Source organism: Chiloscyllium punctatum, chromosome 34 (assembly GCF_047496795.1).
Source record: "Chiloscyllium punctatum isolate Juve2018m chromosome 34, sChiPun1.3, whole genome shotgun sequence".
NCBI lineage: Eukaryota > Metazoa > Chordata > Chondrichthyes > Orectolobiformes > Hemiscylliidae > Chiloscyllium > Chiloscyllium punctatum.
In genome coordinates, this window is record NC_092772.1 from 59,146,789 (window position 1) to 59,270,358 (window position 123,570).

Genomic DNA, 123,570 nt, shown 5'->3' on the forward strand with positions numbered 1-123,570 from the left:
GGGAGGGGAGATGAGGAAATTGGTGAAATCGATGTTAATGCCATGTGGTTAGAAGATTCCAAGGTGGAAGATGAAGCATTCTTCCTCCAGGCATCAGTTGGCTAGGATTTGGCAGTGGAAGAGTCCCAGGACTTCCATGTCCTTGGCGGAGTGGGGGGGGGGCGGGTGTTGAAGTGGTTGGCTACAGGACAGTGGGGTTGTTTGGTACGTGTGTCCCTGGGATGTTCTCTGAAACATTCTGTATGTTGGCGCCCTGTCTCCCCAGTGTAGAGGAGACCATACCGAGAGTAATGGGCACAGTAGATGAGGTGTTTGGATGTGCAGGAGAATCTGCACCCCCTCCTCCCCATTATCTCCCTCCAATGCCCCAAAATAGGATCCTTCCACATCCGGCAGAGATTTTCCTGCGCATTAGTGTTTCTAAACAGAACGACTAAGGAGTTCAGGTACATGTTTTTTGAAAGTAGACAGGATAGTTAAGACATTAAGCATGCTTGCTTTCAATGCCCCGTTCATTGGGTATAGGAATTGGAGGTCATGCTGAAATTCTGTGGGATGTATTTTGAGGTCACTTTTGCCGTACAGTGTACAGTTCTGGTGGCCTTGCTGTCGGAAGGATATTTATTACTAAATTGGAAAGGTTTCAGAAAATACTTACGAGGGTATTGCTGGAACTAGAGGGTTTGAGTTATAAGGAGAGGTTGGACAGGCTGGGACTTGTTTCACTGGAGCACAGGAGGTTGAGGAGTGACCTTATGAGGGTTTATAAAACCATGAGAGGGCCAGAAAAGGTGAACAGCCAAGGTCCTTTCCCTTGAGTGCGGGAGTTCAAAATTCGGGGGCATATTTTTAAGGTGAGAGGAGAAAGATTTATGAAGGCCCTGAGGGGCAATGTTTTCACACACAGGATGGTTCGTTTGGGGAACGAACTGCCAGAGGAAGTGGTAGAAGAAGCTATAATTACAACATTTAAAAGAGATTTGGACAGATACATGGAAAGGAAAGGTTTAGAGGCTTATGGGCCAAATGCAAGCAAGTGGAACAATTTAATTTGAGCATGGATGATTTGAACTGAAGGGTCCGTTTCTGTGCCATATGACTTCATGACGCGACTTAAAGGTGATTCTTCTGTACTCTCAAATCAAGAGTGGGCATTCAGGAAACAAAAGGGTTAACGAAGGAGACATTGAATGTAAAAACAGAAGTGAGAGAGGAAATTGAGACGTGGATCGAGGGAGCTCTGATTAAAGCCAGAGAAGAAGATGAGCAATTCGAACTCTGGCGATGGATGACCAACTGAAGACCGGACTGTTCTTTTAAATATTGTCATGACGTTGTTCATTTTCCTCATCCAATATGACAATTCCTGAATAAAGAACATTTCTAAGATCAAGATTAATGCGTAGACAATTTCCTTAACATTTCGTCACTGCAGTGTGGGCTTGGCAGCGTCGGATCCAGGACAGTTGATCAGCTTCAGTAGTGTTATTTTCTCCAGCTTTATTGAAATGTACGCAGAATCCATTCAGCTCCAAGTCCTGAATTATTGCAAGGTTCCCTTAAAAGGTGGCAGGGCTCGCTCCCCTTGAAGGAACTGGTTGGGTCTTCGGGTTAAAAATGCATTGACCTGACCATCCTATCCAGTGGTTACAAGTTGCTAACTCGAGTTGACCACATTCCTGGTGTTGACATCCTCTGACCTTTGCACCCATTGACCCCTGCCAACTCCAAGCTCTCCTGCCTTCCCCATTAGTTGCTGGGTGTGACTGACCTCAGGACCCTCGATCACACCCACCACAACTGGGAATTTCTTGCCCACCGGTCAATGCCAATACCTCCAACCTTCAACATGATGATAAATGATGAGGGAGAGTAGATGAAGGGACATTTTGGTATATTGTGATAGGTTTGTTGGGATTGGGTTGGTCACCATTCACAGTTTGGTGGGGAAATCCCTGCACCATTGGCACCAAGGGCCATTTTGAGATGTTTGGCAACCTGGATGGACAGGAAACTTTGAAGCTGCCAAGAGTCCGGCTGCTGCATGCATATTCCATGGAGGTTAATCATCATATCTCCCTCTGGCCTCATATCACTGGCCTCGTCCTCTTGTTTTCATGGGTGATTTTAACTTCCTTAATATTAATTAGAACCTCCTTGATTCAAAAGTTTTTGTCAGGGTTATTCAGGATGGATTCCTGACTCAGTATGTAGATAGGCCGAATACAGGGAAGGCCTTACTAGATTTGGTGCTTGACAACGAACCAGGTCAGGTGTCAGGTCTTGTGGCAGGAGAACATTTCAGTGATAGTGATCACAACTCCCTGATCTTTACTGTAGTCATGGAGAGAGCAGACAGTATGGGAAAGTATTTAATTGGGGGAGAAGGAATTAAAATGCTATTAGGCAGGAACTGTGGTGCCTAAATTGGGAGTAGATGTTCTCGGGGAAATGCACAGCAGAAATGTGAAGATTGTTTAGGGAGCATTTGGTGATAGTGCTGGACAGGTTTGTCTCACATAGGCAATGAAGGGATGGTAGGGTGAAGGAACCTTGGGTGACAAGAGATGTAGGACATCTAGTCATGAGGAAGAAGGAAGCTGATTTAAGGTTGAGGAGACAAGGATCAGACATGGCTCTAGAGGGTTGCAAGGTAGCCAGGAAGGAACTGAAGAATGGATTTAGCAGAGCTGGCAGGGGGCATGAGAAAGCTTTAGCAAGTAGGATTAAGGAAAACCCCAAGGCATTCTGCACTTATGTGAGGAACAAGAGGATGGCCAGAGTGAGGGTAGGGCTGATTAGGGATAGTGGAGGGAACTTGTGCCGGGAGTCGGAGGAAGTAGAAAATGTCCTTCATGAGTACTTTGATTCAGTATTCTCTAGTGAGAGGGACCTGTCATTTGTGAGGACTGCATGAAATAGGCCAGTATATTCGAACAGTCTGATGTTAATAAGGAGGATGTACTGAAACTTTTGAGAAAGCATTATGATAGATAAATCCCCTGGGCTAGACGGGACTTTTTTTATTCATTCACAAGATGAGGGCATCACTGGCTAGGCCAGCATTTATTGCCCAGACGACAGTTAAGAGTCAACCACATGGCTGTGGGTCTGGAGTCACATGTAGGCCAGACCAGGTAAGATGGCAGTTTCCTTCCCTGAAGGACATTAGTGATCCAGATGAGTTTTTCCAACAATCGACAATAGATTCTTGGTTATTATCAGAGTCTTAGTTCCAGAATTTTGTTGAATTCAAATTCCACCATGGCAGGATTTAAATGCAGGTCCTTAGAACATGACCTAGGACTCTGGATTAACAGTCCAGTGTAATACCACTAGTCATCGCCTCCCTCAAGGATACACCCAAGATTACTGCAGGAAGTGAAGGAAGAGATTGTTGCACCGTTGGTGATGATCTTTGTGTCCTCACTGTCCACTGGAGTAGTGCCAGATGATTGGAGGGTGACAAATGTTATTCCCTTGTTCAAGTAATGGAATCAGGATAATTCTGGAAGTTATAGATCAGTCAGTCTTATGGCAATGATTGGCAAATTATTGGAGAGGATTCTGAGAGGCAGGGTTTATGATTACTTGGAAAACCATAGTTTGACCAGAGATAACCATCATGGTTTAGTGAGGAGCAGGTCATGCCTCACAAAACTTATTGAATTCTTTGAGGATGTGACAAAACACATTGATGAAAGTAGAGCAGTGGATGTGGTGTACATGGATTTTAGCAAGGCATTTGATAAGATTCTCCATGGTAGGCTCATTCAGAAAGTAGCTGAAAATGTTTTGCTGGAAAAGCGCAGCAGGTCAGGCAGCATACAAGGAACAGGAGAATCGACGTTTCGGGCACCAGCCCTTCTTCAGGCTAATGCCCGAAACGTCGATTCTCCTGTTCCTTGGATGCTGCCTGACCTCCTGCGCTTTTCCAGCAACACATTTTCAGCTCTGATCTCCAACATCTGCAGTCCTCACTTTCTCCTCATTCAGAAAGTAAGGAGGCATAGGATACAGGGAAATCTGGCTGTCTGGATATCGAATTGGCTGACCCATAGAAGACAGAATGTGATAATAGATGTAAAGTATTCAGCCTACTGTTCGATGACCAGTGTCGTTCCACAGGGCTCTGTTCTGAGACCTCTGCTCTTTGTGATTTTTATAAGTGACTTAGACAAGAAGTGGAAAGGTGAGTTAGTAAGTTTGCCGATGACACAAAGGTTGTTGGAGTTATGGGTAGTGTGGAGGGCTGTTGTAGGTTGCAATGGGACATTGATAGAATGTAGAGCTGGGCTAAGTGACAGATGGAGTTCAACCTGGAAAAGTGTGAAATGATTCATTTTGGAAGGATGAATTTAATGCAGAAGACATAGTTAAAGGCAGGATTACTGGCAGTGTGGAGGAACAGGGGGAAAATAGGATCCATGTCCATAGATCCCTCAAAGTTGCCACCCAAGTTGATAGGGTTGTTAAGAAGGCACATGGTGTGTTGGCTTTCATTAGCAGAGGGATTGAGTTCAAGAGTGGTGAGGTTATGCTGTAGCTCTATAGAGCCCTAGTTGGAATATTGTGTTCAGTTCTGGTAACCTTGTTATACAAAGGATATGGAAGCTTTGGAGAGGGTGCAGAGGAGATTTACTAAGATGCTGCCTGGACTGGAGAGCATGTCTTATGAAGAAAGTTTGAGGAAGCTGGGGCTTTTCTCATTGGAGCAAAGAAGGGTGGGAGGTTACTTGATGGAGGTGTACAAGATGATGAGATGTATAGATAGAGTGAATAGTCAGAGACTTTTTTTTCCCAGAGTAGATATGGCTATCACCTGGGGGCATAATGTTAAGGTGATTGGAGGAAGGTTTACGGGAGATGTCAGAGATCGGTTTTTTTCACAGAGGGTAATTAGTGCATGGAATACGTGGTAGTAGAGTCAGATACGTCAGGGACAATTAAGCAACTCTTGGATAGACACATGGATGTTAGTAAAATGTAGGTTAGTTTGATCTTAGAGTAGGATCAAAGGTCTGCACAACATTAAGGACTGAAGGACCTGTGATGTGCTGTACTCTTCGATGGTCTATTAGAGTGCACTTGCCAACCAACCAGCCCAGTTTCTCATACAGTATAAATTGATTTTCCCTTTAAAGCTTTGTTTTCCTGCATCTGTCCTGATGAGTGCAATATGAGAATTCAACTTTGTGTCACTTTTTTCAGGAAGACTCTCATTCTATTCAGCCAGGGAATATTGGAAGGGCTTTCGCTGGATGAGAGACTGTGCTAATGAGCGAGTGCAGTATGGGACGTGCAGGTAAGTCCGCTCTGGGTCAAGTCCACTCAGCCTGGACTTGTGGAGCTTTCCTTCTCCACCCTCTCCCCTCCCCTCCCCCTCAGTCATGGCATTCGCACTGTGCTCACCAACAATCTGTAGAAACCCACCCAGAATTTGGGCAGGTTCTGTGCTCCAAACCACATCATTCCTAAACTGCTGGTCTGATGAAACATTTATAATTTACATGTTTAATATATCACTTTTGGAGTTTAGATTTCAAAATAGTGACAGATGTAATTTGGTGACTTTTGTGAGGGGACTTCTTGAGGAAAAGACTTTTAGAGAGTCCTTCCGAAACTGCGACCTAATCAAATTGTAGATGACTGCAAACTTCTTGAGTATGAATGAAATAAGATGTTTATTCTATGCTTCACCACAGGTAGGATAAACACGTCAGGCTATTCAGTTTGTGTTCAGTTCAGTTGAATCTCGATCGGCAACTTTTAACAATTTATTCAGAAAAAAAGTTATTTATGTCAAGAAATTCAATTCAGCAGATGTCAGTATTCAGTTCAGAGGCCCATAGTTTCTGCACTCAGATGTACATAAAAGTTCATGTGGCACATTTGGAAAGCCTCATTGAATGGTCTCCAAAGTCGACAGCAAATGAAACTGTCAGGAGTCAGTTACATCAAAGCCATGTGCTGTATGGTACGTGATTTATACATTTTTTAATGGCACTTATTTTAAAACTGGACTTTTGAAATTCGAACTAATCTCGTATCGCTTTTACATTGGAAAGGGTTTAATGACAGATTTGAGCATCTCTGTAGCCATGGTGATAAAGTAAGTTTGGAGAGAGAACGAATGGGTTTTTGTTTCATTGGAAAGATTTATGAGCAAGGAAAGTATAGCAACTATTTGACAGGGTTGGAGAGTGGGACCAACTGGGTAGGCCTTTTGGGTACCAAACATCATGATGGGTTGAAATGCCTTTATCTTCGATATTTTAGATTAGATTACTTACAGTGTGGAAACAGGCCCTTCGGCCCAACGAGTCCACACCGACCCGCTGAAGCACAACCCACCCCCCCCCTACATTTACCCATTCACCTAACACTACGGGCAATTTAGCATGGCCAATCCACCTAACCTGCACATTTTTGGACTGTGGGAGGAAACCGGAGCACCCGGAGGAAACCCACGCAGACACAGGGAGAATGTGCAAACTCCACACAGCCAGTTGCCTGAGGTGGGAATTGAACCCTGGTCTCTCGCGCTGTGAGGCAGCAGTGCTAACCACTGTGCCACTGTGCCACCGTGCCACCCCAAAATTTTAAAATTCTATGATTGGCTTTCAGGTGAAAGATTCTAGATGTGTTTGTAAAGGAGTGTTTTTAGGTTCTGTAAAGTACTGTTGAGAGGATTAATGGGATTATGCTTTAACCATATTTATTGTGTTTCAGAATTTTTAAGCACATGTTATCTGCAACCAGTTTGTTCATTCTAGGCATCATTACTTCATCTGTGTAATAAGCATTATGTGCTTGTGCTTTAGTGAAGGACCACCTCGTTAAAAACAAAAGAAATGCAAAATATTATTTGTTAAGCAAAGTTTCAGACTGAGATCTCATGTCTAGTCAGCTGGGATCATAAGCTTGAAACATTGAGATAGAGGTGTTAAAGCTCAGCAAATCCCATAGAGAAGGGACCATTCAACTCCCATTGAAAGGCTTTTGCAATCCTTCTCTCCGTCCACAACTCCAGTTTTTTTTTTGCTCTGTCTGTATGTGTGTCTTTATGTCTATGTGTACTGGTATTTTTATCAGGGGTTTAGGATTTCAGCAGTAGAGTATACGTGGACAGTTCATAATTTTTTGTCTGTAGTTATCAAGTCAAGAAATGTGGTCTGTGCTCACTGTTAAACTAAACAACAGGTACATTGGTGGAAATTGCTTACTCAAATAAAACCTTCAACCTTTTTGTGACAACTCTAGGAACAGTGAAGCTTGAATTCGAGGGTTTAAATCCAAAGAGGCATAACGCTTGGTTTTTGTTTATTTCTTCTCTTGGGTAATGAACTCCTAATCTGTTTTTGAGGACGATCTGCAACCTTGTGTGATTAAGTACTATGTTAAGAAGGCATATGGCGTACTGGCTTTTATTGGTAGAGGAATTGAGTTCCGGAGTCCTGAGGTCATGTTGTAGTTGTATAAGACTCTGGTGCGGCCGCATCTGGAGTATTGTGTGCAGTTTTGGTCGCCATACTATAGGAAGGATGTGGAGGCACTGGAATGGGTACAGAGGAGGTTTACCAGGATTTTGCCTGGTATGGTAGGAAGATCGTATAAGGAAAGGCTGAGGCACTTGTGGCTGTTTTCATTGGAGAAAAGAAGGTTTAGGGGTGACTTGATAGAGGTGTACAAGATGATTAGGGGTTTAGATAGGGTTGACCGTGAGAACCTTTTTCCACGTATGGAGTCAGCTATTACGAGGGGGCATAGCTTTAAATTAAGGGGTGGTAGGTATAGGACAGATGTTAGGGGTAGATTCTTTACTCAGCGAGTCGTGAGTTCATGGAATGCCCTGCCAGTTGCAGTGGTGGACTCTCCCTCTTTATGGGCATTTAAGCGGGCATTGGATAGGTATATGGAGGATAGTGGGCTAGTGTAGGTTAGGTGGGCTTGGATCGGCGCAACATTGAGGGCCGAAGGGCCTGTACTGTGCTGTATTCTTCTTTGTTCTATGTTCTATTAACGTATGACCTATCAATCCAGGTTTCACTCTGCGATCTGATTCCTTTCGCAGTCCAAGCAGCATGGATCAGAACAATTGAGAGTTCTTTAACTAGATCTGAATTCATTGAATTTAAGAAGGATTTGTGCATGTCTTAGGAATGGGGTATACAGAGATTTTTATTGTAACGGGGATGTTGTGGTGAAGTTTATTGTGTGAATTGGACTGTTAAACTGAATGTTCTGAGGTTTTTTCTGAGAATATGAAATGTCTGTGGTCAAATCCAACCCCACTATCTGCAGAGGATCAACACTTGCTTCTATATTAATGTATGCCTTCACACTGGGCTGGAGTGTGACCCCTTCACTCCCATTCCACATACACATTCTCCATTTATTCATCCCCACAACCCCCAAAAGGTATGTTGTCCTTCATTGCTGCAAGTTGCTTTTTATGTTCTTTCATGGGAAGTCAGCATCACTGGCAAGGCCAGCATATGTTACTCATCCCTAATTGCCTCTTCAGAGGTTGAGTAGCTTGCTTAACTATAACAGAAGAGAGGATCGATGATAATCCAGTCTGGAGTCACATGTAGACTATGTAAGGGCAGCAGCTTTCCTTCTCCAAGTAGACAGGCAGGAAGCTGGAATAACACAGCAGGGCAGGCAGCATCAGGAGGGACAGGCAGGAGGCTGGGAGAACACAGCAAGGCAGGCAGCATCAGGAGGGACAGGCAGGAGGCTGGGAGAACACAGCAAGGCAGGCAGCATCAGGAGGGACAGGCAGGAGGTTGGAAGAACACGGCAAGGCAGGCAGCATCAGGAGGGACAGGTAGGAGGCTGGGAGAACGCAGCAAGTCAGGCAGCATCAGGAGGGACAGGCAGGAGGCTGGGAGAACGCATCAAGGCAGGCAGCATCAGGAGGGACAGGCAGGAGGCTGGGAGAACACAGCAAGGCAGGCAGCATCAGGAGGTGGAGAAGTCGACATTTTGCGTGCATCCCTTCTTCAGGACTCACCCGAAACATCAACTTCTCCTGCCTGCCTTGCTGCATTCCCCCAGCCTCCTGCCTGTCCCTCCTGATGCTGCCTGCCTTGCTGTGTTCTCCCAGCCTCCTGCCCGTCCCTCCTGATGCTGCCTGCCTTGCTGCGTTCCCCCAGCCTCCTGCCTGTCCCTCCTGATGCTGCCTGCCTTGCTGTGTTCTCCCAGCCTCCTGCCCGTCCCTCCTGATGCTGCCTGCCTTGCTGTGTTCTCCCAGCCTCCTGCCTGTCCCTCCTGATGTTGCCTGCCTTGCTGCGTTCCCCCAGGCTCCTGCCTGTCCCTCCTGATGTTGCCTGCCTTGCTGTGTTCTCCCAGCCTCCTGCCTGCCTACTTTGGATTCCAGCATCTATATTATTTTTGTCACATTCCTTCCCTGAAGGACACTGGTGAAGCTAATGGATTTTTGCACCAATCAATGATTATTTGACAGTCATCATCACTGAGATAGGCTTTCAATCCCAGAATGATTGATGAATTTAAATTCCCTCACCTACCATGGTTGGGATTTGACCCCATGCCATCAGAAAAATAGTTTGGGAGTCTGGAATACTTGTCCCATGACAGTACCATTCAGCCAACATTGCTTGCCCCAGTTATACAGTTCAGAGTCACTCATATTATGATCTGGTTGGAAACAGGTGAGACCCCTGATCCTTGGAGCAATTCACTTGCCACAGGTTGTCAATCCTGAAAACTTTCCCTTTGTTCATTCTCTCAATTTTCTGTCCTTTACCCAGTCTCCAATCCATCAAGCCAGATAGCATCAGCAGATGGAGAAGTCAACGTTTTGGGTATAACCCTTCTTCAGTCCTTCTTCGAAATGTCGACTTCTTCACCTCCTGATGCTGCCTGGCTGGCTGTGTTCTTTCAGCCTCCTGCCTGTCCCTCCTGATGCTGCCTGCCTTGCTATGTTCTCCCAGTCTCCTGCCTGTCCCTCCTGATGCTGCCTGCCTTGCTATGTTCTCCCAGTCTCCTGCCTGTCCCTCCTGATGCTGCCTGGCTGGCTGTGTTCTCCCAGCCTCCTGCCTGTCCCTCCTGATGCTGCCTGGCTGGCTGTGTTCTCTCAGCCTCCTGCCTGTCCCTCCTGATGCTGCCTGCCTTGCTGTGTTCTCCCAGTCTCCTGCCTGTCCCTCCTGATGCTGCCTGGCTGGCTGTGTTCTCCCAGCCTCCTGCCTGTCCCTCCTGATGCTGCCTGCCTTGCTGTGTTCTTTCAGCCTCCTGCCTGTCCCTCCTGATGCTGCCTGCCTTGCTGTGTTCTCCCAGCCTCCTGCTTGTCCCTCCTGATGCTGCCTGCCTTGCTATGTTCTGCCAGCCTCCTGCTTGTCCCTCCTGATGCTGCCTGCCTTGCTGTGTTCTCCCAGCCTCCTGCCTGTCCCTCCTGATGCTGCCTGCCTTGCTGTGTTCTCCCAGCCTCCTGCCTGTCCCTCCTGATGCTGCCTGCCTTGCTGTGTTCTCCCAGTCTCCTGCCTGTCCCTCCTGATGCTGCCTGGCTGGCTGTGTTCTTTCAGCCTCCTGCCTGTCCCTCCTGATGCTGCCTGCCTTGCTATGTTCTGCCAGCCTCCTGCTTGTCCCTCCTGATGCTGCCTGCCTTGCTGTGTTCTTCCAGCCTCCTGCCTGTCTACATTGGATTCCAGAAACTGCAGTCTTATTTTGTCTCTAACCAAGTCTCCGATCCATAGCAGCATGGCAGCACTGGCTCATTGGTTAGCATTGTTGCATCACAGCGCCACGGATCCAGGTTTGATTGCACCCTCAGGTGACAGTCAGTATGAAGTTTGTACATTCTCCCAGTGTCCACATGGGTTTCCTCTGGTGCTCCCACACTCCCAAGATGCGCAGGTGAGGTGAATTGAGCATGTGAAATGCAGGCTTACAGGGATAAGTTATGATTTGGAGGGATAAGTTACGAGGGGTTGGATCTGATTGGGGGACTCTTGGGCTCAATGGGCTGAATAGCCTGCTTCCACACTGTCAGGATTCTTTGTTAACATATTCCTCGAGTCCCCAGAGTCTTATGAAACCTTTGTGTGACACCTGTTTGAAAAATATGTCAAAAGCCAAATATTTCAAATCTTCTGTTTCAGCCAACATTGTCACTGCAAATTACAGACTCAGATATCTCAAACGGATTTGTCAACTACAGTTTCCTGTCAGAAATCAAGGTAATTCTGCATAATCATGTTCTACTTCACAGGCACAGTGTCAGCATGTGTAACATATATAACAGAAATTGCTGGAAAAACTCAGCAGGCCTCACATTATCTGTGGAGCGAAAACAGAGTTAATGTTTTCAGTCCAGTGATCCTTCTTCAGAACTATTTGTAGCTAGGAAAGGGTTTGCATGTATATGGAAGATGATGCAGGGAAAGGGGAAGCGGGAAGGGTGGCATGGTGACTCAGTGGTTAGCACTGCTACCTCACAGTGCTGGGGACCAGGGTTCGATTCCAGCCTCAGGTGACTGTGTGGAGTTTGCACCTTCTCCCTGAGTCTGTGTGGGTTTCCTCTCACAGTTCAAAGATATGCAGGTTAGGTGAGATGGCCATGCTAAACTGCCCATAGTATTCAGGGATGTGTAGGTTAAGTGGGTTAGTCAGGCATAAATACAAGATAATAGAGTAGGAGAATGGGTCTGGGTGGGTTACTCTTCAGAGGGTCGGTGTGGACTTGTTGGGCTGAAGGGCCTGTTTCCACACTGTCCCGATTTGATGAAATGATTGCAGAGGATGTAGAAGGCAGCTCACCAGCACCCTCTCATAGTCAGTTACAAATTGGTAATAAACCCTTTCAGTGACACCTACATCCCCTAAGTGAATTAAAAATTCCAATTCCTCGCTGCATCCAGTGGGGGAAGAATGAATTGATGGATTCAGGTTTCCCCTGCTGTGCATCTAATCTGTGCCTCCTTCTCTCTCTCTCTCTCTCTCTCTCTCTCTCTCTATTTCATTCGTGATGTCTTGGGCTGTTTTTGTCTTGGGCTGTTCCTGTCTTCTCTCCCTCTCTCCCTCTCTCTCTCTCTCTCTCACACTCACACACACACACACACACACACACTCTCTCTTTCATACACACACCAGCTCCCCCACCCCCACAACACCTCCACCCCCACAACACCTCCACCCCCAACCCCAACTCTCTCTCTGTTGGTCTTTGGCTCACTTTGGCTCATCTCAACTTGATGTCCTGTGTGTTTTATGACTGTCTGCAGTTAGTGGGTCTGCAAACTGAACATAGAAATCAGTTAGTTGGTAGTAATGTCTGCAACATAATCCATCTTGTGTGCTGCTGTTTTAAGTAAATTAACACATTGGGTTCATAAATCTTTGATGAACAATTGATTGTTAGAAGATTCTTGTCAACATACCAGTGGTACATTGAGACATTAATCCGAGCCCAGTCTAGCCTCATGGGTCAATGTAAATGAATCAACAGTCATTATTCCATGAAAGATCATGAGGGAGCTCTCTGTGATACACAAGTTAACCCAGAAGCAACATTCCTCAAAATAAAATGCCTGCATTCATACTCACATTACTACTAGTGAGATCTTTCTATGTGTAATCTTTGTATGTGTAACTTGACCATCAGATTTCCCATAATGCACCAGTGACAGCGTTTCACAATTCTGCTTTAAAAACAAATTGTTTTGTACATCCTGAGGCTGTGAAAGTTCCTGTTGACATGCAGTTTGACGTGGAAGCTGCAAAAAAAATGTTTTACTTAACAATTTTCCACATTGCTGCTTTTAACAATGGAGCTTCAATGGAGTAAAGATGTCACGGGAGGCTGCTGCAATGGTGAAAGTGGTGTGGTCTATTCCTTGTGGCCACTGAAGTTGTGTCATGGTGGAACCTGTGGTGTGGTGGTCTGCTTCAGTGGCTTTGTTGTCTTTGGCAGCATGATGGGTCTAACCTGGGACTCCAACCTCCCAGATCGGCAGCGATGAGGTGGGTTTGGCCGAGGATGCCTGAGGTGGCTTCCGTGAGGTTTTCTGGCTGTGGATTCCAATGGCCCGACATGGTGGTCTGCTCTTTCAACAGCAGCTTCAGCAACAAGATAGGTCTTTGAGGTGGTTTCTCCAGCATATTCGGCAGCATGGTGGTCTGGCTCCAGATTCATCAGCTTCAATGTCGCCTTTCTGCCGTAGTGGAGAATGTAGTCTTTTCTTCGACCCTTGGGGACCCATGTGCGGTGAATTGAACAGAGATAGACTTTGTTCTTAAAGTGTTTTTATATGTGATTTCTGTTATTAGAAAGGTCCTAGACAGACCATGGACTGCAGGTCCCTAGTTCCTTAAAAATAGTCACAGATGGGTGGGATAGTGAAGAAGGCATTTGGTATACTTTCCTTTGTTGGTCAGAGCATTGAGCATAGTAGTTGAGAGGTCATATTGCGGATGTTCGGGACATTGGAAATTTGGTGCAATTCTGGTCTCCTTTATATCAGAAGGATGTTGTGAAACTTGAAAGGGTTCAGAAATGATGTTGCCAGTGTTGGAGGGTTTGAGCTATAGGGAGAGGCTGAATATGAATATGAAGGGCCACGTGCTGGCAAATGGGACGAGATTAGATTTGGATATCTGGTCAGCTTGGACAAGTTGGACTGAAGGGTCTGTTTCTGTGCTGTACATCTCTATGACTCCACGACTATGTCAACTTAAACACTTTTCACTGTTTTTCTTGGTGAAATATAAGTAATAGTAAATTACTATTCTTTTCTGTAGATGCCAGTGTTATTGTTGTACTGGAACAGATTGGCTCAGGGTGCTGCAAGATTGCAGAATATTGTCAGGGCCTAGAGACTTTGCACTGTCCAGTAGCATCTGCCATTTCGATATCAAGTGGAGTAAATCGAAGTGGTAGAGATGCTGGAGACCTCAAGTGGAGATTGACACAGATCCTCCAGCTGGCACTGTTGACTAAAAGTTGTTGCAGATACGATAGTCTTCCATTTTGTATTGCTGTGCGGGGCTTCCCCAGAGTTCAAGATGGAATATTTATGGAGCTTTCTCCTTCAGAGAGTTGTTTAACTGTCCACCACCATTCAGAACTTGAGTTGGCAGGACTGCAATACTTAGATCTGATCTGTCAGTTGTGGAATCGCTTAGCATTGTCTAATATTTGTTGCTTATGTTCTTTGACACACAAATAGTCCTGTGTTGCTTCACCAGGTGAACACCCCATTTTTTGGTATGCCTAGTGTTGCTCCTGGCATGCCTCCTCCTACACTCTCCATTGAGCCAGGTTGAGCTCCTGGTAATGCTAAAATGGGTCATATGTTGCGCCATGCGGTTGAAGATTGTATTGGAGTACACTTTTGCTGTTGATGACTCACAGCGCCTCACAGATATTCCGTCTTGATTTGCTGGTTTAGTTCAAAATTTACCTCCCTTAACAAGGACACACAACAGGATATTCTTCATGTGAAGACAGGACTTAGTCTCCACAAGTAGTTGCATTGTTCACTGGTCCAGTTACTGTCATAGACAATTGCATTAGTGGCAGGCAAATTGGCAGACCCAGTCTAGCAGTTATATCGCTTATGACTTAACCAGCTTAATTAGCAGTGGCATTGCTGCCATCCCACTGTTGCTGATGGACACTGACGTTCCCCTGCCAGAGTGCGTTCTGTGCCTTTGCCACCATCTTGCTTTCTCCAAGTGGTGTTTAACATGGAAGAGCATGGATCCACCAATGAGGGAGAGTAGTGCATGGTAACCAACAGGAGGTTTCCTTGCCCATTTAATGTGACTTCCACTCAATGGTATACCTCTGTGTTACCACCTCGAGGACCTCAGATCATATCTGGAACGATGTTTAGAAGGGGAATTCCTTGAGGTAGTCTATTGTCTGTCGAGTCTTTGAGAACATCTCTCCTAATCCACTTCAGTATGGTAAGGAGGACTATGTCATTCTTGTTTCCAAAGCTGAGATTGGTGTCTTGTGGAGGTCCTGGTGTTGTTTCTTTTCTGAGATTTTTTTTTGCAATTTGATACAACTGAATAGTTTGCTAGGCCATTTCAGAGGACAGGAGAAGGGCTTATGCCCGAAACGTCGATTCTCTTGTTCCTTGGATGCTGCCTGACCTGCTGCGCTTTTCCAGCAATACATTTTCATTTCAGAGGACAGTTAAGAACCAAATTGCTGTGGGTTTGAACCTGCGTGTTTTGCAGTACATTTCCTTCCCTAAAGACCATTATTGAGCCAGATGGGTTTTTATGATAATAACAAAGATTAAACCATAACGCAGAGGATCAGAAATTAACCATTTAGCCACTGTTACACGGTCATCATTGGCCACTTAATTCCATATTTTATTTGGAATTTATATCTCATTATCTCCTAATTACATCAGGTCATTTTCTGTCAGTGCTACTGCCTTGGAGGCTGCAATTAACAGCACTTCTGTTCTCGATTACTTCTGACCGAATAAATTTGCCTCATTTCTCCACTGTAGAACCAAAGTTCCCAAATAATGACAGCACATTATGAAGCTTCATCACAACTGCTTTTACTAACATATGTAAAATTATTCATAAGCTTTGTGCAACCTCTGACAGCATGAAAAAGATGCAACAATTGGAAAGCATGTTCAGAATTACCAACAAAGTTGGGCAATATCATTTTATCTTCATTATTATCCAACCATACAGGCTGCACAAACCCCTCTCCCTGTTTCTCTGTCAGTTTGGTTGGAATCTGATCTTTGCATATTCCGTGTCCTCGCCTCTGTGCACTGTCCCGTCACCTTTGGGCAGCTTTGAGAAGTTGATGTTGGCGTAGAGAAGATCTTCAGTTCTGTTGGGGTTCTCATGTCCAGCATCTCCTCCCACTGGACTGTCAAAGACATCCTGAGGAGATGGTGTCTCCCCCTCTCTAATTGTGTCCTGAGGGTCTGTAACTTTCATGTCCGGTGAACCCTGGAGAGAAATGGAAACAGAAGATGTTCTCACATCATTTAGCAGCAGGGGTAGTTTTAAATTATTGCACAACCTTTTGAGAGCCAACTGTAGTTCTGTGGGTTTATTCGGAGTTTATCCTGCTCTTTCTTACTTTGAAGACTAAAGTTCCTTGTTCACAGAGACTGAACGTCCCAAGTTCTCCTCAGCCACTGAAGGATTTTATTTATTGAACTGTAGACATTGATGTAATCTAGGGAACACAGCAACCAATTTGCACAAGGCAATCCTGAGAAGAGTATAAAGGCAGTAGGAGTATACTTAAGAGGGAAATCAGGAGGGCAAAAAGGGGACATGAGATAACTTTGGCAAATAGAATCAAGGAGAATCCAAAGGGTTTTTAAAAAATACATTAAGGACAAAAGGGAACTAGGGAGAGAATAAGGCCCCTCAAAGATCAGCAAGGTCGCCTTTGTGTGGAGCCACAGAAAATGGAGGAAATAATAAACAAGCATTTTGCATCAGTGTTTACTGTGGAAAAGGACATGGAAGATAAAAAAAATGTAGGGAAATACATGGTGACATCTTGAAAAATGTTAATTTTACAGAGGATGAAGTGCTGGATGTCTTGAAATGCATGAACGTAGATAAAAATCCCCAGGACCGATCAGGTGTTCCCTGGAACTCTGTGGGAGGCTCGGGAAGTGATTGGTGGGCCCCTTGCTGAGATGTTTGAGCGTGAGGTGCCAGAAGACTGGAGGTTGGTTAACGTGGTACTGTTTAAAAATGGTGGTAAGGACAAGCCAGGGAACTATAGACCAGTGAGCCTGATGTCCGTGGTGGGCAAGTCGTTGGAGGGAATCCTGAGGGACAGGCGATACATGTTTTGGAAAGGCAAGGTCTGATTAGGGATAGTCAACATGGCTTTGTGCGTGGGAAATCATGTCTCACAAACTTGATTGAGTTTTTTGAAAAAGTAACAAATGAGGGCAGAGTGGTAGATGTGATCTATATGGTCTTTAGTAAGGCATTCAACAAGGTTCCCTGTGGAAGACTGGGTAACAAGGTTAGATCTCATGGAATACAGTGAGAACTAAACATTTGGATACAGAACTGGCTCAAAGGTAGAAGACAGAGGGTGGTGGTGGAGGGTTATTCTTCAGACTAGAGGCCTGTGACCAGTGGAGTGCCACAAGGATCGGTGCTGGGTCCTCTACTTTTCATCATTTATATAAATGATTTGGATGTGAGCATAAGAGGTATAGTTAGTAAGTTTGCAGATAACACCAAAATTGGAGGTGTAGTGGACAGCAAAGAGGGTTACCTCAGATTACAACAGGATCTTGACTAGATGGGCCAATGGGCTGAGAAGTGGCAGATGGAGTTTAATTCAGATAAATGCGAAGTGCTGCATTTTGGGAAAGCAAATCTTAGCAGGACTTATACACTTAATGGTGAGGTCCTAGGGATTGTTGCTGAACAAAGAGACCTTGGAGTGCAGGTTCATAGCTTCTTGAAAATGGAGTCACAGGTAGATAGGATAGTGAAGAAGGTGTTTGGTATGCTTTCCTTTATTGGTCAGAGTATTGAGTACAGGAGTTGGGAGGTCATGTTGCGGCTGTACAGGACATTGGTTAGACCACTGTTGGAATATTGCGTGCAATTCTAGTCTCCTTCCTATTGGAAAGATGTTGTGAAACTTGAAAGGGTTCAGAAAAGATTTACAAGGATGTTGCTAGGGTTGGAGGATTTGAACTACAGGGAGAGGCTGAACAGGCTGGGCCTGTTTTCCCTGGGGCGTCAGAGGCTGAGGGGTGACCTTATCGAGGTTTATAAAATTATGAGGGATGTGGATAGGATAAACAGACGAAGTATTTTCCCTGGATGGGGGAGTCCAGAACTAGAGGGCATAGGTTTAGGGTGAGAGGGGAAAGACATAAAAGAGACCTAAGGGGCAACTTTTTCACACAGTGGGTGGTACGTGTATGGAATGAGGTGCCAGAGGATGTGGTGGAGGCTGGTACAATTAAAAGGCATTTAGATGGGTATATGAATAGGAAGGGTTTGGAGGGATATGGGCCAGGTGCTGGCAGGTGGGACTAGATTGGGTTGGGATATCTGGGTCAGCATGGACGGGTTGGACTGAAGGGTCTGTTTCCATGCTGTACATCTCTATGACTCTATGACTTTAAATTTCTCAACAGCTGTGTTGGAATAACTCACATCTTCACTTTTTTTTTAATGCTGTTCTGTTTGAGAGAGATAATGATAGGTTCCAAGACACTGAGAACAGCTCACTGTTTCTCTTCCAAATAATGGCTGTGGGATCTTTTAATATCCCCCTGAGGACAGACAGAGCAGTTTAATATGTCATTTGAAAGATGGCACCTCTGACAGTATGTAGTTCCATCACAGAATTGGAAACACGAGATGTTCTGAAATTTTCTGGGACATTTGTGTTAAATGATTCCACAACCTTGTATATGGTATTCATAGTTCAGTGGATGTAATGTCATCCATTTCTATGCCTCTGTCTCTCTCTTTCTCTCTCACTTTCTCTCTCTCTCTCTCTCTCTTTTTCTCTCTCTCTCTTTCTATTCTCCATCTCCTAGTCTTGACCCTTTCTCACCGCTGAGATAGAATGGCATAGTTTGACTCTCAAATTTGGATTTGAACTCTCTTCTTCCCTCACATGTTCCAAAATACCTCACAGCCACTTTTTGAAGTGTATTTGCTGTTGTAATGTAGGATGTGCAGCACCAGTTTGTGCACAGAAAGGTCCCACAAGCAGCAATAAAATAAACAGGTGGCATGAGCCAATTTTTGCACAAAAGAAGAACTGCAGATGCCGGAAATTTGAAAATAACAACAAAATAAACTGTTGGACAAACTCAGCAGATCTGGTAGCATGAGTAAAGAGAAAGCAGTGCACATTGAGAGTAGAATGACTGTATGACAGAACAGGGTCAGTGGCACTCCCTTGGGACTGACCCTCCAATAGTGTGCTACCCCCTTGGTACTAACACCCCAGAGTGACCGTGCTGTCAGATTATGTTTAAATTTGTGTAGTCGGTTATTAAACCCAAGACCTTCTGACTCAGAGAAAAGGAAGGTGAGAGTGCTGCCCGCTGAGTTACTCCTAATGAAAGCATCTAACTTGAAACATCAACTCCCATCCTCCTCTGATACTGCTTGACCTGCTCTGCTTTTTTCCAGCTGCCCTCTCTGTTCACTCTGATTCTCCAGCATGCGCAGTTCTCACTATCTCGAAATCCACGGGTAATCATTGGCATGTTGCCAATTCAACCATGTTGACTGCACACAACCTTCACACCCCATCTCTCTGTTTCTAACTCAGTTTTGCAGGAATTTAACCTTATCTCTCTTCCGTGCAAAGTCCCATCACTCCTGGGCAGTTTCAAAAAGGTGACGCTGGTGCAGAGAAGATCCTTGGGTTTGTTTTGGAGATGCCGGTGTTGGACTGGGGTGTACAAAGTTAAAAATCACACAACACCAAGTTATAGTCCAACAGGTTTAATTGGAAGCACACTAGCTTTCGGAGCGACGCACCTTCATCAGGTGGTAGTGGAGGGCTCAATCCTAACAAACAGATTTTATAGCAAAAATTTACAGTGTGATGTAACTGAAACTATAGATTGAAAATTTTTCAATCTATAATTGCAGTTGCATCACACTGTAAATTTTTGCTATAAATTCTGTGTGTTAGGATTGAGCCCTCCACTACCACCTGATGAAGGAGCGACGCTCCGAAAGCTAGTGTGCTTCCAATTAAACCTATTGGACTATAACCTGGTGTTGTGTGAATTTGAACTTGGATTTGTTAGTTGCAAGATGTTGCATTGTCTAAACACTGAGCTTTGGAGTGAGTGTAAACAGCTTCTGTACCTGGTGTTTCACAGAGACTCGACGGTCGGTCAATACAATGTCACTGGTCTTTGAAGCTGTCTCCTCAGTTGCTGTCTTTCTCCTGCAATAACACAATATCACAATGTGGTTAATGTATATCAGAGAGTCAGTTACATATTTGGACATTTCTGTTGAACGTGCTTTTATCTCCCTAGAAAGAGGACCAATTAGAGAAGTAGTGTCTGGGACTTCACCTCAAGGGAACAGTCATCAACTGAAGGAATGAAAGTGGAAGCAAATGTTGAGAGTAAAATTGAATGTAGCATTTACACTTACTTTTTCACACTCAGCATGATTAAGATTCCAGCCAGAAAAACAGTCAACATGATTCCAATCACGACCAGTCCTACTGTCCATTTACTGGAGCCTCTATCTGTAAAAACAGCCATTAATTATCACACTTGAATGATGCTCTGATGTATCTTTGGAAGCAAAGGACTCAATTTTTCAGAATATACTCTCAAGCACTGTTGACACTTAATACACCTCAATTGCCGCTTGAAGGATTGTGGAGTATCTTTTTCTTGAACCACACCAGCTGAGGGAGGAGGGCAGTTAAGAGGTAACCACATTGGAATTTGGAACTGTAATCCCATACGCACAGACTGGAGTAAAACATCGGGTTTCCTTCACTAATGGGGTATCAGCGACCCACTTCATGATCTCTGTCTTTGTATCAAAGCAAACTCAGTAAAATCATCAATCATCAGTTCATTATCATGTTGCTGTTTGTGGGATCTTGCTATGCATGAATCGGAAGTTATGTTTCCTCCAATCAAGCAATCACCACACTTCTGAAGTACAACAACATAGGTAAACATATTCTGTCATAATGTGAGCAATATATTCGTCCAAGACTAGATTGTGTTGGGATATCTGGTCGGTATGGACGGGTTGGTCCGATATGTCTGTTTCCATGCTGTACATCTCTATGACTATGATTCTGGGTGTAATCTATGTCTCATTTGTATTTACAATGGTCTGGATATGCTGATGTACAGTTAGTTGTCAGAGCACCGTAGACTGGCGTTGTGTGTCAGCACCCTGCAGAATCCCACAAGCTGCTGCCTCCATGGGAATTGTCCAGGAAATTGGAGATTCTGGTAGGCAGCTGCCCTGCATCTGGATTGCCTTGACAAAGCCCATTCAAGTCAGAGGCTTCAGAGGTCACCACTTTCTTTATGTTCAGACAATTGAAAGCCTAGTCTAACATCCAGACAAACTGATCCCACAAGCCCAAACAGACCACATAATCCCTGAGTTCACCTCACTGTACCCTTACATTTCCCAGACATCTGACAATCATTCTTCCTCTGAACAGGCACCTTCTCACTCTCCAACAACCCAATGCCATTCTTCTCCTCCTCCCCCAATAAACAGAGAGACTCCCACTCGACCCAATCCAGACACAACTCCCAACTCAAAATGATTCACCTTAACTCACCGCTGGCCTGAACCATTGGGATGGGACCCAGTACCCAAATTGCCAATGGCCTGAATTTCCCCCAGCCTAGTCCCGACAAAGGCCCCAATGCTACCTTGCTGCTAGCCTGACGTCTAGCTCCAACTGTCCTGCCACATTAACACCCTCCCCCCACCAACCACTTCCCCACCACCCACCTGCAGCCTGTGATGAGACACCCACCCGAAGGGTGGACATCGTCCTCAACCAGTCTCCCCTACTCCCTGCCCCCACACCACCCCCCTGCTGTATTGTCTGTCTGTATTTTCAATTAAAACTTTTTTTGGGGGTGTGGGTGAGGGTGGGATATGTTGATGAGAGTTCCAGATTTCCACCTCACTTTGTGAAGAAAGCATTTCCTGACTTCCTCCCCAAAATGCCGTGACTCGAACTTTATCCAGTGTTGTCACTGACACATGGGGACATGTTGGTCAGAGGCCAGTGGAAAAGCACAATACAAAGGAGGTGGTGAGGGGAGAGGAAGGGGATTCTCGAGTCTAGAGTATAACCAGCCAGGCAGAGATCGATTGTGGGTCAAACCTCTCACCTCTGACCCAAAGATACATGTTGTGTGTGGCTGCTCCATGTGGGTTTCGAATCGAGCAGGATGCCATCACTTTCTGTTCATCCCGGTCTCCCTTCAGGATCAGCGAACCCATCACCAGATGCCCCACTCTGAGCTGCTGCGACACAAAACCTCCATGTGTTTGGTTTCCGCTGAGGTTGGCATGGGGCAGGTGCCAGGTCAGGTCTCCAGGAGGGTTGGAGTTGGCCACACAGGCGCAGGTGATCCCCTCTGCCCTCTGAGCACATTCCGACTCCCAGGAAATCTCCGGACCATCTGAGGAGGGAATGACAACAATTAGTCAAGTTACACCCTGTACACTAAAGTCTTTGTCAAGGCCTTGCTTCACTCCAAATTTAGGTTTCTCAATGCTCTCCCATCTGCCATGTTCCATAAACTTCAGCTAATCAAAAACTCTACTGCCATGTCCCAAACTGCACTGAACTGGATTAAATAATTATGCTCTGTCATTAACTGAGCAACATTGACGCTCAGTCTGGGAACACCAACTGATAATTCCCATCCTTCCTTTAAAATCTTTCCCTACCCACTTCTTTCCTCTGTAACTTCCTCCAACCCTACACCTCTTCCTAAATCTGTGAGCTTATCCAGCCCCTACAACCCTTCAAGATCTCTACCGTCCTCCAACTCTGGCACCTTGAACCTTCCCAATCGCCCCTCCATTCGTGACCATATCTTCACCTGTCCAGGAGTCAAATTTCTGAAATTTCCTCCCTAATCCTCCATGCCCCAGTCTCTCCTCATTTACGATGTTCCTTAGCAGCCAAGCTGGTCACCTATCCTAGTATCACTATGTACCTCAGTGAGGGACAGATTACAGCAGCGAGGAGGTTATACTAAACTACAGTGTGTAAGCTTCCCCAGACAGACGATCACTGAGTTTTAAGAAGAGGCAGACAGAGTAAAATGCTTACATTCCACATTCAGGTGGGTCATATTGGAGCTGCTGTTACCCAATGGATTTGTGACTGTGCAGTAGAAACCTGCATCATTCCCTCGTGTTACTGGAGCGAAGGAGAGAATCTGGCTGCTTGTGTTTAACTGGGTGCTGGTGTTACCTTCCATCCTGAACCACGTGTAATGCAATATCGGTGGGACACTTTGACTGGAACAGATTAATGTGACGTTGTGACCCTCTCTGATCCCAGCTGAGGCTCCACTGATGGACACTGTGGTCTCCCGTGGGGGATCTGGAACAAGAGCAGAGGACAATTAGCAGGTAATCCCCATGGCCCACAATGTTCTGAGATCTCTGTTCCGGCATCTTGAGTATTTTCTGATATTTATGGCTCCACCTTCAATTGCCTGCATAGAATCATCGAGATGTACAGCACGGAAACAGACCTTTTGGTCCAACTCGTCCATGCCGATCAGATACAGCCTGAAGCTTTGGAATTCTCTCACTCAATTTTCACCACCTTCAGGCAAAATGTTATCCTGAGCCACAAAAGGAGATCTTTGGTCACTGACTGAAAGCATCACCCAAAGGTTTAATTTAGAAAGAGTCTTAAAAGAGGAAAGAGTGCTGAAGTATTTGTGCCTGTGTTTACACACATCCACATTCCTGTCATAAACAGTGTAAATCTCAGAGTCTCTCAGGACATTCTTTGGTTTCTAATGACATAGCTGGGGAATCACTGGTCTGCGGATGACACCACACACACAAACAGAACAAAGGAGGAACTGGAGGGTTTGATGGACCCAGACAAAAGGCAAGGAGACATTTGGACTGAACATGAATGTGGTGACGGTCAATATAATGGCTCTGAATGGCAATGGGGACATCATGATTGGGTGCATTGTGATAGGAAAAGTGGACACATTCCAATATGTGGCTCAATGATAAACATCCAAATTACATCCAGGACTGAAATTTAGCTCAGAAAAGCCACAGCATGACCTGTGACTTCAGTCTCAACATCTGAAAACAGCCCGAAGTTGAGCAAATGTCAGGTGTAGTCACTAACGTGGAGGATTATATGTGATGGATGTGAGGGTTAGACTCTGAAGAAAGTGGAGAGAGGAGAGTAACAGCTTTTGAGATGTGGGTATAGCCGAGGATGCTCAGATTCAGCTGAACGCAGAGCAAGATAAGTGAGTGGCTTAGATAAAGACTGGGAAAAATTGGAGTTAAAAGGGAGTGTTAAATGCAGTCAGAGTGAACTAGACAGATGAGTAAGGACGTAGAAATGAGGAACTATCTTTGTCGCAGCAACAGTTGTCAGAGAAATTGGCAGCACGGTGGCACAGTGGTTAGCATTGCTGCGTCACAGCACTAGGGACCCGAGTTCGATTCCAGCCTCAGACTGTGTGGAGTTTGCACATTCTCCCCATGTCTTTCCTCCAGGTGCTCGGGTTTCCTCCCACAATCCAAAGATGTGCAGGTTCAGGTGAATTGGCCAAACTAAATTGTCCACGAATGTGCAAGTTAGGTGCATTAGTCAGGGTAAATGTAAGTGATAGTGTAAGGGAACAGGTTTGGGTGGGATACTCTTCGGAGGGTTGGTGTGGACCAGTTGGACCAAATGGCCTGTTTCCGCACGGTAGGGATTCTATTCTATAAAGCAGGAAAGGATCAAGGAAAATCAGACTGTGAATAACATTGGAGCATGGAATGAGGGGAGCTTTATGAAATCCGAAGAAGGAATAAGGCAGTGCCAATGGTTCCTGTAACAATGAATGAATCTAACAGTAGTCTCACATTGCACAATGATGGTGATGTAGCCCTCCACTGCTCCATGGTCATTCTCTGCCACACACTGATAGTCTCCAGTCTCCTTGGATGTAACGTAAGGAATCTCCAACCACAGCTCATTGTTGGAACTTGTTCTGTTCATTGCGACATTAAGATATCTCCACGTCAGGTTAGAAGCTGGGAAACTCTCCACAGAGCAAATTATCACTGCAGAACTCCCCTCAATTATATTGATGGATGAATCTTTAATCACAGTAAGAGAAGTTATTGTGAGATTCCGTGATGGGTCTAAAAACAAAGGAAGAGAATCTCGTGAGCAAACAGTGCACAGCAAGACTCTATAACCATCTCTCTGATTCTCATATGTGGATCACCCGTAACCATCTCTGAGTGGAAGTTGCTTTATTACATTTCTGACGGACACTGTCTGTGTAAGCTGTTACCAATAAGGGGGCGCTCTCCATCCTGAAAGAAACAAAATGCCTTGTCCATCCTCACAATATTCTCAAAGCCTTGGCAGCAATACATTGGATTTGATCAACAGAATATGTTATGATCCCAGACCAGATCACTAGTTCCTATCTGATGAGGCATCAGGAAGCTTTCTTTGAAAAGAAACGGAGTTTGAAATGTCACGGACCAACAAAGCGAATAAAGTCACAAACGAAAAGTTACTATCCAAATTTAGAAAATAATAAAATATATAATATGTATCCAACTTAGATTCCAGATTTGGAACTCTGTTCTGTAAATGGCAGTGGATGCTTGATCAATTGATAACTTTAATTCTGAGACAGATAAACTTTTGTTCAGCAAAGATACTAAATTAGATTACTTACAGTGTGGAAACAGGCCCTTTGGCCCAACAAGCCCACACCAACGCGCAACCCACCCCCCTACATTTACCCCTTCACCTAACACTACAGGCAATTTAGCAGGGCCAACCCACCTAACCTGCATATTTTTGAACTGTGGGAGGAAACCGGAGTACCTGGAGGAAACCCACACAGACACAAGGAGAATGTACAAACTCCACACAGTCAGTCGCCTGAGGTGGGAATTGAACCCGGGTCTCTGGCGCTGTGAGCCAGCAGTGCAAACCATTGTGCCACCGTGCCACCCATAGAGATGGGCCAAAGGCAGGTTGATGAAGTTTGTTCTTTGATCAGCCATTATCTTATTGAACAGAAGAACAAGTTTGATGGGCCAAATGGCCTACTCTTGCTCCTTTGTCCTATCTTACGAATTTCCAAAATTAACATCAGATAAATGTAGATAACAGAGAAAGTGTGATCAATCAGCCCGCAGAGCTATTCAAATACTAAATAGATAGATTCCACAGATTTCTCAGTGACATATCTTGACATGAGTGACCCTGTATATCATCAAATCTCATTAAAACTTTAAAAGGGATTGCAACTGCTCACTTGCTGGATTATTAATGAAGATCTTCTGAGCCTCTGATCTCACACAAATTTAAGACCTATTCCTGTTAGTTCAAACGGTAACACTTAGCATCAGCTATTGGATCAGAGGTGGTCTCCGGATTCCTAACTGAGCAATAAAACAGCTCCTGGGACTTCATCCCAATCTCCAGCCAGACGGAATCAGGCCTTTATCAGAGCAGTACAGCAAATAGCACATAAACAGATGTTCAAATGCGTTTGTCTCTCTCTCTCTCTCTCTCTCTGGTGGCATCTGGTGCTCCCCACCACCAACAAGTCCTCCCCCCTCAGCCCCCACCAATAACTCTCCAATTGACACAAGCTCAAAACAGCTTTTGATTCTTGACCTCATCTGAGAGATTTACTGGAACCGTTGCAACAAATCGCACCCTTCTGTCCAGGTAGGAATGAACATGCAACCATTGGAATGCTTGTTCCCTGAGTGTTACAATGTTCACCACTTGCTGGCTTGCATAGTGCAAATGGATCCAACAATGAAAATAATTTCAGCACAGCAAAATGCGCAAGAGTTACTGGTTCAAGACAGCATCTTGTTAATGTAGAATTTCCATTCCTTCAGCTGAGAATTAAGCTCATACTGATCCAGTGCAACACTGAGGGATGCCACAGGTCTTATCTGTGTGTGTCAAAAGTCATATGACACCAGGTGTAGTCAAATTTACTCACCTGACAAAGGAGCAGTGCTCCGAAAGAGCTGGGGATTAAAAAATAAACCTGTTGGACTATAACCTGGTGTCATGTGGCCTCAGACGTTGCCCATCACTGGCACCTCCACATCATGTCTGTAGAGGTGTGTGTGTGTGTGTGTGTTGAAATCTGTGTACACTCACATTGCACAGTGACGGTTAAGGAGCCCTCCACTGCTCCATGTCCATTCTCTGCCACACACTGATAGTCTCGAGTCTCTCTGAATGTAACACGAGGAATCTCCAACCACAGCTCATTGTTGGAACTTGTGCTATTCACTGTGACGTTAAGATGTCTCCATGTCAGGTTAGAAGCTGGGAAGCTCTCGACAGAACAGATTATCACTGCAGAATTCCCCTCAATTACACTGATCGATGAATTTTGAATCACAGCAAGAGAAGTAATTGAGAGATTCCGTGGTGCATCTAGATAGAAAGGAAGAGAATATTGTGAGCAAACACAGAGCACTTCAAGACTCCATATCTCTATCTGAATCTGATGTATGGATCCTCATATCTAAGTTGCTGTATTACATTGTTGATGGACACTACCAATGTAAACTTTCATACTGTACGTTCTTCCTCCTCCCACCAATGAGGGCGTTCTCCATCCTGAAAGAAGCACAATGCCTATCACATCCTTACAATATTCTCAAAGCCTTCGCAACAATGAATTCAATTTGATCAATGGAATATTGAGGGATACAGAGTCATAGCGCTGTGCAGCATGGCAACAGACCCTTCAGTCCAACACATCCATGCTGACCAGATATCCGAACTTAATCTAGGCCCATTTGCCAGCACTTGGTCCATGTCCCTCAAAACCCTTCCTATTCACATACCCATCCAGATGCCTTTTAAATGTTGAATTGTACCAACGTCCACCGCTTCCTCTAGCAGATCATTCTATACACCCACCACTTTTTGAGTGAAAAGGTTGCCACTTAGGTCCCTTTGAAAGCTTTCCCCTCACACCCTAAACCTATGCCCTCTACTTATAGACTCCCCCATCCCAGGGAAAATACCTTGTGTATTTATCCTATACATGCCCCTCATGATTTTATAACCTCTATAAAGTCACCCCTCAGCCACTGATGCTCCAGCCTATTCAGCCTCTCCCTATTGCTGAAACTCTCCAACCCTGGCAACGTCTTTGTATATCTTTGCTGAAACATTTCAGGATTTACAACATCCTTCCTATAGGAGGGTGACCAGAATTGTACACAAGATTCCAAAAGTGGCCAAATCAGTGTCCTGTACACACACAATATGACCTCCCAACTCCTATACTCAATGCTATGACAAATAAAAGAAAGCATACCAGACACCTTCTTCACTATCCTGTCTACCTGTGACTCTACTTTCAAAGTACAATGAACCTGCACTCCAAGGTCTCTCTGTTCAGCAACACTCCCCAGGACCTTACTATTAAGTGTACATGTCCTGCTCTGATTTGCTTTTCCAGAATACAGCACCTCACATTTTTCTAAATTAAACTCCATTTGCCAGTCCTCATTCCATTGGCCCATCTGATTAAGATTCCATTGTACTCTGAGGTAACCTTCTTCGCTGTCCACTGCACCTCCAATTTTGGTGTCAGCTGCAAACGTATTAATTATACCGCCTATCCAAATCATTTATGTAAATGACAAAAAGCATGGACCCAGCACCGATCCTTGTGGCACTCCACTGGTCACAGGCCTCCAGTCTGAAAAACAACCCTCCACCACCACCCCCTGTAATCTACCTTTGAAGTTAAAAATCACACAACACCAGGTTATACTCTAACAGGTTTATTTTGAAGTGCAATCCTTCAGAGCGCTGCTCCTTCATCATGTAGCACTCCAAAAGCTTGTACTTTCAAATAAACCAGTTGGACTACAACCTGATGTTGTGTGGTCTTTAACTTTGTCCACCCCAGTCCAACATCGGCACCTGCACATCATTCTAAGTTTGAGCCAGTTCTGTATCCAAATTGCTAGTTCTCCCCGTATTCTGTGTGATCTATCCAGTCTACCATGGGGAACCTTTTTGAACGCCTTACTGAAGTCCATACACATCCACTGCTCTGCCCTAATCAATCCTCTTCGTTACATCTTCAATAAACTCAATCAACATAGTGAGACATGATTTCCCACGCAGAAAGCCATGTTGACTATCCCTAAACAGTCCTTGCATATCCAAAACCATGTAGATTCTGTCCCTCAGGATTGCCTCCAACAACTTTCCTACCACCGATGTCAGGCTCAGTGGTCTATAGTTCCCTGGCTTTTCCTTATCACCTTTCTGAAATAGTGGCACCAAAATAGTTTTGAGGTATTCTAGGTGTTGGAGCTCATTTCCTGAAATTCCAGGAGCAGTAATTATTGTTTTATAAACTGTTGCATTGCTTTGGAATTTTGGGGAAAAAAGAAATCAAAACAACAGCACTTTACGGCAGCAAATAAGTGCATGGTTTTTAAGTATAACTTTGCTGCTTTTTTTTGTAAATCTACAATAGTGAGGAGAGTGGGTTATTTTTGGTTATATGCTTTATTGAGATCTGTCTCTTGATTAAAATTTAAAAATATAAAACTTAGTACTAAGTTAGCCTGAAGCAGTGGTTTTTCAAGCAGAAAGACTGTGCTATTTTCTAGCTCTGGAGGTTGTGAAGGTGCAAAGATGGCCTTTAGTAGAGCGATGTGCTCTTCCTGTTGGAAATGGGAGTTTAGGGAGAATTTCCATGTTACTAATGGTTCTGTCTGCAGGAAGTGTGTTTCGTTTAAACTATTAAGATGGTGGGGGGGGGGGGGGGGGGCCCAGAGAGATAGTGAGGAAAGGGATCAATCTGAAACTGATACCGTTGGGAAAAGGAGTGAATCAAAACGGGGAGGGTGGGCAGGAACACAGCAGAGAACACGATAGGACTGATGAAATAAACTGCATTTTTTTCAATGCAAGAGGCCTAACAGGGAAGGCAGATGAACTCAGGGCATGGTTAGGAACATGGGACTGGGATATCATAGTAGTTACAGAAACATGGCTCAGGGATGGATAGGACTGGCAACTTAATGTTCCAGAATAGAAATGTTACAGGGGTTTGAGAGAGGAGGGGAGTGGTGTTTTTGATAAGGGAGAACATTATGGCTGTACTTAGAGAGGATATTCCTGGGAATACGTCCAGGGAAGTTATTTGGGTGGAAGTGAGAATCAAGAAAGGGATAATCACCTTATTGGGATTGTATTATAGATCCTCCAATAGTCAGCGGGAAATTGAGAAACAAATTTTTAAGGAAATCTCAGTTATCTCCTTACAAGAATAATAGGGTGATAATGGTAGGGATTTTAACTTTCCAAACATAGGTCAGGAGTGCCATACTGTTAAGGGGTTAGATGGAGAGGAATTTGTTCAGTGTGTATCAGAAAAGATTTAGATTCAGTATATTTTATGTCCCTCCTAGAGAAGGTGCAAAATTTGACCTACACTTGGGAAAGGAGTGTCAGTTGGGGAGTACTTTGGGGCCAGTGATCATAATTCTATTAGTTTTAAAATAGTGATAGAAAGGGATAGACCAGATCTAAAAGTGAAAGTTCTAAATTGGAAGCAGGCCAATTTTGACGATATTAGGCAAGAACTTTCGAAAGTTGATTGGGGATGGATGTTAGAGGTAATGAGATGGCTGGAAAATAGGAAGCCTTCAAAAATGAGATAATGAGAACGCAGAGACTGTATGTTCCTGTTAGGGTGAAAGACAAGACTGGTAAGTGTAGGGAATACTGGATGACGAGAGAAATTGAAGTGATGGTTATGAAAAAGAAGGAAGCGTATGTCAGGCATAAACAGCAGGGATTGTGTGAATCCTTAGAAGAGTATAAAGGGAGTAGAAGTGTACTTAAGAGGGAAATCAGGAGGGCAAAAAGGGGACAAGAGATAACTTTGGCAAATAGGGTTAAGGAGAATCCAAAGGGATTTTATATGTTATGATCCCAGATCAGATCACCAGGTTACCATCTGGTAGGGGACCAGGATGTATCTTTTTTATAGGAAACAAAGTTTGAGACCACAGGTACCTATAAAGAGATACACATAAAATTCTTTAGATTTCTGCAAATGATTTTACAATCCAAGTTTAGAACAGTAATACAATGGGCAATATACATACACCTTCTATTCTAATTTCCAAAATTCTGCAATCACAAGTCAAGAGTGAGATACGATACCCTCCATTTGCCTGGATGTGTGCAGCTCCAAGAACATTCAAGAAACTCAACACCGTCCAGGACAAAGCAGTCCATTTGATTAGCACTACATCCACAAGCATCCACTCCCTCCATCACCGATGTTCAGTGTGTGTGTTCTACAAGATTTACTGCAGAAATTCACTAAAGATCCCCAGACAACACCTTCCAAACCCACAACCATTCCGTCCAGAAGGACAAGGGCAGCAGATACATGGGAACATCACCATCTTCAAATGCTCCTCTAAGCCAGTCACCATCCTGACTTGGAAATACTTTGCCTTTCTCAGTCGCTTGGTAATAATCCTGGAATCCCCTACCTCAGGGCATTATGGGTCAACCCACAACAGCTGGCCTGCAGTGGTTCAAGAAGGGCAGCTCATCCCCACCTTGTCAAGGGCAACCAGCGACATGCAATGAATGCTGGGACAGCCAGTGATGCCCCCTTCCCACAAATGAATTTTTAAAAATGAATATGAGGTAAATGTGGATAACTGAAACTGTGATTGATCACCCCACAGAGCTCATCAAATAATAAATGAGGCGAAGATAGATCCAACAGATTTCTCAACAACACTTCTAAACATTGGTGATCCTGTGGATTATCATTACAAGGGATTCCCACACACCAGCCTATACATCTTGTCAAATTTTCTTATCCCTTATTCATTCCCCGAGTAAAACTTTGCAAGGGTTTCCAGATCCTTATTTTCTCAGTTATTGATGAAAAACAACACTCTTCTCAGCACCTTGCCTCACAAAGTAAAAACCATTTCTCCTGAGTTCAAACTTTAAAATGTAGCCTCACCTCCCGCCTCCCAGAACATAACCTGATTCTAAACTATACTGAGCTATAAAACAGTTCCTAGGACGTCATCCGAAGCTCCAATCAGATCAAGTCGGGGCCCTTCAGTTATAGGGGGTCATAGTGTCATACGGCACAGAAACAGACCCTTCAACCCAACTCATCCATGCCAACCCAGTTTAACAAACTAAGCTGGTCTCACTTGCCTGCATTTGGTCTGTATCCCACTAAACCTTTCCGATTTTTGCACCCATCCAAATGTCTTTTAAATGCTGTTACTGTACCTGCATCCGCCACCTCTTCCGGCAGTTTATTCCATATAGACACCACCCACTGTGTACAAAGGTTGCCCCCCAGGTCCCTCTCACCTTAAAAATATGGCCTCTACTTTTGAACCAGCCAAACTGCCCTCCCCCCCCCACACCTGTCTCCCCAATGAGGGAAAAAACCTTTACTATTCATCTTATCTATGCCCCTCATGATCTTATAAACTTCTGTTAAGGTCACCTCTTAACCTCCTACGCTCCAGTGAGAAAAGTCCCAGCTTATCCTCTCCTTCTAACTCAAACCTCTCGTCCAAGTAACTTCCTGGTTATTCTTTTCTGTACTGTCTCCAATTTAATAATATCTTTCCTGTAAAAGGGTGACCAGAACTGAACAAAGTACTTCAAAAGTGGCCTCACCAATGTCCTCTACAATCTCAACATAATGTTCCAACTCCTACACTCAATGATCTGAGCAATGAATACAAGCATGCTAAACACCTTCTTAACCACTCTGTCCACCTTTGAAAGCCACTTTCAAAGAACTATGTACCTGAATCCCGAGGTCTCTCTGACAACACTACCCAGAGCTCTACCATTAACTCTACAAGGCCTCAGTGTTACACATGAATTCTGTGTTCCTTCGTCTTTGCTCTTGTGGAAAACCTTATCGAACACCTTCTGGAAGTCCACCAAAACAACATCTGTCAATACTCCCTTTTCAATCCTGATTATACCTCCACTCCTTACACACCTGCTGATCTTTGCAGCCAGCTTTAAAATGAGACCATGATAATAGTTACAAACATAATTTTGATGCCATACTGAACAATGCTGGAGAAGATTGGCTGAAGATTTTTAAGGTTGCAGACACATGCACCTATTGCTCAAATAGTACTCAATGGGAGGTTAATAATGAGGTGAAACAACTCAAATAAAATGTATTTTGCATAATAAAACTCCAAATGACCTGTTAATCATCCATGTGGCATTAAATTGCATCATTTTGTATTTGGAACATATCGTGCCAGTAACTCCAATATTGCTATTGTCAGCTCTCTGCATGTTTTTAACTGCCTTCAACAGGAAGCTGGGGGTGTTCATGCTGACAGAAACCCTGAGCTTCTGGTTGTCTACCACTTCTATCACTGTGTTCCCTGGTCAGCATCTCTGTCTTGGACTTGCTGTCGTGCTCTGGTGAAGCTCAGCACAACCTAGAACAACAGCACCTCATTTTCCACTTGAGAACATCCCAGCCTTCTGGACTCAATACTGAGTTCAACAAGAAAGGACTTGAGACTCCTGCTCCCATGTCCTGACCCCCTTCCCCTCACACCAGGCCTTGTTATCACATGGTCTGCTGTTATACACAACCCGTGGTTAACCATTAATTGTCCCCATTAGTAGCTATCCATTTTCCTCATCTTATCACCAACTCCTTTGTTTGTCCAACTGTTCTTCTCTCTGTCTTTGGCCTCTATCTCCACCTATCGTTTACACTTTACCATCCTCCCAACACCCTATCTTCTGCATATAAACAACCCTTTCCTCAATACCATCAGTTCTAGGAAGGGTCACTGAATCCGAAACGTTAACTCAGATTTCTCTCCAAAGATGCTGCCAGACCTGCTGAACCTTTCCAGCCATTTCTGTTTTTGTAACAATCCATAGAATTTCATTCAAACCTCCCATGACAGATTTTAAAGTTCAAATTCAGTTAATGAAATTGAAAATAATAAAATAAATAGATTAGGAAAGTGTCATGTAATTTCTATTGTTTAAAAAAAAACAAGCTAATCCCTAATTTCTATTAATTGATAGAGCATGCAAAACTTATCTGTTCTGGCCTATGTGTGGGTCTCTCATCCACTGAACTGCACTCTGCAGAGCTCTGTTAAGTTGTATTTTAAAAAGCATGAATCAAACAATTTGGCACTTTCACTACAAAGACTACAGTGTAGAAGGAAGTAACCTATTGAGAAAACTACCCACGTGCACTAAACCTAACTTCTGCCAGTTACGTCCACATCCTGAGGTGTTGTTTTACAAAAACAGCAACTGTGAAATTAGAATTTAATTTTAATGCTCCCATGAGCTCACTAAACTCCAATACTTATATGTTGACCTGAGGAGAGCAGTTCGGTAAATGAATCAAATCCCAAGCAGTTAAAAAGATGCCAGGAAGCATTCAGTGACATCAAAAACTTTGGACCAAACACTGAGCTCATGCTAATTTTTTGCATTCTAAGGTCTTTAAAGTTCAGCTTAGCAGAATATTTAGCCAAAAAATGCTTGCAAAGCAAATTGGGGGATTTGAATTATTGATGGAAACACCGTGTGCAGTAATTTATTTTTGATGACATCGTATGAAGGCATACATCGAGCTATCTGAAATAGAAAAACCTAGTGAACAACACAAGCCACAGTCAACAAATTTTGAGAAGAGTGAAGGACAACATGCATAGATTGAAGAATTAATACTTGGGAGAAACTTTAGGAGCGAGTGTAAGTCGTCAAAGTCAATAAGTGTGGTGCTGGAAAAGCACAGTCAGTCAGGCAGTATCTGAGGAGCAGGAGATGTTTCGAGCATAAGCCCTTCATCAGGAATCAGCATAAGCCATCTGAGCCTATTTCACCACTTAGTCCGATCACTGCAATCTCTGTCTCATCCCCATTTATCTACATTGGATTCGGCTCATTTCCTCGGTATTCACTGCCCAGTGTTGGGAAAATAGTTCAAAATCTCAAATGAAAACTGAAAGACCTTGACATTCTCAGCAGGCCAAGCAGCATTTGTGGAGAAAGATAAAGTTAATGGGCCAAATTGTCCAAGGAGAGCTTGAAATCCTGACAGTAGATTCTAAAGTACTGCAGAGCCGTGCAGGGGTAGCATTCTGCTGGCAGAAGCCAACTAAGTGGCCTCCACAATCGCCTCGTTGCTTTCTCAGAGCAGTACAGCTAACAGCAATAATCCTCCATGGAGCCAGCTTCTGGCTCACTCTCCCTCCAACTAACTGTCTGAGCGATTAAAACCAAAATGGCGGCTGACCTTGCAACAGATCTGAATGAGACCTTGCAACAAACCCCACCTTTATCTCTCGGCAGCACTTAATGTAGCAAGCAGTGGAAGTCTTGTTCCAGAATATTGCAATATTCACCGACTGCTGGATTAGACAGTCCAACAGCAGAAATAACTTCACCGCAAAGAAATCTGCAATTCTCAGTGCAGGGGATTGCTGGCTTAAGGCAGTATCTTGTAAATCAACAGAGAATTGAAACTCATACTGATACTCCAGTACAACTGAGGGAGGAGATTTGTCTAATGTGTGTCTGCAGGACTGTACTCATGTGTTTGTGTGTGTATATGAGAGAGATGTTGATGTCTGTACACTCACATTCCACAATAATGGTTATGGAGCCCTCCACTGCTCCATGTTCATTCTCTGCCACACACTGATAGTCTCCAGTCTCCCTGTGCGTAATGTGAGGAATCTCCAACCACAGCTCATTGCTGGAACTTGTTCTGTTCATTGCGACATTAAGATGTATCCACGTCAGGATAGAAGCTGGGAAGCTATCAACAGAGCAGACTATCACTGCAGAATTCCCCTCAATTATATTGACCGATGAATCTTTAATCACAGCAACAGAAGTCATTGAGAGATTCTGTGGTGAATCTAAGAAGAAAGAAAGAATATATTGTGAGTAAACAGAGTGTACAGCAAGACTCTATAACCATCTCTCTGACTCTGATGTGTGGATTCTCATAACCTTCTTAGAGTGGAACTTGTATTACTTTTTGCTGTTCACTGCCGATATAAATAGTCACACTATAAGTTCTTCCTCCCACCAATGATGGTACTGTCCATCTGAATGAAAGAAATGGCCTTTCAGATCCTCATAACATTCTCAAAGGCTTGGGAGCAATGAATTGAATTTGATCAATAGAATATTGAGAGATATATTATGATCTCAAGCCAGATCACCAGGTTGCCATCTGGTGAAGGACCAGGATGCTTTCTTGAATGGAGATAAAGTTTGAGCTGTCATGGACTTCGAAAGAGAGTAAAGTCACAACATTCCATATTAACAAATGGAAAGTGTAACTATCCAAAGTTAGAACAGTAATACAATCACCAATGTACAAGTTATATTCTAATTTTCAAATTTAACAGTGAGGCTGTAATCGATCGCCCCACAGAACTCATCAAATGCCAAATGAGAAGAAGATAGATCCCAAATATTTCTCAACAACACTCCCAGATATTAATGATCCTGTGGACCATGAAATGTCAATGAAATCTCATTTACCAGGGATCGCAATCCCTCATCATTTAAATTTGTAATTAGTCAGAGATGTGTTCTGAGCAAGACCCTTGCCCTCATATCCCTAAAGGGGAGCGGTGGAGGGTTGCTTTTTGGACTGGACGCCTGTGACCAGGATCATTGCTGGGTCCATTGCATTTTGTCATTTACGCAAATGATTCGGATGTGAACATAGGAAGTATGGTTAGTAAGTGTCCTGATGACACCAAAATTGAAGGGGTAGTGGACACTGAAGAAGGTTACCTCAGAGTGCAAAGGGATCTTGATCAGATGGTCCAATGGGCTGAGGAGTGGCAGATGGAGTTTAATTCAGATAAATGTGAGATGTGGCATTTTGGAAAGGCAAATCACGGCAGGACCTATACACTTAATGATAAGGTCCTCGGGAGTGTTGCTGAACAGAGACCTTGGGCGCAGGTTTGTAGTTCCTTGAAAGTGGGACCTCAGGCAGGCAGGATCGTGAAGAAGGCTTTTGGCAAGGTTACCTTTATTGCTCAGTACAGTGAGTAAGGGAATTGGGAGGTCATGATGCGAATGTTCAAGACATTGGTTCAGCCACATTTAAAATACTGCGTTCAATTCTGGTCTCCCTGCTATAGGAAGGATGTTGTGAACCTTAAAAGGGTTCAGAAAAGATTTACAAGGATGTTGGCAGGGCTGGAGAGTTTGAGCTACAGGGAGAGGTTGAATAGGCTGGGGCTGTGTTCCCTGGAGCGTCGGTGGCTGAGGGGTGACTTCATCGAGGTTTATATGATCATGGGGGGCATGGATAGTGTAAATAGACGAGGTTTTTTTCCCCTGGGGTGACAAAGTCAAAAAAGCGAAGGTTTAAAGCGAAAGGGCAAAGATTTAAAAGGGACCAAAGGGGCAACTTTTTTCATGCAGAGGGTGTTGTCTTGATGGAATGGGCTGCCAGAGAAAGTGGTTGAGTTGGTACAATGACAACATCTAAAATGCATCTGGGTGGGTATATGAATAGAAAGGGTTTAGAGGGATCTGGCCAAATGCGGGCAAATGGGACAATATGATTTCAGGATATCTGGTCGGCATTGACTAGTTAGACAGGAGGGTCTCTTTCTGTACTGTATAGCTCTATGATACTATGACTCTCAGCATTTAATGAGTTACCTATAACACTTGGCTTGCCTACTGGTTCCTAGAATGTATCCTGACTCCTGATTGTATGGTGCTATAACACAGATCCTAGGATTGATCCCAGGCTCCAACCAGAGACAATCAGGCCACTATAGAAATGTTCTGTGTGCACAAATGATTGAACACTTCCTGCTCTCTCTCTCTCTCTCTCCCCCCCCCCCACCACCTCCCCCCCCCCCCCCCCCCAACTAACTATCTAAATGCCTCAAACTTAAATTGCCTTTGACTGCTGAACTGATGTAAAACCTTGTGACAAAAGCAGAAGTTGCTGGGAAAGCACAGCAGGTCAGGCAGCATCTGAGGAGCAGAAGAATCAATGTTTCAGGCACAAGCCCTTCATTAGGAATTCGTGATGAAAGGTTTATGCCCAAAACGTCGATTCTCCTGCTCTTCAGATGCTGCCTGACCTGCTGTGCTTTTCCAGCACCACCCTCTCGATTCTGATCTCCAGCATCTGTAGTCCTCACTTTCTCCTTGATTAGTTCTAGGCAGCATTCGATGTAGCAATGATTAAAATTCTTTTTCCCTGAGTGTGACAATGTTCACTCGTTGCTGGTTTTCAAAGAACAAATGGGTGCAAAAAGGAAAATGGTTTCATCACAGCAAAATCTATAATTATCTGTGCAATGGATTGTTGGTTCAAAGCAGCAGCGTTTTACTCCAGAGTTTCCCTTCCTTTAACAGACAACTGAAGCTCATGCTGATGCGCCAGTGCAACACTGAGAGAAGGGACTTGTCACATGTGTGAGTCTGCAGGTCTGTACCCATGTGTTTGTCTGTGTGTATGTGAGAGAGTTGTTGAAATCTGTATACACTCACATTCCACAGTGATGGTGATGTAGCCCTCCACTGCTCCATGTTCATTCTCTGCCACACACTGATAGTCTCCAGTCGCCCTGTACGTAATGTGAGGAATCTCCAACCACAGCTCATTGTTGGAATGTGTTCGGTTCACTGTGACATTAAGATGTCTCCACGTCAGGTTAGAAGCTGGGAAGCTCTCAACAGAGCAGATTATCACTGCAGAATTCCCCTCAATTATATTGATCGATGAATCGTTAATCACACCAAGAGAAGTAATTGTGAGATTCCGTGGTGGGTCTAAAAACAAAGGAGGAGAATATTCTGAGCAAACAGAATGCAGAGCAAGACTCTATAACCATCTTTCTGATGTATGGACCCTCTGTAACTTTCTGTCAGTGGAAGTTGCCATATTATGTTTCTGATGGACACTGTCCGTGTAAGCTGTCACATTTTGGTTCCTCTTCCCACCAATGAGGGCACATTCCATCATCCAAATAAGAAAATGCCTTTTGCAACTTCCCAATATTCCCAAAGCGTTGGCAGCAATGAATTAGATTTGACCAATGGAATATGAGGGATAGGGTATGATCTGTGAGCCAGATCACCAGGTTACCATCTGGAAAGGGACTAGGCTGTTTTCTTTAATCAAGGCAAAGTTTCAGATGCCAGGTTGTTACACAGAGAATAAAGTCACAAAAGTCGATACTTGAAACCACTGAAAAGAAATGTTATTCTTCAAAATTTGAACTGTGATACGATCTCCAAAGTTAACATGAGGAAAATATGATAACAGAGAAACTGTGACTGGTAACACCACAGAGCTCATTAAACACTAAATGAAGTGAAGATAGATGTCATGGATTTCTCAATCACATCACCAGGCATTAGCGTGCCTAGGATTACCTGATTTCCTTAAAACTTTACAAGCCGATCCAATTTTTCATTTTCCAAAACATTAATGATGCACAATAAATTCTTTCTGGATTCTACACTGCATGGTGTAGCCTCACCAATTGACTCCCATGACCTCTCGTGATTCCTGACTGTAGAATTTGACCTGTAGAATACTTTGTGGGACTTGATCCCGAGTGCTATCCAGACAGAGTCGGTTTACTTTGTAATATTTTCTAAGAGCACAGCTCACAGTACTCCATCTTGCAGGCACCCAGCTCCTGTCTCTCTCTCTCTCTCCCTCTCTCTCTCTTCCCTCTCTCTCTCTTACTAAATGTCTAACTGACTAAAAGCTAAACTAACCTGTGATTCTTCAACTTATCTGAATGAGATCTTAAAAACGTTGCAAAACACCGCACACTTATTTCTAGCCAGGATTGAATGTAGTCACCTCTGGAATTCTTGTTTCCTCATTGTTACAATGCTCACCAATTACTGGTTTACAAGTACAAATGATTTCATCATCAAAAATTATTTCACCACAATGAAATCTATGTGTGTGTGTGTGTGTGTGTGTGTGTGTGCGTGGGCGTGCGTGCGTGCGTGTGTGTGTGTGTGTTTGTGTATGTGCTATTTCAATGCCTGTGTACACTCACATTCCACAGTGATGGTTATGGAGCCCTCCACTGCTCCATGTTCATTCTCTGCCACACACTGATAGTCTCCAGTCTCCCTGTGCGTAATGTGAGGAATCTCCAACCACACCTCATTGCTGGAACTTGTTCTGTTCACTGTGACATTAAGATGTCTCCACATTAGGTTAGAAGCTGGGAAGCTCACAACAGAGCAGATTATCACTGCAGAATTCCCCTCAATTACACTGATCGATGAATCTTTAATCGCAGCAAGAGAAGTAATTGAGAGATTCCGTGGTGAGTCTAAGAAGAAAGGAAGAGAATATTCTGAGCAAACGGAAAACACATCAAGACTCCATAACCAATGGATAGTGAAGAAGGATTTTGGTAGGTATGCCTTTGTCCGTCAGTATACTAATTATATGAGTTGGGAGGTCATGTTGCATCTGTACAGGACAGTGATTTGGCCACTTCAGGAATACTGTGTTCGATTCTGGTCTCCTTGTTCTAGGTGGGAGGTTCTGAAACAAGAATGAGTTAAGAAAAGATTTACAAGGATTTTGTCAGGGTTCAGGGGTTTGAGCTATCAAGTGAGAAGCTGAATACGCTATGGGGTATTTTTGTTGGAAAGTTGGAGTCTAAGGGGTGACCTTATAGAAGTGTATAAGACCGAGAGGGGCAGGGATCGGGTAAATATGATCGGGTAGGGGAGTCCAAAACTAGAATGCATAGGTTTAAGATGAGAGGGGAAAGATTACAAAGGCACATAATGGACAACTTTTTCCACACAGAGGGTGGTACGTGTATGGAATGAGCAACCAGAGGAACTGGTGGAGCCTGGTACAATTACATTTAAAAGACAGCTGGATGGGTATGTGAATAGGGAGGGTTTAGAGTGATCTGAGCCAAATGCTGGCAAATTAGATAATATAAGTTTAGGATTTTGGGTCAGCATGGACGAGTTGGACCGGTGGGTCTGTTTCTATGGTGTCCAGCTCTATAATTCTATAACGTTAAGCATTTAATGAGGTTTACTTGCAATACTTGGCTTCACCCACTGGCTCCTAGAATGTCTACTGACTACTGACTGTATAGCACCATAAAACAGCTCCTAGGATTGACCCCAGGATCCATCCCGAGGCAATCAGGCCCCTATGGGAACCTACTTAGCAGCACAGATGATAGAACACTTCCTGAAGGGAAGACTACATGTTTGTCTATCTCTCTCTCTCTCTCTCTCTCTCTCTCTCTAGCTGACACCCTCCCCTTGCTCCTAACTATCTAAGTACCTCCAACTTGAATTGCTTTTGAGTGTTGAACTGATGTAAAACCTTGCAACGAGAACAAAAATTGATGGGAAAGCTCAGCAGGTCTGGCAACATTTGTAAACAGAAATTAGAGTTAACGTCTCAGGTCTGGTGACAGTTCTGAGGAAGGGCTTTTCCAACAATTTCATGTTTCTGTTTCTGATTTATAGCATCCACAGTTCTGTCGGTTTTAAAAATGCTGCAATGTTTATTTTGAGGCATTATGCAATGCAGCAACCATTGAAATTCTGTTACCCTGAATGTTACAATGTTCACCAGTTGCTGGCTTACACAGTACAAATGGATCCAACAACATAAATGATTTCTCCACAACAAAATCACCAATGATCTGAGCAGGGGACTATGGGTTCAAGGCAGCACCTGGTTCAGCACTTGGTTCATCAAGAGTTTCCCTTCCTTTAACAGACAGCTGAAGATCATACTGATGCCCCAGTGTAACATTGAGAGAAGGGACATGTCACATGTGTGTATCCGCAGGTCTGTACCTGTGTGTTTTTGTGTGTGTGTGTGTGTGTGTGTATGTGTGTGAGAGAGAGAGAGAGAGAGAGAGAGAGAGAGATGATTAAGTCTGTGTGCGCTCACATTGCACAATGATGGTTATGGAGCCCTCCACTGCTCCATGTTCATTCTCAGCCATACACTGATAGTCTCCAGTCTCCCTGTACGTAATGTGAGGAATCTTCAGCCACAACTCATTGCTGGAACTTGTTCTGTTCACTGTGACATTAAGATGACTCCACATCAGGTTAGAAGCTGGGAAGCTCACAACAGAGCAGATTATCACTGCAGAATTCCCCTCAATTACACTGATCGATGAATCTTTAATCGCAGCAAGAGAAGTAATTGAGAGATTCCGTGTTGAGTCTAAGAAGAAAGGAAGAGAATGTTCTGAGCAAACGGAAAGCACAGCAAGACTCCATAACCACAGGATAGTGAAGAAGGGTTTTGGTATGTATGCCTTTGTCGGTCAGTGCACTGAGTTGGGAGGTCATGTTGCGGTTGTACAGGACAGTGGTTCGGCCACATCTGGAATACTGCGTTCAATTCTGGACTCCCTACTCTAGGTGGGATGTTCTGAAACAGGAATGAGTTAAGTAAAGATTTATAAGGATTTTGTCAGGGTTCAGGGGTTTGAGCAATCAAGTGAGAAGCTGAATACGCTATGGGGTATTTTTGTTGGAATGTTGGAGTCTAAGGGGTGACCTTATGGAGGTATATAAGACCGAGAGGGGCAGGGATCGGGTAAATATGATCTTTTCCCCGGGTAGGGGAGTCCAAAACTAGAATGCATAGGTTTAAGGTGAGAGGGGAAAGATTACAAAGGCTCATAACGGACAACTTTATCCACACAGAGGGTGGTACGTGTATGGAATGAGCAACCAGAGGAACTGGTGGAGCCTGGTACAATTACATTTAAAAGACAGCTGGATGGGTATGTGAATAGGGAGGGTTTAGAGTGATCTGAGCCAAATGCTGGCAAATTAGATAATATAAGTTTAGGATTTCGGGTCAGCATGGACGAGTTGGTCCGGAGGGTCTGTTTCTATGGTGTCCAGCTCTATAATTCTATAACGTTAAGCATTTAATGAGGTTTACTTGCAATACTTGGCTTCACCCACTGGCTCCGAGAATGTCTACTGACTACTGACTGTATAGCACCATAAAACAGCTCCTAGGATTGACCCCAGGATCCATCCGGAGGCAATCAGGCCCCTATGGGAACCTACTTAGCAGCACAGATGATAGAACACTTCCTGAAGGGAAGACTACATGTTTGTCTATCTCTCTCTCTCTCTCTCTCTCTCTCTCTCTCTAGCTGACACTCTCCCCTTGCTCCTAACTATCTAAGTACCTCCGACTTGAATTGCTTTTGAGTGTTGAACTGATGTAAAACCTTGCAACGAGAACAAAAATTGATGGGAAAGCTCAGCAGGTCTGGCAACATTTGTAAACAGAAATTAGAGTTAACGTCTCAGGTCTGGTGACAGTTCTGAGGAAGGGCTTTTCCAACAATTTCATGCTTCTGTTTCTGATTTATAGCGTCCACAGTTCTGTCGGTTTTAAAAATGTTGCAATGTTTATTTTGAGGCATTATGCAATGCAACAACCATTGAAATTCTGTTACCCTGAATGTTACAATGTTCACCAGTTGCTGGCTTACACAGTACAAATGGATCCAACAACATAAATGATTTCTCCACAACAAAATCACCAATGATCTGAGCAGGGGACTATGGGTTCAAGGCAGCACCTGGTTCAGCACTTGGTTCATCAAGAGTTTCCCTTCCTTTAACAGACAACTGAAGATCATACTGATGCCCCAGTGTAACATTGAGAGAAGGGACATGTCACATGTGTGTATCCGCAGGTCTGTACCTGTGTGTTTTTGTGTGTGTGTGTGTATATGTGTGTGAGAGAGAGAGAGAGAGAGAGAGAGAGATGATTAAGTCTGTGTGCACTCACATTGCACAGTGATGGTTATGGAGCCCTCCACTGCTCCATGTTCATTCTCTGCCACACACTGATAGTCTCCAGTCTCCCTGTACGTAATATGAGGAATCTTCAACCACAACTCATTGCTGGAACTTGTTCTGTTCACTGTGACATTAAGATGTCTCCACATCAGGTTAGAAGCTGGGAAGCTCACAACAGAGCAGATTATCACTGCAGAATTCCCCTCAATTACACTGATCGATGAATCTTTAATCGCAGCAAGAGAAGTAATTGAGAGATTCCGTGGTGAGTCTAAGAAAAAATGAAGAGAATATTCTGAGCAAACGGAAAGCACAGCAAGACTCCATAACCACTGGATAGTGAAGAAGGGTTTTGGTATGTATGCCTTTGTCGGTCAATGCACTGAGTATATGAGTTGGGAGGTCATGTTGCGGTTGTACAGGACAGTGGTTCGGCCACTTCTGGAATACTGCGTTCAATTCTGGACTCCCTACTCTAGGTGGGATGTTCTGAAACAGGAATGAGTTAAGAAAAGATTTACAAGGATTTTGTCAGGGTTCAGGGGTTTGAGCAATCAAGTGAGAAGCTGAATACGCTATGGGGTATTTTTGTTGGAATGTTGGAGTCTAAGGGGTGAACATATGGAGGTATATAAGACCGAGAGGGGCAGGGATCGCATAAATATGATCTTTTCCCCCTGAATGGGAGTCCAAAACTAGAATGCATAGGTTTAAGGTGAGAGGGGGAAGATTACAAAGGCACATAATGGACAACATTTTCCACACAGAGGGTTGTACGTGTATGGAATGAGCTGGCAGAGGAACAGGTGGAGCCTGGTACAATTACATTTAAAAGACAGCTGGATGGGTATGTGAATAGGGAGGGGTTAGAGTGATCTGAGCCAAATGCTGGCAAATTAGATTATATAAGTTTAGGATTTCGGGTCAGCATGGACGAGTTGGACCGGTGGGTCTGTTTCTATGGTGTCCAGCTCTATAATTCTATAATGTTAAGCATTTAATGAGGTTTACTTGCAATACTTGGCTTCACCCACTGGCTCCTAGAATGTCTACTGACTACTGATTGTATAGCACCATAAAACAGCTCCTAGGATTGACCCCAGGATCCATCCCGAGGCAATCAGGCCCAAATGGGAACCTACGTAGCAGCACAGATGATAGAACACTTCCTGAAGGGAAGACTACATGTCTGTCCATCTCTCTCTCTCTCTCTCTCTCTCTCTAGCTGACACTCTCCCCCTGCTCCTAACTATCTAAGTACCTCCAACTTGAATTGCTTTTGAGTGTTGAACTAATGTAAAACCTTGCAACAAGAACAAAAATTGATGGGAAAGCTCAGCAGGTCTGGCAACATCTGTAAACAGAAATCAGAGTTAACGTCTCAGGTCTGGTGACAGTTCTGAGGAAGGGCTTTTCCAACAATTTCATGTTTCTGTTTCTGATTTATAGCATCCGCAGTTCTGTCGGTTTTAAAAATGCTGCAATGTTTATTTTGAGGCATTATGCAATGCAGCTACCATTGAAATTCTGTTACCCTGAATGTTACAATGTTCACCAGTTGCTGGCTTACACATTACAAATGGATCCAACAACATAAATGATTTCTCCACAACAAAATCACCAATGATCTGAGCAGGGGACTGTGGGTTCAAGGCAGCACCTGGTTCAGTACCTGGTTCATCAAGAGTTTCCCTTCCTTTAACAGACAACTGAAGATCATACTGATGCCCCAGTGCAACACTGAGAGAAGGGACATGTCACATGTGTGTATCTGCAGGTCTGTACGTGTTTGTGTGTGTTTGTGTTTGCGTGTATGTGTGTGTGCGTGTGTATGTGTGAGAGAGAGCTATTTTTATGCCTGTGTACACTCACATTCCACAGTGATGGTTATGGACCCCTCCACTGCTCCATGTTCATTCTCTGCCACACACTGATAGTCTCCAGTCTCCCTGTTGGTAATGTGAGGAATCTTCAACCACAACTCATTGCTGGAACTTGTTCTGTTCACTGTGATGTTAAGATATCTCCACATCAGGTTAGAAGCTGGGAAGCTCACAACAGAGCAGATTATCACTGCAGAATTCCCCTCAATTACACTGATCGATGAATCTTTAATCGCAGCAAGAGAAGTAATTGAGAGATTCCGTGGTGTGTCTAAGAAGAAAGGAAGAGAATATTCTGAGCAAATGGATTGCACAGCAAGACTCCATAACCACCTTTCCATCTCTGAGGTGTGAGTTCCCCCATAACTGCCTCTGAGTGGTAGTTGCTGTATTACATTTCCAATGGACATTGCCTATATAAACTTTCACACTGCTGCTTCTTCCTCCTACCAATGAGAGTACTGTTCATCTGAAAGAAAGAAATTGCCTTTCACTTCCTCACAATATTCCCAAGGCCTTGGGAGCAATTAATTGAATTGTATCAATGGAATATTGAGGGATATGTTATGACCCCCAGACCAGATCCCCAGGTTACCATCTGATGAGTGACCAGGATGTTTTCTTTAATGGAGACAATGTTTGAGATGACACAGACTTACAAAAAGAATAAAGTCACAACTTTCCATGGTATTAATAAATGGAAAGATTAGATTACTTACAGTGTGGAAACAGGCCCCTCGGCCCAACAAGTCCACACCGCCCCGCCGAAGCGCAACCCACCCATACCCCTACATCTACCCCTTACCTGACACTACGGGCAATTTAGCATGGCCAATTCACCTGACCTGCACATCTTTGGACTGTGGGAGGAAACCGGAGCACCCGGAGGAAACCCACGCAGACACGGGGAGAATGTGCAAACTCCACACAGTTAGTCGCCTGAGGTGGGAATTGAACCTGGGTCTCTGGCGCTGTGAGGCAGCAGTGCTAACCACTGTGCCACCGTGCCACCCAGAGGTTAGTGTGACTATACAAAGTTTTAACAGTAATGCAATCAACAATTTCCAACTTAAATTCAAATTTTCAAAATTAACAGCGAGACTAGGATTGATCACCCCACAGAACTCATCAAATGTTTGATGAAGTAAAGATAGATCCCAAATATTTCCCAACAACCGTCCCAGACACAAGTGACTCTGTGGATCATGAAATGTCGTTCAAATCTAATGTACAAGGAATAGCAATATCCCACCATTTGAATTAGTAAACAATCAGAGACGAGTTGAGGTTTCTTTTGCAGACTGGAGGCCTGTGACCATCGATGGATGGTCACAAGGATCGATGCTGTGTCTGTTGCTTTTTGTCATTTACTCAAATTATTTGGATGTGAACACAGGAGGTATAGTTAGTAAGTTTGCAGATGACACCAAAATTGGAGGTGTAGTGCACAGCAAAGAAGGTTGCCTCAGAGTACGACAGGACTTTGATCAGATGGGCTGAGGATTGATAGATGGAGTGTAATTTAGATAAATGTGAGGTGCATCATTTTGAAAGACATGTCAGGACAGGATTTATATGCTTAAGGCTAAAGTCCCGGGAGTGCAGGTTCATAGCACCTTGTAAGTAGACTGAATAGTGAAAAAGGCATTTGGTGTGCTTGCCTTTATTGGTCAGTGCATTGAGTACAGGAGTTGAGAGGTCATGTTGTGGCTATACAGGACAGTGGTTAGACCCCTTTGGAATACTGCATTCAGTTCTGATCTCCCTACTCTGGGTGGGATATTGTGAAACAGGAATGGGTTCAGAAAAGATTTACAAGGATGTTGCCAGAGTTCAAGGCTTTGAGCCACAGGGAGAGACTGAATAGGCTATGGAATATTTTCCCTAAGGGGTGACCTTATAGAAGTTTATAAGATCATGAGGGGCATGGATTGGGTAAATATACCATGTCTTTTCCCTGGGGTAGGGGAGTCCAAAACTAGATCGCGTTGACTTAAGGTGAGAGGAGAAAGATTACAAAGGGACATAATGGGCAACTTTTTCCACACAGAGGAATGCAATGAGCAGCCAGAGGAACTGGTGGAGGCTGGTACAATTACAGCATTTAAAAGGCAGCTGGATGGTATGTGCATGAAAAGGGTTTAGAGTGATTTGAGCCAAATGCTGGCAAATGGGACTATATTAATTTTGAATTTTTGGTCAGCACGGCTGAGTTGGACTGAAGGCTTTGTTTCTGTGCTGTACAGCTCTATAATTCTATGATGTTAAGCATTTAATAAGGTTTGCTTACAATACTTGGGCTTCACCCACTGGTTCCTAGAATGTCTACTGACTACTGATTGTACGGCACTATAAAACAGCTCCTAAGGATTGATCCCAGACTCCAATCCAAGGCAATCAGGCATCTATGGTAACCGCCTCAGCAGCACCAATGATAGAACACTTCCTGAAGGGAAAACTACATTCCTATGTGTCTCTATCCCTCACACTGACCCCTGCTCCTAACTATCTAAATGCCTCTAACTTGAATTGCTTTTGACTGTTGAACTGATGTAAAACCTTGCAACATGAACAAAAATTGCTGGGAAATCTTAGCAGGTCCAGCAGCATTTGTATAGAGAAATCAGAGTTAACGTTTCAGGTCTGGTGACAGTTCTGAGGAAGGGCTTTTCCAGCAATTTCTGTTTCTGTTTCTGATTTACAGCATCTGCATTTCTGTCAAAAACCTTGAAATGTTTATCTTGTTTATTTCTAGGCAGCATTCAATGCAGCAACCATTGAAATTCTGTTACCCTGAATGTTACAATGTTCACCAGTTGCTGGCTTACACATTACAAATGGATCCAACAACAAAATTGATTTCACCACAACAAAACCTACAATGATCTGTGCAGGGAACTGTGGGTTCAAGGCAACACCTGGTTCATCAAGAGTTTCCCTTCCTTCAACACACAATTGAAGCTCATATTGATGCTCCAGTGTAACATTGAGAGAAGGGACATGTCACGTGTGTGTGTGTGAAAGTCTGTAACCGTGTATTTGTGTGTGCATGTGAGAGGATGTTGAAGTCTGTGTACACTAACATTCCACAGTGATGGTTATGGATCCCTCCACTGCTCCATGTTCATTCTCTGCCACACACTGATAGTCTCCAGTCTCCCTGTACGTAATGTGAGGAATCTCCAACCACAGCTCATTGTTGGAACTTGTTCTGTTCATTGTGACATTAAGATATCTCCACGTCAGGTTAGAAGTTGGGAAGCTCTCAACGGAGCAGATTATCACTGCAGAATTCCCCTCAATTACTCTGATCGATGAGTCTTTAATCACAGCAAGAGAAGTAATTGAGAGATTCCGTGGTGAGTCTAAGAAGAAATGAAGAGAATATTCTGAGCAAATGGACAGCATAACCACTTCTCGGTCTGTGATATGTGGATCCAGCATTACTGTCTCTGAGTGGAAGTTGCTGTATTACATTTTCAGTAGAAACTGCTGATGTAAACTGCCACACTGTTGCTTCTTCCTCCTACCAATGAGAGGACTGACCATCTGAAAGAAACTGCCTTTCACATCCTTACAATATTCCCAAAGCCTTGGGAGCAATGAATTGAATTTGGTCAATGGAATATTGAGGGATATGTTATGACCCCCAGGCCAGATCCCCAGGTTACCATCTGATGGGGGACCAGGATGTTTTCTTTGACGGAGACAACATTTGAGATGCCACAGACTTACAAAAAGAATAAAGTCACAACTTTCCGTGATGTTAGTAAATGAAAAGTGTGACTATACAAAGTTTTAACAGCAATGCAATCAACAATTTCCAACTTAAATTCAAAATTTCAAAATTAACAGCGAGTCTATGATGGAAGTAAAGATAGATCCCAAATATTTCTCAACAACACTCTCAGACATTAATGACTCTCTGGATCATGAAATGTCATTCAAATCTAATTTGCAAGAAACAGCAATTTCTCACCATTTGAATTAGTAAACAATCAGAGATGGGTTAGAGATTTGTTTTGCTGTGTCCGTTGCTTTTTGTCATTTATACAAATTATTTGGATGTGAACACAGGATGTACAGTTTGCAAGTTTGCTGATGACACCAAAATTGGAGGCATGGTGGACAGCAAAGAAGGTTGCCTCAGAGTACGACAGGACTTTGAGCAGATGGACCGAGGAGTGGCAGATGGAGTGTAATTGAGATAAATGTGAGCTGCATCATTTTGGAAAGGCACATCAGGACAGGATGTATATGCTTAAGGGTAAAGTCCTGGGCAGTGCAGGTTCATAGTGCCTTGCAAGTGGAAAAGCAACTAGACGGAATGGTGAAGAAGGATTTTGGTCTGCTTGCCTTTATTGGTCAGTGCATTGAGTACAGAAGTTGGGAGGACATGTTGCGTCTGTGCAGGACAGTGATTAGGCCAGTTCTGGAATGCTGCGTTCACTTCTGGTCTCCGTGCTCTAGGTGGGATGTTGTGAAACAAGAGTAGGTTCAGAAAAGAGTTACAAGGATGTTGCCAGGGTTCAAGGGTTTGAGCTATAGGTAGAGGCTGAATAGGCTGGGACTGTTTTCCCTGGAATGTGGGGTCTAACGAGTGACCTTATAGAGATTTATAAGCTCATGAGGGGCCTGGATCAGGTAAATATACGAGGTCTTTTCCCTGAGGTAGGGGAGTTCTAACACTAGATTGCATAGGTTTAAGGTGAGGGGGAAAGAATACAAAGGCACTTAATGGGCAACTTTTCCCACACAGAGCGTGGTACACGAATGGAATGAGCAGCTTGGGGAACTGGTGGAGGCTGGTATATTTATAACATTTAAAAGGCAGCTGGATTGGTGTGTGAATATGAGGAGTTTACAGGGATCTGAGCCAAATGCTGGCAAATGGATTTCTGGTCAGCATGGATGAGTTAGACCAAAGGGTCTGTTTCTGGACAGCTTTATGATTCTATGACAATATGCATTTAATGAGGTTTACTTGTAATACTTGGCTTCACCCAATGGCTCCTAAAATGTCTACTGACGACTGATTCTATGGCACCATAAAACAGCTCCGAGGATTGAGCACAGGCTCTATCCCAAGGCAATCAGTCCCCTTTAGGAACCCCCTTAGCAGAACAGATGATAGAACACTTCCTGAAGGGAAAACTTCATGTCTGTGTCTCTCTATCTCTCACACCCTCCCCCCCACTATTAACTATATAAATGCCTCCAACTTAGAACATAGAACATAGAACATAGAACAATACAGCACAGAACAGGCCCTTCGGCCCACGATGTTGTGCCGAACTTCTATCCTAGATTAAGCACCCATCCATGTGAATTGCCTTTGACTGTTGAACTAATGTAAAACATTGCAACAGGAACAGAAATTGCTGGGAAAGCTCAGCAGGTCTGGCAGCATCTGTAAACAGAAATCAGAGTTAATGTTTCAAATCTGGTGACAGTTCTGAGGAAGGGCTTTTCCAGCAATTTCTGTTTCTGTTTCTGAATTACAGCTTCCGCTGTTCGGTTTCAAAAACCTTGAAATGTTTTCCTTGCTTCTTTCTAGGCAGCATTCAATGTAGCAGCCTTTGTGATTCTGTTACCCTGAATGTTACAATGTTCACCGGTTACTGACTTACACATTGTACAAATGGAGCCAACAGCAAAAGTGATTTCACCACAACAAAATCAACAATTATCTGTGCAGGGGACTGTGGGTTCGAGGCAGCACTTCTTCATCTGGAGTTTCCCTTCCTTTAGCAGAGAATTGAAGCTTATACTGATGCTCCAGTGCAACACTGAGAGAAGGGACGTAGAACATAGGGCAGAGAACAATACAGTGCAGAACAGGCCCTTCGGCCCTCAATGTTGCACCGACCTGTGAACTATTCTCAGCTCGTCCCCCTACACAATCCCAAAATCATCCATGTGCTTATCTAAGGATTGTTTAAATCTCTAATGTTACATGTGTGTGTCTACAGGTCTGAACCTGTGTGTTTGTGTGTGTATGTGAGAGAGATGTTGAAGCCTGTATACACTTACATTCCACAGTGATGGTTACGGAGCCCTCCACTGCTCCATGTTCATTCTCTGCCACGCACTGATAGTTTCCAGTCGCCCTGTACGTAATGTGAGGAATCTCCAACCACAGCTCATTGTTGGAACTTGTTCTGTTCATTATGACATTAAGATGTCTCCACATCAGGTTAGAAGCTGGGAAGCTCTCAACAGAGCAGATTATCACTGCAGAATTCCCCTCAATTACGCTGATCGATGAGTCTTTAATCACAGCAAGAGAAGTAATTGAGAGATTCCGTGGTGAGTCTGAAAACAAGAGAAGAGAGTACTGTTAGCAAACAGAGTGCGCAGCAAGACTCCATAACCATCTCTCTGACACTCAAATGTGCACCCCCCCCTCACCTTCTCTGAGTGGTAGTTGCTGTATGAAGGACACTGCTCATGTAAACGCATCCCACAAATGAGGACACTCTCCATCCTGAAAGGAAGAAAATGCCTCTCTCATCCTCACAATATTCCCAAAGCCTTGGCAGCGGTGATTTGGATATGATCAATTTAATATCGAAGGATATGTTATCATGTCAAGCCAGATTGCCAAGTTATCATCTGTCAAGTGCTTTCTTAACGGAGGCAATGTTTGTGTTGCCATGTCATTACAAAGAGAATAAAATCATAAAAGTCCATATTTTAAACAAATGAAAGGAAATGTTATGATTCAAAATTAGAACATTAGTACTATCTAAATCATATCCAGTAATTTCCAAAGTTAACATGAGGAAAATATCATGTCAGAGAAACTGTAACTGATCATGCTACAGAGCTCATTAAACACTAAATGGAGTGAAGATAAATTCTATGGACTTTTCAGGAACATCACCAGACATTAGTGTCCCTGGGATTACCAGATCTCAATAAATGTTTTCAAGCGGTTCCAAGTTTTCACTTTCTGAAATATTAATGATGCTTAGTAAATTCTTCCTGGATTCTAACTGCATGATGCAATCTCACTTATTGGCACAAATGACTTCTCATGATTCCTGACTGCATTGGAGCTGTAGAGTACTTCGTGGGACTTGATTCTAAGCTTCATCCAGCCAGTTTCATTCATAATATTTGCTTGGAGTACAGCTCACGTACTCTAACCTGCAGGGACCTAGCTTCTGCCTCTCCCTCTCTGTCTCTCTCTTGCTCTCTCTGTCTCTCTGTCTTTCTCTCTCTCTCGCTCTCTCTCTCTCTCTGCCCTCCTTCTAACTGTTTAACTCATTAAAACCTAAACTAACATCTGATTCTTGAATTGATCTGAGTGAGATCTGAGAAACGTTGCAATAAACCTCACCTTTACTTCTCGGCAGGATTGAATATTGTCGCCACTGAAATTTTTATTCCCTCAATGTTACAATGTTCATCAGTTGCTGCTTTACCAATCCATATGAAATCAACATCAAAACTGATTTCAAAACAAAGAAATCTACAACTCTGGGTGCACGAGGCCGTTGGATCATTGAGCATCTTGTTAATCTAGAGTTTCTATTCCTTCCACAGAGAATTCAATCTTATACTGATGCTCCAGTGTAACACTGAGAGGATATGTCACAACTGGGTGTCTGTAGGATGTACATATCTGTTCATGTGTGTGTCTGCAAGCCATTTCAATGCCTGTGTACACTCACATTGCACAGTAATGGTTATGGAGCCCTCCACAGTTCCCTGACCATTCTCTGCCACGCACTCATAGTCTTCAATCTCCCTGTACGTAATATGAGGAATATTCAACCACAGCTCATTGTTGGAACTTGTTCTGATCATGGTGACATTAAGCTGTCTCCACATCAGGTTAGAAGCTGGGAAGCTCTCAACAGTTACTAGCCTCCCTGAATGTAACATGAGAAATCTCCAACCAGAGCTCATTGTTGGAACTTGTTCTGTTCATTTTTACATTAAAATATCTCCCTGCCAGATTAGAAGCTGGGGATCTCTCGACAGAGCAGATTATCACTGCAGAATTCATCAATTATATTGATTGATGAATCTTTAATCTTCGCAAGAGAACTAATTGAGAGATTTGGTGGCGTGACTAACTCTAAATAAGGAATTCATTTGAATGAAAACAGAGCACGTGGATGCTAAATATTTCATCCCTCTGTATCTGATCACCATGTGCATTTCAAGTTGTTGTTCCCCTGTGAAATTCTAATGTCAACATTTCAAATAAACAATTCCTGTTTGTTTCCTTTTATTAATTCAAAGATTGTAGGTGGTTTTGGGTCAGCTAACATTTGTTGCCTATCGGTAATTGCCTTGAGAAAGAGATGGTGCCTTATTGAACCATTGCAGTCTCTGTGCTGTCTGCACAAGGTAGTGTTCGAAAATAGCAGGTTGACCTTGTTACGCTGTCAAAATGGTGATATATTTCCAAGTCAGGCTATGGGTTGCTTGCAGGGGAACTTGCGAGTTGTAGTGTTTCCATGTAGCTGCTGCCCTTGTCCACCAATATGGGTATGGAAGATGCTATCAATGAAGTCTTGGTGAATTTCTGGAGCGCAGATTGTTATAGATAGTGCTGCTACTGGGTGATGATGGTTGAGGCAGTGAATGTGTAAAATGGGAGGTATCTGCCAATCACTCGGGCAGTATTGTGCTGGTGTCTGTTTCCTAGTGCATGAGGCAGTGTGTGTCTGAGTGCGTATGACGTTCTGTGTGTGTATCAGTGAGTGATGTTGAAACATATACACATTCACTTACATTCCACAGCAATGGTTATGGAGCCCTCCACTGCTCCATGTTCATTCTCTGCCACACACTGATAGTCTCCAGTCTCCCTGTACGTAATGTGAGGAATCTCCAACCACAGCTCATTGCTGGAACTTGTTCTGTTCATTGTGATGTTAAGATGTCTCCACATCAGGTTAGAAGCTGGGAAGCTCACAACAGAGCAGATTATCACTGCAGAATTCCCTTCAATTACACTGATCGATGAGTCTTTAATCACAGCAAGTGAAGTAATTGAGAGATTCCGTGGTGAGTCTGAAAACAAATGAGACAAACACATTTCCATTGAATGTGAAGCATTGAAAGGCAGTGGGAATGTGAAAGGAGTGACATGAATGCTTGGTCGTAAAAGGCAGGTCATTAAGGCAGACACTTCAGTTCAGCACTGAGGGAGGATTACACTGTCAGAGGGTCACCACTGAGGGAGTACCTCATTGTCAGAGAGTCAGTACTGAGGGAGGATTACATTGTCAGAGGGTCAGCACTGAGGGATTGCCTCATTGTCAGAGGGTCAGTACTGAGGGACCACCGCACTGTCAGAAAGTCAGTACAAAGGGAATGCTGCACTGTCAGAGGGTCAGAACTGAGTGAGTTGCTATACTGTCAGAGGGTGAGCACTGAGGGATTGCTATACTGTCAGAGGGTGAGCACTGAGGGATTGCTATACTGTCAGAGGGTCAGTACTGAGGGATTGCTATACTGTCAGAGGGTCAGTACTGAGGAAGGATTACGCTATCAGAGGGTCAACACTGAGGGACCACCACACTGTCAGAACATCAGTACGGAGGGAATGCTACACTGTCAGAGGATTAGTACTGAGGGAATGTTGCACTGTCAGAGGGTCAGTGCTGAGGGAATGCTGCACTGTCAGAAGGTCAGTGCTGAGGGAATGCTGCATTGTCAGAGGATCGGTGCTGAAAGATTGCTGTACTGTCAGAGGGTCAGTACTGAGGGAATGTTGCACTGTCAGAGGGTCAGTACTGAGGGGATGCTGCACTGTCAGATGGTCAGAGCTGCGGGAATGCTGCATTGGCATAGAGTCAGTCATGAGGGAATGCTGCACTGTCAGAGGGTCAGTGCTGAGGGAGTGCTATACTGTCAGAGGGTCAGCACTGAGGGATTGCCTCATTGTCAGAAGGTGAGCACTGAGGAAGGATTACACTATCAGAGGGTCAGCATTGAGGGAACACCACACTGTCAGAAAATCAGTACGGACAGAATGCAGCACTGTCAGAGGATCAGTGCTGAGGGAATGCTGCACTGTCGGAGGGTCAGTGCTGAGGGAGTGCTGCACTGTCAGAGGCTCAGCACTGTGGGAATGCTGCACTGTCAGAGGGTCAGTACTGAGGGAGTGCTATACTGTCCGAGAGTCAGTGCTGAGGTTGTGCTATACTGTCAGAGGGTCAGTACTGAGAGAGTGCTATACTGGCAGAGAGTCAGTGCTGAGGGGGTGCAGTACTGTCCGAGGGTCAGTACTGAGTGACTGTTCACTATCAGAGGGTCAGTACTGAGGGAGTGCCACAGTCTCTGATAATCAGTAGTGAATGAATGCTGCACTGTCTGAGGGTCAGCACTGAGCGAGTGCAGAACTGTTGGTGGGTCATTAGTGACCTAGTGCTATACTGTCCAAGAGTCAGTGCTGAGGGAGTGTGCACTGCCGGAGGGTCAGAGCTGAGGGAGTGCTACACTGTTGATGGGTCAGTACTAAGGGAGTGCCGCACTGTCAGAGGGCCAGTACTAAGGGAGTGCCACACTGTCAGAGGGTCAGTACTAAGGGAGTGCCGCACTGTCGGAGGATCAGTGCTGAGGAGTGCTGCACTGTTAAAGGGTCAGTGCTGAGGGAATGCTACACTGTCGGAGTGTCAGTACTGAGGGAGTGCTGCAATGCCGGAGGGTCAGTACTGAGGGAGTGCCGCACTGTCGGAGGGTCAGTGCTGAGGGAGTGCCGCACTGTCAGAGGGTCAGTGCTGAGGGAGTGCTGCACTGTCGGAGGGTCAGTGCTGAGGGAGTGCCGCACTGTCAGAGGGTCAGTGCTGAGGGAGTGCTGCACTGTCAGAAACTCAGTGCTGAGGAGTGCTGCACTGTCATAGGGTCAGTGCTGAGGGAGTGCTGCACTGTCAGAAACTCAGTGCTGAGGAGTGCTGCACTGTCATAGGGTCAGTACTGAGGAGTGCTGCACTGTCAGAGGGTCAGTGCTGCATTGCTGGAGAGTACTACGATTGCACAGTTATATTTCCACTATCAGACCTTGCCAGGCACAACGTAGAGTACTCTGCATAATGTAGAATGGTAGATGTCCATACTTACATTGTACTGTCAGTGTGATGGTCTGCTCTGATGAAACCGTTGGATAACTTATTCTACAGGTGAGAGTTTGTCCCTGGTATCTGGGTGTTGGGATTAGGCTCAGAACAGTAGTATAGGTCAAAGTGACATCACGCTGAGTTACAGTGTTTGACACTGATCCAGTTACAGCAGTGGGAGTGTCCCAGGTTAAGACAGGAGCTGTTCCTTTGCACGTTGTGTTGAAGGTGCACCTTAGGTTCACACGTTTTCCAGCGATAATTTCCACAGGGAATATCATGGGTTTATCTGTGAAACCTAACACATACAAAATGAGCTCTTTCAGATACATACATCGTGAAGTGGTTGTTAAAATAGAAATCGTAGTCCCATGAGAGAAAACGCTTTCCCCAGGATGATCTTAGTACTGACGACAACAATCAATAAAGACTTTCCTTTTTTGGATTTGGTGAGGTCCATGTCACTCAGTTTAACACACTTTTGCACTGACACCCACGATTGGACAATACTGGGTGGGGGTGGAGGTGGGGGAGCAGCTCAGAACCCGGGGAGGACAGGCTCCTCACTTCCTCCAAACTCTAGCAAATTCCAATGAAATCCCACATGCTGCACCTATTTGTCACAATCTCAGCCAGAACAATGGAAGATGCGATCAGAGTTTTGGCAGAATCCTGTTTTTTGGAGCTTGCTGTGCAATATTTGGCTGCTGTGAATCCTTCATAGCAACAGCAGCTCCCATTGGAGAATTACTTCTGTGAAGATATTTGGAATACCATGAGGTGGTGAAAGGCACAACAGAAATATGAGTTTTATTTTAACTCTCTGGGTCATTTAAAAAGGATTAGAGAGATAGATGGGAGTGGATTACCTTATAGCATTGATGGATAGAGTTAATACATTGAATTATTAATGTTCAAGTCAGTAACAGAGGTTTCTTCAGGATTGGACTGGAAGCTATCTCCAGTAATTGAGAATCAGACATGGTTTTATCACATACTATGTTTTGTGTTAATGTTGTCACAATCTATGTTGTTTCCCATTGAGTGTTGGATATGAACTATTGAGCAATTATAACACAGCACTGGAAACATGAAGCTGGATTACAGGATAATAGTTAAAACTGGGGCCATTTTCAAATTCTACTCTGAAAAAATAGGGTCCTGCATCTTCTCGTCTGATATTGGTTATAATCAGGGAACAGTCTCCATCTTTGAGGTTTCCAGACAGCCAGGTCCGATTGTGTAACCGTGGCAACTCGTGATTGTGATCCTTGGAGTGAAAGGCTATGGGAGCCCAGGGCTTCTGGTTCTCACTGTTAAACCAGACTCCATTACGTGGTTCATTTTCCAGACATGATGGATAATTGTAATGACAAGGAATCTGTGCACAGGAACCTTCCTGCACTGTCACCTCTTGGGGAGTACCATGTTTCCACTCCTGTGACAGTCCAGCTGGGGAGAGAAACATTCGTATTTAGCACCAAGTGGCTTGTAGACTCCAAATTTACAGATGAGATTGGATTGAGGGATGGTCAGTGCTGAGGTGGATTAGAACAAATTATTTGAAGGATTCATTAACTTGCAGAATGGGCTTGTAATCAGTGAAATGTATTCCAAAATTATATTTATATAGCACACTCAATGTACTAAACATCCCAAGTTATTTCAAAAGACCATTGTCAGGCAAAGAATAAATGCCGAGTCATATGAAGAGATATCAAGGCAGCTGACAAAAAGCTCACTCAAAGAGTCAAAGTGGAACAAGTGGAAATGCACGTTACGAGAGAGATTCAAACGAGAGAACTATTGATTGGTTAAGTCAGTGGACAAAAAAAATTGGCAAAAGGAAAATAACATGGGAAAATTGGAAGTTGTTCATTCTGGAAGGGAGAACGAAAGACCAGAGTCTTATTTGAATGGGAAAAAACCTGCAGAAAGCTGCTGAACAGAAGGTCTTGGAGAGACTTGTGCTCAAAACACAGAAGGTAATCAGGAAGGTGTGATGATGCTGCTTTTTTAACCAGGTTATGCTGTTCTTGGGTTTTCTTTTCTAGGGCGATCATAAAGACACGGGTACCAGGGTATCTAGGTTTGAAGGGTTTTAGGGCCAGTTTGATTATAGCTAATAGATACTGTCTCAGGCAAAAGGTCTTCAAGTTAAAAGAAAACACTTGTACAATGAAAGGGGAGTGGCCAGTTCTCCCAGCTCAGCTTTTCTCTGGTTTGGTTTGGTTTTAGCTGTCAGGCAGTGTTGTGAAGCCGCTGGAACCAAAGAAGCAGGGCTATGCTGTTCCTCCCCCTCTCTGACATCTCTCCTGTGTAGAATTTTCCCCTTTTTTTGTGATTATCTGTTGGGTTTTCAGATACTTTAAGTTATTCTGCGTTCTGTTCTCTTTTGTCTGTGTTTCATTCAGTATTTTTACAAATAAATTCTGTTTTGTTTCAAAGTAAGTGGTTGGGCCAGCTGCATTTCTCCTGAAATATCCACTTTACACCTGCTTAAAACAACTCGCAAAGTTAGGGTCCGGGCTACTTTCTTGAAAGGGCTTACGGGGGTCTGGCCTGGTCCATAACAAAGGCTAATGGAATGTTGGCCCTTACTTCAAAGGGTTGAGAGGATAAGAGTAAGGAAGTCTTCCTGCAAATGGACAAGGTGCTGGGGAAACCACCTGCAGAGTACTGTCAACAGTTTTGGTCCCCTTATGTAAGGAAAGATATCATCTCACTGGAGGCAGTTCGGAGGAAGTTCACTAGGATGATCCCCAGAATGGAGGATCAAAGGTTAAACAGGTTGGGACTGTTCTCAGTGAAGTTCAGAAGAAAGACAGGTGACCTGATTGAAACATAAAGGATTTTGAAGGGGCCTGTTAGGGTTACTGTTGAGAGGATGTTATCCTCCATGGAGGAGTTTCGAACAAGAGGGACAGTGTCTCGGATTAAAAGATTAAAATTTAAGACTGAGATGAAGAGGAATTTCTTCTCTTGGAGGGTTAAGTGTCTTTAGAACTCATTGCCACAGAGAGCTATTGGGGGCAAGATCCTTGTGTTTATTTGAGGCTGACGTTGATAGATCTTTGATTAGTTGAGGAATCAAGGGTTACGGGGAAAATGCAGGAAGTGGACGCTAGGAATGTCGGATCAGTCATGATCGTACTGAATGGCAGAGCAGGCAGGAGGGGCTGAATGGCCACCACCTATTCCAATTTCTTATGGTCTTAAGGCAAGACGTCAAAGGAGAGAGGCAGGGACATTGGGGGAGGGAATTCCTGACCTCCAAGTTCCAGACAACTGGAATGTCAATCCACCAACGATGGGATGCGTAAAGACAGGTATCCACTAGAAGACAGAATTCGAGACTGTCCATGGAGCTGAAGGAAGAGGGAGATTACAAGGACGTGAAAATAGAAGAAAGATTTAAACGGGACCTGAGGAGCAACCTTTTTGCAAAGAGGGTGGTTTATTTGTGGAATGAACTGCCAGAGGAAGCAGTGGGGGCTATTACAATTGCAATACTCAAATAGATGAATACAATACAATACAAACAGATAAAATCCTGAAAGCTGCAACACCAGGTTAACACAGCTATAAAACTAACAAATCTGACTTGATGGTCTGTCCTCTCCCATTGACTTGACAGTAGGATTATGAGTAATTATAACTCAGCACTTACCAGAAACTTGAAGCCAGGTTGCTGGAAGGTAGCTGTAACTGTTCACATTGTCAAATTCTACTCTGAAATAATAGGGTCCTGCATCTTCCTGTGTGATGCCCTTTATAATCAGGGAACAGTCTCCACCTTTCAGGTCTCCAGACAGCTGGGTCCGATGGAGGAACCGTGCCAACTCACGACTGTGATCCTTGGAGTGAAAGACTGTTGATGATGTTTCGCTATTTTTGTTATTAAACCAAATTCCAATTCGCGGGAGGTTTGCCAGATGTGAAGGGTAATTGTAGTGGCATGGAATCTGTGCACAGGAACCTTCCTGTGCCACCACCTCGCCTTGAGTTTTGGCTTTCCACTCTTGTGCCAGTCCAGCTGTGGAGAGAAATACCAGTATTTAGCACTGGATGGCCTGTGGATCCACTTGATTTGATATCCACACCTTCCGTCACTGGTACGCAGTGGCTGCAGTGTCGACCATCTACAGGACACACAACTCCCCAAGGGGCAATTGGAGAGGAACTCTGGACACAGAGCAGGCTGGTTCATCCTACATAGAACATAGAACATAGAACAATACAGCGCAGAACAGGCCCTTCGACCCTCGATATTGCACCGACCTGTGAACTATTCTCAGCTCATCCCCCTACACTATCCCAAAATTATCCATGTGGTTATCTAAGGATTGTTTAAATCTCCCTAATGTGGCTGAGATGGCTATGTTAGCAGATAGGGAATTCCACACCATTACCACTCTCTGCGTAAAGAACCTGCCTCTGACATCTGTCTTAAATCTATCACCCTTCAATTTGTAGTTACGCCCCCTTGTACACACTGACGTCATCATCCTAGGGAAAAGACTTTCACTGTCTACCCTCACTAATCCTCTGATCATCTTGTATGTCTCTATCAAATCCCCTCTTCGCCTTCTTCTTGCCAATGAGAACAGGTTCAAGTCTCTCAGCCTTTCCTCATAAGACCTTCCCTCCAGACCAGGCCACATCCTAGTAAATCTCCTCTGCACCTTTTCCAATGCTTCCACATCCTTCCCAAAATATGGGGTCCAGAATTGTACACAATATTCCAAGTGTGGCCGCACCAGCATTTTATATTGTTGCAGCATGATATTGCGGCTCCGGAACTCAATCTCTCTACAAATGAAACCTGACACACCGTATACCTTCTTAACAGCACTATCCACCTGGGTGGCAACTTTCAGGGATCTATGTACATGGACTCCAAGATCCCTCTGCACATCTTTCCATCGACCCTGTACTCTGCCTTCCTGTTATTCTTCCCAAAGTGCATCACCTCACATTTAACTGTATTGAACTCCGTTTGCCATCTCTCAGCCCAATTCTGCAGTTTATCAAAGTCCCCCTGCAACCTGTAATATTCTTCCACACTGTCCACTACTCCACCGAATTAATGTTATCTGCAAATTTACTAATCCATTCACCTATGCCTGCGACTAATTCATTTATAAGAAAGACAAACAGCAGTGGTCCCAAAATAGATCCTTGTGGCACACCACTAGTAACTGGACTCCAGGCTGAATATTTTCCATCAACAACCACTCACTGCCTTCTTTCAGAAAGCCAGTTTCTAATCCAAACTGCTAAATCGCCCTCAATTCCATGCCTCTGCATTTTCTCCAACAGCCTACCATGTGGAACCTTATCAAAGGCTTTACTGTAGTCCATTGGCACGCAGTTCTCACAGCCCTGATCAGTTTTCTACCCAACTCAGTACATCCAACACACACCAATGGAGATACAGTCTGAGCTGATTTACAGAGCAGCAGAATGGATGGGGAACCCTCAGAACTCACACCCTTATCACCAGCATGAATCACTAATTAGAGACACCTTCCTGGATCTTCATTGTCAAAGCCAGTGATTCTTAAACATTTTTGTTTGAAGAACTCCTTTTCAGATGGTTTAGGCATTACAGACGCCTCGTCTCATGTATTGACACTGTTTAATATCTGTAACATTATGGTGCTATGCTGAAGACAGATTTAATTGTGGGATTCAGGAAGCAGGCAAAAACTTCGAGAACTGTTAGAGGACAAAGTCATTGACAATGATGAGACAGACCAGAAAGAGCAAGAATTACAGATAGTTGTGAATCCATGGGAAAGGATACAAGACAGAGAACAGGCCCTTTGGGCCAACACAACCGTGCTGCTGTTAATGCTGCATTTGAGCCTCCCATTGCTTTTTTTAAATCAAAGTCTACCATCAGAACGCTCTATTCCCTTCTCCCTCATGTGTTTATCCAGTGTTCCCATTCAATACATTGACACGATTCACCTCAATTATTGTCTGAGGGAGTGAGTCCCACACTCTTCCTCCCTCTTCACAATGGGTGTGTGTCCCATATTCTCTTCCTGACTCCCAGTTGGAGTGAGTCCCACTATCTCATCCCACTCTCTGCAGGATCGAGTCCCACATTCCCCCGACTCTCTGTTTCTCCCAAATTCCTCATTGGATTTCTTGGTGTCTGCCTTTTATTATTGGCCAAAGTTATGCTCTTTCCCACAAAATGAAATATTTTTCCCTTGATCCACTCAATCGAAAACATTCAAAACTTGGTCAACATCTAGAGAGTCATCCCTCAGCCTTCTTTCTTCCAAAAGAAGCGGCACGGTGGCACGGTGGCACAGTGGTTAGCACTGCTGCCTCATAGCGCCAGAGACCCGGGTTCAATTCCCGCCTCAGGCAACTGACTGTGTGGAGTTTTCACGTTCTCCCCGTGTCTGCGTGGGTTTCCTCTGGGTGCTCCAGTTTCCTCCCACAGTCCAAAGATGTGCTGGTCAGGTGAATTGGCCATGCTAAATTGCCCGTAGTGTTAGGTAAGGGGTAGATGTAGATGTAGGGGTATGGGTGGGTTACGCTTCGGCGGGGCGGTGTGGACTTGTTGGGCCGAAGGGCCTGTTTCCATACTGTAAGTAATCTAAAAAACATCCTGATTGGCAATAATTTCCTGTAAACCCCCCCATAGCTGGGATCATCTTTGTCAATCTCCTTGTCACATCTCCAGCCCCTCGATATCCTCTTTATAAGGTGGTGAAGGAAACTGCACACAGCACCCTTACAGCACCCTTAGTGTGGTTTCACTGACTTTCAACAGATATTTAGCAGGATGTCCATAAGACCACCACGTGGCACGGTGGCTCAGTGGTTAGCACTGCTGCCTCACAGTGCCAGGGACCAGGGTTTGATTCCAGCCTCAGGGGACTGCCTGTGTGGACTTTGCACATTCTCCCTGTATCTGTGTGGGTTTCCTCCGGGTACTCCAGTTTCCTTCCACAGTCCAAAGGTGTGCAGGTTATGTGAATTGGCCAAGCTAAATTGTCCTATAGTGTTCAGCTTAGGTGCATTCGTCAGGGGTAAATATAGGGTAGGGGAATGGGTCTGGGTGGGTCACTCTTCAGAGGATTGGTGTGGACTTGTTGGGCCAAGAGATCTATCCCTACACTGTCGGGATTTGATGATTCCATCCGATGGAGGAGAAGATATAGGCAATGTGGCATGTTGAATTTTCAATGAGTTTTCAGTCAGTTCATGGCTGAACTGATAATCCTCAATTCCACTTTCCTGCCTTTTCTGCATGAACTTTGATCCCCTTACTGATTAAGGAACTGTCTACCTCATCCTTGAATATACTTAATGACGACCCAGCTTCGACAACACTCTGCAGTAGAAGAGGTCCGCAGATTCACGAATCTCAGAGAAGAAATTCCTCCTCATCTCAGTCTTAAATGTGCGACGTTTTGTTCTGAGTTTGTGGCCTCCTGGTCCTAGACTCTCCCACAAACGGATATACCCTGTCTGTGCCTACCCTGTGAAGTCCCTGAAGATTCTTGTGTTTTTGAATAAGTTCACCTCTCCAAAGTCATGAGGAGTCTGGAGTGAGGAGATAGGAAGAACTGTTCCCACTCATAAAGAAACAGGAACAAGATGGGTGGAGATGTAAAGGGATGTGCAGCTGAAGCATAGGTGATGTGAGAGCGTAAATCCATTGCCAGGAAATGTGGTGGGGACAGGTTCAACTGAGGCACCAGGTAATGATGCATTTGAAGAGCTGATGCTGGCATGATGGGCTGAATGGCCTCCTGCTGTGCTGTCACTCTTCTATGCTTCTATGTGGTATTGAAAACTGATTCTCCTGCGGAGAGGGACTTTTCAAACTTCTGAAGTGAACTCTTCCTGATGAAGGGCTTACGCCCGAAACATCGATTCTCCTGCTCCTCAGATGCTGCCTGACCTGCTGTGCTTTTCCAGCACCACCCTCTCGACTCTAATCTTCAGCATCTGCAGTCCTCACTTTCGCCCATAAAGAGGCTGAACCCTGACATTCTAAGCCATGGCTTTCCTGCCAATACGTATGTACAGTTGTTCAGTGGGATTGAACCTGAATACTGCTAAAAAGGGAGAGATGGCTTTCATAGCTTTTCATCTTACACTCAGTAGAACAGACTCAATAAAAGCAAGTTTCAAAGGTTACAATAATTTGTACAGCAAGAGAAAATATTCCTGAATGCATGTGAATGCCTATTGACAATTGCCAAGGAGAGTAACAGGGAACAAGTTTCAGTTTAATTTGGAAAAAAAAACAAACAAAATGACTCTCTGATTATTTACTTCATTGGAGATTGTGGTGCTGGAAAAGCACAGACAATCAGGCAGCACCCGAGAAGCAGGAGAGACGATGTTTCGGGCTTAAACCCCTTCATCAGGAATGAGGGGGTGGCCCAAGGCGGCTGAGAGATAAATGGGAGGGAGTGGGGGCTGGGGCTAGGGGGGCAAGGTAGCTGGGAATGGGATAGGTAGATGAAGGTTGCGGTCTGAGAGGAGGGTGGAGCAGATAGGTGAGAAGGAAGATGGACAGGTAGGACTGTTCAAGATGGTGGCGCCGAGTTGGAGGGTAAAATCTGGGATAAGGTGGGGAGGGGAAATGAGGAAATTGGTGAAATCCACATTGATCCCATGTGGTTGGAGGGTCCCAAGGCAGAAGATGAGGCGTTCTTCCTCCAGGTGTCAGTTAGCTAGAGTCTGACGGTGGAGGAGTCCCAGGACTTGCATGACCTTGGCGGAGTGGGCGGGACAATTTAAACATTCGGCCACAGGGTGGTGGGGTTGCTTCGTGTGTGTGTCCCAGAGATGTTCTCTGAAATGTTTCACAAGTTGGCATCCTGTCTCCCCAGTGTAGAGGAGACCACATCAAAAGCAATGGACACAGTAGATGAGGTGTGTGGAAGTACAGATAAATCTCTACCGGATGTGGAAGGATCCTTTGGGGCCTTGGATAGAGGTGAGAGAGAATGTGTGGGCACGGGTTTTGCGCTTCTTGCAGTGGCAAGGGAATGTGCTGGGAGTGGAGGGTGGGTTGCTAGGGGGTGTGGACCTAACAAATGTGTCATGGATGGAATGGTCTCTCCAGAACACAGAGAGGGGTGGGGAGAAAAATATATCCCTGGTGGTGGGGGTCTGTTTGTACGTTTTGGAAATAGCGGAGGATGATGTGCTGTCTGATCTCCAGTATCTGCAGCCCTCACTTTCTCCTATCTGATAATTTACTTGCTAACCCCAATCAGCTCTTTTTTTCTCAATGTACATAGTTCCCTTTGAAATTTGCCATTCTTGAGTCTGCCCTGATGAGTACAAGATGAAAAGTTTCAACGAAGTGTCTCTCTTCTCCGCCGTTTAAAATGTAGGATTTTTCATTGGTCTGTGTTGATCTGCATTTGCCAATTTTATGCTCAGTCTGCAAATTCATCAATGTTATCTTATAATCTCACATTTAGATAAATGCTAGGTGCTGCATTTTGGGGAAGTAAATCTTAGCAGCACTTATACACTTAATGGTAAGGTCCTAGGGGGTGTTGCTGAACAAAGAGACCTTGGAGTGCAGGTTCATAGCTCCTTGAAAGTAGAGTCACAGGTAGATAGGGTAGTGAAGAAGGTGTTTGGTATGCCTCCCTTTACTGGTCAGAGTATTGAGTACAGGAGTTGGGAGGTATTGTTGCAACTGTAAAGGACATTGATTAGGCCACTTTTGGAATATTACGTGCAATTCTGGTGTCCTTCCTATCGGAAGGATGTTGTGAAATTTGAAAGGGTTCAGAAAGGATTTACAAGGATGTTGCCAGGGTTGGAGGATTTAAGCTATAGGGAGAGATTGAATAGGCTGGGGCTGTTTTCCCCAGAGCATCAGAGGCTGAGGGGTGACCTTATAGAGGTTTATAAAACCATGAGGGGCATGGATAGGATAAATAGACAAAGTCTGTTCCCTAGGGTGGGGAAGTCTAGAACTACAGAGCATAGGTTTAGAGTGAGACGGTAAAGATAAAAAAGAGATCCAAGGGGCAACTTTTTCAGGCAGAGAGTGGTATATGTATAGAATGAGCTGCCAGAGGAAGTGGTGGAGGCTGGTATAATTACAGCATTTAAAAGGCATCTGGATGGGTATATGAATAGGAAGGGTTTGGAGGGTTCTGGGCCAGGTGCTGACAAGTGGGATTAAATTAGGTTAGGATATCTGGTCGGCATGGATGAGTTGGACCGAAGGGTCTGTTTTCATGCTGTACATCTCTCTTACTATGACTCTATCAGTCTCAATACTGACTGCTGCTCCACCAAATGTTTCAAATGCGATGAAGGATTCTCTATTAATGGAATGTATACACAATCAGATCCCAGTTCCGATCCAATCAGAACAAGCGGTAATTTCACCCCGTGGAGATGATTAATAGTCTCAAAGAAGGTTTCGGTTTTAATTTTAAATAGCATAAGTTCCTCAATACAGTTGAGTTTCCTCTTCTCCTAAACTACGACTGACCACGAACAGAAAAATGCCGATCTGGGGATCATCTAACGGTGTTGAGCAAACCCAAAACAGTTTCTCAAGTTCATCAACTGTCATCGGGGGATTTACACATTTATGAAAGAGAGGGAAGGTTGTATAAGTCAAAATCCCAAATAATAGGATTTCTGAGGATGATTCATATTGGATATGAAATGTAAACTCTGTATCTCTCTCCAAAGATAGGAGTGGATCTGTTCAGTTTCTCCAATACTTTCTGCTTATGAGCAGGATAGCCATTTGGTCCAAAGTTTGGGAGAATATTTGTAGCTCGGGTGCTCATTGTTGTGGTTCTGTTCGGCGAGTTGGGAATTTGTCTTGCAAACGTTTTGTCCCCTGTCTAGGTGACATCCTCAGTGCTTGGGAGCCTCCTGTGAAGCGCTTCTGTGCTGTTTCCTCCAGCATTTATAGAGACAGGCCACTATAAGTGCCAGAGGAAATAGCACAGAAGCGCTTCACGGGAGGCTCCCAGGCCCTGAGGATGTTACCTCGACAGGGGACGAAAAGTTTGCAAGACAAATTCCCAACTCGGCGAACAGAACCACAAAAGCCATTTGGTCCCTCCAGCCTGAACCACTAAGCAATAAGTTGTGAACTGAACTCCACATTCCTGCTGGCCCTGTCTAACACCTTTACTTCCTTGTCAATCAAGGCTCACCCTCTCTCAGCATTGAATATATGGAATGACCCATCTGTCATGACTCTCAGTTGAGGAGATTTCCAAAAAATGAAAGTGTTTCCTCATTTCAGTCTTAAATGGCAGGTCCACCCCCTGCAGTACTCAAGCTCAGTAGCAGCAGTGTATGCTGTCTGCAAAATACACTGAAGAAATTCACCAACGATCCTCAGACAGCGCCTTCCAGACCCACAACTAACTCCATCTAAAAGAACAAGGGCAGCAGATACAAGGAAACACTACCAGCTGCAAGTTCCCCTCCATGCCACTCAGACCCAAGCCATTTCATATTCACTCTCTGTTTCTCCCTCTTTCTCTCTCTTGCAGCAATTGAATGAATCAACTGAGGATTCCATGTATGCAGAGAGTAGTGCATAAATGGAATGGACTGCCAGAGAAAGTGTTTGAGGCAGACACAATAGCAACATTTATAAACATTTGGATAGATACATGGATGGGAAGGGTTTAAAGGGGGAGGAACCAAATGCGGGCAATTAGAACAAGCTGAGTCAGCATGAACCAGTTTGGACTGAAGGGCCTGTTTCCATGCCGTAATGTTCTATGACTCCTTGGAAGTCATTGCTCTCAATTTGATGGCTACTAGGAATCACTTTGGATCCTCGTTGTCCAAGGAATCTATTTAGATCCTCATTGTCCAAGAATCACTTTGGATCCTCGTTGTTCGAGGAATCTCTTTAGATCCTCATTGTTCAAGAATCTCTTTGGATCCTCATTGCCTAAGGGATTTCTCTGAGTCTCCATTGTCTGAGGAGTGTATTTGGAACTCTGTTGTCTTAGGGATCTATTTGAATCCTCGTTATCTGGGGATACTCTTTGCATCAATATTGTTTCCAGGATCTCTTTGGATACCCTTTATCCGTGGGATTTCTTTTGGTCATCAATGACTACGCACTGCCTTTGGCTCCTCAGTGTTTAAGGGATTATATCTGTTCGAAACCTCACATTGCTGTAGTGTTGATTCTGATGCAGAATTGGAGACTGACTTGTCTCCAGGCTCAGCACTGACCCTACTGCAGCAGACACTATGAAACACTCTGGCCGGAGCTCTGCATGTGGCAAAGTAGTCTCTCTGATTGATGTATGGCTTTAACAGATGATCTCACAGTCTTTGTGCTTCAAACGGAACTGGGCACGTGCAGAAGGCTGACACCAGAAGCCAATTGTTTCCTGTCCATCTGGAGCAACTATGACTTCAGCAAGAAAGTGAGCCGTTGTTAGTAAGGAGCTTAAGTCATTGGATTGCAGAATTATACAGCACAGATAGAGACTATTCCATCCACCATGCCCGGGTCAGCCCTACTTAAATTAGTCCCCATGATCTACTCTTTCTCCCACAGCCCTGAAAGTGTTTCCCTTGCCAATATCCCTTCCATTCCTGCTTTTCAAACTTCCTCTGCAATCTGATCCCACTGCCCTCTCAGTTAGTGACTAAACCATTTCCTCTGGAGCTGCAGAGTCTGTGAAATTTACACAGTACAGCAGAACAGAGGCCATCAGGATAACTCGTATCTTGTCTATCCCAGGAGCTGCTGTAGGACATTGGGACTAAAATCGGTAACAGGCACAAAAGTCGGGCCACAGCTATCATAGACCTGGCATCAAAATCCACATCACCCTTCAGTTTTTATCCGCACTTCACAAATGTCCCTCTCATCCCACACGCACTGACCTACATTAATGCCTTGGGTGTCAGTATCTTGGTTTTATGATTCTAGCCTTCTATTGCCAAACCCTCCACTCTCCTTTGTAACCTCGACTAACCCTTAATCCTTCTGAGATCTCTTTCCCCCTCCAATGCTGCTATCAGACCGGGAGCCAGGGCATATCAGTGAGCACAATGGTGATGGGTGAACCTATCATAGTATGGGCTTGTACTCTGACTCACTGCTGAATTGGTTCCCAACCAAAACTCAATAAGAATGGTCTTCTACAAACCTCTGAACCATACATCTGTACGAGCTGACGAGGGCATTACCTTGAAGGAGCAACAGCAAGATGTAAGATTTCCCAATCATTGTCCGCTCCCAGGTATTTTATCAGCTTCTGAAATAGAAAGATGTTATTCAGATCTCACCGCTTTTTCCACAGCTCTTGAGGGAACGGAACTGCTTTCAGACAATGCCCTCACAGACATGAGCCTGATGCCCAGGTGTTATTTGCAAGTAGAATTGTTGAGAAAAATAGTCACTGGAATCTGTTTTTAAAATTACGTCCATAAGAAATAGGAACAGGAGTGGGCTATTTGCCTCCTCGAGCCTGCTCCATCATCCAATTGGCTCATGATTGATCCAACATTTCTCATGTTCCCCTTCCTGTGTTTTGTCTGTCACCCTTGATTCCTCTAATGATTAAGAATCTATTTCAGCCTTTGATATACACAATGACTCTGCCCCCACAGCTCACTGTGGCAAGGAGTTCCAAAGACTCACAACCTGCTGACAGGAGAAATTCCTCCTTATCGGAATTTGATGTTGTGCCCGTTTATTCTGAGACTGTGCCCTCTGGTCCTAGACTCTCCCATGAGGGGAAGCATCCACTCAGAATTTACCCTGTCAAGCCCCTTAAGACTCCTGTATGACTCAATCAGATCACCTCTCATTCTTCGCCAACTCCAGTGAGTAAAATCCCAACCTGTTTAGTCTTTGCTCATAAGACAGTCCCTCCATACCTGGAATCATCCTGGCCAATCTTCTCTGAGCTGCCTTCAATGAAATGATACCTTTAACAATTGGCAACATCAACAAAGGTCAATGGTGATCATTGAAATTAATTCTGACTGTTCTGTTACTTACCCAGGACCTGCCTGACAGTTTGCCCAGGGACCAAGTGCCGAGATGCTCCGTTCGGACGGAATGGCATATTCCTGAGCTGTTCCATCTGCGTTTTTAATTAGAAAGAGCTGACACATTGAGTCAAAATGAGGAAGTAAGACACCAGTGATAAATTCCCTGATAGTCTGCAGTATAAGCAAATCGTTGACCATTTGAATTGAACTCCAAACTGGACAGCTGTTCACATGTAACTAACCTGGTCTCGAGGTGGAACGTAGCACAGTAGTGGAAGTTCGATTGCTACGCACCCCCCAACCCCCCCCCCCCCCCCCCCCCCCCAGTCCAGAGTCTGATTACCATGATCCAGGTTGATAGTCTGCACAGGTTATTTGAATATTTATTCACAGTGTGGGCGTGACTGCCTGTGCCTAACTGCCCCAGTGAAGGCACTGTCTATTGCTGTGGTAGACCCACGCTGGAGAGGAAGTTCCAGGATTTTGACAGTGACACTGAAGAAACAGAGATATATTTCAAAGTCAAAGTGCAGAATGACCCTGTGACCATAAGAAATGGCCATTTGGCCCATCGAGCCTGCTCCACCGTTCAAAGAGAACATGGCGGATCAGACATTCCTCAAGTCCACTTTACTACCATTTCCCATGAGTGTCTTGGTGGGGAACATGCAGGGGATGGTGTTCTAACCTTTCTGCAGCCTTGTCCTTTCAGAATGAGATGGTCATGGGTTTAGCTGGTGCATTTTCAAGTGGCAACCTATAATTACTGGTGTTCAGCAAGGGTCTATGGTGAAGTTGTAGTTATTGATAGCATATATTAATGACTTGGATGAGGAAAGCGAAAATATGTGGACAGAGAATGTACCTGTTTGAATAAAGCGGTTTTCTCACTCCTGCAGATTTCACTTGTAACAATATCCCCCATGGCAAATTCTGTATCTTTATAGGACCTCTGGTTGGTTTCAGTCATCTTTATTCTTACTTTGGATCATTTGCTGCCATTTCTGCCAACTCCAGCGAGATATTACCACCAGACACACATTCCTCTCCCCTCCCTTGTCAGCCTTCTGCAAGTGGGACACCCAAGTCCACATTTCTTTCACTCCCAGCACCTCCCCATGGCCTCACTGCACTTTCCGCTGTAGCCACCGAAGGTGTAACACCAGCCTGTTTCCTTCCTCCCTCCTCAGTATCCAAGGGCCCAAACACACCTTCCAGATGAAGCTGTGCTTTACCTCTACCTCAAACGATCTAGTCCACTGCATTCACTGCTCACAATGTGGTGTCCTCGATATTGAGGTAACAATGCATAAACTGGGTGACTGCTTTGGAAAACACTTGTATTCCGCTTGCAAAAAAATGGATCTTGAACTTTCAGTTGTCTGCCATTTCAACGCCCCATTCCCTGGCCAACATCTCTGTCTCTGGCTTGCTGCAGTGCTCCAAAGTACCTCACCGCAAGCTGGAAGAACACCACCTCATTTTCCGCCTGGGGATCCTGCAGCCTTCAATATCAAGTTCAGCAATTTTAGGGCTTGAGCTCTCCCATGTCCTGATCCCAAACCCAACAACCAGACCTTGTTATCATTTACCAATTGTTAGCTACTAACAGCTATTAACAGCTATTCACCCTCTTAGCCAGATCATTAACTAATTCTTTGTCTAGTCAGCCTTCTCTCTCTTTGGGCTCTATCCCCATGTACCATTTACTCCTTATCTCCTCTCACTAGGCTATCTTCTGCATAATTCTGAGGAAGGGTCACTCGACTTGAAACGTTAACTCTGATTTCTCCCTCCTGATGCTGCCAGACCCCGCTGAGCTTTTCCAGGAATTCCTATTTTTGTCTTTTGTTCTCACCTACTTGTGGTATTTCTCGTTATGTCCTTGTTACATTTTTGTCGAGTTTACTTACAAAATGCAAAGTAGCATTTTCTATTAAAGTGTTCCCATTGTACAAGGTCTTCACCTTCTTGGACTGTCCAAATGAAAATGTGAAGCAATCTTGAGAGATAAGGGGGAGCTGTATTGCTACTTAACGCTGTGTTGGCGAATCTCTTAACATTGATGGTCTCACACTATGTCCCTTTCTGGAAGTGACAGTTCCGAATTGACTTTATCAAAACGTTAAAATTTTGCAAACCTTCATTTACTCAGTGCACATCAATAACCTATTGAAACTCACAGAGAGAAAGTGAGGACCGCAGATGCTGGAGATCAGAGTCGAGAGTGTGTTGCTGGAAAAGCACAGCCGGTCAGGCAACATCCGAAGAACAGAAGAATCGATGTTTCGGGCATATTCCTGATGCCCAAATCATCAATTCTTCCACTCCTCGGATGCTGCCTGACCTGCTGTGCTTTTCCAGCAACACACTCTCGACATATAACTCACAGAATTGATATAGCACTTTTAACTATTTTAACTGTGGCCTCTCACTGCCTCTGTATTTTTAAAATAAGATCAGCTATTTAAACTTCGAAGCAATCTTCACGTAAGTTCATGACACTTTATTTTCAAGGTATGTTTTCCCTCAGCAAGTTGTGCTACTGCTGTGAAGCGTGGTAAGTTTTAGGATAAAGTCATCAGGTCAACATTTTGCTCTTGTGTATCTGCACACACCACTTTAATGGAGGCCATTTGTTGAGGAATATGTACGTTCTCAAATGTCCAACAAGCTAACATTGACTTCGATTGAAATCTAAGATGTGGAGAGATGTAGCAGGGTCTGCTAATTCTACCTCAAACAGTTTTTGCATCATATTCCATTGCCTCCAACCTGGTGCAAACCTGCCAAAAGTCTTTGATTTAAACTTTATTTTGTTCAGAGAGCTCTACTTTACTTGCAATCACTTTTTTGGATCCAAACAACGGAATTCAAGGTTTGTGTAAAGCAATAACGTGTGGGGCATATTGTCATAACACAAACATCTTAATGTTGGCTGCTGTGTTTATCTGTTCTCCCTGAGGCAGTCTGCTGTTCCCTCAAACCAGCTGCCCCTGGCTTCATTCAATGTCCACACTCACTTCTGAAAGCCGTGCCTCATTATTGAAATGTTGGTGAGATGCTGGGTCCTCCTGATGCTGATATAAGATTGAATTTTATGTTGCTTCACACTTGATTCAGAAAAAGAGGCATTAAAGCAATCGCATTACTGTCAGAGTACTACAACATTTAATTATAAATTCAGTCTATGCATTGGAGGCACCTTCAAATGGAACCATAAATACTTTGCATTAACAATGAGAAGAATAAATAACAGAAATGCAAAGTACTAAGGATCTGCGACAATGTTATATCTGTTGAAGAACAGTTCATTACAGTCATCATGATGAATACATGGCTAAAGAAAGGCGATGAAATGGCTTTGAAAGATAACAAGAAAGGAGATAATTAGCCAGTTGGATGTTTTTCCAGAGGGACCCAGTAAATAAAAAGTAAACAAAGTATGTAAAAATAGTGTTTAAACATAGATGGCTACGCACAGTTCTGTTGACCTTATACAAAGGTTATAGAAGTGGTGGAGAGGACACAGAGTTAAAAGCACCAGTGCCATGAGGTTATATCTTTCACTTTGAAATTTATAGAGGAGTGCAGAGTAAATAAAGGTTTGCGAAATTATAACAGGTTTTGATAAAGGCGGTTCGCATTTTCCACTTCCAGAAAGGATCAAACCTGTGAGAACTTCAAAGTTCAAGATTAACCAACACGCCAAATTGGAATTTCAGGTGAAATGGAGTGGAGAGAAGCTGAGATTGGTTGAGGTGATTGTTGTCCATGCATCTGAAAGAAGCTGGACAAACAGAGGATGGGGAAAAATGTAGAAGAGTAGTCGATTGTTTTGGGAGTATCGTGAACAATCAATGATGGACTGGAATGTAAAATCTTGTGTTTTCTGTAATGTTCCCTGTTAAATGCCAACAACACTATTATATTCACCTCAGTTCCCTTACTCTCTGACCAGAACCACCTTGAAATCTGGTTATGAGATTTATTTCAATTTTATAATGAATGTAAATGGATACTTACCTTCTTTTATTATTTCCTCTCGGATCTTACTTTGAGTGACAGAGTTAATAAACATGTCTGTGCAGGAACTGCGAAGTTTTAACCTGTCTCCCTGCATTACCAGCCATATTTACTGGGTCACCCTAATCTGTGACAACAATTGAGTTGGTGATACTGAAATACATCACCAAAATCAGTTCTGTCAGCCACGCAAAGATAAAGTTCCCTGACAGACAGAAAAGTAAAATCATTGATTTTCTCCGACTGTCCGTCTCTGGATCTTCATGTTTCTCAGCCTTGCCTTGACCACGGAGCTTCCTCCGGGCTTCACTCGTTATTAAAACAAGTCTGATGGTCAGTATATTAAGCACTAAAATCAGACAGAAAGCCAGCAGTGGAGTTGAAATATTGTGGAACCAGAAGAATGCCAGCCACCCAGGAAGAGTGCAACACTCTGGACTTTGTCCACAACCAACAGGTATGTATAATTCATAGCATTCATCAGTTAAGTAATGCGGAATGTTAGTCACTAAACTCAACATACACACGGTTCCTATCACCACCCTTGCAGTTGTGACGGTGGAGTATTTGAGTTTGAACTGCTGGCAACAAATCGAAACAAAACAATGAAAAGTGAAAGTGACTGTTAACCAGACAGAACATTCTCGGGTTCCATATATTATCACTTCCTGAAGGATGCAAGGGACAGTGTGGGGCATGAAGGTGTACAATGCACCAAAGATGAACGACATTACTATGCTGAAGAAGATGACTAGGAGATCTGCTGCTGCCATGGTGATGAGATAAGCTGGTGGTACATTTAATGAGCCCACATCTTCAGGTAAGAATGATAAGTGTCAATGAATTACATTGAACAAGTAAACATAAAAGATGCTGCATTTCGCTCCAGACAAATTCCAGCAGCTTGTCTATATAACAGATTCAAGGCTAGCTTCATTTAAAGTATGAGGTGATGGATAAACACAGGGTTGTGGTCCATTTCCCAACCGTTGCTTTTCATAGTTCTCTCCATGAGAGCTCCTGTGTAAAGATGGGAGCTTTTCTTGATTCCCAGTCACTAACAACAGCAATGGGTTTTGGTGGTTTCAAGTATTCCCTGAGCCTTGTTAGTCTGTGTGAAGCTACAACCCAGCATTAATCAGTGCAACCAAGCCAAAACTAACCAGGACAGAAAAAGCAGAAACTGCAGGCCAGGCAAGTTGCACTTTATTTGGGGTCAAGACTGGTAAATGTTACAAACAAAAAAGGAAACCACAGTCGCATTTCTAACTAAAAGGACCAAAGGAACGGTGGACGCTGTAAATCAGAAATTGCTGGAAAAGCTTAGCAGGTCTCGCAGCATCTGTAGAAAGAAATCAGAGTTAACATTTCAAGTCAAGTGACCCTTCCTTAAAACACTTCTAACTAAATGGTTGCAGTTTACTCATATTGGATACATCTCTGCTTTATGAAATCCTATTCCAGTGTCAACTTCATTTACAGCTCCAATATCTGACTCATTTTGATTCCTAAACTGATTCATATTTCATACCATGGTGTTGCTGGGAGCCAGGGTAAGCAGAATGTGTTGAGGGGGTGTCAGTGAAGCAAAAGAAACAATCAATTTATTCATGAACAAGCTCAAATTTCCGGAGTGTTAGAAATATATTGGTTTTCTTTAGCCCATAATAAGCCGCAGTCCAACACGTCCACTTTAATAAAATGGTTGAGAACATCTTTGTAACTGTGGCAATTGAATAACCATTAGACTACAGAGTTTAATTATCCAGATTATCCCTGCAATAAAAATCATGTACCTGATTCCCTTGTTTAACAAAAACATATTTTTTGGTGGCATGGTTGTTCATTTCTGTTTCCATTTAAAAGCATAACCTTCCACTCTGTATCCCAGACCATTCTTCCTCTAGTAGTTGGAGGTCTGTACTCAGTGTTACAATCCCAGCTAAAACTGAAATATTAATGGGATCAAAATGCAAGTTGTTCCAAGAAATTAAATTCCTATAGCTGCAAATAAACAGTGACAAATAGCCGGTGAAAATACTTTTCACCGATTTCCAATCACTATATTATTAACCTTAAAAACCAATGCAGACAAGATTAATCACATACAAGACTCACCAACAATCCCAACAGGTGCAATGATGCACTCAAATATATGTCAAGTGTAAAACAGGGCTATTACTCTGTCATTGACTGACATTGCAGTTTTCTGTAAAGGTTGATCCTTGATAGAAGGAAAGGCTCCACACTGACTGCTGCCTGTTCTGAATCAGCACGTATATGTACCCCATGAAGTCACATTTGTTTTCATCAAGATTCCCCAACGCAGTTGCAGAGATTTGTAACCGAGCTGTTCAGAGGTGGTATGACACACCCCTACGGCAGGTAGGACCTGAACCCAGGCACCCTGGTGCAGAGGTGGGGGCACTCCCACTGTGTCACAGGAGCCCTCACAACCCATTTCTACGTTTACAGTCACACACACGTTATATAAATATTTAAAGCTGGTCATGAAAGTGAAGGAAGCATTTGATGAATTCATTAGAATGAACAATTGATGGGAGAGACCTGGCTTTACTGGTTGATCCTCATCTGCAAGAAGTTAATAACATGCATACAGAGACTGCACAAATACTTCTTTTGGTCAGATCAGGTCTGGGAACATCTATATAGTGATCTTGTCCATATGAACTAACTCCCAGGTTGCAGGAAATTCAAAAGCTGAGATTGACAACAAAAAGGAATGATGTTAAAGTTGCCATGTACCCAAGAAGAAATTGGATACTTGGGGATGTCAGATGATATTAAAAATGAGAGAAAAAGAAGACAGAATTGAGATAGTAATGGTACATTTCAGCAGGAATAAGGCGTTTAGTTGTGGGAGGTCGTTCATCACCATGAACTTCCACCTGAGTTTTGTCCTTTGAGCAAATATCTTCAACTGCTTCAACAATGACCTTTCTTCCAAGATAATGTCAGTAGTAGGGATACCCAATGATGATTGTACAATATTCAGTGCCATTCATAACTCCTCAGACATGGAAGCAGTCTGCATTCAAATGCAGCAAGACCTGCACAATACCCAGATTTGTGCTGCCAAGTGGCGGGTTTGCACCATGTAAGTGCCCAGCGGTAACCATCTCCAATAGAAGAGAATCTAACCATCATCCCTTGACATTAAATGATGTTACCATCATTGAGTCACTTACTATCAACATGTTATAAGTTACTATTAACCAGAAATGGAACTGAATTCATCATTAAAATTTAATGGCTACAAGAGCAAATCAGAGGCTAGGAAACCTGTAGTGAACAACTCACTTCCTTACTCACCAAAGTCTTCCAAGATCGACGAGACCCAAGTCAGGACTGCGATAGAATACTCCCCACTTGACTGGATGGGTGCAGCTCCAACACTCAAGAAACTCCACACCATTCAGTCTAAAGCAGCCCACTTGATTGGCATTACATGTACAAATATTCACTCCCTCCACCACTAACGCTCAGCAGCAGCAGTGTGAAACATCTGCACGATGCAGTGCAGAAATTCACCAAGACTTCTTAAAATATCATCTTCCAAACCCGCAACTGCTTCAAACTAAAAGCACAAAGTCAACAGATACATGGGAACAATACCCACTGCAAGTTCCCATTGCAAGCCAATCACCATCCAGACTTGGAAATATATTGTCATTATTGCATGTGGTTGGGTCAATATCCTGAAATCCCCAGCATCAGTATTGTGGGTCTACCCACAGCAGATGGTCTACAGTGGTTCAAGAAGGCAGCTCACCACCATCTTCTCAAGGGGCAACTAGGGACAGGGCAATCAATTATGTCTCAGTCACTACCACCTACATCCCATGTGTGAATAAAAACAAACATGCAAACACTTTGCGCTTGAGTTCTACCTCCGAGCCATGCTGTCCCTGGAATTGTGTCTGAATTTGATGTTTCATTCTGCCCTGGATTTTGACAATCTGCTCAGAGGGCCATTGGAGCGGGTCCACCAGCTGCTTCGCCTCTAGTCACAGCCTCTGGGATGTTACCTCCTGATCACTGCTTGATGGACTTGTGGTGTAAAGTACTTTTTCTCTCCCATAAACTTTGCTGCAGAGAGTATGTTATATTCCAACTCCAGGCAGTGTTCCACCTGGAGTAGTGGAAGATTAGTGAAGTCAGAACTAAGATTTCAAGATCCCAAGAAGGCACCCGCAAGCAAGACGTTGGCTTGAAGTGTGTTTACTTCAGCGCCAGGAGCATCCATAATAAGGTGGATGAATTGGCAGCATGGGTTGGTACCTGGGATTACGATGTTGTGGCCATTTAAGAGACAAGGGTAGAGCAGGGACAGGAATAGTTGTTGCAGGTTCTGGGATTTAAATGTTTCAGAACAGAGAAAATGATAAAAGGGAGGGGTGTGGCACTGTTAGTCAAGGACAGTATTACAAGAACATTTGTGGGCGGCACGGTGGCACAGTGGTTAGCACTGCTGCCTCACAGCGCCAGAGACCCGGGTTCAATTCCCGCCTCAGGCGACTCTCTGTGTGGAGTTTGCACATTCTCCCCGTGTCTGCGTGGGTTTCCTCCGGGTGCTCCAGTTTCCTCCCACACTCCAAAGATGTGCAGGCTAGGTGAATTGGCCATGCTAAATTGCCCGTAGTGTTAGGTAAGGGGTAGATGTAGGGGTATGGGTGGGTTGCGCTTCAGCGGGGCGGTGTGGACTTGTTGGGCTGAAGGGCCTGTTTCCACACTGTAAAGTAATCTAATCTAATCTAATCATTTGAGGACTCATCTACTGAGGTAGTATGGGCTGAGATTAGAAATAGGAAAGGAGAGGTTACCCTGTTGGGAGTTTTGTCTCAGCCTCCAAATAGTTCCAAAGATGTAGAGGATAGGGTAGCAAAGATAATCCTCAATAGGAGCGAGAGTGACAGAGTAGCTGTTTTGGTGGGCTTTAACTTTCCAAATATTGACTGGGAATACTATCGCTCAAATACTTTAGAAGGGTCAGTTTTTGTCTAATGTGTGCAGGAAGGTTTCGTGACACAGTATGTAGACAGGCTGACATGGAGTGAGGCCACATTAGATTTGGTGCTGGGTAATGAACCCGGCCAGGTGTTAGATTTGGAGGTCAGTGAGCACTTTTGTGATAGTGACCACAATTCGGTTATGTTTACTTGAATGATGGAAAGGGATACGTATGTACCACTGGGCAAGAGTTGTAGCTGGGGGAAAGGCAAGATTAGGCAAGATTTAAGATCATAGGATGGGTAAGGAAATTTCAGGGGATGGGCACAATTGAAATGTAGAGCTTATTCAAGGACCAGCTACTGTGGATCCTTTATAAGTATGTACCTGTCAGGAAGGGAGGAAGTGGTCGAGCAAAGGACTTGTGGTCTACTAAGGAATCTCTTGTCAAGAGGAAGAAGAAGGCCTATGTTAGGATGAGTTGTGATAGCTCAGTTAGGGCACTTGAGAGTTACAAGTTAGCCAGGAAAGACCTAAAGAAAGAGCAAGGAAGGAACATGAGAAGTCATTAGTGGATAGGACCAGGTAAAACCCTAAGGCTTTCTGTAGATGTATCAGGAAAAAAAGAATGACTAGAATAAGATTAAGGCCAATCAATCATAGTAGCGGGAAGTTGTGCATTGAGTCAGAAGAGATAGGGGAAGAGCTAAATGAATATTTTTCATCAGTTTTCATACCAGAAAAGGACAATGTGGTTGAGGAGAATAGTGAGATATAGGCTACTAGACTAAATGGGGTTGAGGTGCATAAGGAGGAGGTGTTAGTAATTCTGGAAAAGGTAAAAATAATAAATCCCCTGGGTGGATGGGATTTATCTGAGGATTCTCTGGGAAGCCAGAGAGGAGATTGGCTTTGATCTTTATGTTGTCATTGTCTACAGGAATAGTTCCACAAGACTGGAGGTTCGCAAATCCCAAATAGTAGGCTATTGCACAAAATACAGAGGTATGGGATTGGGTGATTTGGCAGTTTGGATCAGACATTGGCTGAAAGAAGACAGAGGGTGGTGGTTGATGAGAAATATTCATCCTGGAGTTCAGTTCCTAGTGGGGTACCACAAGGATTTGTTTTGGGTCCAGTGTTGTTTGTCATTTTTATAAATGACGTGGACAAGGGCATAGAAGGATGGATTAGTAAATTTACGGATGACACTAAGGTCAGTAGCATTGTGGATAGTGATGAAGGATGTTATAGGTTACAGAGAGACTTAGATAAGCTGCAGAGTTGGGCTGAGAGGTGGCAAATGGAATTTAATGTGGAAAATTGTGAGATGATTCACTTTGGAAGGAGTAATATAAATGCAGAGTACTGAGCTAATGGTAAAATTCTTGGTAGTGTAGATGAGCAGAGAGATTTGTGTCCAAGTACATAAATCCTTGAAAGTTGCCACCCAGGTTGATAGGGTTGTTAAGAAGGCATATGGTGTGTTAGCTTTCATTGGGAGTGGGATTGAGTTCCGGAACCATGAGATTATGCTGGAGCTGTACAAAACTCTGGTGCGGCCACATTTGGAGTATTGCATACAGTTCTGGTCACCGCATTATAGGAAGGATGTGAAAGCTTTGGAAAGGGTGCAGAGGAGATTTACTAGGGTGTTGCCTGGTATGGAGGGAAGGTCTTACGAGGAAAGGCTAAGGGACTTGAGGCTGTTTTGTTACAGAGAAGAAGGTTGAGAGGTGACTTAATTGAGACATATAAAATAATCAAAGGGTTAGATAGTTTGGACAGTGAGAGCCTTTTTCCTCAGATGGTGATGGCTAGAATGAAGAGGCATGGCTTTAAATTGAGGAGTGATAGATTTAGGACAGATTTTAGGACAGTAGTTTCTTTACTCAGAGAGTACCAGGGGTGTGGAACAGCCTGCCTGCAACAGTAGTAGACTTGCCAACTTTAGGGGAATTTAAATGGTCATGGGATAGGCATATCGATGAAAATGGAATAGTGTAGGTTAGATGGGCTTCAGATTGGTTCCATAGGTCAGCGCAACTTCAAAGGGCCAAAGGGCCTGTACTGCGCTGTAATGTTCTATGTTCTATGTTCTGTGATGCTGCTTGACCAGATGTGTTTTTTCCTGCTCTATTCTTTATCCTCTCTTGCCTTGATTTTCCTTAGATCCAGGGCAATTCCGATGTACAGGTACCCATTGGGCTGCACACCAACTGTAGGTTTGAGCAGAAGACAGTGACACTGACTTTGGAAAGGGATCCTTTGACCTGAGTGCTGATATAGGTGAGATCCTCTTATCCTGACTGATACCCAAATCCCTCCAGATGGCCTCACCAAAACACACAATGGAACAGACAAACAGAGTACAGGAGGGAGCTCACTCCTGATCTCATCTGCAAGCTTTAGTCTTCCCACCAACTGACGAAGACTGCGCTCCTGATGTTTATGTTGAACACATGGATGCAGTCATGCATTTCCTCCCCAGCAACCAAACTGGGGATTACGGACAGTTCACTTTGCAAAATCTAATGCTTGGAGGATTGTTCCAGTGTGGGGACAGGTCGCTATCCAAGCCCAATCTGTACTTTCCATGAATAAAACCCTGTCGATGCTGAAAGATCTGAAGCAAAAATAGAAATTGCTGGAGAAACTCAGCAGATCTGGCAGCATCCATGGAGGGAGAAACAGAGTTAATATTTTGAGTTTAATGACCCTTCTTCTTCCAGTTTTGATTTTTTTTTGTGGTTTTATACTGTCATTTACTCCTACAATGTCACTTAACCTGTGTCATCAACATAGTGGGATATATGAGTCAAGATTAGAGTAGTGCTGGAAAAGCACAGCAGGTCAGGCAGCATCTGAGGAGCAGGAAAATCGACATTTCGGGCAAAAGCCCTTCCTGATGCTGCCTGACCTGCTGTGCTTTTCCAGCACCACTCTAATCTTGACTCTGATCGCCAGCATCTGCAGTCCTCACTTTCACCTCTGTTGGGATATATGACTTTCTATGCCATTATCCTTCATCATTCTGGTCAGTGTTTCCACCTGACTGCTATCCTTTCATAACCTGTGAACACAGCCCTGAATCTCTTGGAACTTCGAAGTTCTGAACTTTTAAATATTTTTTAAAAAAATACTCTGCTCAATCACTTTGGTCCAGAATTCAATGTCTTCAAAATTCAAAATGCATTTGTCACTGCATTTCCATTCACTAATATTTGCATGATCAGCAATCCTTGATAAATGCACTTTACCCATGCATTCATAAAGTACAGAAGATGGAATCGGCTTCCCCTCTCCTTTCCGTTATTACATTCCAGATGTCAGCAACTCACTGTGTTGAAACATTTCCCCCTTATCTCACCATCTGGCTGTTTGCTGATTGTCTACAAAATATGTTCTTCTGGTTCCTGACCTTCCTGCTAGAAACAGTTCCTTGTTTCCTCTGTTAAAGTCTGCTATGATTTTGAAAATGTCATTTAGGTGACTTTTTAACACTCTCTGGTCAAGGAGCATAATTCCAACATTGGCAGTCTATCAACACGAACTAAAGTTCCTCATCCCTGGCATCATTCCATTCAATCATACTTGTAATTTCTCCAAGGTCCAGCAGTGATGTCCACAACGCATGATTGAATAAAAGAAAATGATTCTGGAATGTGAACTGGCTTTCTTCACATTTTTAGGTTATTTTTATGGCATTCAAAAAGTTCCTTTCAGAGGTCCGATAGCTTCTGATCCAAACATTTCCACCCACAAGCTGCTCAGCTACCTCGGAGTCAGTCACATCATCGTCATCAATAACTGGTCACCAGTCCTCAGACGAATCAGCTACTTATTGCTGGCTGAATCTCCATTGGTACACATCATCTGCAACAAGACTTGTTCCCACTGCTTGAACAAACAGCAGTGTAAACACCACTCACAATGAGTGTCAGGTGACCTTAAAGAAATATCGCAATCTTTACACACCAGTCCTTTTTTTCATTTCAGTCCACAGTCGAAAATACATAGGAGCATAAGGACAAAAAAACAAAAAAGTACAACCTTCATACTTAACAAAAGTCATCACACACTTTGAATCATAGAGTTGTAAAGCATAGAAACAAGCTCTTCAGCCCACCACCTCTATACTAACCAACAAGCACCAAACTACATTATTCCCATTCATCTTGGTCCATAGTCAATAATGTCCTGGTATTTTAAGTGCTCATTGAGCCATTCCTTAAACATTGCGAAAGAACCTGCCTCCACCACATCTTCAGGTAGCAAGTTCCATACATCAACCACCCTCGAGGTAAAACAAATTTGTAAATCTCCTCTAAACCACTTGCTCTTCACCTTCAATTTATTCCCTGTGGTCTTAGACACTTTGGCAATTTGGAAGAGATTATCATGCTCTGCTCCGTCTCTGCCCTGTCATAATTTTGAGTACCTCAATCAGATTTCCCCTCAGCCTCCTCTGCTCCCAGCCTATCTAATCTGTAGGTGATTGTAACAAGTTCAGCCGGGTTGAATAGGAGTTCCCTGACTGCGCTGTTAATTTGGTTTAATTCAAGACCCCTGGCTGACAGATATAAACAGGAAGTGGGGGGAGGGGGGGTAAGTGAGGAAACTGGTGAAATCCACATTGATCCTGTGTGATTGGAGGGTCCCAAGGTGGAAGATGAGTTGTTCTTCCTCCAGGCGTCGGGTGGTTAGGGTTTGACAGTGGAGGAGACCCAGGACCTACATATCCTTGGTGGAGTGGGAGGGAGAGTTAAAGTGTTTGACCACGGGGTGCTAGCGTTGTTTGGTGCATGTGTCCCAGATATGTTCTCTGAAATGTTTCGTATGTTAGTGCCCTGTCTCCCCATCGAGAGCAAAGGACACAGTAGCTGACTTGTGTGGAAGTACAGGTAAATCTCTGTCAGATGTGGAAGGATCCTATGGGGCCTTGGATGAAGATGAGGGGAGGAGAGGGTGCTCATTTTGCACTTCTTGCGGTGGCAGGGGAAGGTGAGGGGAGTGGAGGGTGGTTTGATGAGGGTGTATGGACCTAACAAGGGAGTTGCAGAGGGAATGGTCTCTCCAGAACGTAGATGGGGTGGGGAGGGAACTATATCCCTGGTGGTGGGCTCTGCTTGTAGGTGGCGGAAATGGGCATCCCACTCCTCCGTCCTTGAACACCACCCCTCCAATCGCAACAGGGACAGGACCCTCCTGGTCCTCACCTTCCACCCCATCAACCTTCGGATACATCATACCATCCTCTGCCATTTTCGCCACCTACAAACAGACCCCACCACCAGGGCTATATTCCCCTCCCCAACCCTATTTGCAATCCGGATACACCATTCTATCTGTGACTCCCTCATTAGGTCCCCGCCCCCCACTCACCCACCCTCCATTCCCGGCACCATTCCCTGCAAAATCTGTGCCCACACCTCCCCCCCCACCTCCATTCAAGGCCCCAAAGGATCCTTCCACACCTGACAGAGATTTACTTGTATGTCCACACACGTCATCTACTGCTGCCTGACCCACTGTGCTTTTCCAGCACTACTGTCTTTGACTCTGATCTGCAGTCTGTACTTTCAGAGCTGGATTAGCGTCAAGGACTTTCCACGCACAAATAAAGGGTGATTGGTGATGGAGTACCGACTTCTGTAAAGTTACCTCAGTGGTCACGAGGATGTGATTTTTGATGAGGTTAAACTGATTGACAGAGGCATGTGACTTTGGTTTCGCCCTCAGTGAGATTCTGGGAGACCATTTTGTATTTGGGATTAATGAAGTAACCATACAAAAGCTGAAGCCCAGCTGGACTTCAAACAGGCACTACAACTGGCTTTATCATTGGAAAATGCGGCAAATGGAGGTGGACACCCTCACCAGTCTGACTGAGATTGAGGAGCACCACCTCAATGCAGGTAATTGCATCGACTCACTCAAGAGATATCCTGAGCAGAGGGAGTCGAGGTCAGCCCACAGCAAAACCCCAAAACAAAGCCAAGCCTCAGTCAAATGGTTAAAATTTTCTCAAGGTTCCAGGCTGGCAAGGCATTGCAGTTGTGCCGGTATGCAGACACGAGACAGCAGGAATCCCACTGGACCTGAATTGTGGAGGGGAACTCACAGGCCGGTATACAGGAGAGCGTATACCCTGGAAAGCCCACCGACCAACTCCACCGAGTTTGGAACACTTAAATTGCTTAGCAACATCCAAATCAGAACCAATCAAAATAAATGTTTGGTTAAATGGTCACCCAGTTCTAATGGAGGACGATAAAGGCGCAGCTACTTCAGTGATTGCAGAATCAGTCTTTACCAAACTTTGCACTGGAATCCAACCCTTTAGTTTGCAGAAGACCTCGACTGTCGAGTCATAGAGACGTACAGCACGGGAACAGACACTTCGGTCAAACTCATCCAGACTGACCAGATATCTGAAATTAATCTAGTCCCATGTGTCAGCATTTGGCCAAGATCCCTCTAAACCCTTCCTATTCATATATCTATCCCGACGCCTTTTAAAAGCTGTAATTGTACCAGCTTCCACCACTTCTCTGGTTGCTCATTCCATACACGCACCACCCTCTGCATGAAAATGTTGCCCCTTAGCTCCCTTTTATATCTTTCCAGTTTCACCTTAATCCTATGCCCTCTAGTTCTGGACTCCCTCACCCCAGGGAAATGACCTTGTCTATCCACACCTCTCATGATTTTATAAACCTTTACAAGATCACCCTTTGTCTGATGCTGTCAGCTGAAACCCTTCAGCCCTGGCAACCTCTCGTCAATCTTTTCTCAACCCTTTCAAGTTTCACAACATCCCTTCTGCAGCAGGGAGACCAGAATTGTACGCAGTATTCCAAAAGTGACCTAACGTATACTTAGAGACTATTCCAGGGAACCTTTTGCACATTAACGCGCGAACTTAGGTCTGGTCTCTTATGAGAAGCAGCTGGTTCAGTTGCCACTGATTGTAATAAAAGGTTTGGGCCCAAGCTTGATGGGGTGAAATTGGTTGAGAAACGTTCACCTAGATTGACTTAACATTTCTCCATGAGAAAATGAAAAACCCAGAAGTCAGGAGGGTCTAGGGACAATCAAAGAAGTCAAGTTCACATTGCATATTGACCAGGAAGCAATCCCATGATTCTTCAAGGCTTGCCCAGTGGCATTTGCCTTACGGGAAAAATTAGTGGCAGAGGACCAGCTCAGTTTGTGGACTGGCAGCACTGGCCAGTCCTATCCATTGTAAACCCTGATGGATCTGTCCGTCTCTGTGGGGACTTTAAACAAATGTTGAACTGCTTTTCGCAGCTGGATAAATACCCAACCCCTCTTATAGAAGAATTATACACAAAGCTGACAGCGGAGGGGGAGGGTTGCTGTCCTTCACAAAGTTGGACCAGCCCAAGGAAAGACCTAAACTCTGGTCCAGAAATGGGAGCCGGTGCACTTTTGATCACTCTCACTTAATCTTCCAAGGGGTGTAACGCAGTTTTGTCGACTCTGTACTCCAAGTAGGTTACTTGGGGTGCCCAGAACACACATTTTTCCATTCGAGGCATACGTTTGCCTGGGAGAAATATTTAAGCACCATGTCCAAGTTTTCCCGTCACTCCTTATTGGCCTTCCCAGTTATTAGCACTTGCAATTGCGGTTAGTTGGGAATTCCCAGAAGTATGCCATTAGCGTTTGCGACAATATATGAGACTACCATCTGGGGTATGGTCAGCCTGTGCAATGTTTCAGCAGACAATGGAGAATATTTTAAACGGTCTATCTCCGGTCATCAGTTATCTAGATGATGTGCTAATAACTGGGAAGACCAAAAAGGAGTAATTAGAGAACTTGGACATAGTGCTTAGACATTTATCCCAGGTAAGTGTATGCCTTCCAATGGAAAAATGCGTGTTCCGGACATTCCAAGTAACTTACTTGGGGCACAGAGTCGACAAGACAGGATTACACCCCTTGGAAGATTAAGTGAGAGCAATCAAAAGTGCACCAGCTCCCATATCTGTACCAGAGCCGAGATCTTTTTCCTAGAATTATTATGCAAAGTTCATACATAACCTGGCGTCCATCTTTGCACCTTTGCATCATTCTTAAAAAAGGGACAGTCTTGGAAACATTTTCATGTAACCAGGCCATATCCTTCAGGGAAGTCAAGAAGCTGCACCTGACGGGGTGTCAATGGCCTAGTGGTATTGTTGCTGGAACCTTAATTCAGAGACCCAGATAACATTCTATGGGCATGGGTTCAAATCCTGCCATAGCAGATGGTGGGGTTTGAATTCAATTTTTAAAAACTGGAATTAAGAGTCTAATGGCCGTGATTCAACTGTCAGGAAAACCATTTTGGTTTACTAATGAACTTTAGGGAAGGAAACTGCCATCATTACCTGGTCTGGACTCCCGACCCACAGCAACGTGGTTGACCCTTAACTGCCTTCTGGGCAATGAATGCTGACCTAACCAGAGACCCCCTCAGTCTGTGAATGAATAATAAACTCAGTGAGGTCATCTAAACTGATAGCACACTATTATCCCAAGCAAGGTCTGGTATTGAGATGCAATGCCTCCCTACATTGGGGTAGTATAAGCTCATAGGTGACCCAATTGAGAGGAACACCCAAAAGCGTATGCGTCCAGGACTTTAGTTAATACAGACCGTAAATATGCTCAGATGGAGAAGGAAGGCTTGGCGGTCGTATTTTAAGTTATGAAGTTTTGCGGATGTAAATTTGTAATAACAAATCCCTGCTTGGTCTACTTAAAGAGGACAAGGTAGTGCCACCCGTAGTTTCAGGACAAATTGGGCAGTAGGATCTGATACTATAATTACAAGCTGGAATACTGTCTAGGAGGCCGTGTAGTTAATGTGGTTGTATTAAGCCACCTCCACTGTTACTGCCACTTGAAAAGTCCGTATTGGTTTTCAATCTTCTGGACACACTTCCAGTCACAGCTGCCAATATCAGACTTTAGATGCAGAAAGATCCCCAGTCTTGGCAAAACTGAAACAGCTGGTGGTGATGGGGGATACCAAAAGGCCACCACAGCCAGAATTGAAACCCTTTTTGGACCCAGAGAGACCAGACCACAGTAGACAATGACGTATTATTATGGGAAGCAGGAATGATTGTCCTGATCAAATCTCACTGCTAGATACTAGCTGAACTCCACCAGGGTCATCCAGGGGTTTCCAAAATGAAGATATTGATGAGACGTTATGTCTGGTGGCCAGGATTGGATGCAGACATGATTGCATTAGTGGGGCGGTGCCCCAGATGCCAAAAAGGATACAGATTACTGTCAATAGCAATAGTAGGAATGGCTGGCTAAACCCTGCATTTGGTTACACATTGACAATGCCAGCCCTTTCATGGCCTCAATGTTGTTAGTCATTATGGATACCAACTCAAAGTGGTTGGACATGTATAGAGTTCATTCGTCAACTGCAAGGAAGATGACAGAAAAGCTGCGCACATCTTTTGCAATACACTGACTTCCAGAGGTGTTGTTCACAGATTCATTTACAATGAGGAAATTTGGATATTTCATAAAGCTGTACGGTTTTCAACATACAAGGACAACTCCATACCATCCATCATACAAAGGTCTGGCAGAAAGAGCGTTCCAAACTTTGAAAGCAGATCTTCTAAAAAAGTCTACACTTTCACAAGATTCTGAACTGTCCCGGTTCCTATTTGATTAGAGGACCACCTCTCATTCAGCTACACAGATAGCTCCGGCAGAGTTGTTCCTGGGGGGAAGACTCTGTACCAGGTTAAATCGGATCATCCTGGACCAGGGAGGGGAGGGTGAAACGGCATCAGGAATGTCAATGTGAGATATAAGACTCCGTTACATGTGAGAGAGAGAGAGTTTACTTCAGGGGTCAAAACTTTGGTGAAGTGTGAAATGCTGTCACTTTGAGGAGGTTAGTTTGCCCTTGGTTTTTTTTTGAAGAATGGTTGTAAAGGCAGAGGTGCCAAAGGGTCTAGTTCAACAATGGAAGGGAAGTAGCCATGTCCCCCAGCTCAGTTTTTCTAGTTTATTTTAGCTCCAGCAGTGTGTGAGTCCAGGAGAGTTGCAAGCTTCAGTAAAGAGCTCCTCTGATCGAATTCTGAAATCTCTTTGAATGTTGTTCCCTCCTGCCTGTAAGAACCTGTGTTTGAATCTACCTTTTTGTGAAGGGGTGTGTTTATGGGATGTTACTGAATTGAAATGTTAATTAGTAACAGTTACTGTAACGGCTTGATCACATTTTCCAATAGTTAAGTTATTCTAAACTCCATTTTCTCTTGTTTGAGTTTCAATTGTAGTGTTTAAATAAATTCAGTTTTGCTTAAAGCCGAGTGGTTTGACTAGCTGCATCACTCCTGGCATGCCCACTTCACATCAGCCTTTCAAACAAGAAAAGGTGAGGGTCTTAGCGATATTCTCACAATATTTTGAATGGGTCTGGTCTGTTCCATAACAGTAGGAATCATGGGAATGGGCCTGCATGGGTAAGAATAAATTGATATTTTTTCTTTCAGTAGTGGAATTTGGGAGTTTTAGTTTTCGTTATGACAGGGCAGTGAACCCTTCCATTAATTAAACCAAATGCCCTGAAAAGCTCACCTCGCCTTGAAATCTGTTAAAGTATGAGTGACAAAGAACTCCCCAATTCCACTATTTAAACAAAAAATATTGGTTTATTAGTTAACTCTAAAAGTGAACCCTGTCGAAGTTGCACATTCTCCCCACGTCTGTGTGGGTTTCCGTCGGGTGCTCCGGTTTCCTCCCACAGTCCAAAGATGTGCAGGTTAGGGGAATTGCCCGTGTTAAATTGTCGATAGTGTTCAGGGATATATACATTACATGCATGAGTCAGGGGCAAATATTGGGGAATGGGTCTGGGTGGGGTACTCTTCAGAGGGTCGGTGTGGACTTGTTGGGCCTAATGGGACTGTTTCCACATAGTAGGGACGCTTGTTTGAGGTGGCACGGTGGCTCAGTGGTTAGCACTGCTGCCTCACTGTGCCAGGGACCATGGTTCAATTCCAGCCTTGGGTGACTCTCTGCATGGAGTTTGCACATTCTCCCCGTGTCTGCGTGAGTTTCCTCCGGGTGCACCAGTTTCCTCCCACAGTCCAAAGTTGTGCAGGTCAGGTGAATTGGTCATGCTAAATTGCCAGTAGAGTGAGGTGCATTAGTTAGGGGGAATGGGTCTGGGTGGGTTACTCTTCAGAGGGTCGGTGGGGCTGAAGGGCCTGTTTCCACACTGAAGGGAATTTAATATAAACTAAACAACTATTTCCAACTCAGCCACCTTCCTCTTAAATGTTTGTTTTCTGCCTCCAACAGTATGACAATATACCTTTCCAATCAAAACCCATATCAGAATTACATCAACTGAATTTCAAAGCGGCTGTCATCTCCAGTGTCCTCCTTCTTTCGGCTGAAGATCTCCTGAGTCATCTTCTGTTTTTTACTGCAAAGATGTTTCATATGAAAAAGGCACCTTTGATAGAGAGTGTTTTGAATGGCAGTCTCTCTTGATCTAACTTTCAAGATGCCTGCAGCTTTATACCCCAAATATCAGATCGTCTCATTGGTTTGAGGTTGGCAAAAACAATAGATTCAAAATCAATGGGGTTTTAGCATCCTGGGGCATAATTGAAACTGATTGGTTAAATTCAAATTGTTTTCAAAATAACAACCATCTAAGGTCTCTGCTTCACAGCCAAATGACACACATTTTCAATTTTCCAGTACACTCTGAGACTGCTAGATGACAGATGACAGATGCTTATAAACTCTCAGTGCGAAACAGCAAAGGTACAGTATATGCCTTCAGCTTCATAACAAGAGGGATGGTTGGCATGAGGTCAGGTCCAGTGAAGTGTAAAGTTCAGGGAGGTGCGATGATCCTGAACAAGTATGTGCACCATATAAAACTTGCAAACGGGTACAGGAGCAAAGTGTGCTCAACTCTTTGACAGCCTTTCTGACTGTTTCGGAATCCATGGGTTCTCCTTCTCTGTCGTGTGTTGAACATACCTCAGAATCTGAGATGGACACGGCTGATATTGCTGTCTCAATGCCTTTGCCAACTGTATAGGGCGAATAAATTTCTTCCGAGATACTGTGGGTGCAAGAGACGAGCTACTGTGCATGACTTGCTGCCTTTCTGTCCACCTGTGCCCTGAGGTAATTGATTGGCATCAGCTTCTCTTGTTGCCACACACTACCCTATTTGGCATCATCAGCAAACTTTGTCAGGAACTATTTCTAATTTTACTGGAGACTTAACTGGAAGACTTCAACAGAAAAAGTCAGGGTAGATAAAGATAGTCTATTTCCACTGGTTTGAGATTCGACAACTAGGGGGCACAATCTCAGAATTAGGGCCTGAGCGTTCAGGAGAGAAGTTAAGGAGCATTTTGACACACAAAGGGTGGGCATGTTTGGAACTGTCTTCCACAATCGGAGCTGGATGCTAGATCAATTGTTCGTTTTACATCCGAGAGAGATATTTTCTTTCTGAAGCAAAACTTTAAAGGGGTTGGGACCAAATTCCAAAGGTATGTGATATTCAGCCACAGATCAGTCAGGATTCAATTAGATAGCAGAACAGGATTGGGGGCCAAATGGGCTGCTCCTGTCCCAATGTTCAACACCTGGACAAAATGAGGAAATGTGTGAGAGTGTTCGAGTGATGAGGGCAATGTCATTGAAACTCAATCATTCGCCGTATGCTCATATTGCCCACAGTAATCCGACACACAGGCCCTTACTTCATAGGGTTGGAGAATGAAAGTTCTTATCTTAATGGGGAAAACTGCAGTGACAGAGTGAAATACAGCTGCTTATGTCCTCAGATTCAGTGTAAACGACACTGTAGTGTTTACTTTGTACCCAGCAAGTTATGACATTAATTCAGAGCTGTTTGTTCAAATGAATGTAATAAATAATAATACTCAGGGGGATAACTGTGTCAGTGGAGAGCTGCCTCCTGTGTGAATCAGAACCCATTATAAACCGTTGAAATAGAGAGTGAGTCAGTGCTTTGGGCTCCTGGACCGCAGGAGCTGATTTTCACAGAAATGGGATATTTAGTTATCTCTTATATACAGGCTGTTTACTTCCCAGTGTGTGCAGCAGTTGGAATTACTGGTAAGTCATTATCACAACTATCACTGTTTTAAGTCAGTGTTAATTTTTTGCTGCTGTGCCTGAGATTATTGATCGTTTTGTGTTTTTTTTCACTCTGTTACTACTGTGGAATTTCCTCAGTTTCTGTCCTTGCAGGAACTGCCTCGCTTTTGTAATGGTGATTGTTGATCTGCTTGTGGAACAGTTACTTAGTGGATTATTCTCTGAACTTGATGTATTGGAATCGGGTCGTTGTGCCAATGGGAGGAACCAAACCATCAGAATATGTTGAACCTTCAGACTATAATCCGGTCTCATTCCTGATTGCTCATCCCTCCGCCTCTATCTCGGTTTCATGTTCTTGTCTTCAGTCAGTGAAGACTGAAGACAAGAACACGAAACAAGAACATGAAATAAGTCTATGAGTCGCAGAGTTGTACAGCATGGAAACAGACCCTTTGGTCCAACCAACCCACGCTGACCATGTTCCCCAAACTAAACGAGTCTCACCTGCTTGTGCATGGTCCATATCCCTCCAAACCTTTCCTATTCAAGAACTCATCCAAACGCCTTTTAAGCGTTGTACCTGTACCTGTATTTATCACTTTCCTTGGCAATTGGTTCCACACACAAACCACTCTCATTCACCTTATCCATGCCAGTGGACCAGTAGTTTGTTCCTTTTGCTGGAATTATACATTAGTCTGTGTATCCATCATCTGTGGTGATGGCGATGTATCATTTATTGATCAGTGGCACCATCTAGCTTTGCACTTAATAAACTACAAGGGAAAGGATTTCCATTCTTCTGAGGTTTATCTGGAGAAGACGTTCATATGTGTCCAAATCCATAGATGGTGGCAGCAGTGACAGTGAGCAAGTGGAGCCTTGGGTGATGTGTAACAACATTCAGATTTTCACAGAGGCTGTACCATTGAACAAACTGACCCTGAGAATGGAATCAACGAACATGGTGCTGGTGAACAAATGCAACATGGGACATTAACAATAACATTGATTTGTACAAAGACGGCAGGAAACAATTAATGGCAGTGCAAAAAGGATGCAGTAAGGAGCGACGGAGAAATAGTTATGAAATGTTAACTATCAGAGAGAGGTGGGTAAAAAAGCATTTGCAAGGAGTGTGAGAGTTCTAGCAGTAAGGATGATGCAACAGAATTGTGTTATACGTGTTTAGAGCATGCAAAGATCATGTGGGAATTTTGAATTTAAGGTGGCTGTGCAATAGATTTGTGTTCTCTGTTCTCAGCAGTTCATTTTTTTTAAAGGTCAAAACGTCATTCAAAAAACTGAAAGAAAAACATTATTTCCAGAGGAATTAAGACTTAGGCTGAGTGCCTCACAAGACACAATGAAGTTAATTAGGCAGATCCTGGGAACCAGAGTCGAGATTAGAGTGGTGCTGGAAAAGCACAGCACATCAGGCAGCATCCGAGGAGCAGGAAAATTGACGTTTCGGGCAAAAGCCCTTCATCAGGAATAGAGGCAGTGAGCCTCCAGGGTGGAGAGATAAATGTGGGGGGTGGGGTTGGGGTTGGGGAGAAGGTAACAAAGAGTTCAATAGGTGAATGGGGGTGGCGATGAAGGTGATAGGTCAGAGAGGAGGGTGGGGGAAGGTAGCAAAGAGTACAATAGGTGAATGGGGGTGGGGATGAAGGTGATAGGTCAGAGAGGAGGGTGGGGAAGGTAGCAAAGAGTACAATAGGTAAATGGGGGGGGGGCGAGGAAGATGATAGGTCAGAGAGGAGGGTGGGGAAGGTAGCAAAGAGTACAGTAGGTGAATGGGGGTGGTGATGAATGTCTCCCCAGCCACACATCACCCACCCCCCCACCCATTTATCTCTCCACCCTGAAGATTCCCTGCCTCCATTCCTGATGAAGGGCTTTTGCCCAAAATGTCAATTTTCCTGCTTCTCGGATGCTGCCTGACCCGCTGTGCTTTTCCAGCATTATGCTGATCTAGACAATGAAGTTAATTGTCAGAGTATTTACTATGTTGACTTTTATGACTTTGGGGTTTGCCAGCTCAGTTGGCTGGATGCCTGGTTTGTGATGCAACTTGATACAGGCAGCATGAGATCAATTCCTGCACTGGCTGAGGTTACTATGAAGAATTCTCCTTCTCAGCCTCCCCCTTCGCCTGTGGTGATTATCAGGCTAAACCACTACCATTCGTCTCTCTATAACAAAAGAGCATCTCCGTGATCTGGTAGGACAATGGCTACTTTACTTTTCTATGACAAATAGAAAAACAGAAAATAGTTGGCACCCCTCGCAAAGTTGATTTTAGCAGAATATGATTTCAGTTCAGAACAACAATTTCAGCCAAGAAGAAAGTAAGTTTGTTAACTTGTTCTGAGAGTTTGTAGGAGTGGTTTTCAGAACTGCAAAGGAAACCTCCAGGCTAACTATTAAAAGATTAGTTTTGTTAGAAAGTTTTTAAGGTCAGAGTCAATACATTACTGGGATTGAGTACTCATTGAGAATCTTGCTCAGTAAAGGTTTGAACTATTCTTTTTTGCTGTTTATGCTGTGTGTATTATTTTGATACTAAATACTACAATCTCAATAAGGAATTATCTGCAACCATAGGGAAAAAAAATCAAAAATAAATCTTGTGATCTATCAAATCAGGTTCCCCTTTCAGATCTGATATGTGCATGATCAGAAAGATCATGACCAAATTAAATTGTCACAGTGCAATTATAGTGAAGGAAAAATGTAATGGTGGTAGAATGAAGAGGTTTTCAAAACTTAAGAGATTTATTGTATTAGTGAAGTGTTTTACCTCATCAGGAGCTAAATATGTTTTGGTGAGGCTCCTTTGACTTGTTTTTTTCAAATAAATTGTATGGATATTCTACTTTCAAAAGAAATTGCTTATTTAATGCGTACATTTTAACTTAAATTTGTGTCATACAAATTGAAGAAATGCTAATGTATCCAATGAGGCTTTCTGCAGTGCCGGTAAACTCAAACAAAGTCTGGTTGCATTGGACTACATTCTCTGAAAAACAGCTGAGTCTCAGCTGAGCTTTTAAACTGGATTGAATCTTCTATCATTTCCATTCGGAGACTTTCCCAAATCATTTACTCCTGCATTCCAGCATGTTTCTTCGGATCTTTTGTTTTTCTTGTCTCCCTCACATTTGCACTCACTGGCTCAGTTTCAGGACGTCCATTCTAACACTGAAACCTCAAACTCACTCCTGTTTCTCTCATCAATTTACTTTTTACAGTATATGTTTTTACCTAGCGTCTGGCAACTCTCTTCACCCAGAGCAACAAAACGTGTGATTCTCAAAATCTCCAAACCACCTCCAGCATAATTCTCGATTTTAAGTCTGAAGTTAAAACAGCAGATTCCCATTCAATAATGGTCATGACCCCTTTTCATTCAACATTTTCTCTCGACACATTTAGTGAATCCAGTGCAAACCACATTCAAGTTCTCTCCTGATTTGTCAATGCATTATTCATAATTGTTTTTCAACATTTCTCTGTGGCAAAGAGCTGCCCAAGGGTTTAATGAATATGTTTTTACTAAATTTAAAAAAATGCAGATTCTGAAAACAAGAAACAAATTCAGAAAGTGCTGGAAAAATTCAGTACTATTAGCAGCATCTGTGGAAAGAAAGAAGACGGAAATGTTTTAGATCTGTTACAAAGGGTCACTGGACCCAAAATATGTTGTGACTATTTGATGAGGCAAAATGTTAAAGGATTCATTCTCAATCATATCAAACTGCTCTTCTTATTCCAACTCAAAGCTTAAATTTATTGGATTAATTTCCCTCTCTTCCAGTTAACCTGGTAGCAATTGTTATCCTGAGTCGAGGAAAATGTGGTCTCTCTAAATGCATTACTAACTATCTGGTGGGAATGGCAATGGCCGATCTCCTGGTTGTTATCTTTGATGTCACATTGAACTGGACTGTTCGAATCTATTTTCCAGATTCATTCCTACATATTACTCCAGTATGTAGCCTCATCTTCACCCTGATGTTTACAGCCACGGGTGCCTCTGTTTGGCTCACAGTTGCTTTTACCTTCGACCGATTTGTGGCCATTTGTTGTCAGAAGCTGAAACCAAAATATTGCACCCAGAAAATGGCGGCTGTGGTTGTGGGAACAGTGAGTGTGCTGAGCTGTTTAGAGGCATTGCCCTGGTATTTTACATATGAACCTGACTATATCATTGATAATGTTCCTTGGTATTGTGTTTCTAAACCAAGCTTCTACACTTCCCCAATGTGGTCTGGATATGAACTGCTTCACCTGATTTTAACTCCATGTCTCCCATTTTTTCTGATTCTGCTGCTTAACGGCCTGACAGTGAGATCTATTTTAGTGACCAGTCGAGTCCGGATGGCACTGAAGGGTATCAGCAGTGGAGAAAATCACAAGGACCCAGAGATGGTGAACCGGAGAAGATCCATCATTTTACTCTTCAGTTTATGTGGCAATTTCATTTTGTTATGGATGATATATGTTGTGTTTAACCTTTATCAGAGAATTGCTCCTGATCATTATTATTCCTCCTCCTCATATACAAAACACAATATTTTGTCCATTGGAGAAATGCTACTGATTCTCAGCCTCTGCACCAACACATTTATTTACACAGTAACCCAGACTAAATTCAGGGAGGAAGTGAGGAATGCATTGAAATACCCATTCAAATTCATTCTGAAATCTGGTAAATCATAGAAAAATCTGTGATTTTAAATGTTGGAATCTAATCCCAATTCATGTTCCAACACCGACTCTCCCCACAGTCAGGGAAGTACATTTTCTATTCACTGTACAGAAGCCTGTGATCATTAATTTGATAATGGCATTGTGCCAACTCAGAGGTCATACTGAATAAGAACTGAAAGAATTGCAGATGCTGTAAATCATAAACAAAAACAGAAATTGCTGGAAAAGCTCAGCAGGTCTGGCAGCATCTGGGATGAGATGCATAGCTAACGTTTGAGGTTCAGTGACCCTTCCTCAGAGCTCCCCCTCTCAGAGGTTCTGAGGAAGGGCCACTGGACCCAAAACATTAACTGAATTCCCTTCACAGTTGCTGCCAGACCTGCTGAGCTTTCCCAGCAATTTCTGTTGCTGGTTGAGGTTGTGCTGCCTTTTAACTTTGTCTGCACCATTTCTCTGTCTCTCCCAGTGGTCTCAGTCTCTGATAAACTGTGCCAATGTATCATATCAACTCCTGCATTGACTGAGGTTACCATGAAGGACTGTCTTTCTCCCCCTCCCACCTCACCTGAGGAGTGGTGACCCTCAGGTTAAAACACCACCTGTCATCACTCTCTAACAAGAGAGCAGCCCTACGATTTGGTAGGATTATGGTGATTTCACCTTTATCCATCTCTCGCTGAGAAGAACTGAGCAATGTAACATATCTCACTGTGTAAAATATATTTTTCTCCCCGTGTCGAGTTGAACTCTGTAATAAGGTTTCCCTTGTGTCAGCATGTTTCCACAGACTGCAAAGTTCAAATCAGTGATTTATGCAATAAGCAAGATTCCCACGTTGGGGTCTGTCAAGTGTCTGTGTGTATATAGTATGTATGCGTACAAATAGCCTGTGTAAATTGTGTGTGCATGCCTGTCTGTGTATGTAAATGGTGTGTGTGTCGGTGTGTAAATTTTGAGTGTATGTGTGTGTCGGTGTATAAATAGTGTGTGTGTTTGTATGTGCGCGCGCACACATGCGTGCATGTCCCATGTTCAGGTCTGCCTCTGTACGAGGTGCCCCTGATGTGCAGAATGTGTGACTCCCACTAAGGAGTCAGCTTTGCCAAAACATATCCACAGTCAGTGACTCTCCCACTGAGGAGTCAGACAGTGTCTCATGTGTCTCAATGCACAGAATATATTCCACTGAATGAAGATTTGAATCTGAAATGTGTTCCAAGAACATTTCTTGATGTTTTCCACAGTGATGTGTTGGACTCTGTAACACATGGTCTTGTGAACAGTTTTTACCTTGCCCCGTGCGGAGTGTACAATGTTCTCATATGTTAAATGGATGTCACGCAGTCCTGAATCATGTGTATATCAAGAATTCCTGTGTTTCCCAGTGAAGGATAGGGATTGGCAATAAGAATTTAACTGACAATGTGTGTTCCCCAGTGAAGATTAGTAGACTGGCACACATCCTGTATAAGACCCTGTGCATTCCCTGGTGGTCTAGTGGTTAGGATTTGCACTCTCCTTGCTGCGGCCCAGGTTCGATTCCTGGTCTGGAAATTGGAATTTTCCTCTGCTCATTTATCATGGTGACAACATTCCTGAAGCAGGAAATTAAGCGCATAGCTGAGAAGCAATCAATTGTTGGGGTGACACAGTGGCTCAGTGGTTAGGAGTGCTGCCTCACAGTGCCAGGGACCCTGATTCGATTCCAGACTGGGGTGACTGTCTGTGTGAAGTTTGAACATTCTCCCCATGTCTGCATGCTTCCTCTGGGTGCTCCAGTTTCCTCCCACAATCTGAAGATGTGTAGGTCAGGTGAATTGGCCATACTAAATTGCCCATAGTGTTAGATGCATTAGTCAGGGTGGGAATCGGTCTGGGTGGGGTTACTCTTCGGAAGGTTGGTGTGGACTTGTTGGACCGAAAGGCCTGTTTCCCCAGTGTGGGGAATCTAATCTGGAAGGAAGCTCATCAAAAACCTCAAACACTATATTGTCAGTGCGGCCATCATAGGAACATAGGAGTATGGGAATAGGGGGAGGCCACTCAGCCCCTCAAGCCTGTCCCCACCATTCAATGAGCTCACAGCTGATCTATGGCCTAATTCCATATAGCTTGCCTTTGATCCACATACCTTAATACCTTTGCTGAGAGAAAAAAGATCTCTCTCAGATTTTAATTTATTAATTGATCCTGCACCTATTGCTGTTTGTGGAAAAGAGTTCCAAATAACTCCCACCATTGGTGTGTAGAAATGCTTACGAACATCACTCCTGCATGGTCCACCTCTAATTCTCAGACTCTGAACCCCAAGAATACCCCAACCTGTTAAAATAGTTCATCTTCATCTATCCTGTCCTTTCCTACTAATATCTTGAAGTCTTTGATCAGATCGCCCCTTAACCTCGAAACGTTAGAGAAAGCTGTCCTAATTTGTAAAAATGTTCTCCTCATAACTTTCCCCTTGGTGTCGACCGATCATGATGTATCTCTCCATGTCCAGATTCGCATTCTGTAGCAAGTGTTCACATCTACAGTGTTTGGTCCTCTTAACATGGTCTGTGTTAGTGTGCTACAGTTTCCCCTGTCTACTGTGTGGGCATTTCCCAGTGAACTGTGGTCCTGGAATGATGCCCAGAGTGCAGTTTGTGTTTACAGTCAGTCGGAGGCTGACACTAGCTGGTATGAGAGATGTTCATTGGAGAGTGAGAGCCTACGTAGCTGTCCAAGGAACCACCTCACTTAGTGAGAGGTTGAACCACACATTGAGTATCACTCCAGATTGTGTGTATCACGACAATGCGCAGTCTCAAGGTGAGTGCCACATGCCCTTTACACCCATTCCAGGAGGCAACTGGACTCTGTAGCTAACATTACTGTGTAAAGTGTGCATATCTCCTGGTGAAAAACAGCATACTCTAATGGCATTTTATGCCATTTTATGCAGTTTGTCTATCTCAGAATGGTTACAGCACAGAGGGAGGCCATTTGGCCCTTTATGTCAGGCTAGCTCACTAAAGGAGGCCTCCAGCTGGTCGCAAATCCCTGCCTTCACTCCTTAAAGATGTGTATTCAGGTAATAATCAAGTTCTCTAACGAGTAGCTCAATTCAACAAGCCTCCACCAAAGTATCAAGCAGTTAACACCATACCCCAACCACTGACTACATGAACAAAGACTTCCTCATGTCTCAATTGCTTCTTTTCAAATCACCTTCAATTTGTGCCCACTTCCTCACAATCTTCCTCCAGCAAAAAAGTTTCTCCCTATCTCCTCTGCCATAACCCCTCATGATTTCGAACACATTATCAAATTTCCTCCTTCTTTGCTCCTAGGAGAACAATCCTACTTTCTCTGATCTATCAGCATGGATGAAGTTTGTCATCCGTGGAATCCTGTTTTAATCTTTACTGCTCCATCTGCGATGTGTTCACATATTCCCAAACATGTGGCAGGCAGAACTGGACCAAACCCGATACGAATTGGCTTGATCTCCTTGAATTTTGTCTAGTGCACTGCCCCATTCGCAGGGCTTTAACTCCTGAAAGCATCTCAAGCCCTAACCCCGAACCCTATCACAGGATTCGCTGGAGATCCTGGATAGGTTTAACTCCTTTGACAAACCACTGGTACCTTTCATTAAAGGAGGTGAACACTGGTTACTGCTGAACTTCCATGTGCAATGGAGCCTCAGTGTTAGGTTTTCCCCAGGTCCAGTGTGGAATAACCATCTACAGTTTACCTGTATATCTAGGATGTCTCTAATTCCGGGTATTAGTTTTCAGGCTGGTATTGTCTAGTTATTGAATTGATGAAGGGGCCGATGTGGCGATACATCCCTTTAAGAGGGATTTGTTCTGTGCTTTTCTCTTGCAGAGAGGTGTTGCCACAGTGTCTGCTTCAGAACCAGTGGATAAACAGCTTTGAGCCCATGAGTGTTTATTCTTTTAAGTTAGACAAACAAAACATGACTGGGTGGAGTCAGGCTCACACAGACCTCGGATTCTTGTTTTGCTTTCAGCTGAAGTTGGAGTTCGGGTTTGAAGCTGCTAGATATAACTCTCTCTGCTGCAGCTAAATTTGAGTTCTCTCTCTCTGCTGCTACAGTGTTTCTTTCAGTGTTCCTATCTCCTGGACTGGGGATAGCATGTGAGACAACCTGTTTTGCTGAATGTGCCAATGCCAAGGGTGTGTTTATGGAATGCTGCAGTGTTGGAAAAGTTGATGGATAGTAGTTAGATAATATAGTCAGGGGTAAATGTAGGGTTAAAGCTATGCCAATTCTTTTCTTTTCTGTTTGTATTTTAACTGTGGTGTAAGAATAAAGTGTGTTTTGCACATAACCTGGTAGCTTGACCAATCATATCACATCTGAAGCACAGTGCCTTACACTTGCCTTTAAATAAATTCAAAGTTAGAGTCCAGGCCATCTCCTTGATATATTTTGTGGGAGTTTGGTCGGGTCAGTAACACTCAATCTTCTTCCATGATGCACATAACTACAGATGAAGAGGGAATCACAGTCTTTGAGTCATGGAGTCATATGGCACAGAAGAGAACCTTCAGCCCATTGAGTCTGCGCCAACCTATTGGACCAACTTTGATTGATCAACTCTTCTCTAAGCAGTGAAAGGATTGGAGGGTGGCGATGCATTTATTGTGCACAGGAGGATCAATCAGCTTTGAGGCACATAGCCATCAGAAGGTGCTCAATGCATCTGAGATCATTTTCATCTCTTGCAAATGCTGCTGTCTTTTCTGTCAACCATCAGCTGATTGCAGGACATTGATCTGCCCAGGGCCTAAGCTCTGCAGGCTCACAGCCCTGTGCCCCTTTATCCTGATTTCTTATAGTCAACCTCAGAACTGGTTTTATCTGGTGCTCCTACACAATGCCTTTGTACAACCCTCAGTTTGTGATTTGCAGCCAGTTAAGTTTTCTTTTTTTTGAAAAAAGTTGGCCCCTGGTGAGAAATGTGGCAACCAATGTGTGTCCAGAAAGATCCCAGAGCAGCTACAATTTCTGGGTAATCAGTTCTTAATGAAATAAGAGAGGTTGAGGTGAGTGGAGTAGATACTTTGCGGGGAAGCTGGGCAAAACCCCCCCCCAAAAACACGAGAGAGATAAGGATGAATTGATGGGATGAGATGAATAGGATTGGATGAAAGACCAAGTGGGATCCTAAAGGCTAGCAGACATTAGAAGGGCCGGTATTGCAAATGCGTATGATTATTGAATATCTATTTGAAGGGAGGAACAGCTTGGGTATGTTCCCCAAACAAGCACACTTGGCTAGTCCCCCAAAGTAATTAAGAAGACGGGCCAAATTGAGGTTCAGATAAGACGTACCTAGCCCCGCCCTTTCGACAACATTTGGGTGAAGTGGGCGGGGACGAGTCATCCGGCGCCGATTGGCTGCGCCCGGGTGTGTATCCATTCAGGGCGTGCTCTGACGTCAAAACGGCGCGGCAAAGGAATCACGTGGAGCCGGAAGGCGAGGGCGAATTGAGTTGGACGTGGGGAGAGGAACATGTGCGAGGTAACAGCAGCAAATTTCCAATCGCTGTATCCTCAGATCCTGGAGGAGATTGCAAGTTGTGACTTTGTAGGTGAGAATCCTGCAACTTAGTTCGTGAGAGGAGAGGGTTAAATCCCAATTTGATTTTAGATGTATTTTCGATAAGGAGAAAGCGAGGACTGCAGATGCTGGAGTATCAGAGTTGAAAATGTGTTGCTGGAAAAGCACAGCAGGTCAGGCAGTATCAAAGGAACAGGAGAGTCGACGTTTCGGACATGAACCCTTCTTCAGGAATGAGGAAAATGTGTCCAGCAGGCTAAGATAAAAGGTAGGGAGGAGGGACTAAGGGGAGGGGTGTTGGAAATGTGATAGGTGGAAGGAGGTCAAGGTGAGGGTGATAGGCTGGAGTGGGGGTGGAGAGGTCAGGAAGAAGATTGCAGGTTAGGAAGGCGGTGCTGAGTTTGAGGGATTTGACTGAGACTGGGGGAGAGGGGAAATGAGGAAACTGGAGAAATCTGAGTTCATCCCTTGTGGTTGGAGGGTTGCTAGCGGAAGATGAGGCGCTCTTGCTCCAACCGTCGTGTTGCTATGGTCTGGCGATGGAGGAGTCCAAGGACCTGCATGTCCTTTGTGGAGTGGGAGGGGGAGTTGAAGTGTTGAGCCACAGAGTGGTTGGGTTGGTTGGTGCGGGTGTCCCAGAGATGTTCTCTGAAACGTTCTGCAAGTAGGTGGCCTGATTCCCCAATATAGAGGAGGCCACATCGGGTGCAGCGGCTGCAATAAATGATGTGTGTGGAGGTGCAGGTGTTCGGGACACCATGCATGCCCTCCACCTCCTCCATGATTTTCGCTTCCCCGGTCCCCAACACCTTATCTTCACCATGGACATCTAGTCCCTGTACACCTCCATCCCCCATCACGAAGGACTCAAAGCCCTCCGCTTCTTCCTTTCCCACCGTACCAACCAGTACCCTTCCACCGACACCCTCCTTCGACTGACTGAACTGGTCCTCACTCTGAACAACTTCTCTATCCAATCCTCCCACTTCCTCCAAACCAAAGGAGCAGCCATGGGCACCCGCATGGGCCCCAGCTATGCCTGCCTCTTCGTAGGATATGTGGAACAGTCCATCTTCCACAGCTACACTGGCACCACCCCCCACCTTTTCCTCTGCTACATCGATGACTGTATCGGCGCTGCCTCGTGCTCCCACGAGGTGATTGAACAGTTCATCCACTTTACCAACACCTTCCACCCCAACCTCAAATTCACCTGGACCATCTCAGATTCCTCCCTTCCCTTCCTAGACCTTTCCATTTCTATTTGGGTGACCGAATCAACACGGACATTTACTATAAACCGACCGACTCCCACAGCTACCGAGACTACACCTCCTCCCACCCTGCCCCCTGTAAAAACGCCATCCCATATTCCCAATTCCTTCATCTCCGCTGCATCTGCTCCCAGGAGAACCAGTTCCAATACCGTACAACCCAGATGGCCTCCTTCAAAGACCGCAATTTTCCCCCCAGACGTGATCGACGATGCCCTCCACCGCATCTCCTCCACTTCTGGCTCCTCTGCCCTTGAGCCCGCCCCTCCCATCACCACCAGGACAGAACCCCACTGGTCCTCACCTATCACCCCATCAACCTCCATATACATCGTATCATCTGTCGTCATTTCTGCCACCTCCAAACGGACCCCACCACCAAGGATATATTTCCCTCCCCACTCCTATCAGCATTCTGAAAAGACCACTCCCTCGTCAGGTCCACACCCCCCACCAACCCAACCTCCACTCCCGGCACCTTCCCCTGCAACCGCAAGGAATGCAAAACTTGCGCTCACACCTCCCCCCTTACTCCCCTCCAAGACCCCAAGGGATCCTTCCATATCCGCCACAAATTCACCTGCACCTCCACACACATCATTTATTGCATCCGCTGCACCCGATGTGGCCTCGTCTATATTGGGGAGACAGGCCGCCTACTTGCAGAACGTTTCAGACAACACCTCTGGGACACCCGGACCAACCAACCCAACCAACCCGTGGCTCAACACTTCAACTCCCCCTCCCACTCCACAAAGGACATGCAGGTCCTTGGAATCGTCCATCGCCAGACCATAGCAACATGACAGCTGGAGCAAGAGCGCCTCATCTTCCGCCTAGGAACCCTCCAACCACAAGGGATGAACTCAGATTTCTACAGTTTCCTCATTTCCCCTCCCCCCTCCACCCCCCCCCCCCCCCTCCCCTTGTCTCAGTCAAATCCCTCGAACTCAGCACTGCCTTCCTAACCTGTAATCTTCTTCTTGACCTCGCCACCCCCACTCCATCTCTGGCCTATCACCCTCAACTTGACCTCCTTCCACCTATCACATTTTCAACGCCCCTCCCCCAAGTCCCTCCTCCGTACCTTTTATCTTAGCCTGCTGGACACACTTTCCTCATTCCTGAAGAAGGGCTCATGCCCGAAACGTCGATTCTCCTGCTCCTTGGATGTTGCCTGACCTGCTGTGCTTTTGCAGTAACACATTTTCAGCCTTGTATTTTCAATAGGCTACATCTGTTTGCAACTCACGTAGAAAATATATCCTTGCAAATGACTTCAGATTATCTTGATCCGAGTGCTTGTTTTAAGCAATTTAACCTGCTAACCTTTCCCCTACAAAAAAGAAAACACACACATTCCTTTCTTCCCCACACCCTGCTGTCACTTCCAGTTCACCGCTGGCACTGGAGCCCTCTTGCTTTGATGTGGCTGCATTTCATAACCCAAACATTTGCATGCTCGTTCTTTCAGCCCCACCAAAAGGGCTTTAAATATTTGCAATACAATGGGTCAAGTGGTCATTGGTGTGGAAAGTCTGATTTTGTCATAGCCACCATTGACAGTCTGTACAGATTCAGAGAGGGCAAGACAATAACTCCGTGCATGCCACTGAATTTGATTATTCCCTCTCCTGGGGTAATGAAAATTATTTGTTTTACATATAACAGTATCAATGAAGTGCCCTTAAACTAAATCCAACAGTCAATTTTCTAGCGTCTCAAGTTCACTGAAAGTTGGAGATCTAATTCATTGAAATTTCTTGATTTAAATATCTTCTGTGCCCGCTGAATCCTCGGGGGATGTGATTTACAGAGAAAACGGTTGATAATCGATGCAAGAACTGGCGACTATGTCAGGCTTTCACAGACTGAAAAGCAGTAGCTTGTACAATCTGTAAAGTTAACATGTTGGTTTTCATATTCGAAGAGTGTGGTGCTGGAAAAGCACAGCTGGTCAGGCAGCATTGGAGGAGCAGGAGAGTCACTGTTTTGAGCGTAAGCTGTTCATTCCTGATGACGAACTTATGCTTGAAATGTTGATTCTCCTGCTGTTCGGATGATGCTTGACCAGCTGTGCTTTTCCAGCACCACACTCTTTGATTCTTATTTCCAGTATATACAGTCCTCACTTTCTCCTTCTTGGTTTTCATGTCAGAGACAGCAGTGAAAGGACAATGCTATTCACAACCTGCAAATTTGCAACCAAATGATTGTTTTTTTTCAAAAAGATGGTAATTTCTAAGAAACGTGATAGCTGATATATGCATAGCAACATCCCACAACGGTTGCAATTACTGGCTAACCTGTTTTTAAAGAAATCAGATCAAACATAAACAAACCTGGGAGGCCATTCAACTGAAAGGTTTATTCACAAATGCTGCCTGACTTGAGGTTTTTCAGTCTATTATTGTTCTTTGGTCAGATTTCCAGCATCCCGATATTTCACATCGGTATTTCTCATTTTACTGGTGTTCTTTGGTCATTTAATGTATGGCCCAGAAAAATGGGGTGACCACTTCTATTTCAGTTGGAAATGTAGAGTGTGAGTAACTGCAATCACACGAAAGAGCAGGTAGGGAGTCAGTTTAAGGGCCCAAACATCGGTCTGACAGTGCAGCACTCGCTCACTGACAGTGCGGTGCTTCCTCAGTACTGACCCTGTGAGGGTGCGACATTCCCTCAGTATTGACCTACTGACAGTGCGGCGCTCCCTCAGCACTGAACTCTCCGACAGTGCGGCGCTCCCTCAGCACTGAACTCTCCGACAGTGCGGCGCTCCCTCAGCACTGAACTCTCCGACAGTATTTCCTCATTTACTAATTTCTCAGAAAGCAACATCATGTAGTGGGCAGAATAGTCTAATACTGTGGCATATAGTTCATGACGGGGGCATTCCGTGCAGCCATTGTTCAAGTGCCTCGCTTTTCATCAGGAGAGGTTTCAGTGACTCTGTCCAGCTTTTCCTTGACTAACGTGGAGAATCCATTCAACTTTGGACTTTGGATTCCAGAGTCATTCCACATTGGATTTCTGTACGCGTGAGCTTAAGTTTTCACTTGACGGTATTACTGTAGCCGTGATGATTTTTTTTTCACAAGAGTTTGTGGAAGCTTCTTTGGCAGCAGTATTGGCCTCTATTTACTCTCGAATGTTTAATGGTTTAACAAGGTAAACCATTCTGCTTTAAGGTCTGTTTGAAATTTTGACACTTCTGTTAAGCTTTGAAAAAGCACTCATAACTCCATTTTTATTTCCATTTTACTCTGTTTCAATGACGGTTCTGTGAACCTCTCGATGGAGATTGTCATGCACAAGGTGCTTTTGAGGAGGAGGAAATATAGTGAAACAAGAATACTTTACAGTAAGGAGTTACTGATAGTCCCACACCAAAAGTGTTCAGTAAGAAGTGATCAGCATTTGCAGTCTAGGAGTTAAAGTCACAATTATCTTCAGTTTGATTTATTTTTCTCAGTCTGGCGTGAGTACTGTACTGGGGTCTTTTTGGATATTCTGTGAGCAATGGGTTTTTGGAATTCTTAAAGCAGTGTTTTGGCATCAGTTATATCTTTACAGCAAATTTAATGATCTTCAACTAGGTAGTTTTCTGTTTTTTAATTTCAATTTTTTTTTGATTGAGAAACCTCTATTTTATTGTTAAAGCAAATCTGCATGCTTCTGTGCCCATGACAGACCAACTCATTCAAACCAAAACCAAGGAAACTATGATCTATCAAGCCAAAATTCAGTGTGGCATCTGACTTGCCCAGTAATGCCATCAGCTTAGATCATAACACTGCTCACAGCTTATAAAGGTGAGTACGTACTTGTTGCGACCTAACTGGAATTTCTTTTTGTTTAATCCAGCGATCGACACCGAATTGACAGGTTTGCATTCCTTCGGTTCCCCGACTGCACAACTGAGGTAAGGAATTATCTGTTCCGACGTGGAGGGATTAAGAAAGGACGAACTCATTCCCTTTACAGTGGAGGTGGTTGAGGAGGGATTTACCAGAATGCTGTTCGCGATGAGAGATCACGCTTTGAAGGACGGACTGGAGAAGCTAGAATTCTTCCTGCATTGGGGAAGACTGAAAAATGTGAACAGAGTTGCTCAAAATCACAAGGTTTTGTTAGTTTAAGTCGGGAAAAAGTATTAGCCCTGGCAGCATGATGGGTAGTGCAGTCGAAACCTAACTGCCCCCTCTGAGTATTTAGGGCTGGCCAATAAATGTTGGCCGTGCGCCTGATGGCTACATCCTTTCAAACACCAAAGTCACAGAGAGATGCAGCATAGAAACAGACCCTTTGGTCCAATCATTTTCCATAATCCCAAACTAAACTAGTCCCACCTGTCTGCTCCTGGCCCTTATCCCTCCAAATCTTTCCTATTCATGTACTTCTCCAAATGTCTTTTAAACGTTGTAATTGTACCCTTGGGAAGTTCATTCCACAATCAAAGAACCCTCTGTGTAGGAAGAAAAATTGCCCATGTCTTTTTTAAATCTCTCTCCTCTCGCCTTAAAAATGTGCCTCCAGTCTTGAAATTTCCCATCCTAGGGAAAAGATAATTACCCATTAACTCAATCTATACTCTCGTTATTCATCAACTTCTATCAGGTTGCCTCTCAACCTCCTGTACTCCAGTGAGAAACATTCCAGCCTTTCTTTATAACTCAAACCTTTCATATCTGGCAACAATCCTTGTAAATCTCTTCTGAACAGTCTCCAGCTTAATAGTATCCTTCCTATAACTGGTCGACCACAACTGGACACAGTATTCCAGAAGAGGTTTCACCCAATGTCTTATACAACCTCAATATAATGTCCATTCCTGTACTCAAAGGACTGGGCAACGAAGGCAAACATGCCAAACACCTTTTTAACAGTCCTGTCTACATATGATGCAGTCTTCAAAAAATGTACCTGAACCCCTAGGTTCTACAACAATATTCAAGGCCCCACCATTAATTGTATGAGCCTTACCCTTATTAGTTCTCTCAATACCTCATATTTATCCAGATTAAGCTCCAGCTGCCATTTTTCAGCCCATTGACCCATTTGATCACGATCACTCTGTGATCTTAGGAAAAGAATAAAGGCTGAAGATAATGTGGATGGAAGGTTACAGAGACAGGGAGGATTATTGGGCTGGAGGAGGATACAGAGATAGAAGCGGGAATCACAGAATTTCATTGGAGCAGAGGAGGCAAAACATGGAATCCTACAGTGCAGGAAAGGGGGAGGGCCATTTGGCCCATTGACTCCTGCACTGATTGTCCAAGGACATCCTATGCAAACCCACCCTCTCCCTAACCCTGTATCCCTGCACTTCTCATGGCTAACCCACCTAACCCACTAACCTGCACATCTTTGGACTGTGGGAGGAAACTGAAATGCCAGGAGAGAAATCTATACAGACATAGTGTTTGCAAATCCCAGACAGTCGCCTGAGGCTGGAATAAAACCCGAGTCTCTGACTCTGTGAGGCACCGTGCTAACCACTGAGGCTCTTTGCTGCCTGATGAGAGATTAGGAGTTGAAGGTGGGATGTGGGTGCTACAGTCGTAACAGAGGATTGATATTCTAACAAGGTGTCCCAATTGCTTGCAGTTTGTTTGATAACCCGCAGGAACGCTACGATAAACTGAGACCCAGCGTGACACGCTTCACCGTCTCGCAGATTGGTAAGTGATGCAGAAAGGAAAATGGAACAGGTGCAAAAATGAGCAAACAGGACATATTCAAGGGTGGGGGATAATGCTAGACTCTTCCATGTGCATGATGTATGGGTTCAGAAGAGGTCAGCAAACTCTCTCCCTCTCTCACTGTGTCTCTGTCTGTCTGTCTGTCTGTCTCTCTCTCTGTCTGCCCTCTTTCTCTCCCCCGCCTGCCCCTCTCTCTGTCTCTCTTTGTCTACCTCCTGCCTGCCCCCCATTTCTCTCTCTCTCTCTCTCTCTCTCTCTCTCTCTCTCTCTCTCTCTCTCTCTCTCTCTCTCTCTCTCTCTCTCTCTCTCTCTCTCTCTCTCTCTCCTCTCTCTCTCTCTCTCTGCCCCCCTCTCTTTTTGCCTCTCTCTCTCTCTCTCTTTGCACATCCCTCCCTATCTGTCTCTCTTTCCTGCCTGTCTGTGTCTCTCTTTCCCTCCCCTCCCACCCCCCCTTCTCTTCCAGTGCACTATCCCAGTCAGTTGGGACAGCCCAGAGATGAGGAGGAAAACTCCCTCATGGAGTTTTTTTTAATTTCATAAATATACTTTCTTCATAAAATAATTTTGATATCTATACAATTGGTCATGCCATACATGCCATATACATTGCATTTCTTTACAAACAGAGATCGGCATTAATCATTCATATATACAAGTCTGTACACTGACCATCCAGATATTTAGCTGAGGCTTCAGCGGGGGGTGGGCAATTACTGATTGGGCCCCTTACAACGGTGGTCTTTCCCCACCGTGCGATGGCGGCAGCTGCCCCAAGCGTCCCTCAACATGTAGTCCTGGACCTTGCAATGTGCCAGTCCGCAACACTCCATCGGGGTCAATTCCTTCAGCTGGAAGGTCAACAGGTTTCGGACAGACCAAACGGCTTCTTTGACCGAGTGATGATGATCCTCCAAGTCACAGTTGATGTTCGTCTCAGTGTGTCCCCCGGGGAACAGATCGTAGAGGACGGAGTCCATGTCACAGAGCTGCTCGGGACGAACCTCAACAAACACCACTGCATTCGTCTTCAGACTTCCTTAGCATAGGCACGTTCTGGTGGAGATGTTACCATTCAGGGGAATCTCTGCAAATACCTGAGGGTGAAAGGAATGGTGTGTGGAGGGGGTGGGATGGCACTGGAGACTAGTACAATGCTTGTTTCTGAACTTGGATTATGAGTCACATGGGTCATGGAATGAATGGTTTATGCATTGTCAGATCAGCATGGCTTGGCAGGTGTGTTTGATTTTCTTGGAATATTTCAGCTTTAAACAGTTCTCTGTCTCTCCCTTTTATTGAAAGGTCTCTCCTTGTTTACCCCAACAGTCGGATTCAGCCAATGGGTGAGTGGACTTTTCCAGCTTTCAGCCTCATCAACTGACTTTTTGACTACTGACATCTCAAAACTTTTCTGAAACACTACACCCTTCCCTATTTCTGTATCCTCCTCTGGCCCCTACACCTCTCCCTATTTCTGTAACCTCCTCTGGCCCCTACACCCAGTCTGTCCCCTCACTCCTGGGTAGATTAGATTACTTACAGTGTGGAAACAGGCCGTTTGGCCCAACAAGTCCATACCGATCCTCCGAAGAGCATTCCCCTACATTTACCCCTTCACCTAACACTACGGGCAATTTAGCGTGGCCAATTCACCTATTCTGCACATCTTTAGACTGTGGGAGGAAACCGGAGCACCCAGAGGAAACGGGAAAACGCAGACACGGGGAGTATGTGCAAACTCCACAGACAGGTTGCCCAATGCAGGATTTGAACCCAGGTCTCTGGCGCTGTGAGGCAGCAGTGCTAACCACTGTGCCACCGTGCTGCCCCCTCCCTATCTCTGTAACCCCCTCCAGCCCCTACACCCTCCCTATCTCTGAAACCTCCTCCAGCTCCTTCACCCCTTCTCTGTCTCTCTACAGCCTCCCCTAGCCCACTATCCCCTCTTAGCCTGATTCCCATCACTCCACCATTGATTTGGAGACGCTGGTGTTGGACTGGAGTGAACAAAGTTAAAAATCACACCCCACCAGGTTATAGTCCAACAGGTTTATTTGGAAGCACTAGCTTTCGAGCGCTGTCCCTCTATCACGTAGTTATGGAGCAGTGGTGCTTCCAAATAAACCTGTTGGACTGGAACCTGGTGCTGTGTGATTCTTAACTTTGTCCATCACTGACGTTGGGGCCTTCAGCTGCTTGAGGTCCTGAGGGGTCTACATCTGCCTCCGTACTCCTCTCCCTCCCTCTCTTTCTCACTCCCTCAGGACACACCTTCAGCTTTGACCCGAGTATTCACTCCTCTGAACTCCTGTCTCCTTCAGTCGCTTGGTTTAGAATGTCTGTTTGACCTCAGTGTCCCGTGGGAGGTTGATGTTATTTGGTTAATGGTGCTGTCTCCGGGCTGTTAGCCATCTCCGTGGTTGAGATTGTTTAATCTGCCCTTCGTGTGCAGGATTGACGTTCTCTGCTACAACTTCTACCTGTTCCCGCCCAGCTTCGGTCCCCTGGACTCGGAATTTACCTTCCAGTCCTCCACCTGCTCCTTCCTCACCAAATACGGCTTTGACTTTAAGAAGGTACGTCAGCAAGAAGGGTCTGCGGTTTTTTTGCGAGGGAACAGGGCCCTACTCTGGGGAGGGGGTGGGGCCCTGGGGCCCAGTCACAGGCTAAGGGTGGAGCACTGTCGCTGGGGGCAGTGGGAAGGACCCTGGGGCCCTGTCACTCGGGGAGTGGGAGGGGCCCTGTCACTGGGGGAGTTGGAGGGGCCTAGGGGTCCTGTCGCTGGGGGAGGGGCTCTGGGGCCCTGTCGCAGGGGGGGGGTGGGAGGGGCGCTGGTGCCCCTGTCGCTGGGGGGAGTGGGAGGGACGCTGGTGCCCCTGTCGCTGGGGTGGAGTGGGAGGGACCCTGGGGCCCTGTCACCGGGGGAGGGGGACGGGTCCATGGGCCCTGTCACAGGGTAAGGGTGGAGCCCTTTGGCCCTGTCACTGGTGGGAGGGGCCCTGTGACCCTGTTGCTGGGAGGAGGGGGGAGGGACCCTGGGGGCCCTATCGTTGGGGGGAAGAGGATGGGAAACATGGGGCCCTGTCGCTGGGGGGGAGTGGTCGAGTCCATGGGGCCCTGTCACTAGGTGAGGTGCAGGGCCCTGGGGCCCCTGTCACTGGGGGAAGTGGGCAGGTCTATGGGCCCTGTCGCTGGGGGAAGTGGACAGGGTCTATGGGGCCCTGTCGCTGGGGGAAGTGGGCAGGTCTATGGGGCCCTGTCGCTGGGGGAAGTGGGCGGGTCCATGGGGGGCCTATCGCTGGGGGAAGTGGGCGGGTCCATGGGGGCCTATCGCTGGGGGAGGGGGCGGGTCCGTGGGGGCCTGTCGCTGGGGGGAGGGGGCGGGTCCATGGGGACCTGTCGCTGGGGGGAGTTGCAGGGCCCTGGGGCCCATGTAGTTGGGGGGAGGGGGTGGGACCTCGGGCAATGTCGCTGGGGGGTGGGGTGGGACCTTGGGGGTTGCTTGTCGCTGTGGGGGGGGGGAGAGGGGTGTGGCAGGGTTGGCCCTCGGGGTCTGTAGGGGCGGCCAGGCCTGAGGCTCTGCTGCTGTGGCCGAAGCAGGGCCCTGGGGCCATGGTGGGGGGTGGTCCCTTGGATCTCTGCCGCTATCGAGGGGGCGAGCCATGGGGCTCTGCCCCGGGGTGAGTGCGGTCGGCAGTGTCAGGCTTGCCAGATGCCGTTGCTGGGGAGTCAGTGGGTCTGTTGTTCTCGATTGAGGCCTAACCCATCTCATGTGAGACAGGGAGTAGTGGGGCATGGCTGTTGGAGTAGGTCCCAGTGGGCCCATTGCCAAGAATGGGGGACCATGAGAGCAGTGTCTGGGATGAGGAGGCTGGAAAGCCCCAGGACCTGGGAGCGTGACCAGCGTTGAGTTTGCTACTAGGGTCTGGGGCTGCGGGACCATTGTCTGCACTGAGAAGGTAGTCAGGTGTAATCTTCCCCGGCGAAGGGGGGCTGTTTTTCGGGTGAAAGCGAGGGGCAGTCATGATCCTGACTTGGCTCTTTTTTCTTACCCCCACCCCAAATTCAGTTTTTCAGGGAGGGCATCCCATTTCTGAACGAGGAACAGGAGTCGAGACTCCGAGGGCCTTCTCACCGCTGGAACCTGGAGCCTGAACAAGTATGGAGGAGGCAGGGAGGATGGACACCGTCTGCCTGGATCATGTGAAGGAGCTGGGGGCGGGGGGTCTGGTCTGAAAGGTCACTCCAGGGAGCAGGCAATTTGACTGGGAGAAGCATCACATCCTGTCCTTAGTCAAAGACCTGTATCTGCCCCCACACTCCCATGCCATTCTGTGCACGGTCCTCGGGATGGGGTGCTGCCCACAAACTGTCTCCTGGGGTTTATCAAGGTTGGTGTGTCTCAGTTGAGGAAGCAGGATGGAGTTGAGAGAGAGCAAGACCAGGTACTTCACCGCCCACAAGGGTCTGTGTATCAGGCTGGGCCGTGTTTCCTTGCAAAACCTGTCACCGCACTGTCGGAGGGTCAGTGCTGAGGGCATGCCACACAGCCGGAGGCTCACGCTGAGGGGGCGCCGCATTGTCAGAGGGTCAGCGCTGAGGGGGCGCTGCACTATCGGACAGTCAGTACTGAGGGGGCACCACTCTGTCGGAGGGTCAGTAACTAAGGGGCGTTGCACTGTCAGTGGGTCAGTTCTGATGGTGCATTGCAACTGTCGGGTCAGCGCTGAGGGAGCGCCGGCACTGCTGGAGGGTCAACACGGGGGGAGTGTGGCAGTCCGATGACCAGACCAACCCTAGCACTCTGCTGTCATGGTTTATGCACTATGGGAGTGTCACAGTGTCAGAGTTACTATCTGCTGTCTTGACATGACCCTAAAGGAGCCCCCTGTGTTTCTGAAACTGCATTGAGGGTTCTCCCCTTGTCTGTACTAGGATTTATCACACAATGAGTGCCTGACAAACAGATCAGCTGGTCATCAGCAAGTTGCTATTTATGGGATCTTGCTGTTGTGCTAATTTGCTCCCTGCTGAGAGATTGTTGAAAGGAGCTGCTGAGCTGTGGAACACTCTCAGGTGTGGAAAATCTTTGTCCCATTCCTGGAATAATTCCCATCACGACGTGTTCTTGCAGTTCCATACTGAAGGATCTGCTGAAGGTGATGATAACTGATGTTTCGGAATGGGTTGTCCACGCGAAGGAGGGAGATTCACTCACTCTGCCCAGCGTTCCCGGTAAGAACATAAAACAGCGCAGTACAGGCCCTTCGGCCCTCGAATGTTGTGTCGTCCTTCTGTCCTACTCTAAGATTTGACTAACCGCATACCCTTCATTGTACTATGTCCCATGTGCCTAATCAAGAGTGGTTTAAATGTCCCTAATGTGTCTGACTCTACTAGCACCACTGGTAGTCTGTTCTATGTACCCACCACTCTGAGTAAAGAACCTACCTCTGACATCTCCACGAAACCTTCCTCCAATCACCTTAAAATTGTGTCTCCTCGTGAGAGATATTTCTGCCATTGGAAGAAGTCTCTGACTATCCACTTTACCTTTGCCCCTCAACACCTTGTATACCTCTAACAAGACACATCTCATCCTTCTTCGTTCCAATGAGAAAACCCCTAGCTACTTCTATGGTTCTTTATAAGATATGCCTTCCAGTCCAGGCAGTATCCTGGTAAATCTCCTCTGCACCCTGTCTATAGCTTCCACATCTTGCCTATAATGAAGCAACCAGGACTGAACACAATATTCCAAGTGTGGTCCAACCAGGATTTTATTGAGCTGCAGCGTAACCTCACAGCGGTTTAAACTCCATCCCCCCTGTGAGTGAAAGCTGACACACCAGACGCCTTCTTAACAACCCTGTCAACCTAGGTGGCCACTTTGAGGGATCTATGGACATGGGGCCCAAGATTTCTCTGTTCTTCCACACTGCCAAGAATCCTGTCTTTCACCCTGTATTCTGCATTCGAATTCAACCTTCCAAAGAGAATCACTTCACATTCTCCAGGTTGAACTCCATCAGCCACTTATCAGCCTGATTCTGCATCCTGTCAATGTCCCATTGCAACTTGCTACAGCCCTCCACACTATCCACCACTCCACAAACCTCCACGTCACCGGCAAGCTTGCTAAGCCTCCCTTCCACTTCCTCATCCAAGTCATTTAAAAAAAAAATCACAAAGAGCAGAGGTCCCAGAACAAAACCCTGCGGAACACCAGTGGTCTCCGAGATCCAGGCTGAATACATTCCGCCTGGCACCAGCGTCTGTCTTCAATGGGCCAGTTAACTCTGTATCCAGACAGCCAGATTTCCCTGTATCCCATACCTCTTTACTTTCTGAATGATCATACCATGGGGAACCTTGTCAAACATCTTTCTAAAAGCCAAGGACACCACATTCGCTGCTCTACTTTCATCAATGTGTTCTGTTACATCCTCAAAGAATTCAGCAAGGTTTGTGAGGCATGACCTGTCCTCGGGGACATTCCACATTTCCAACCCTGCCTCACTCCTCAGGGTCAGTAAAGGAGGAGGCCACCAGATTCGTACGGAGTTCATTCCCTCACCCACTCCCACTCAGTGAGTTAACGCTGAGGGAGTGCTGCGCTGTTGGAGGGTCAATGCCGAGGGAACGCCGCACTGTTGGAGGGTCGGTGCCGATGGAGCGCTGCACTGTTGGAGAGTCAGTGTTAAGGGAGTGCCTCACTGTCGGAGGGTCAGTGCCGAGGGAACACCGCACTGTCGGAGGGTCAGTGCCGAGGGAACACCGCACTGTCGGAGGATCAGTGCCGAGGGAGCGCCGCACTGTCGGTGGGTTAGCATTGAGCGATGTGGTTTCAGTAAATGAACCTGTTCTCCCTCTGGTACAGGTCTTCAGATATTCGAGGTGCAGCTGGTGTTGAGGAGAGGCCCTGGCCAATATCTGGACTGAAGTGAACGATCAGAACGAGGTAAGCCTCCCTGTCCAGGTGGGGTGATGGTGCCTGAAGCTGACCTTTCATGGAGTGTGCAATCCTTCCCAGTCGGGCTTTCAATGGCCTGTGGGCGAGTGATTGCAAGATGGCGTGTTGTCTGAGTGACAAGAGAAGTGTGGTGGTGGTTGAGGCTGGGTGTTTGTAGTCGTGTTGCTGATGGGTGGTGTGAAGGAGGAGAAGGGAGAAGGGACCTCTTGCTGAGCTAATGCTGCAGAGTGTGTGTGGGGTCATGTTGGAGGGGGTTGGGGGTAATGTGGGGGAGGGGAACCTCTGTCCCAATTACACACCACCTCATCCTGTCTCTCTCTCTCTGCTTTTGGCTTTCTCCCTGTCTGTGTGTGCCTCTCTCTCTCTATCTCTCCTCTTCTCTCTCTCTTCCCCCCACCCCCCCACACTCTCCCTCTCCCTTCTCTTCTCCCCCTCCACCCAACCTTTTCTGTGTTCATCCTTCGCTGTCTCTTTCTCTCTCTCTTGCCATCTCTTCGATGTTTCTGACTTGCCTTCTCCTCTCTCTTGCTCCTTCAACCCCCCCTCTCTCTCTCTCTCTCTCTCTCTCTCTCTCTCTCTCTCTCTCTCTCTCTCTCTCTCTCCCTCTCTCTCTCTCTCTTCTTTCTTTCTTTCTTTCTTTCTTTCTTTCTTTCTCTCTTTCTCTCTTTTTCTCTCTCTCTCTCACACTCACACTCACACATACCCTCTCTCCATCTCTTCTTCCTCTCACTGGCCACCTGTCTCCCTTTCCCTTATTGTCACATCTCCGCCACTGTCTCTTGTCTGTGTGTCCTTGTTCTCTCTCCATCTCTCTGTCTCTTTGCGTCTCTCTCTCTCTCCTCTTCCCCTCCCCCTCCCCGTCTCTGTCTCACTCTTCATCTCTCTGCCTCTCACTCCCTCTCTCACTGCCCCTCCCCCCTTGCCATCCCTCCCTCCTCTCTCGCTGCCCCTCCCCAGATTGTCATTCACAGGATCAATTACTCCAGACGAGCACAGTTGGACAACTCGCTCAGAGATGGTTGCCGCGTGGATCTGGTGCTGGAGGCTGCGCTTGGTTTTTACTCGAGTCTTCCGTGAGCTGATCAGATCCCAAAAGGTACATACCCCAAGCGGCAGGAGAGAACCTCGTGACCTGGGAGGTAGGGTGTTTGTGTGGACGGAGGATTGTTCTCCAGTAGGACTCACAGGATCGAGATAAATGTGGCATTTTCAGGTTGTCAGGATTAGATTACTTAGTGTGGAAATAGGCCCTTTGGCCCAACGAGTCCATACCGACCCCCAAAGCGCAACCCACCTATTCCCTTATATTTACCCCCTTTTACCTAACACTACAGGCAATTTAGCAGGGCCAATTCACCTAACCTGCACATCTTTGGACTGTGGGAGGAAACCGGAGCACCCAGAGGAAACGGGGAAATGCAGACACGGGGAGTATGTGCAAACTCCACACAGTCAGTCGCCTGAGTCGGGAATTGAACCCGGATCTCTGGCGCTGTGAGGCAGCAGTGCTAACCACTGTGCCACTGTTGCCGCCCGTGACAGACAGAATAAGCACAGGGACCAGTGGCTAGGACCACAGCTAGGCAAAAGTGAGGACCGCAGATGCTGGAAACCAGAGTCTAGATTAGATTGGTGCTGAAAAGCACAGCATCCGAGGAGCAGGCAAATCGATGTTTCAGCCCTTCATCAGGAATGGAGGCGGGGAGCCTCCAATTTTAACCTTAGTGCGAATCCTCGTGCGAGGATGCCTACCTTGAAGAAGTTCTCCTCCTCTCTCCACAAGAATCTCGGAGTCTCTCTCTCTCACTGCAACCCCCAAGTCATCATCTCTGCCCTGAAGTCTTTGTATTCTTTGCTACCTTCTCCCCAGCCCCCCCCCCCCCCCCCCCCCCTCCCGTTTAAAGATGTGGAGACTTTGGCAAGGGTGCAGAAGAGGATTACCAGGATGCAGCCTGGACTAGAGAGGAAGAACTATAAGGAGAAGCTCGAAAAACTCTAGTTTTCCTTTTAGGAGCAGCGGAGGCTGAGGGGAGACTGATAGTCTGTAAAATTGCAATGCACTGATAGGGTTGAGTCAGAATCATCTTTCCAGAGTTTAAAATATCTAAAACTATGGGGCATACATTTCAGGTGAGAGGAGAAAAGTTCAAAAGAGGTGTGAGGGGCATGTTTTTTCGACATAGTGTGTTAGGAGTGGAACACGCTGCCAGGGATGGTGCTGGAGGCAGATACGAAAGAGGGTTTAAGGGACTTTAGGTAAGATAATGTGCAAGGAATGGGGGCATATGAACCTAAGGACAGGCCAAGGATTAGTTTAATTTGGAGTCATGTTTGGCCCAATATTGTGGGCGAAAAGGCCCATTCCTGTGCTGTGCTGTTCCACGTTCTATGACAGTGTGGAGAGAGCTTTACTGTGTATCTAACCCCGTTCTATCCCTGTCCTTGGGGAAATCTGGTGAGCGAGTCTCTCTAAAAGAAGAGTTGGGGGGAGGAGTCCTCAATGCTGTTTTTGTTGCACATGTTGCTGCTGAGAGCAGGGTTGAGAGACAGTTTGCTCTTTCACGCTCTCTCACGCATCGTCTCATGCTCTCGCGCACTCTCGCTCTCCTCTTTCTTCTCGCCTTGTCCCTTTCTGTCTCTGCCCCCTCACTTCTGCATCTCTCTTTCCCCTTCACCCTGACTCTCCCCGCACTCTGTCTCCCTGTTTTCCAGGCTCTCTCCCCCAATCCCTCCTCACCCACAGGCTGCTGGTCTATGTTTCCCCTGTCTCTCCTGTCTCTCCTTTCTTTCTCGCTCTCTCTCTCTCTCTCGCGCGCGCTCTCTCTCTCTCTCTCGCGCGCTTCTCTCTCTCTCTCTCTCTCGCGCGCTCTCTCTCTCTCTCTCTCGCGCGCTCCTTCTCTCTTCTCCTCTCTCTCTCTCGCTGCGCGCTCTCTCTCTCTCTCTCTCTCTCGCGCGCATCTCATCTCTCTCTCTCTCTCTCTCGCGCGCTCTCTCTCTCTCTCTCTCTTCGCGCGCTCTCTCTCTCTCTCTCTCTCGCGCGCTCTCATCTCTCTCTCTCTCGCGCGCTCTCTCTCTCTCTCTCTCTCGCGCGCTCTCTCTCTCTCTCTCTCTCTCCGCGCGCTCATCTTCTCTCTCTCTCTCTCAGCGCGCTCTCTCTCTCTCTCTCTCTCGCGCGCTCTCTCTCTCTCTCTCTCGCGCGCTCTCTCTCTCTCTCTCTCGCGCGCTCTCTCTCTCTCTCTCTCGCGCGCTCTCTCTCTCTCTCTCTCAGCAGCGCTCCTCTCTCTCTCGCGCGCTCCTCTCTCTCTCTCTCTCGCGCGCTCTCTCTCTCTCTCTCTCGCATGCGCGCTCTCTCTCTCTCTCTCTCGCGCGCTCTCTCTCTCTCTCTCTCTCGCGCGCTCTCTCTCTCTCTCTCCCTCTCGCGCGCTCTCTCTCTCTCTCTCCTCGCGCGCTCTCTCTCTCTCTCTCTCCGCGCGCTCTCTCTCTCTCTCTCTCGCGCGCTTCTCTCTCTCCTCTCTCTCGCGCGCGCTCTCATCTCTCTCTCTCTCTCTCTCGCGCGCGCTCTCTCTCTCTCTCTCTCGCGCGCTCTCTCTCTCTCTCTCTCCGCCGCGCTCTCTCTCTCTCTCTCTCGCGCGCTCTCATCTCTCTCTCTCTCGGCGCGCTCTCTCTCTCTCTCTCTCGCGCGCATCTCTCTCTCTCTCTCTCTCAGCGCGCTTCTCTCTCTCTCTCTCTCCTCGCGCGCTCTCTCTCTCTCTCTCTCGCCGCGCGTCCTCTCTCTCTCTCTCTCGCGCGCTCTCTCTCTCTCTCTCTCGCGCTGCGCTCCTCTCTCTCTCTCTCTCGCGCGCGCCTCTCTCTCTCTCTCTCTCGCGCGCTCTCTCTCTCTCTCTCGCGCGCTCTCTCTCTCTCTCTCGCGCGCTCTCTCTCTCTCTCTCGCGCGCTCTCCTCTCTCGCGCTCTCATCGCGCTCTCTCGCGCTCGCTCTCTCTCTCTCGCGCTCTCTCGCGCTCTCGCGCTCGCTCTCTCCGCTCTCTCGCGCTCTCTCGCGCTCTCTCGCGCGCTCTCGCGCTCGCTCTCTCTCTCGCGCTCGCTCTCTCGCGCTCTCTCTCTCTCTCTTGCGCGCGCTCTCTCTCTCTCTCTCTCTCTCTCTCTCTTGCGCGCCGCTCTCTCTCTCTCTCTCTCTCTCTCTCTCGCAGCGCAGCGCTCTCTCTCTCTCTCTCTCTCTCTCCTCTCTCGCGCGCTCGCTCTCTCTCTCTCTCGCGCTCGCCTCGCTCTCTCTCTCTCTCCCTCTCTCCATTCCCCTCTTTTCCCAGTTCCCTGCTGACATGGAGTGAATTATTGTACCTGATACTTTCCTCTCCACAGCCTCTGATTGGACATAACATGCTCCTGGATCTGATGTACCTTCACGACAAGTTTTATCGACCACTACCAGGTACTGTGTGGATGATTATCTTTTGACACGTCAAACACGCACTTTGCCACTTAGCCCGTCTCCTGTCGGCCCCCCTTCCATGCTTTGTTCTCTCCCTCTTGTCTTTCTTTTCCTCACTCCTCTATCTCCCACTTTCTGTCATTCTTTCTTTCTCTCTCATTCTTCCTCTCTCCCACTCGCGTGTTCCTGCTCTCATGCCAGTCTACCATCCATGCTCTCACCTGTCCTTTCCCAGCTGTGCCCCCTGCCTGAAGCTATTCATTCTGTTCCCTTTCAGAGAGTTTTGTTGAGTTTAAGACCAGTACCCACAAGCTGTTCCCCTCTGTGTTTGACACCAAACACATCAGCAAGAGGACCAGACAGGTAAGGAATTCCCCCCGCCAGCCCAAATAGAGTGACTGTGACAGAGAAAGAGAGAGAGAGAGACCTTCCCAGATACATGGACTGTGACTGAGAGACAGAGCGAGAGAGAGACCTCCCCAGTTATAGGAGTGTGTGAGAGACCTTCCCTGATATATAGGAGTGTGGGAGGGAGAGAGACCGACCTCCCCAGTTATAGGGGAGGGAGAGAGAGAGAGAGAGAGAGAGAGAGAGTTATAGGGGAGTGTGTGTGTGTGTGTATGTGAGAGAGACAGACACCCCCCAGTTATAGGGGAGAGTGAGAAAGAGAGAGAAACCTCCTCAGTTATAAGAGAGAGTGTTGGGAGAGCGCAAAAGAGAGACCTCCTCAGTTACAGGGGGGAGAGACCCCCTTCCCCCCCCCCCCCCCAGTTTTAGGGAAGAGAGTGAGAGAGAGAGAGACACCTCCCCAGTTATTGGGGAGATTGTGAGGGAGAGAGACACTTCCCCAGTTATAGGGGAGAGTGGGAGAGAGAGAGAGAGAGAGATCTCCCTAGTTATAGGGGGGAGTGAGAGAGAGAGACCTCACCAGTTAATAAGGGAGAGTGTGTGAGAGAGAGAGATCTCCCCAGTCATTAGGGGAGAGAGGGAGAGACCTCCCCAGTTATAGGGGAGAGTGTGTGTGTGTGAGAGAGAGACCTCCCCAGTTATAGGGGAGAGTGTTGGGGGAGAAAGAGAACGGGGGTGGGAGGGAAACGTCTGCAGATAATGGAATAATGTAGGTTAGTTGGGCTTCAGATTGGTTTTGCAGGTCAGTGCAACTTTGAGGGCCAAAGAGCCTGTACTGCATTGTAATATTCTGTATTCCGTATATCGGGTGGGGTTGGGGTAGCGGGGAGAGAAATTTCTGCAGATATCAGACTAAGAGGGGGAGGGAAATCTCTGCGGATATCAGAGTGAGAGCGCGGGAGATGTCCCCAGATATAGGAATGGTAGGGACAGAGGGAGGATGAGCCGACTGACTGCAACACTGCAGGGAGCCATTCAAGCGGGGGGAAGAGAAAGGAAATGTTGTTTTAATTAGGGATAAAATAGTTCGAGGCACAGCCCATTGTTCTCTGTGACCAGGACCGAGAGTCCCCAGGGTTGTGTTACCAACTTGCTGCTCAGGTTCAGGATCTCTCCGCTGGGCTGCAGAGGAACTTGGAGTGGGAGGGGAAAGATCGTGGTCTGTGGAGGTCCCAACAACATAGACAAACTAGGGCAGAGGTTCTGCTAAGGGAGCATGAGCAGCTAGAAGTTCAATTAAAAAGCAGAGCCGAGAAGGTGGTCATCTCTGGATTCCGACCAAAGTCATGGGCTAATTGGCGCAGAGTCAATAAGATAAAGCAGGTAAATGCGTTACTGTGGGAGGCGCAGTGATCAGGGAAATTAGAAAGCTTGAATTAAAGGAGGAGTTCACAGTGTAGAATTCTAAGGTTATTAAAATGTTCAGCACAGGCACAAATTGGACAGAGCGTATGGAAAGGGTTAGCTATCAATCTTCAAGCAGACTGGACAAACCAGCAGAAGGAGAGTTAATACAGGCCTGAGTGGGTTTTATCTAAATGCATGCGGTATAAGGAATAAGGTAAATGAGCTTGTGGCGCAGATTGAAACTGGCAGGTATGACGTGTGGGTATCACGGCAGCGAGGGGATTAGGATTGGGAGCTGAATATTCAAGGATATACATCCTATCGAAAAGATAGGCAGGTGGGCAGAGGGGGGTG

General features: G+C 45.2%; 2 protein-coding genes across 6 annotated transcripts; one reads left to right on the top strand and one right to left on the bottom strand.

The window, feature by feature from the left end:
- Nucleotides 1–15,527: 15,527 nt before the first annotated feature.
- On the bottom strand, nucleotides 15,528–70,727 carry LOC140458893 (sialoadhesin-like). Of its 4 annotated transcripts, none has more exons than XM_072553635.1 (19): nucleotides 70,645–70,727; nucleotides 69,828–69,895; nucleotides 60,295–60,660; nucleotides 56,629–56,922; nucleotides 54,295–54,576; nucleotides 51,577–51,858; nucleotides 45,533–45,814; nucleotides 43,650–43,931; nucleotides 41,769–42,050; nucleotides 39,880–40,161; nucleotides 38,348–38,629; nucleotides 35,443–35,724; nucleotides 26,906–27,187; nucleotides 24,616–24,897; nucleotides 22,973–23,104; nucleotides 21,876–22,169; nucleotides 20,143–20,239; nucleotides 19,846–19,927; nucleotides 15,528–15,960 (listed from the first exon to the last, which is right to left on the bottom strand). In XM_072553635.1, the coding sequence occupies exons 2-19, from the start codon at nucleotides 69,865–69,867 to the stop codon at nucleotides 15,724–15,726; spliced, it is 4,362 nt and encodes a 1,453-aa protein (XP_072409736.1). In that variant the 5' UTR covers nucleotides 69,868–69,895; nucleotides 70,645–70,727; the 3' UTR covers nucleotides 15,528–15,723. The 4 variants fall into 4 exon arrangements, with proteins under 4 accessions (XP_072409736.1, XP_072409734.1, XP_072409735.1 ...); XM_072553633.1 differs by having other exon boundaries at nucleotides 22,829–23,104; XM_072553634.1 differs by lacking the exon at nucleotides 70,645–70,727 and having other exon boundaries at nucleotides 22,829–23,104; nucleotides 69,788–69,841.
- A 32,300-nt stretch (nucleotides 70,728–103,027) lies between these two features.
- LOC140458895 (poly(A)-specific ribonuclease PNLDC1-like) lies at nucleotides 103,028–121,825 on the top strand. Of its 2 annotated transcripts, none has more exons than XM_072553641.1 (10): nucleotides 103,028–103,109; nucleotides 108,220–108,277; nucleotides 109,966–110,039; nucleotides 111,363–111,403; nucleotides 114,130–114,219; nucleotides 115,195–115,295; nucleotides 116,941–117,021; nucleotides 117,991–118,129; nucleotides 121,392–121,461; nucleotides 121,739–121,825. In XM_072553641.1, exons 1-6 carry the CDS (start codon nucleotides 103,031–103,033, stop codon nucleotides 115,231–115,233), a joined length of 381 nt encoding a protein of 126 aa, XP_072409742.1. In that variant the 5' UTR covers nucleotides 103,028–103,030; the 3' UTR covers nucleotides 115,234–115,295; nucleotides 116,941–117,021; nucleotides 117,991–118,129; nucleotides 121,392–121,461; nucleotides 121,739–121,825. The 2 variants fall into 2 exon arrangements, with proteins under 2 accessions (XP_072409742.1, XP_072409743.1); XM_072553642.1 differs by lacking the exon at nucleotides 103,028–103,109 and adding an exon at nucleotides 107,615–107,716.
- The last annotated feature ends 1,745 nt before the right edge of the window (nucleotides 121,826–123,570 follow it).

What these genes read in the sequence shown, in the direction of transcription:
- LOC140458893 (XM_072553633.1), bottom strand. Translation starts at nt 69,867, where the DNA reads ATGATTGGGAAATCTTACATCTTGCTGTTGCTCCTTCAAG. An exon ending in CATCACCATCATTGTGCAAT is followed by an intron (nt 23,105 to 24,615) that starts GTGAGACTACTG and finishes CTCTTGTTCCAG; the next exon opens with ATCCCCCACGGGAGACCACA. An exon ending in ATCATGCTGAGTGTGAAAAA is followed by an intron (nt 19,928 to 20,142) that starts GTAAGTGTAAAT and finishes GTGTTATTGCAG; the next exon opens with GAGAAAGACAGCAACTGAGG.
- LOC140458895 (XM_072553641.1), top strand. Translation starts at nt 103,031, where the DNA reads ATGTGCGAGGTAACAGCAGCAAATTTCCAATCGCTGTATCCTCAGATC. An exon ending in TCCCCGACTGCACAACTGAG is followed by an intron (nt 108,278 to 109,965) that starts GTAAGGAATTAT and finishes AATTGCTTGCAG; the next exon opens with TTTGTTTGATAACCCGCAGG. An exon ending in GGAACCTGGAGCCTGAACAA is followed by an intron (nt 114,220 to 115,194) that starts GTATGGAGGAGG and finishes GTGTTCTTGCAG; the next exon opens with TTCCATACTGAAGGATCTGC.